The sequence below is a fragment of the Lissotriton vulgaris genome, chromosome 3_1 (genome assembly GCF_964263255.1).
Source record: "Lissotriton vulgaris chromosome 3_1, aLisVul1.2, whole genome shotgun sequence".
In the NCBI taxonomy this organism is placed as follows: domain Eukaryota; kingdom Metazoa; phylum Chordata; class Amphibia; order Caudata; family Salamandridae; genus Lissotriton; species Lissotriton vulgaris.
The window spans coordinates 68,828,052-68,972,230 of record NC_141689.1 but is presented as its reverse complement, the minus strand read 5'-3'; positions in this window follow the sequence as shown (position 1 = coordinate 68,972,230).

Genomic DNA, 144,179 nt, shown 5'->3' with positions numbered 1-144,179 from the left:
GGACTCCGTCATTGTGGCAGCCGCCATGAGTGCACACTCAGCATCCTCGTCATCTTCTGTTACTCCAGAAAAGGACAGTAAACAGATGGACTCCTATGGCAGAAAAATATGCAATACATCGGCGTCATCCATGTAGATTGCAAGTGCCTCAGCACCCCTCAGGCGTTATGACAGATCTCTTTGGGACTCCCTGGCAAGATTTACCGACAAGCTCCCCAAAGAAGATCGGTAGGATTTCCACGAGATCCTACAGGAGGATGGTCTAGTAGCCAATCAAGTCATAAGCGCGGCAGCAAACGCTTCAGATCTCGCCACTCATGGCTACTCACATGGCATCTGTTCACGGTGCTCAGCCTGGTTGCACCTCACAGGTCTCAAACCCGATGAAACAGAAGAAGATCCTGAACCTTTCTTCTTCCCAGCACTCACAACCAACTGTATTCTTGTACAAACCGAAATACGACAGCAATATATTACCTGAATAAGCAGGGGGAACTTACTCTCGTCCTCTCTCCAAAGAGGTCCAAGCCATCTGGAAATGGCTACCAGCCAGGAATCTCACAATAACTGCCATCCATCTGTCAGGAATTCAAAATGAGCAAGCAGGTGATTTTCGTTGCAATTTTCAAGACCACCACGATTGTGCTCTCAACAACGATGACGTTCAAGAAATATGCCAGGAGTGAAGGTATTCTCATATAGACTTGTTCGCAGATGTCAGCAACAAAGAATCAAAATTTGCCTAGCTTACGTAACAGTAAGTTTCAATTCTATTAAGGACAAGGAGGCGAGGATTATGCTTTACTTCCTTTGCTATTTAATATTGATACAAAACACAGCAGCCTTAGAAAAGCTTCAACCAATGCTTATATGCAGAAAAACAAAGAAGCATTCAAATAAAAATATTTCATGTCAAAGACAAAACTACAACTCCCATGAGTCTGCTGCAATAGTCCATAATGTAGTCGTTCCATCATGTCTATTCAGGGTAGATACACAGTCTCTCTTCAGTCTTCCTCCTCTTTCTTCGCGCAGATTACGCGCTCTCCTCATTGGTCCTGTTTGGAACCGTCATTTCCTAACGGAAAAAACAACAGCATAAACGTTGTACAACCACCCCACTTACAGCATGCAAACAGAGGAACAGTACCAAAACTGGCATGATACATGTACAAGAATGTAAACCTATTTACTTACTGCCATACGTGTGGGTTCTTAATCAGCGAACTCCTGGGTGGGATAATCCTCGCCTCCGTGGCCTTAATAGAATTGAAACTTACCGTTACGTAAGCTAGGCAAATTTCGACTCTATGTCAGGACCGGAGGCTTCGGATTATGCTAGTTTGAAGCTTACTCACCACCAATTGAGCGAGATCCACCACTGGTTTCAAGTAAAACCTCTTAAACGTGGAATCTGAGGACCAATCTGCTGCCCGCAGTAAATCCTCCAAACGAGCTACCTCAGAGAAAGCCTTAGAAGCCATGGCTCCCCTGGCAGAGTGAGCTCCAATACGTTTAGTATCAATGCTGAATATCGAGGCTCTGGAGGCAACGAAAGACGAATACCTCGCAAGAGCCTACAAACAAAAGGATGCTCTCCTACAGGAGATCCCTCTACCGGATGGTGGCCCGCTGAAATTGCTGAACTGATAGCATTAATCGTTCTGTACGCCAAGCCCTTAGTTGCCAATTTGGCAAAAAAATTCAGGATTGGAACGATTCATGCGACCAGGGGATCCAGGTTCCTTCGAAGACACCAACGCATCCACTTAACCCAAGCGGATTTGTAGCGCTTTGCCGTACTATCTGCCCAGGCTTTGGAAAGCAGGCCCTCAGCTGACCTCGAAAGGCCTGGGAGCGACCAGCATCGCTGGAAAGCCTCCATGCCATGAGGCGGAGAGAGCCCTGGACGATGAGAGGATGCGGCTCCCGATCCGGATTGAGCAGGAGGTGAGGAAACTGGGGGAGTAGAATTGAAGAATCCCAAGAAAGTTCCAGAAGAACCGGAAACCAGACTTGAGACCTACAGAGCGGTGTAATCAACACCATCTCCACCTCCTGACGGCGAACCTGGGCCGCCGTCCGCACCACCATCGAGAAAGGGGGAAAGGCAAAGGGCTTCTCTTGACTCCAATCTTGAAGAAAGGCGTCCGTGGCTTCCGCCAGAGGATCCGGCCTCCAACTGAAAAACTGTGGGAGCTGATGGTCCAGCTGTGATGCAAACAGGTTCACTGAGAACGGACCCCATCGGTCGTTCAGCCATTGGAAAACCGGAATGTCCAACATCCACTGACTGGCATCCCGTACATATCTGGAGTGCCAATCCGCCACCTGATTGGCATGGCCCAGTAAGTATTCTGCTGTCACAGATATGTGATGCGTTAGGCAGTAGTCCCAGAACTCTTTCGCTAAATTTGCCAGAGCCCGGGAACGTGGGCCTCCCAGATGGTTGACGTATCGAACCGCGGAGACATTGTCCATCTTTAAGAGGACACAGGACGTCGCTGAATCTTTGGTCCAGGAGCGAACTGCAAAAGACCCTGCCAGAAGTTCCAAACAGTTGATATGCAACTGCTGATCTTTGGAGGACCAAACGCCGCCGGTGGAGAAATCCCCGCAACGGGCACCCCAACCCGACCTGCTGGCATCGGACTCTATCACCAGATCCGGGACCGACCCGAAGATCGCCCGACCATTCCACGCTTCCATGTGTGACAGCCACCACGACATTTCCTCCTTCACTTCCGCCGAGAGGGGTACCATTTGATCGTAGGACATGCCTCTCCGACGATGGTGGGCCTTGAGCCGCTGGGGAGCTCTGTAATGCAACGGCCCCGGGAAAATTGCTTGGATGGAGGCCGACAGAAATCCTACCACCCTGGCTACCTGTCTCAGAGAAGTCTGGTCTTTCGAAATCGTCTGCCGTAGCGTATTCCGGATCTTGGCTATCTTCCGCGAGGGTAGACTGAGCGAATCCTCGATGGAATCTACGACAAACCCCAGAAAAGTAAGCTTCTGACACGGAACCAGGACCGACTTGGAACTGTTGATGACGAAACCCAGCCTTAGGAGAAGCAAAACTGCTTGTTGGAGTTGAGAGTTTAAGGTTACTGGACACTGGCCATCAGAAGGATGTCGTCCAAGTAGCCGATCATTCGAATACCCTGCCCTCGCAGGTATTGTACGACCGGATGCAACACCTTCGTGAAGCACCAAGGGGCCGAGGAAAGCCCGAATGGAAGGGCGGTGAACTCGAACACCTTACCTTTCCAGCAAAATTGTAGGAACCGACGGTGAGGAGGGTGAATGGGGACCACCAGGTAAGCGTCTTTGAGGTCCAACCTCACCATCCAATCGCGAGGAAGGAGCACATCCCGCAGGAGGTGAATCCTTTCCATTTTGAAGTGCCGGTAGACCAACCAACCGTTGAACTCCTTGAGGTTGATCACCGGACGCTTGCCCCCATCTGTCTTGTCCACCAGGAAAACATTGCTGAGGAAACCAGAGGGGTGGCACGTTGATTGACGGATGGCTCCCTTGCAAAGCAACTCTGAGACCTCTCCATCTATCAAGCGCACGTCGAACTCGGAAAACACTATCGGGCGTGGGGAAACCACCTGTATGTGCCGATCATAAAACTCTATGTGGAAACCGTGTACGGTTTGCAAAACCCAAGCGTCTGCAGTAAGAGACGCCCACTCCTCGTGAAAGGATGCCAGTCGACCCCCAATGAGAACCTGGTCCGTAGGAATGACACTCACCGTTGGGATTGGGTCCAGAAGGCTTGCGGTAACCCCGACCGCCAAAGCGTTGCCCTCTCGTGGGGTAAAAGTTGTTGAAGTTGGCTGAGGTTTGGTACTGGCCTCTGCTGGAGCCTTGCCCTCAATTATTGGCATTCTGTCCTCCACGGCCGGTCAAGTAGCCCCTACCACGACCGTCCCCCTTGAGAGAAACGTTGTTGAAAAACACGTTTAATGCTGGACAGGGCCTTGTCCAACGATGTAAAGGTGGATACAAATTTTCCCAGCTCCTTAATAAACGGCTCTCCAAAGAAGCCACCTTGGGCCACCGCTCCCGCTAGAGGTAAAGCTGCTACAGCAGCACTGTTGAGAAATGTGCCAATTTTTGAAATTTATAAAGCTGCTAACTGAAAATCTGCCCATACTTTTACAAGACATTACTTCTTGAATTGAGATGCTAGGGCAAACACTCAAGTAGGACACGCTTTGTTAAGAAATCTTCTTGGTTGAAAGTTAGAGCAGTTTTCAGCTTCTAAGTCTGCACAATGTGGGATGGGCTTGCTATTCTATTCAGTCCTTATGACTATTGATAAGGATCCCTGGAAGAGAAGGATAAATTGCTTACCTGTACTCCTCTTCCAGGGGAATCTTTATCAAAGTCGTAAGCAACCCAACCACCTCCCCGGACGGAAGCCATTATAGTTCTCAGCCAGTTCTGTACCAAGAATTCTTTATGATCTCCACAAAAAATTTACCTGACCGGTCACCCGTGGGTGATAATGGAAAACAGGGGGTACCGTGAGGTTCTTAAAGGCACAGTGCCAGATTTTTCAAGGCTTATGTCTTTGATAATGATTCCCCTGGAAGAGAACTAGGACTACAGGTAAGCAATTTATCCTTTCACCATAAACTATGTAAAAGCGGGGTATAACGTGCAGAAATGATGTTTCTGCATTTCTGCTACCTAGGCCTCTCTGTGGCTTCCCCACCTCTCCAGATACCTAATGCCAGTGCACTATGGTCAGCGCTGGGAAGCCCCATCTCAGGGGCAGCCATGCGCTTTACAAATCATATTTTAAAAAAACACCAAAAAAACCAATCATATAACATATTAACATAAATTTACAAAGCCGGCATTAACCTTTTGCTGATGCTAACTGAATGGCTTTTCCGTGCTTTGACGTGCTATTACCGTTTTTTTTGCAGTACATCAATAGCAAAACCTTATTAAATCAATAGAAATCTATTCCCACACAGTTAACATTAGTTTGACCATGTCTGACTGACTAACTAAGGGCCTTACAAGCATAAAGCAGAGAGAAATATGAAAGAGAATACTGAAACTACGCTTGGAAGAAAGGATGGTTTAACTCTGAATTTCAATCTATTAAAATGCATTCCGGAAAGGTTCTGTTACCCCCACCTGCCTTTACAGCCTAAGTGATTGAAAATAGGTAAGTGGTTTACATAGCTGATACCCAAGAGGACCCAAGTACATTGGTTCAAAGAGAAACTACATAAAGCATGCCAGCACCATTTTAATTCTAAGGTGCGACCATCAACAGCATAGAGGAATTGGGTTGAAAGTCCCTTTAATGGCCTCTTTATGATGGTAAGATAAAACAATACGCCCTTCGCAGCCCAGAGACATGGCAATCTTCATAATGGAAGAATCATTTGCTGGAAGTGGGTTTATGTATTTCTCCAATCACCATTTAGTAAAGGCTCCCCACCAACTTAAAAATAATATCTTGGTGGAAAATCTCCTTCCTCCATACAAAGCATTAGCAGTTAAAGAGTTGGGGCCAGATGTAGGTAAATCCGATTTACTGACTCTTAAATACCGACTCATACTGATTCGGTATTTAAGAGTCGGTAAATTGGAAGGAGGCAGATGTAGGTAAAAAATTACCGAATCTGTAAGAGTCGGTATTTACCGATTCTGTATTTCCCATTGATTCCTATGGGCCTTGAAGCCCATAGGAATCAATGGGAAATACAGATTCGGTATTTACAGAATCGGTAAATACCGAATCCTGCAAGGGTGCAGGGTCTGTCACTTTGACACCGTCTAGCACCCCAATTCCGGACTTGTGTACCATGTGGCACACAGACATGCCTTAAGGGCATGTCTGTGTGTCACATTGCACAGGTGTGCATGCACAGATTTGCATGCACACCTGAATTCGGTATTTTACCACCTAATAGGATTGGGTGTTAAAATACCGATTTTTAAGGGCCTGTGGCACTCTTAGGAGTGGAAAACAAAAGTTAAGGAGGGTCAAGGGGACTATGTTTATAGACCTACCAAACTCTAAACCCCTAAGTCAACCTATAACAAACAAAAAGAGTCGGAAGGTCTGTTAAACGGCGTAGCTGAGTCTATGAGGTCCTAATAAAGTGACCCTATTGGATTGCACTGAACCAGGCCAAGTGGTCACATGACACAAAAATGTGTTAGATATCCTATCAGCCCACCCATCTGGCGGAGCCTCGTCATGTAGGACATCTAACCAGGGTGGTGAGTCTAAGCCCAGGTGAATTGGCCAGACAACACACACTACTGGTTCATCTTGTAAAAGTGTCCGTGCCACAGAGTGGTGCTGAAAAAGTGCAGTGCAAAACAGGGACTAAAGAATAAGTGATCTAAAATGGCGGTCGAGGCAAAGAAAAAATGTTTTTATTAAAGATATTCACCAGGACGCCAGATTAAAAAGAAGTGTACACAGTGTGAAAGAATCACTGTGATCCTTTACTGTGTTGTAAATAAGGCCAACATGTTTCTGCCGAAGGTGGAACTACACCGGCATTCTTCAGGGCCAACTACAAAAAGATGTTGCTACTGCAAAGGTACACTCTGACAATGTTATACAAAGTGGAGCAAAAAAAGGAGGACAGACCAAAATGTTAGTTAAAGACCTGTCACAACTACTGGTGTGGTCATAAAGACCATCCTACCATATCCTCCGGATCAGAAGTTGATAGAGGAAGTGATCCTAAAAATGAAAACACAAAGGAACAACGATTGTTGTACATTATACAGTCAAAATAGACTATTCACAATATCAGGACCAACATAAACTCTCAGCGCGGCAAGTCCCTATTAGGACGGCCATCTATTATAAAGGTTTCATATTCAAGTAAACCATCAGTCATTACTGAACATTAATTTCAAACAGGATGTTAAAAGACTTACCCAACACTACGTGGGAGTCAAGCCTCACCTCACCCGGCAACAGCTCGGAGATTGAGGCCCCGCTCTGTGCACAGAACATACAAATAGAAAATTACAACCTTAGTTGACTCAGAGATCTGTAGGCAGAGTTAGGTTGTACAGTCTGTGCATAAAAAACTGGTTGTGTAACTGTCCTCACCGAACGCTATCCCATGGAAGACAAGGAAGGGACCGGCTTGTGATGTCTAGTAAATGGCTAGCACAATCACCCTAGAATGGGCACCTATATCTGGCTAGTGTCTGTTCTGTGGTGTTTTCTTAGGAGTGCCACCTACATGTGGTTTTTCCGAATCGGTATATTTACCGATTCGGAAAAACCACATGTAGGTGGCACTCCTAAAAATTTACCGATTCGGTAACTTTACAGAATCGGTAAAATATAGACCCCCTACATCTGGAAACCCTAATACCGGTCGGTAACGGCTGAATTCGGCCGTTACCGACCAGTATTAGGGCTCCTACATCTGGCCCTAAGTGTCTATCATCTCCTGTTCAATTTCTATGCATATAAGATCAACGAAGAGCGATCCCGCAAATGCTTACCCCAATGCAGTCGCAGCTGGCATGGCTAGCGGGTGTGGGGGGAGGGGTGTCGTGCGGGGGTTTGCGTGGGGGGGGTTTAATTAAAAAAATTAAAATGAACGTACCTTCCCGGGTCCCGGGTTGTCTCAGCTACTGGCTGGGTCCCGCGAACAAGAAGCAGGCAGCCTCCCTCCCCTCCCTAAGCCAATCACAACTCTCTAATGGCAGCGTTGTGATTGGTGGGGACGCCGATCAGCCAGGCGTCTATGGGGAGGCAATTTTCAACGTGGAGAAAAGGGAGAGTACGCATGACTGGTTTGGTCGGCCCCAGAGATCCGACCAAACAGTCAGGGCCCGGAACATTGAGCAAGCCACTCCTCCCCTGTCCTCGAGCAGCCCCGCCCACCCGCCTGCCCCCAACCAACCCAGTGCGAGAAGCAGAAACATAGAATGGTAGTTTACCATTTTATGTTTCTGCTTCTTGCACTGCGAGAAAGTAGTGGGGCAACTCTCCTCCGCCCTAATGGAAGAGCCACCCGACCCAAAGGCATATTTCAGGAAAATTCCATTGAGCAAAATAGAGGACACTCCTTATTCTGCCATGCCATGAATTGGCCTTCCACTGTACACCACACCTTGAGATGATCTTGTGAAGGATGTGCAAGCCAAACTTCCACTTCTCTTCCAGGGGATACTCATCAAAGTCATAAGCACTGAATAGTCCCGCCCACGTGCAGGTACCCTGGAGCAATAGCCAATAATATGCATATATCTATATATATATATATTACCTACTGGCGGTCGCCAGTAGGTAGTTATAGTTAGGATTTTTTTCAATGCAAAATCTTAAAATTCTATTGTGAATAACTTTGGCGCCGGTTGACGAATCTGCCTGAAAATTTCCCCAAATTTGCCTCGCGGCGCTCCGGTCCTTCCCTGAAAGGTTGGGGGGGATTCGTCAAGCGGGGGTCGAGATAAAAGGGGGGTCCCAAAACGTGTTTTCCCTATGTTAATTTCCATAGGGCGGTCGAACTCACTTTTAGCCCGAACGGCTGAATGGATTTCCACCAAACTTGGCAAAATTGTAGGGACTGGTACCCCGATGTGCCTTTGCTATGTCTCAAGATATATGCTCCAGTGGTTTTTACGAAAATTAACTTTGAAAAAATATATATTGGGCTACATTGGGCTATATATATGTTAGAGCCCAAATGTAGCCCAATGTAGCCCAAAGATGGCCACCAGAGACAAAAAAAACAAATGTAGCCCAAATATCAGCCAGATGTAGCCCAACTATAGCCCAATGACAGAATGTCCCAGAGTGTTCTAAAGAACAACTAGAGCGCTAACAGTCTTACTTATGACAAAAGTATGACACACCTAATGTCTTCTTGATTGGAATAAAGTGTTAACACTTAAAACATTTAATTTGCAAAGGAACAAAATGAGGGGGTTAATTTTGCCATAGAAATTATGATTAGTGCTGAAGAAAGAAAAAATAGGGCGCATTTTGAGTGACTTCTCAAATCCTCTTATATTTCATTAAATAAATTCTGATATGCAGTCTCCCAAGATGGCCACCAGAGACAAAAGAGTCCAAATGTAGCCCAAATATCAGCCAGATGTAGCCCAACTATAGCCCAATGACAGAATGTCCCTGAGTGTTCTAAAGAACAACTAGAACGCAAACAATCTTACTTATGATAAAAGTATGGCACACCTGAAGTCATCTTGATTGGAATAAAGTGGTATCACTTAATACATTTAATTTGAAAAGGAACAAAATGAGGGGTTTCATTTTGCTATAGAAATTTTATATATATATATATATATATATATATATATATATATATATATATATATATATATTCACTTGTTGGAAGGCGGTGACCCCAGGGGTCAAGATGATTCTCCTAACCACCCGGGACCTCCTCTCCCACAATTACTGCAGAGTCTTATCGAGGGGGGAGTCCCCACCGGGGAGGACTGATCGTACACACTGTCGACACACCACACTTATGAGCAGACACCACACCGTGATTCTTTATCAAGAAAGACTTTATCAAGATTCATTAAAGAGCAATACACAGCGATCGAGGGATCGCGAAAGTCTCGTAACAGGGGAACGGGGAAGCGGGACAGTCTTAGAGGGCCAGCTGGCACGCCACGTACCCGGCGCACAGTTCTCAATCCTCGAACTGGGGGGTACGGGTGGCGATGGGACTTGCTGTCCTACTCACTTCGGGTTCAAGCTATTCAGGAAGGTAGCGTCGTTGGTCCAGCCAGACCAGAGAGTTCGTCAAGCCGCAACGACGTCAGCAGGGCTTGGGCAGGAGTACTCCGTCGTACTCGGAAGTAGATGGGGCGGCGACAGCGTCAGCAGGGCTCCGATGTTCAAGTCTTGTGCTTCAAGAGGGAGCCGCGACAGCGTCAGCAGGGCCCCGATGGTTCAGTTCCGTAGGTTCTAGGATGAGCCGCGACGTCGTCAGCAGGGCTCGGTGGGTCAGAGTCTGGTCTCCTCGAAGTCAGCCGCAATCAGATCAGCAGGGCTTTCTTGTCCAAGATACAACTGCCGACTAGGTGGAAGGCAGGCTGTCTTATAGTCGTCAAGCTCTTTGATGTCCGGACCCTCATAGGCAGGAGGCCGGAGGTCCGAGGGCCAGGCGCCTGATCGTCTGGGCGGTTGGTTCTTTGATGCTTTGGACCATGCGCCCATGGAATCCCAGACACCCATCAGAACCTGGAGCCAGCTCACTAGGAGGCCCAAGGTGCCATCGAAACCAGCCCCCAGGGATAGTTCAGAGGTGTGAGGGAAACCAGTTCCTCGGAAGGGGGCCGGAGGTGTGATGGAAGTCTTGGTTTCGGGTACTTGATGAGTCGTTCACCCCCCGGGTGGACCTGGGCGCGCCGGACGCGCAGGCTCAGCGGCCGTCAGGAGCGGCCAGGGCTGCCGAAAGGAAAGAAGGCGGCCGGCCGGCCGGGGTGGGCAAACATGGAGTCTGATGGTCACGTGTACGGGTGCAGGCACGCGGTCTGGGGATCGTCTCAGGTCCAGTGTAGGAGGATTATGTACAGTTATGGGTGGACGGGAACCAGTTCCACCCGTAGATCCGGGGCTGCGGAGATCAGCGAGGACCACGCCACGAGGCCGGGTCCAACATGCGTCCCCTCCAGCTGAAAGACGAGGGGAACTACCCATCCTCTTGGGGGTTCTCCTCGCTGAGGCGGAAGAAGCGGGACAGGCCGTCGGCGTTGGCGTGGTCGGCACCAGGCCTGTGTTCCACGGAAAAATCCATCCCTTGGAGGGAGATGGACCAGCGTAGCAGTTTAGGGTTCTCTCCTCTCATTTGCATGAGCCACCGGAGAGGACAGTGGTCGGTCTGGACCCGGAAGTGGGTCCCGAACAGGTAGGGCCTCAGTTTCTTCAAGGCCCAGACTACTGCGAAGGCCTCTCGCTCGATGGTGCTCCATCTCTGCTCCCGGGGTAGTAGCCTCCGGCTGATAAAGGCTACCGGATGATCAACCCCCTTGTCGTCCACTTGGGAGAGTACGGCCCCGATGCCATGCTCGGAGGCGTCGGTCTAAACCACGAACTCTCGGGAGTAGTCAGGGGCCTGTAGGACTGGAGCGGTGCACATGGCTTGTTTCAATTCTTCGAAGGCCTTCTGACAGGCGGGGGTCCAAATAACCTTCTTGGGGTTGGCCTTGGCTATCAACTCTGTGAGGGGGCCAACAATACTCCCGTACCCCTTGATGAATCTACGGTAGTACCCTGTGAGTCCTAGGAAGGCCCGCACCTCGGTCTGGGTTGTGGGGGTCTCCCAGGCATTGATGGCGTCTATCTTGGGTTGGAGGGGGGCCACGAGGCCGCTGCCGACCTGGTGCCCTAGATATACTACTGAGCTTTGTCCTATTTGTCATTTACTAGCTTTATTGGTGAGCCCGGCTCGACGCAGGGCGTCCAACACCTCCCAGAGGTGGTGTAGGTGATCGGGCCAGTGAGCACTGAACACCGCAATGTCGTCTAGGTAGGCTGCACTGAAACCTTCCAGCCCAGCCAGGACCTGATTGACCAGTCGCTGGAAGGTCGAAAGCAGACCTTTCTTGGGCCCTCTCCGTGAGGCCGATCTGCCAGTAGCCACTGGTGAGATCGAAGGTACTGAGGTACTGAGCCGACCCTAGGCGGTCAATGAGTTCGTCTGCTCGGGGGATGGGGTGTGCGTCGGTTCGGGTGACTGCGTTGAGTCCGCAGTAGTCTACGCAGAACCTCAGCTCAGGAACGGTGCCGGGGGCGGTGGCCTTCGGAACCAGGACCACGGGGCTAGCCCATGGGCTGTCGGAGGCTTCCACCACTCCTAGGTCCAACATTTTGTCGACCTCAGCCTTGATGCAGGCTCGGACTCGGTCCGGGACCCGGTAGGCTCTGTGCCGTACCGGAGGGCTGTCCCCGGTGTCCACGTCGTGGACGCACCAACTGGTGATGCCGGGAGTGAGGGAGAAGAGGTCTGAGAATTGTCCCAGCAAGTGGCGACATTCTTCACGCTGCAAGGGGGTGAGGGAGGAGGAGAGACTCACTCCCTCTACGGAGCCATCTTGATCCTTTGCGCACAGGAGATCGGGCAGAGGGTCCGTGTCCTCTTCCTCTCCGTCGTCAGTGGCAAGGAGTAACCCCAACTCAGTTTTTGAAAGCTCGCTTGAATACCGGGTTATGTGTGTATTTCTAGAACTCCATCTCATATTGTTATTATTTAGAGTGAAATACCAAAATTGTGGATTTATAAAACTTCTTTTTAATTACTTTTTTCTCACAAATGTTATTTTGCTTTTTATCACTTTTTTTAAATTCACCATATATACAACTTTTTACAATAATTTATACAAGTTTCTAAACATCAATATATTCCTAATCACCAGAATTGATAATCCCAGCACTAAAGCATAGATCAACAATTGATTATTATTGTCAAATACAAAACTGAATCCAACGCGTTTCGGCGAGTTGCCTTCATCAGGAGTTCTGTATTTTCAATTGCTGGTATGATACTGAGGTATCTACTAGGGATGTATTCACAGTATATGTATCTACAAAAATGGGTATCCGACGAAGGGATCTTGGACAAGAGTAAAATCTGTTGTGAGGTGTCAACTACAGCAGGTCTGATGGCTCAACGGTGCATCACGTTCTAAAGATAGGTATATGATGGTCCCTGGTTGTATGATCCTGCTAGGATGAAGTAACAGCTGTTGCGTGATCTCAAATACTGTAAATCTGATGGCTCAATGGCACGACACGTTCCAGCAAATAGATGTGTAACGTTCTCTTGTTATGAGGTTCTGATGAGCTGCCAGAATTTATGAATCTTGTGCTTCGGATTTCCCAGCTCAGACGGACGGCATGGTAAGTTTGTGTGGCGCAGGAGGAATTGCTTTAAAAGTCGAGGTCTATGGATATCCTTTTTAAGTAATGGAAGGATAAAGCTGAACCAATGGTAGACGATTTTTCTATGCGCGCTGGTGAAGGTGGAACCCTTGAAAAATGAAGCCGTAACGTGGATCCGTCTGGCTCGTAACCCCAACTCAGACCGCACGAAATGGGGTTTGAGTCGGTTTACGTGTAACACTTTCAGGGCGTTCCTGGCTAATTTCGTATCAACGAGGTAGGTGACCTGGCTCTTGCGCTCTATCACCTTAAAGGGTCCAGTCCACTTGTCCTGCAAGGCACAAGGTTCCACTGGGGACATGACCCAAACCTGTTGGCCTGGTTGAAACTCGACCAGAGTGGCATTCTGGTCGTACCAGCGTTTCATCTCCTCTTGGCTGGCCTCCAGGTTGGCCTCGGCCAGCTCGCGAAACTTCCGCGTCTGGTTCCGGAGGGCCAGGACGTAGGAGAATACGTCGGGGGGTGTGCTCGGTGGGGCTGCCTCCCAGCCTTCCTTGACCAGGCTGAGGGGACCCCGGACGGGGTGCCCATAGAGCAGCTCGAAAGGGCTAAACCCCAAGGATTTCTGGGGTACCTCTCGGTAGGCGAACAGGAGGCAGGGTAGGAGGACGTCCCACTTGCGTCGCAAGGGCTCCTCAAGACCCATGATCATCCCTTTCAGGGTGCGGTTGAACCGCTCAACCAGGCCGTTGCCCTGGGGATGGTAGGGGGTGGTGAACCTGTAGGACACCCCACACTGTTGCCAGAGGGACTTTATGTACCGGGATATGAAGTTCGTTCCTCGATCGCTTACCACTTCTCGGGGGAATCCCACCCGGGAGAAGATCCCCATGAGGGCCCGGCCCACGACTGGGGCCGTCACGGTCCGGAGGGGGATGGCTTCGGGGTATCGGGCGGCGTGATCGACCAGAACCAGGATGAACCAGTGGCCTAAGGAGGTCCGGGGGGTCCAGAGGTCCGACAATGTCGATTCCCACCCTCTCAAAGGGGGTACTGACAACTGGAAAGGGCTGGAGGGGAGCCTTGCGCTTGCCTCCGCTTTTGCCGCTAGCCTGACACGTGGGGCAGGACTTGCAGTGGCGTTCCACATCAGCCCGCATGTGGGGCCAGTAGAAGTGGGTCACTAGTCGCTGGAAAGTCTTATCTTGGCCCAGATGTCCTGCCAGGGGCACATCGTGAGCCAGGTTAAGGAGGAGTCCACGGAAACGTAGGGGTACCACCAGCACGCAGGCTGACCCTAGTTCCGCGGTCTTCTGTTCACTGTACAGTAGGCCGTTTTCCCAGTAAAGGTAATGGGAGCCGGACTGGTCTCCGGCGGCCTGGGCTGCGGCCTGTCGGCGGAGCCCCTCTAGGGCAGGGCAGGAGGTCTGCTCTCGGCAGAACTCCTCTCGGGACGGTCCTCCCTCTTGGCGCCACTGGGCCAACTCGGGGAGATCTGCTAGGGTCGGGACTGGTTCGACAACTGGTCCGAGAGGACCTTCGTCGGGTGCGTTCTCTTCGAGGGAGGGCTGGTCGAGGACCGTAGGGTGCTCGCCGTCCTCGGGTACATCAGGGCCTGGACTGGGGAACTCAGGCTCTTCGTTCTCGGGGTTGGGCATTCTGGCGGTCATGGCCCGGGTGCTCACACAGGCCCAATGGGGCAGTCCTAACATGGCTAAATGGGTCCTTCTCTCCACCTCTTTCCACGGGGAACACTCTAGGTCATTCCCCAAGAGGCAGTCTACAGGCATGTCCGAGCGAACTGCGACCCGCAGATCGCCCGAGACTCCCTCCCACTCAAACGGGACCTGTGCTATCCTGCAGGAGCGGACAGAGTTATCGGCTGCGATCACCCGACAGGAGGTGTGGGGGAGGATCATGGACTCAGGGACTAGCGTGTACCTGACAGATGTGATGCTGGCTCCTGTGTCCCGAAGGGCTCCTATGCTGCGCCCGTTAACCTTCACTGTCTGGCGGTACTTTTCTGTGTTGTCGGGCAGGTAATCTCCTGGGATCATCTCGCTATTCCCCAGGGAGGCTAAGACCATGGCTGCGGGTTCCCACTCCCCTTGTTCTTCTATCTCTTCCTCTTCTAAGGCCACTGAGGATATCTGTCTAGAGGAGGGCCCAGTGGGAGTGGGTTTCGGGGTCAGGGGGCATCGGGGGTCACTGGCATAGTGCCCGGGTTGCTCACACTTGAAGCACGTGGAGCTGGGGCGGAGCCCCGGGGGTCCTGCACTCGGGGCGGCTCTCGTCGCGGAGGAGAGTGCGGGGTCTGGTTTCTGGGGGGACTACGCTGAGGTCCTGACTGGGAATTTTGCTGCTTGCCTCGACCTCCCCCACCTCGCTGGCGGAAAGATCCTTGGTCGTTCCGTGGGGGGTCTCCCCCGGGCGCCTTCTGGACTCGGGTGGCCACCCATCGATCGGCTTCCACCGCCAGTTTCCGTGGGTTGGCGAGCTTGCTGTCCAGGAGATGCTGTCTCAGTTCCACAAAGCAATTTGCGGACAGGTGTTCGTAAGCCACTAGGTCGACTAAGCCCTCGAAGGTGGTCACATTGCTGCCCTTGATCCACCCATCTAGGGCCTGGGTGTAGTAGTTCACATAGTCCACCCAGGTGGTGCCAGGAAGCTTCTTGCACTCCCTAAACCGCTGGCGATACATTTCTGGCGTCAGGCCGTAGCGGAATAAAAGAGCGTCTTTCATGTGTTGGTAGGCGTTCATGTGTGCCGTCGGCAGGTCCAGCAGGGTGTCTCTCCCCTCGCTGAGGAAGCGGCTCCACAGGCCGGCCCCCCAGTCCTTCTCGGGGACCCGGTGGGCGGACATGGCCACCTCGTATGCCTTGAACCATTGTTGGATATCGTCTCCTTTGTAGAACTCCTTTACCACATCCTTGGGGATATGCACCTTCGTTTCTTTGGGGACCACCTGCTCCCGGAGGCCCGGTGATCCAGCTGCTTCTTTCCTGGCCTTCAATTCGATTTCCTTGAGGCTGCGCTCGTGCTCGAGCTTGAGTTTCCGTCCTTCATGCTCCCTCTGGAGCTTCTTCTCCTCTAGCTCTCCCTGGAGCCGCAATTGCTCCACCGCCAACTTTTTCTCTGCGAGTTTGAGTTCACCCTCTAATTTGAGGCGTGCTAGTTCGAGTTCATGGCTTCGGTCACGTTCTCGCTCGGTCATCTCCTCTGATGACCGCTTTCTCCCGGTTGCTGGGCTCCGGGTTGATTGCTGGATCCTCTCACCGGTCGGTGTACCGGGTTTGGTCTGTGGCCTCCCTTCCTCGTCTTTGATCGGGGGAAGAGATGCTCCGGACTCTACCCAGGCGGTCAGCGCTTTCTGGAAATCTTCCTTAGTACTTAGTCCGGTACTCGGGATACCCAGTTCTTTGCAGAACTGCTTCAGCTCTTTATGTGTGTAATCCTCCAGGAGGTCCTTGTCGAAGGTTGTTTTTACACCAGCTTCTGTAGTCGTCATCGTCGCTCTTTCCTTGTGCGTTTGCTGCGTGTAGGCTCAGGTAGTGTGTCAGTGGTACGATCTTTAGACGTAGGTTCGTATCCCACCGCTGCCACCAAGGTTGGAAGGCGGTTACCCCAGGGGTCAAGATGATTCTCCTAACCACCCGGGACCTCCTCTCTCACAATTACTGCCGAGTCTTATCGAGGGGGGAGTCCCCACCGGGGAGGACTGATCGTACACACTGTCGACACACCACACTTATGAGCAGACACCACACCGTGATTCTTTATCAAGAAAGACTTTATCAAGATTCATTAAAGAGCAATACACAGCGATCGAGGGATCGCGAAAGTCTCGTAACAGGGGAACGGGGAAGCGGGACAGTCTTAGAGGGCCAGCTGGCACGCCACGTACCCGGCGCACAGTTCTCAATCCTCGAACTGGGGGGTACGGGGCTGGCGATGGGACTTGCTGTCCTACTCACTTCGGGTTCAAGCTATTCAGGAAGGTAGCGTCGTTGGTCCAGCCGGACCAGAGAGTTCGTCAAGCCGCGACGACGTCAGCAGGGCTTGGGCAGGAGTACTCCGTCGGACTCGGAAGTAGATGGGGCCGCGACAGCGTCAGCAGGGCTCCGATGTTCAAGTCTTGTGCTTCAAGAGGGAGCCGCGACAGCGTCAGCAGGGCCCCGATGGTTCAGTTCCGTAGGTTCTAGGATGAGCCGCGACGTCGTCAGCAGGGCTCGGTGGGTCAGAGTCTGGTCTCCTCGAAGTCAGCCGCGATCAGATCAGCAGGGCTTTCTTGTCCAAGATACAACTGCCGACTAGGTGGAAGGCAGGCTGTCTTATAGTCGTCAAGCTCTTTGATGTCCGGACCCTCATAGGCAGGAGGCCGGAGGTCCGAGGGCCAGGCGCCTGATCGTCTGGGCGGTTGGTTCTTTGATGCTTTGGACCATGCGCCCATGGAATCCCAGACGCCCATCAGGACCTGGAGCCAGCTCACTAGGAGGCCCAAGGTGCCATCGAAACCAGCCCCCAGGGATAGTTCAGAGGTGTGAGGGAAACCAGTTCCTCGGAAGGGAGCCCGAGGTGTGATGGAAGTCTTGGTTTCGGGTACTTGATGAGTCGTTCACCCCCCGGGTGGACCTGGGCGCGCCGGACGCGCAAGCTCAGCGGCCGTCAGGAGCGGCCAGGGCTGCCGAAAGGAAAGAAGGCGGCCGGCCGGCCGGGGTGGGCAAACATGGAGTCTGATGGTCACATGTACGGGTGCAGGCACGCGGTTTGGGGATCGTCTCAGGTCCAGTGTAGGAGGATTATGTACAGTTATGGGTGGACCGGAACCAGTTCCACCCGTAGATCCGGGGCTGCGGAGATCAGCGAGGACCACGCCACGAGACCGGGTCCAACATCACTGAACAAACCATAGGTTTCACACCAGTTATAGTTAGGAATTAGCATTTAAAAAACCTATTAAATTCACTGAAAAAACCATAGGTTCACACCAGTTATAGTTAGGTGGAAATTTTACTCGCATAAAACCATTGAAATTCCCACGTTATAGTTAGTTGGACTCACTATAACTTGCGCGTGCAATGCACTGCTGATGACGTCACATATTACATCACTCATGACATGGTCAGTGACATCACTCATGACATCACTGATGACATCTCAAATGACATCACTGATGACATCACCAAGTGAATGTGTATCTTTCTGAAAAATAAATATTTTTTAGATATGTATATCTAAAGGTTGATGGAAGAATAAATGGGTAAATAAATGTCTAAATGGATGTTTTTTTGTGTAAAATTGATTGGTTAACTGACTTATTAAATGTATCTTAGTGAATACATATATTAGCGAGTAATGTTTAAATATTTAAATATCTGTATCTGTGTCTCACTTTGTGTATAAGTGGCTGCATGGGTTGGTGAGTAGCTACATGAGTGTGTATATGGGTTATTAGTTGTTTTTTGAGTATCAGTATCAGTGTCTGTATGGTTCGGTGGGGGATATTACTTAGAGCAAAGATGCATGAATGAGTGACTCACTATTTGTATGTATTTTGAAGACAGCATGTGTGCAAGACTGTATGGGTGGATGATTGTGTGTATGGGTGGGTTAGTGAGTATGTGTTTTTATAATTGATTGTTTAAGAGAGTAAATATGTTTCATTTCTGTAGAAGTATGTGTAGTCGTGTGTATATAGCAGTATAATCAAGTAAATGGTTTTTTGATAGTTTATTTGCATGTGTGAATTTGTGTGTGAGTAACTATATGGATGAGTATTAGTGTGTAACAGGATGTATAGGTGTATGAGTACATATGCTGAGTAAGTACATGCATGAGTGACTATATAGAACTGTTGGTGAATGAGTGGATGTGTATGTAGATGTTGGAATTACCTAATAAGTTGTTGTAATTGGTATTGGTTTCTCCTTTTTTAAGAAAATTTTAGTTTCTAATTTTGAATGTGTGTGTCAAAGGTTATTTTATGCTGATAGGAGGGCTGCCACTTTGTCACAAGGATGTTGTCATCAGTGATGTCATTTGAGATGTCATCAGTGATGTCATGAGTGATGTCACTGACTTTGTCATGAGTGATGTAATATGTGACGTCATCAGCAGTGCATTGCACACGCAAGTTATAGTGAGTCCAACTAACTATAACGTGGGAATTTCAATAGTTTTATGCGAGTAAAATTTCCACCTAACTATAACTGGTGTGAAACCTATGGTTTTTTCAGTGAATATATATATATATATATATATATATATATATATATATATATATATATATATATATATATATATATTACCTACTGGCGGTCGCCAGTAGGTATATATAGTTAGGATTTTTTCTCTATGGGATTTTTGAAAATTCTATGTCTAATAACTTTGGCGTTTGTGGACGGAATTGGCTGACATTTTCAGGAAAATGGAACATTTTGTTTCTGAGCAGCCCCTGACAATTTGGGGGGGTTTCATCAAGGGGGGGCCGAGAAAAAAGGGGGGTCCCAAAACGCGTTTTTCCCATGTTAATTTCCATAGGGCGGTTGGCCTCACTTTTAGCTCGAACGGCTGAATGGATTTGCACGAAACTTGGCAAAATTGTAGGGACTGTTAGCCCGATGTGCCTTTGCTAGGTCTCAATATATGTGCTCCAGTGGATTTTGAGTAATTTAGGTTCAAAAAAAGATATATATCTGGGCGGAGCCTAACCACACATCTGATCTGATTGGCTGTCAGCACTTCATCCAAGAAGTGTTGGCAGCCATCTTGGGACCAATATACGTGATAGCACCTCATTAAAAAGCATTGTAGTTAATAGAGGGTTTTAGGACTTTAGTTACATTATAAATCATTTGTTGATGGTACCATACTCGTTTTAGGAATTGTGGTGGGTTCTAAGGTGATTTTACCATGTGAAAAAACCTTCTGCTGTGATATCATGAATATTGTTTGAAAGAAAACTAATATCTCATGATTTTCCCACAGTGGTTTGGAAGGGGATCTATAAGCTAAACTGAAAGCATATTTTCTGTAAATTCACATTATCTTTCTCAGTCATGTGAAAATGAAGTCTTACATTCGCAGTAAAACATGTACATCCAACAAGGACAGAGACTGTCAGTTGATTCCTTTGTGTTCTACTGCAGCCTCCTAGAGTGTTCTAAAGAACAACTAGAGCGCTAACAGTCCTACTTATTACAAAGGTATGGCACACCTGAAGCCATCTTGATTGGAATAAAGTGGTAACTCTTAAAACATTTAATTTAAAAAGAAACAACATGAGGGGGTATATTTTGCCATAGAAAGTATGATTAGTGCTGCAGAATGAAAAATTAGGGCACATTTTGAGTGACTTCTCAAATCCTTTTCTATTTCATTAAAACATTCTGACATGCAGTCTCCCAAAATGGCCACCAGGGACAAAAGAGCCCAAATGTAGCCCAAATATCACCCAGATGTAGCCCAAGTATAGCCCAATGACAGAATGTCCCAGAGTGTTCTAAAGAACAACTAGAGCGCTAACAGTCCTACTTATTACAAAGGTATGGCACACCTGAAGCCATCTTGATTGGAATAAAGTGGTAACTCTTAAAACATTTAATTTAAAAAGAAACAACATGAGGGGGTATATTTTGCCATAGAAAGTATGATTAGTGCTGCAGAATGAAAAATTAGGGCACATTTTGAGTGACTTCTCAAATCCTTTTCTATTTCATTAAAACATTCTGACATGCAGTCTCCCAAAATGGCCACCAGAGACAAAAGAGCCCAAATGTAGCCCAAATATCACCCAGATGTAGCCCAAGTATAGCCCAATGACAGAATGTCCCAGAGTGTTCTAAAGAACAACTAGAGCGCTAACAGTCCTACTTATTACAAAGGTATAGCACACCTGGAGCCATCGTGATGGGAATAAAGTGGTAACTCTTAAAACATTTAATTTAAAAAGGAACAAAATGAGGGGGTATATTATGCAATAGAAGGTATTATTAGTGCTGCAGAAAGAAAAATTAGGGCACATTTTGAGTGACTTTTCAAATTCTCTTCTATTTCATTACAAAATTCTGACATGCAGTCTCCCAAAATGGCCACCAGAGACAAAAGAGCCCAAATGTAGCCCAAATATCACCCAGATGTAGCCCAAGTATAGCCCAATGACAGAATGTCCCAGAGTGTTCTAAAGAACAACTAGAGCGCTAACAGTCCTACTTATTACAAAGGTATGGCACACCTGAAGCCATCTTGATTGGAATAAAGTGGTAACTCTTAAAACATTTAATTTAAAAAGGAACAAAATGAGGGGGTATATTTTGCCATATGAATTATGATTAGTGCTGCAGAAAGAAAAATTAGGGCACATTTTGAGTGACTTCTCAAACCCTCTTCAATTTCATTAAAAAATTCTGACATACAGTCTCCCAAGATGGCCACCAGAGACAAAAGAGCCTAAATGTAGCCCAAATATCACCCAGATGTACCCCAAGTATAGCCCAATGACAGAATGTCCCAGAGTGTTCTAAAGAACAACTAGAGCGCTAACAGTCTTACTTATGACAAAAGTATGGCACACCAGAAGCCATCTTGATTGGAATGAAGTGGTAAGTCTGAAAACACTCAATTTAAAAAGGAACAACATGAGGGGGTTAATTTTGCCATAGAAAGTATGATTAGTGCTTCAGAAAGAAAAATTAGGGATCATTTTGAGTGACTTCTCAAATCCTCTTCTATTTCATTAAAAAAATTCTGACATGCAGACTGAAACATGCACTTTGAATACCAGCAGCAGACGTCCCTGGTGAGCAGTAGCTTTACTACAGTGATTTAATGTGCAACTAGAGTGCTAACATTCAGAATTTATGGCAAATGTGTGACACATCTGAATGCCTTCTTGATGGAACCAAAGTAAACAAGCATTGAAAATGCAATAGATCTCGCCCTCATTTAAGTTAAAGCCATTCTGTTTGTAATGAGGTGGCTTTTTAGCTTTGCTTTTATTAGTGTTTTTTCAACTTTCATGTAAATAACATGCATCTGTATGCATATAAGTATATGTATGCATGCATTTATGTTTGTATTTATATAGATATACAGATGATATATGTTTATACATGTATGTATATATATATATTCACTGAAAAAACCATAGGCTATAGACCATATATAGTTAGGAATTAGCATTTACAAAACCTTGAAAATTCACTGAAAAAACCATAGGTTATAGACCATATATAGTTAGGAATTAGCATTTACAAAACCTTGAAAATTCTCTGAAAAAACCATAGGTTATAGACCATATATAGTTAGGAATTCGCATTTACAAAACCTTATTTTACTCACACAAAACCATTGAAATTCCATATATAGTTAGTTGCACTAACTATATATCGCGCACCCGCAATCCACTGCTGATGATGTCACATATTACATCATTCATGACATGGTCAGTGACATCACTGATGACATCACTGATGACATCTCAAATGACATCACTGATGACATCACTGATGACAACATCCAGTGACTGTATGTTTCTGTAAAGTTAAAATATGTCTTACATATTGAAGAATGAGTGGATGTATAAGTGTCTGGATGAAGGATTTAGTAGGTGCATGACTGACTGTATGAGTGAGTGATTAAATGTGTCTCACTGAGTGCATGGGTTAGTGACTAAACTGTCTTAATTTGTGCATCATTATGTCTGTTGTTCTGTAAACTGATGCATGTGTTGATAAGTAGCTATATGAGTAACTATATGGGTTATTGATTGGTTGCCCAAGTATTTGTATGGGAGACTGAGTGTGTGTGTGGGTGGCTGGGAGGTGTATGACTCTGCGCATAGATGTGTGAGCAGTTGATTCACTAGATGTATGGTTTCAAAAGTGCATGTGGAAACAGCTGTATGGGCGGTTGACTGTGTGCATGAGTGTATTGGTGAGTGAATGGATATCTCAGTGCTACATGTCAAAGTAAGTACATATGTAAAACACAGTACATGTGAGAGTTGACATATATAAATAACTGTGCATAAGAGCCAGTGAATGTGTGAGTGGCTGTATGGATAATTGTGAACTTGTATCAGGGATTGTATAAGAGAGTAAATATGTGTTAGTATATGTTTGAATAAGTAAAGTTTGTATAACTGTATAGTTGAGGAAATGGAGGTGTGATTGATTCTTTGCATGACTGGCTAGGTGTGTGAGTAACTCCATGGATGAGTGACAGTCTGTGAGTGTCTGTTTACACTGATTGTATCTAAGGTTATATTAGAGTCTGAAGAGGTTCATCGTATTATCACATGAATGATATCATCAGTGATGTGATCAGTAATGTCAAATGAGATGTCATCAGTGATGTCATCAGTGATGTCATTTGAGATGCCATCAGTGATGTCATTTGAGATGTCATCAGTGATGTCATCAGTGATGTCACTGACCATGTCATGAATGATGTAATATGTGACATCATCAGCAGTGGATTGCGGGTGCGCGATATATAGTTAGTGCAACTAACTATATATGGAATTTCAATGGTTTTGTGTGAGTAAAATAAGGTTTTGTAAATGCGAATTCCTAACTATATATGGTCTATAACCTATGGTTTTTTCAGTGAATTTTCAAGGTTTTGTAAATGCTAATTCCTAACTATATATGGTCTATAACCTATGTTTTTTTCAGTGAATATATATATATATACATGTATACATAAATACCCATATGTATAGATAATAAGAATAAATACATATGCAGCCTGAAAACATATTACTAGGCTCAAACTGCCATCATTGACTGTAAATCTTTTACATTTGAAAAAATAAAGACATATAAGTCATTATATACATATGATATATGTAAAGAAAAACTGCCCTGAGTTTGCTTTGAAACACACAAACTTTATTTTCAAAGGTAAAAACGGCAAGATCATAGAGGCAGATTAGCCTAGAAAGGCTGCATGAAAACAATTGGAAAATTGGCGCCGTGCCTTTAAGACCTCCAGGAACCCCAGGCTCCCTTCATGCACCACAGGTGACAGTTAGGTCAGTTCTTTTTTCCGGCTCCTTCTGTGAGGTTCCTGGAGCATTGAGCTCGCCAGTTAGTGATTTTTTTATCACTCTTCTCTGGTTTAAAGTGAACTTTTTTAGTTTCACTTGACGTCTCTAGTACTTAGCTTACTAGTACTACTATTTTTTCTGACTTTAGGCTATTTTATCCTGTCAAAATGCCGGCCTGTGGAAAAAAGATGGCTAAGTCAGACCCTCACTTGCTCTGTATTGCTTGTCTACCTTCATCTCACAAGCCAGACCAGTGTTACCACTGCAGCAAGTTTTCAAAAAGAACCGTAGGGAAATGGAGAACATTACGCTGAACTCCATGCAGGAGAGAGGAAAAAAAACAGTAAGTGGGCGAGAAGAACATCCCACAAGGAAGCCCTCCTCTCAATCAAGTTTGGAGCGCAAAGAAAAAGGTGAGAAACAGAGACATCAGTCTCATACACCGTTGAGGGACAGATAGACATCAAAAATACCTTTGCGCTCCGAGTCGGCGTCGAAATAGACGCCGAGACGTCCTTCACCGTCGAGACAAGGTGAGAAGACCCATAAGACGTCAATGCGTAGGTGGTCCAAGTCTGGCTCGCCTATGACTTTAAGAGGCCGGCGCTCGACGTCGACACATCAACATCGAAGCCCACCGCAGAGAGGGACCGCGACGACGGCGAGATCGCCTCCGATGTCTAGAGGTCCAGTTGCATCGACGTCGAGCCCAACACCTAGGGCTTCGCCGACGGATAGACACAGACATTCGACATCGAGACACATGACGTCTACACATCCATCGCCAAGGAGGTTGACGTCAAAGAGGTCGCCGTCGAGGAGATCGACGTCGAGATCTCAAAAACGCCCTCTGTGTCTAGAAGAAGATCTCGATCAAGGTCGACGTCAAGGAGGTCGACATCAAGGAGATCACACTCAAATCATGGATCTCCGCCTGCAAATAGATCTAGGGCGGCGTCGAGAGATCGTTCGACGCGGGACGCCCAGGTGGTGACGTCAAGGAGTGCTTCTCCTTCCCCAGGACTTCAGGTAGTGCAAGTCACTCCTGAACCCGCCCCAGCACCATCTCCATCCCCGCCAACTATTATCTCTCCGAGATGGCTAGGGGATATAAGAGAGTGGAAGATCCGCAGGATTACAAGACTGCCATGTTTCCCAACAAGATCCAGATCACCTATAATTCAGTCAGTACACTCTTCTGAAAGACACAAGCGACATGCCACTCCACATAGATCACCATCTTTAAGAAGGCGCTCGTCATGTTCTCCTAGGAGCCGGGCATCAAGATCTCGACACCGCTCTCCTAGAAGACGGAGCCATAGATCTTCTTCATGGTCTTCAGACTCCAAGGCTGATTACTCTCCAACTCTGTTTTCCTCTCCTGCGAGTAGAATATCGCCCATTGATGATATCCTGACCTTCAATGAGGTTCTCTGTCGAGGGGCTGTGAAACTTCACATTGAAATGCCTGTCTCCACCACCAAGGCATCAGTCATCTTTGAAACACTACACCAAAGGGCTTCCTCTAGACCATTGCTTCCCCTTGTGCCTGGCTTGCTGGAGCCTGCTCTGCAAAAAATCATTACTCCAGCATCGGTGGGGGCAGCCCCATCTCGAATCACTAAAAAGTATAAGGCTCCTGAGAACGAGCGCTTTTTTCTGAGGGCTGACCCTCCACCGGACTCCGTTATTGTTTCAGCAGCACGGAAGAATCAGATGGGGGCAGAATCATCTGCGGTACCCTCAGATAGAGACAGTAAGGCCATGGATTCTGTTGGCAAGAGAATGCGTACTACCTCAGCCTCTTACATGAAGGTAGCCAGCGCCTCGGCCTTACTGGGTCGGTATGACCGTTCTTTGTGGGAATCTCTTTCATGCTTCACTGAGAAGCTCCCAAAAGAAGACACGCAAGATTTCCTCGAAATCCTGCATGAAGGTGGCTTGGTAGTCAACCAAGTTATTAGTGCAGCCGCTGATGCTTCTGATCTCGCTTCCCACGGTTATGCCCACGGGATTTGTGCCCGTCGCTCTGCCTGGCTAAGATTGACGGGTTTGAAGCCAGAGGAGCAACATCGCATTCTCAATCTCCCTTTCAATGGCAAATCGCTCTTCGGCTCTCATGCTGATGATGAAATGTCTAGGATGAAGACCGAACTGGACACTATGAAAGCGGTTGGGCTTGAGAAGAGGAAGGACTTCAAGCATCACTACCATCCTTATGACCGACGGCAATACTAGCCGAGGGTTCAAACCCCTCAGTGGTCCTCCCAGAAAAATCAAGGAAGATCACAATCCTACCAGCGTGGTCCTGGTAGAGGATGAGGAGGCAACTCCAGACAGTCCACACCTGCTGCCAAGAACAACAGAAGCAGTGAGTGCTTACTTCCCCTAACTCTGTTACCCCCTCCGGTGGGGGGAAGTGTCCGTTTCTACCTGGAACAGTGGACCAAAATTACACTAGACAAGTGGGTGCTGAATATTGTAAAGAATGGGTATTCCATCAAAGTCCCTTCCACCTTTTATTCCTTCTCAAAAGACTGTCATCCATCTCATAAATTTTCTGAGAGAAGAGGTGTCCGCTCGACTCCTAAAGGAGGCCATCGAGGAGGTCCCAAGGCATCAACGTCGGCAGGGGATCTACTCCTGATATTTTTTGGTCCAAAGGAAAGGTCCAAACAAGGAGTTCAGGCCCATACTAGATCTCAGGCGTCTCAATAAGTTCATTCTGAGAGAGAGGTTCAGAATGCTGGCATTACATCAAATAATCCTGCATCTACATCAAGGGGACTGGAATGTTCCATAGATCTTCAAAATGCCTATTTCCACATCCCAATCTCTCCAAAGCATCGGAGGTTTCTAAGGTTTCGTATCCAATCAGACCACTTCCAGTTTACTGTCGTGCCCTTCGGTCTGAAGTCGGCTGCTCGCACATTCTCAAAGTGTATGGCAGTAGTAGCTGCTTTCTTGAGGAAAAAGCTAATTTTCGTCTACCCATACCTAGACAAATGGCTTGTCAAGAGTGCGTCTCCAACTCTTCTACAGCAGCACCTCACGTACTGCATTCAACAACTGCATCGGCTCGGTCTACACGTAAATTAAAAAAAAAATCCATCCTCAATCCAACACAGAGGATACACTACGTGGGGGCAACTTTGGACACAGTAGACGCAAGAGTATATCCTTCGGAGGAGAGACTGTCATCCATTCTCCACAAGTGTCAAACTCTCCTGAAGATAACTCAACCCACTGCCAGGCAGATCTCACCTCTGCTGGGTTCGATGGTCTCATGCATTTTTCTAGTTCCAAACGCCAGACTTCACATGAGACCTCAACAGCAGACTCTGGAGAATCAGTGGTCCCAAATCTCCAATCATTGGGAGGACATTTTAACTATACCTCTGTCCATCCGGCTCTCCATCCAATGGTGGACATTTAGGTCTCTCTCAAGACTGCATGCAGATCTTGAAGGAGGCTAGGAAACCTTCTACAAGGAACTCTTACGCTTTTAACACCATTGCTGCTTGAGATGTTCTTCTTGTGTGCTGAGGATCAACATAAATGGGTGTAGTCATGACAAGCTGAGCTCGTCATGAACACAGGAGCACTGTGCCTCATGACGAGCTGAGCTCGTCATGAGCACGGAAGGGGTTAAGTGGAAGCGTTTTACATGTGGTGTACTGCTGAAAGTCATGACCCTATTCGAAGTCAGGAACAGGAACTGGTACCATACTTACTGTATTTGGCCAAAGCAGGTTTGCAATACTTCTCCATAACGGTTCACCTGGCAGCGATAACAGCATATATAAAGTCTCCCACTCAGGCTTCTCTCTTTCAGTTGCCAGTTGTTAAGGATTTCCTGGAGGGTCTGAAGAAGGTCTATCTTCCCGTTAGGGCTCCATCTCCTCCCTGGAAGCTGAATGAGTTCTCTCTAAACTAATGGGTCCCCCATTCGAACCCATTCACAAAGTTTTCCTACAGCATCTTTCGTGGAAGACTGCTTTTCTCGTGGCTATCACATCTGCTTGCAGGGTAAGCAAGATACAAGCCTTATGTTCTACAGAGCCTTATCTAGTTTTTTACGCGAAAAGAGTGGTGGTACGTAATACCGAGGTTCCTTCCTAAGGTGGTCTTGGATTTTTACATCAACCAGTCAGTTACTCTTCCTACTTTCTTTGCAAACCCTGTCACTCCTGTTGAGAGAGCTCTGCACTCACTAGATCTCAAAAGAGTGTTAAAATTCTATGTTGATAAAACAAAAAGTGTACGATAGTCTGACCAACTGTTTGTGAATCGTGGTCCGATGAACACTGGCTTTTCTGCCTCTAAAAGATTAATTTCTAGATGGATAGATTCATGTATCATGTTATCTTATCAACTGGCACATAAGTAGCTCCTGGGCAAGCTGAGAGCACATTCTACAAGAGGCAAAGCTGCTACGATAGCAATGCTTAGGAATGTTACTATTCAAGAAATTTGTAAAGCAGCCACATGGCGTTCAGTTCATACTTTCGCACGCCATTACTGTCTTGATTCTGACACTCAAGCGGATGCTCAGTTTGGTCAAGCATCCTTGAGAAATTTGTTTGGGTAATATATGTTGATAAAATGGTTTTGATATGCTGATATTCGTCCAAAGGGTACAGGAATGTGCCTGCTACTCTATTCAGTGCTTATGACTATTGATAAATATCCCCTGGAAGAGAAGGATAAGTTGCTTACCTGTAATCCTAGTTCTCTTCCAGGGGTATACTCATCAAAGTCTTAAGCAACCCTGTCTTCTCCCCAGACGAATACCATGTCCATATTTATGTACCTGTTACCCATACTGTGATGACACTGTTATACGCCGTCCAAAAAGAACTGACCTAACTGTCACCTTTGGTGCATGATGGGTAACCTGGGGGTTCCTGGAGGTCTTAAAGGCATGGCGCCAATTTTCCAATTGTTTTCTATGCAGCCTTTCTAGGCCAATCTGCCTCTATGATCTTGCCTGTTTTACCTTTGAAAATAAAGGTTGTGTGTTTCAAAGCAAACTCAGGGCAGTTTTTCTTTATATATATCATATGTATATAATGACTTATATGTCTTTATTTGTTCAAATTTAAAAGATTTTTTTGCAATGATGGCAGTTTGAGCCTAGTAATATGTTTTCAGGCTGCATATGTATTTATGCATATTATCTATATATATGGGTATTCATGTATACATATATATATATATTCACTGAAAAAACCATAGGTTATAGACCATATATAGTTAGGGATTAGCATTTACAAAACCTTATTTTACTCGCACAAAACCATTGAAATTCGCATATATAGTTAGTTGCACTAACTATATATCGCGCACCCGCAATCCACTGCTAATGATGTCACATATTACATCATTCATGACATGGTCAGTGACATCACTGATGACATCTCAAATGACATCACTGATGACATCACTGATGACATCATCCAGTGACCGTATGTTTCTGTAAAGTTTAAATATGTTTTACATATTGAAGAATGAGTGGATGTATAAGTGTCTGGATAAAGGATTTAGTAGGTGCATGACTGACTGTATGAGTGAGTGATTAAATGTGTCTCACTGAGTGCATGGGTTAGTGACTAAACTGTCTTAATTTGTGCATCAGTATGTCTGTTGTTGTGTAAGCTGCTGCATGTGTTGATCAGTAGCTATATGAGTTACTATATGGGTTATTGATTGGTTGCCCAAGTATTTGTATGGGAGTCTGAGTATGTGTGTGGGTGGCTGGGAGGTGTATGACTCTGTGCATAGATGTGTGAGCAGTTGATTCACTAGATGTATGGGTTCTAAACTGTAGGTGGAAACAGCTGTATGGGCAGTTGACTGTGTGCATGAGTGTATTGGTGAGTGAATGGATATCTCAGTGCTACATGTCAAAGTAAGTACATATGTAAAACACAATACATGTGAGAGTTGACATATATAAATTACTGTGCATAAGAGCCAGTGAATGTGTGACTAGCTGTATAGATCATTGTGAACTTCAATCAAGGATTGTATAAAAGAGTAAATATGTGTTAGTATATGTTTGAATAAGTAGGGTGTGTATAACTGTATAGTTGAGGAAATGGAGGTGTGATTGATTCTTTGCATGACTGACTAGGTGTGTCAGTAACTCCATGGATGAGTAACAGTCTGTGAGTGTCTGTTTACACTGATTGCATCTAAGGTTATATTAGAATCTGAAGAGGTCCATCGTATTATCACATGAATGATATCATCAGTGATGTGATGAGTAATGTCAAATGAGATGTCATCAGTGATGTCATTTGAGATGTCATCAGTGAGGTCATCAGTGATGTCACTGACCATGTCATGAATGATGTAATATGTGACATCATTAGCACTGGATTGCGGGTGCGCGATATGTAGTTAGTGCAACTAACTATATATGTGAATTTCAATGGTTTTGTGCGAGTAAAATAAGGTTTTGTAAATGCTAATCCCTAACTATATATGGTCTATAACCTATGGTTTTTTCAGTGAATTTTTAAGGTTTTGTAAATGCTAATTCCTAACTATGTATGGTCTATAACCCATGGTTTTTTCAGTGAATTTCAATGGTTTTTTAATAGCAAATATCGAAAGCTGTAAAATGTATTCTTATTCTAATGCAAAAATATATTTTATATTTTTGTAATATCATTTTTTTATTTATATTTTTTTTAATTATTTTTTTTTTGTTTCGCTACCGGTCCGCGAACCGGGCAGCTTCCCGTTAGCTTCATTTGGTTCCGCGACCCGGCCAACAAAGGCACTGAAATGCTGAAATTCATCACACATATCTCTCATGTGACCCAATCAAAACTCTTCCCTCACTTTTTTCAAATCAACACCCTTCCCCCCTCTGCCCTTTCTGGCCTTTTCCATAGCAACTACCTCCTGCCAGACCTCTCATGTTTACAAGTTCATACTACAATGTTTCAAATGAACTCTGAACTCTCAGTACACCTGCTAATCCACTGCAATGTTTCTTAAAATCATGTTTTCTTAACCATTCAAATTACATGTTTCAAAGAACACATCCATGCACCCTAACTTTCTGTTTTCAGCAATGGAAATCCACCAATCACTGCTACTGAATCATTAGCACTGAAACTCCACAGTTTTTCTTCTTTACAAACTCCTACTGTTTCAACTGACATTTCATTCCCACACTTCATCTGACTGCAGCAGAACCTCCTCTCACCATGTTTTCTGTCTGGATTGTTGGACATAGTTACATTCACTGGGCTCACAGGTATGCTGAAAACAGAAATTTGCACAACCTCAATTTAAAAAATGTGGAAATCAAATGGATTGGCCAAAGAGGATTGAGATGTCACCAATTGATACCATTGGTGAAAACCTTTTTACATTTGCCAAACCCTGACCTCATAATAGTGCACTGTGGAGGAAATGATTTGGGCACTTTGACTGGGGTAGGTCTGGAAATGCTCTTAAAGGACACCTTTGAGCAATTAATGGCACTTTTCCCTCAAACTGCCTTGGTATATTCCAATATATGCCAAAGACAGAAATGGAGGTGGTCCAATCAAATTTGTCCACAAATTAAGAAAGCGAGGAAGCATGTAAATGAGTCTGTTTCAGCTTATATGAGAGACCATGGAATGGGCGCCATCTACAACAATAACTTGCGTTATTACATGCAAGATATCTACAGAGGAGATGGTGTGCACTTCTCAGATGAGGGAAACAGAGTTTTCATACAAAATTTAAGACTGTGTATTGGTACCTACTTATAAGTACCTAGAACTTACACAGAACCCAAAAGCTCTTTTCAGAGCTACCTTAAATATAATTACTTTTTTAAAATTTCAAATGTACCTTTTTTCACTAATTTTCACTTATGTTCGCGTCCCGGTTCGCTACCCGGTTCGCGTACCGGCAGCTAACCGCGCGAAAAAATCCAATTTTCTTTTCTTTTTTTCGACATATATGAGCCTCCTCAGCTACCCTCAGAAAACATAGGGGGTCAAGATACGTCTCCCGTGCCCCCTTACACCCATTTCCCACATTGTTATTCCTCCATCTTGTGATAAAATTTGTCCAAAACACAAAATGGCGAACTCCCGTTACGCTACCGGTAAGCTACCCGGTTCGCGTACCGGGGCGCGCCTCTACGGCGAAAAATCGCAAAATTTTTATTTTTTTATTTTTTGCCTCACGGGGCACTTTAATATCCCCCTCATCAATCCTAGGGGGTCAGGAGGGGTCTACCTTGCCCCCTTTCATTACATTCCCCCTTCGTTTTACTCCACCTATGGTCTCTCGATCCTACCGAGAGACAAGATGGCGGCCGTTCCGGACTGTTTAGAATGTTGACAGACACCGGAGAGCCAATCAGCTTCGCTTCGCGAAGATCAGGTACGCGAACCGGAGCGCTAACCGGAGTGCTGTTACAGATACATCTGTTTTTTAAAATGTTAATTTCTCAAAATCCACTGGACCACATATATTGAGACATAGCAAAGGCACGTCGGGCAAACCATATCTTTAATTTTGCCAAGTTTCGTGTAAATCCATTCAGCCGTTCGAGCTAAAAGTGATTCCAACCGCCCTATGGAAAAATGAATGGGAAAAACGCGTTTTGGGACACCCCTTTTTTCTCGGCCCTCCCTTCACGAAACACCCCAAAGTTTTGAGGGGCTACTCAGAAACAAAATGTGCCATTTTCCTGAAAATTGCAGCCAATTCCGTCCACAAACTCCAAAGTTATTCGACATAGAATTTTCAGAAATCCCATAGGAAAAAAATCCTAACTATATATACCTACTGGCGACCGCCAGTAGGTAATATATATATATATATATATATATATATATATATATATATATATATATATATATATATATATATATATATATATATATATATATCCAGTCATCCATCCAACTCAAAGGAGAAAGTGGCACATACTCATGGTCGGTGAGTATAAGGCTAATTTATTTTGTTCAGGTCTCCCACGACCCCGCAATGATAGAGAGACGCGTTTCGCCTGCGCAGCAGGCTTTATCAATCTATATATATATGAGTGTGTGTGTACATATATATATATATATTTATATATATATATATATATATATATATATATATATATATATGTAGATATATGCATATTATTGGCTATTGCTCCGGGGTCCCCGCATGTGGGCGGGACTATTCAGTGCTTATGACTTTGATGAGTATACCCCTGGAAGAGAACTAGGATTATAGGATTATAGGTAAGTAACTTATCCGTGCATGCTATGCGTGTCTGATTTCACATTGAGTGCGCCCGTTAGATTAGCCACATTGATACTCAAAGTGTGGCCCTCCTGACCTTTACATGCGGCCCCCTGGCCAACAGCAGCACTGGGTCTCTGATTCTCAACTCAGCACAAATGTTGAGAAATATGTTAAATAAAGGGGCACACATTTATTTACAGCTTAACTGAAGTAAGTTTAAGGAAGTAATTAAGATGTAGTTCACCATTTAAATTTAAGTACATGTTCATTTTTAAAGACATGCTGCAACTATAAAAATAGGACAGTCTCTTCAGAATTGAAAAAGTGTATTTCACTAAAATGCTGAAGCGTTTCCTCCTATATCAGTGCATTGAGAATTGTTTTTCTTTAAGTGATATTGCGCATTCTTAAGTCATGTATTTCGAGGTCCTCTTATATGTGATAATGAAAAAAATAAGGTAAAGTGAAATAAAACAATTGTCTAGGATCCCACAGTTTGGTCTAGTGGGTAAGCCGGGATTAATCCCAGGTTTTCTTGCTTCATAATGTGTAATTAAGCCTTTATATGTACATGCTTTGCTTCCCCTATGCCCAGCTTACACCCCCACCCCCACCTCCCTTCAACGTAGCCCTGGATCACACTAAAGGCATACTTTTTGGCTCCCTGGAAAATGTGTGTGAGTACATATGGATTAGCGGCTGAAAAGCCATACCAAAACTGAAGGGCTCTTGTGCACAGCAATTTGACCTCTACACATGGTGGTGGTCATGTTATGTGTCAGAATCTGATTTCGAAAACTGTCACATGAGATATGTAGCTAGCTTGCAGGCCTACATCGTACATGCTGAACAAAGTGTACATATGTCAGACCCAGATCAGGGATCTCGGGGCACACAGGATTTACTGGGCTCCCACAATGAGGCTGTTATCCTCGGGTTGGAGCTACAATGACTCTGCATACTAAGCACCAAGCACACACCTTGACTCTCAAGATATTAGTGGACGAGCACTCCAAGGCCTTCTCAGCAGGGTGATGTGAGTTTAGAGACGCAGAACTCAATAATGTACATTATAACCCACCAATTAACACTTTGTCTAACCAATACTTGATTTTGTTAAAAAAAGAAAAGTACTTTATTCTCAGTACAACACAATGCTGCACAAATGCTTCCTTGCTGGTACTCACTTAGGCAAGTCTTTTCCTGTTGGGGCCACATTCAGCTCCTTTCTTCCCATCATCAGGCAAGAACCTCAGTCACGTCTATTGGGGTTCCCTGTGGGCAGGCTCTTTCTTATGCCAGGTCACCTCCTGCCCTCCAACTCCCTTCTCCCCATCAACAACCCCCTTTTCCAAGGCAGGGATTCAGCATCAAGTGACAGACTTATGGGGTAATAATGTCAACACACACACCGGAAGGCTGCCAGTTGAAGGCTCCAGCCCTTGACCACACATTGGGCTCCATTGATCAGTGAGGAGCCCTGAAACAATAGGCTGAAGTTGCAGCTACTTTTTATACTACCTTTCCAGACGCAGTTTGTTGGTTGCAGGTCTCGCCTCTAGCACTAGTTCTAGGCAGTTCCACCGTTTGGTAGCTTCCGGACAAGTCTTATACAGTCTGTCTTCCAGGCATCAGCAGAGAAGAAGGGCATGGATGGGGTGCTCTCTGTAATAAAGGAAGTAACAGAGTCCACTGTAGAGATAGGTTCCTTTATTGTAAGTTCCTTCCAAGATATTAAGTACAGAAGTAAGACAGTAAAACCCCACCAGGAGCTAGCTGTTAGCAGCTCAGCCTGAGATGACCAACTGCCACAGTACAGGTAGAGAGAGACACAGTGAGCCAACGAGACACCCAGGCATTCTATTGTGTCACAGATGACATAGAACAGTCTATCTGGTGAAGAGCATTAGAGAAGACATTTACTACACATCCTCTTCCCTTATGGAATAAGGACAGAACAGAGAACACAAAAGGCAAAATACCTCAAATGCAACATCAGCAGAAAAGTACATGAATGAACCAAATGAGATGTTCAGAGATAACATAAGCACGAGGTATTATTAGCAGAAATGTGAACAAAGAAAACTAGATTTAATTCTACATGCCTCATCCCCCTCCCTTAACGAACCAAGGCAGCTAAGCTAAGTGGTCACACTCATAACCTCCCCACACATGGGTACCCCACAGGGTAAACACCCTAGAACAAAAGTGAGTGTAGACGGAGACGCTAGAGAGGGACACATAGGGGTAAAAATTCACTCAAGACAAAAGAGAGCAAACCCCTTAATTCAGCAAAGAAAAAGAAACTTTGCAAAGAACTAGAGCCTCCCCTGATAAAGACGTGCTGACACTAAAGATATGAAAAACTCACAGCACAAAGTCTTACCAACATGAAACCCTGGCAACGAGTTACAAGAAGGTAGACTTAGACCAGAACATAGTCACAAACAGTCTCCACCAAAAGCAGGGGACAGCGCAGAGTAGAAACTCTGAGATTAAAAAGAAAAACAACCTCCCCTAAATAGGGTACACCACAGGATAATAAACCTGGGAACAAAAATAGGGCAAGGACTACCCGCAAACACCACTACATGGGGCATGGACTACCCGCAAACACCACTACATGGGGCATGGACTACCTGCAAACACCACTACATGGGGCTTGGACTACCCACAAACACACAAACTTCCCTGTGTAGGGTACACCACAGGACAATACCTGGGAACCAAAATGGGGCATGGACTACCCGCACACACTACTACCTCAGAAAACTAATAGAAATGGGCACTGACTACCCACACCCACACACAACCTCCCCTGTGTAGGGTACACCACAGGACAATACCTGGGAACCAAAATGGGGCATGGACTACCCACACACACCACTACCTCAGAAAACTAATAGAAATGGGCATTGACTACCCACACACACACACAACCTCCCCTATGTAGGGTACACCGCAGGGAACCAACCCTGAGAACATGAATGGGGCATTGACTACCCACAAACACTACAACGTCACCAAACAAGAGTACAAAACAAAATACCTCACTCTCCCTTGAAACCCAAAACTACAACATCACCAACGCAGGGTACACCATAAGGTTAGAGATCACACTAGGAAACAAAAATTAACATAGACTACCCACAAGCAGACTACCCACAAGCACACAACTTCACCAACATTGTAATCACAAAGCACTAGTTAAGCACCGGTGAGCGGTTTCTCACCCGGGATCCATACACACAAACCATATACCAAACATGACATGCATTATGTCAACTTGCTGTGTGTTCCAGTAAAGATAACTGATCTTCATACAGTTGCTCGTGTAGTCATCGGGAGCAAAGTGAACTTCAGCAAACAAGTGCAGCCCAACCTCGTCAATTATCTTCTGTCCAGCTGGTAATCCCGGAGAAGTGCACAAAAATGTTGGAGCCAAGGAAATCATAGGAGGACTGCCATGATAAGCGTGATTGGCAAACAGGTAGCGCAAAGAACATGTACCGCCATTTCCAAAAAGGCGGCACGCTGCCTCACGCCGTGCCGAGTGGCTCACGGCACGTTTGAGCAGAGGAGTGTTGGTCAGCAGCTGTTAGTACGTGAAGACAACGAAGTGTCACTGGTGATGTCACGAAGAATGGCAGTACGGAGGTAAGGGCGCGCGCTGTGGCCTGAATAAGAATACTTGAAGAATGCAGCACGCACTGAGGATTTGAAGTCAAACCGCTTCGCAGCAACGAAACTCTGCATATACTATGCGCAAAAGAAAAAAACAATTTACTTTATTAACACTGTCCAGGTCACACAGCCACAGTCACTGCCTTTCCAAATACGTTTAAGAACTCACCATAAGGACCATTCCTTAATGATAAAAGTTCCACTTGTCCCCACTCGCTGTACAACAGCTGAACACAGTTCATGGACAAAAAAAACGAGCTTTCCCACAACACCGGTCCCCGAATGAGCTCACCTAGAAATGCGCAGCCAAAGTACTAAACCAGTTAGAAAGCACTGAAAAAGCACTGAAGGACCAGTAATCGATGTCGCCACATATATGCCAAAGTGACAAAAGCTACGAAACTTAACGGGTTTGGCGATGAGCACAGTAAGGCTGCGCCACAATGTAATGAACAAAACAATTGCCAGTACTGTGCACTATTTTGAATCCAGGTGAAAGAAGAAGCTCTTAATCGCTACTTCCAGAAAAGACCACTCTTTCAGTCAAAGTTACTGGTAGGAAAATTAGAACTCTTTTTATTATATTTTTTGTAAATTTAGTTTGTTTTTTATGTATATTTTTTCAAAGGAAATTTTTTTTTGCATATAAGTGTGCAAACAAATATTTACAGCATCAAACATTCATCCTATATAGAAATTGGAGGAGTACAGTATTTTGAAACAAGGGGGATTGATGGATTGTGGAGACACTAAAGACAAAGATAGACACAGGACACGTGTACACAAAACAGTGAACATATAAATGACATTTCTGGGGTGGGGTGGTAATTGGTAGTCTAGTTTTGTCAAAAATCTTCAACTTATTCAGTTGCTGCAATTCCTAGCGGAGCTAAATCCTAATCCTATTAGTAATCATAGGAATGGTGGCATACAGTACATAAGCTCCAAAAAAATCACAGAAGTAACTAAGACCAAACACTACTTTCCAATATTTTCCTATCACTCTTATTTTAGAGCAGAATTTGATCTAAGGCCAACAGTTTGGCCAGAACACAACTACCACCTCGGTCGACGCGTTTCGAATCCTTAAAGTATTATAAAGGATTCTCTTCAGGACCAAACAAAATCAATCTGGAAGACATAATAAGTGAAAGCGTTCTGTCAGTGAAACATGCATATAAAAGAGAGACTCTCAACTCACATTCAGCCACCACATACTCTCAGGAAGCTTACCTGTCGCAGAGTTTCAATAAAGATTTGAAATAGTGGTAAGCTGAAAAGGATTTAAAAACCATGGATCAGAAGGAGGCCATATAGTGGTCATGCTCCATCGGTATATATGGAGAGGAGATTATATGAAAAATACTCACTAGCAAATAGCTCTGTCAAATCCAGTTATGGGTTGAATTCCTATCGCACATTCAATGTGGGTCTATGGCATCCCTCAACGCTCAGTCAGTTCGGGTTGAAACACCTCGGGTACAATTCTGAAACATGATGGGAGATCCTGTTACTCAGGCTGATCGTGCTATGGTGATGGTATCTTTTGATATAATATATCATGGTCAATATGCTCGTCATGGGGGGCGTTCGGGAGAATAGTCATTCTGATACCGTGTGCGAGAGCTGTTTGGGATATTCCTCTATAACGGAGCATTACGTTTAGGCTATGTCCACGGATGTCGCGTTAGCGCGTACTGCCATAGACTTGTTAAAACTAAAATGCGCAGTTGTAATGCTCAATGGAGCTCGCTATACAAAAAGGAAGAAGAATCGTGCCCTTTTTGCTTACTTGTGATCCGCCGTCCGTCTCCTCCAGGTTAGTTCGCCATTGTGGGTTGACGCGATGTAATTGGATCCGGGTTAGCCTTATTTTAATGGGCGGTGTTTCCGGGTTAGCTCGCGTGCCTCATGGGAGTTGTAGTATTCCTTTGAAAATTCTTACGCGGAGCCCTAGGTATAATGCTGGATTGTGATGCTATTATTCACATATCGTCCTTGTTGCGACGCTGTTGGAAACACTAGAAATGTGCCTTGTGTGAACGGAGCGATGTACTTTGTATTCTGCTGGAGGGCATTAAATGAAATGTGACGAGCGAGGGATAGTGCCAAACGTGAGTTCTCCAAGGATAATCGCAGATATCTTTAAAGTGGGGAATATCTAAGATAAATGTGATTTGGAGGTGTGTCACAAGTAGGCAATGTGAAGAGGGTGACATTGGATCCATGAATGTGCTGGATGTGGCCATTTGCTCAAAGGAGGAGTTTTATAGTTTGTATAGTTCAGACATCTCGTTAAGACCTTGTGTTGTGGTATTAAACTTCAATATTAGCATTGCCTCACGTTGTCGCAGCTTGGCCTCTACGTCTCCGCCTCTAGGGTCAGTGTCAATTTTAGAAATTATTGTCCATTTGAACTCATGTTCGCTGTGCGTTTTTTCTATCCAATGTTGTACCAATGGAGCTGTGAGGACTTTTTTCTTAATCCTGGACTTGTGTTTAGACATTCTCTGTCTCACTTCTTGGGATGTCTTGCCTATATATAGTTTGTCACACGGACAGAGTATCCCGTAGACCACATTTTTCGTTTTACAGTTGGTGAACTGATCATGTTTCCAGAATATCCCTGAATGCTGAAAAAGATTACCTTCAATGGTTGATGCGCAACAAAGACATGTGCCACATTTATGATGGCCTGTTATAGGTGGCAGGCTCAAGTATTCATGCAATGTTGGAGTTTTAGGTTTGGGGATCGCAGCTCGAACAATATGGTTAGCAATACTTTTATCCTTTTTATATGCAAAAAGGGGAACGTCTGTGAGTTGGTCGTCGAGGTCCTTAACTAGATGCCAGTTCTGGTGGATCAATTTTTTGAGGATGTTAGATGAAGGGCAGTATGTGGATACACAAACGGTGCGTTGTTGGTGGGTTTTTTGTTTTTTGGTCAATAGTTCTTCACGAGGTGTCCACCAAGCTCTCTTGATTGCTTGTTTGAGAAGTTTGGCTGGATAGCCACGAGCTAACAGTTTCTCTTTCAGAACTTCAGCATGTTCCATAAATTCATCTTTGAAGGTACAGTTTCTGCGGATGCGCAGAAACTGACCTATAGGAAGGTTTTGTTTTAAACTTCTTGGGTGACTGCTAGAGAAATCCAATGCTTTATTGCGATCAGTTTTCTTTTTAAATAGAGTGGTGACCAGTTGACCGTTAGAACAGTAGACTTCCACATCTAAAAAAGACATCCTTGTTTCAGAAGTCTGGAGAGTGAATTTGATATCTTCTGTCCTGTTATTAATCCAATCATGGAACTGAGTCAGTTGTTCTGAGGTCCCCGACCAGGTGAAAAAGACGTCGTCTATGTATCGAACCCATCCACCAATCCATTGGTGGAATGGGTTGCCATTGTGGATAAAGGTGTCTTCATATTGGCTCATATAAAGGATCGCTAATTCTGGGGCGAAAGGACAGCCCATAGCGACCCCCTTTATCTGGAAGAAAAAATCTTCACCAAACTTGAAATAGTTTTTTGTAAGTGCCAGTTTGGCCAGTTTGAGAATAAATTCTGTGGGAATTTTACATGGGCTCTCACGTCTGTTTAGAAAGATTTCCAGTACCTCCAGTGCTTGATCTTGTGGTATCTGGGTATATAGTGAAACAATGTCCATGCTTACCAAGAGGTCGTGGTGCTCTGTAAATGGTAACCGGTCTAATTTTGTCAAAAAATCCGTGGTGTCCAATATGAAAGATTTGACCGTCTGAATAAATGGTTTTAAGAAAAAATCAATGAATTTCGAGACTGGTTCAAATAAAGAGTCACATCCAGAAATTATGGGTCGTCCAGGTGGTGTTGTCTCATTTTTGTGTACTTTAGGAAGTACATAAAATAATGGGATTCGTGGGTGTTTATTTAGTAAAAAATTAAATTCATTTTTACCAAGGAATCCTTGTTCAAGTCCATCATTGAGGATAGCGCTGAGTTCTTTCTGTAAATCAGCGGTCGGGTCTGTATTGATTTTGCGTTAACATTTAGAGTCCGAAAGCTGTTAAGTGGCTTCAAGAATATAGTCATCTGTTCCCCAGACTAAAATTGATCCGCCTTTATCGGCTTGCTTAATGATAATATTTTCGTCCTGTTTGAGTGATTGCAACGCCAGTTTCTGTTGTTGGGAGAGATTCGGTTTAATATATCCTTTCTTTTTCTTTTCTTGAGCTGCCAAAGCCGAAAGAATGGTCTTCTCAAAATGGACAACTTCTTTTGGAATTTTATTCGCCGGCGGGCAGAAATTTGATTTTCTCTTAAATCCAGTTGTTTCAAGTTGTGGTTGTGTTTCCTTATCTGCAAAGAATGTGACCAGACGGATTTTCCGACAGAATTCTATAAATTCCAGTTTTAGTCGAACAAAGTCCGTGAATTTAGCTGGTACAAACGATAATCCCTTTTCGAGGACACTGATTTCCACGGAAGTTAAGGCTTTCTTTGAGAGATTGAAAATGGGAGATTTTGCATTTGTTGCAAGATCAAGCACTGGAGGTACTGGAAATCTTTCTAAACAGACGTGAGAGCCCATGTAAAATTCCCACAGAATTTATTCTCAAACTGGCCAAACTGGCACTTACAAAAAACTATTTCAAGTTTGGTGAAGATTTTTTCTTCCAGATAAAGGGGGTCGCTATGGGCTGTCCTTTCGCCCCAGAATTAGCGATCCTTTATATGAGCCAATATGAAGACACCTTTATCCACAATGGCAACCCATTCCACCAATGGATAGGTGGATGGGTGCGATACATAGACGACGTCTTTTTCACCTGGTCGGGGACCTCAGAACAACTGACTCAGTTCCATGATTGGATTAATAACAGGACAGAAGATATCAAATTCACTCTCCAGACTTCAGAAACAAGGATGTCTTTTTTAGATGTGGAAGTCTACTGTTCTAACGGTCAACTGGTCACCACTCTATTTAAAAAGAAAACTGATCGCAATAAAGCATTGGATTTCTCTAGCAGTCACCCAAGAGGTTTAAAACAAAACCTTCCTATAGGTCAGTTTCTGCGCATCCGCAGAAACTGTACCTTCAAAGATGAATTTATGGAACATGCTGAAGTTCTGAAAGAGAAACTGTTAGCTCGTGGCTATCCAGCCAAACTTCTCAAACAAGCAATCAAGAGAGCTTGGTGGACACCTCGTGAAGAACTATTGACCAAAAAACAAAAAACCCACCAACAACGCACCGTTTGTGTATCCACATACTGCCCTTCATCTAACATCCTCAAAAAATTGATCCACCAGAACTGGCATCTAGTTAAGGACCTCGACGACCAACTCACAGACGTTCCCCTTTTTGCATATAAAAAGGATAAAAGTATTGCTAACCATATTGTTCGAGCTGCGATCCCCAAACCTAAAACTCCAACATTGCGTGATTACTTGAGCCTGCCACCTATAACAGGCCATCATAAATGTGGCACATGTCTTTGTTGCGCATCAACCATTGAAGGTAATCTTTTTCAGCATTCAGGGATATTCTGGAAACATGATCAGTTCACCAACTGTAAAACGAAAAATGTGGTCTACGGGATACTCTGTCCGTGTGACAAACTATATATAGGCAAGACATCCCAAGAAGTGAGACAGAGAATGTCTCAACACAAGTCCAGGATTAAGAAAAAAGTCCTCACAGCTCCATTGGTACAACATTGGATAGAAAAAACGCACAGCGAACATGAGTTCAAATGGACAATAATTTCTAAAATTGACACTGACCCTAGAGGCGGAGACGTAGAGGCCAAGCTGCGACAACGTGAGGCAATGCTAATATTGAAGTTTAATACCACAACACAAGGTCTTAACGAGATGTCTGAACTATACAAACTATAAAACTCCTCCTTTGAGCAAATGGCCACATCCAGCACATTCATGGATCCAATGTCACCCTCTTCACATTGCCTACTTGTGACACACCTCCAAATCACATTTATCTTAGATATTCCCCACTTTAAAGATATCTGCGATTATCCTTGGAGAACTCACGTTTGACACTATCCCTCGCTCGTCACATTTCATTTAATGCCCTCCAGCAGAATACAAAGTACATCGCTCCGTTCACACAAGGCACATTTCTAGTGTTTCCAACAGCGTCGCAACAAGGACGATATGTGAATAATAGCATCACAATCCAGCATTATACCTAGGGCTCCGCGTAAGAATTTTCAAAGGAATACTACAACTCCCATGAGGCACGCGAGCTAACCCGGAAACACCGCCCATTAAAATAAGGCTAACCCGGATCCAATTACATCGCGTCAACCCACAATGGCGAACTAACCTGGAGGAGACGGACGGCGGATCACAAGTAAGCAAAAAGGGCACAATTCTTCTTCCTTTTTGTATAGCGAGCTCCATTGAGCATTACAACTGCGCATTTTAGTTTTAACAAGTCTATGGCAGTACGCGCTAACGCGACATCCGTGGACATAGCCTAAACGTAATGCTCCGTTATAGAGGAATATCCCAAACAGCTCTCGCACACGGTATCAGAATGACTATTCTCCCGAACGCCCCCCATGACGAGCATATTGACCATGATATATTATATCAAAAGATACCATCACCATAGCACGATCAGCCTGAGTAACAGGATCTCCCATCATGTTTCAGAATTGTACCCGAGGTGTTTCAACCCGAACTGACTGAGCGTTGAGAGATGCCATAGACCCACATTGAATGTGCGATAGGAATTCAACCCATAACTGGATTTGACAGAGCTATTTGCTAGTGAGTATTTTTCATATAATCTCCTCTCCATATATACCGATGGAGCATGACCACTATATGGCCTCCTTCTGATCCATGGTTTTTAAATCCTTTTCAGCTTACCACTATTTCAAATCTTTATTGAAACTCTGCGACAGGTAAGCTTCCTGAGAGTATGTGGTGGCTGAATGTGAGTTGAGAGTCTCTCTTTTATATGCATGTTTCACTGACAGAACGCTTTCACTTATTATGTCTTCCAGATTGATTTTGTTTGGTCCTGAAGAGAATCCTTTATAATACTTTAAGGATTCGAAACGCGTCGACCGAGGTGGTAGTTGTGTTCTGGCCAAACTGTTGGCCTTAGATCAAATTCTGCTCTAAAATAAGAGTGATAGGAAAATATTGGAAAGTAGTGTTTGGTCTTAGTTACTTCTGTGATTTTTTTTGAGCTTATGTACTGTTTGCCACCATTCCTATGATTACTAATAGGATTAGGATTTAGCTCCGCTACGAATTGCAGCAACTGAATAAGTTGAAGATTTTTGACAACACTAGACTACCAATTACCACCCCACCCCAGAAATGTCATTTATATGTTCACTGTTTTGTGTACACGTGTCCTGTGTCTATCTTTGTCTTTAGTGTCTCCACAATCCATCAATCCCCCTTGTTTCAAAATACTGTACTCCTCCAATTTCTATATAGGATGAATGTTTGATGTTGTAAATATTTGTTTGCACACTTATATGCAAAAAAAAAATTCCTTTGAAAAAATATACATAAAAAACAAACTAAATTTACAAAAAATATAATAAAAAGAGTTCTAATTTTCCTACCAGTAACTTTGACTGAAAGAGTGGTCTTTTCTGGAAGTAGCGATTAAGAGCTTCTTCTTTCACCTGGATTCAAAATAGTGCAAAGTGACAAAAGCTGCCACGCTGTTTACTGCCTCCCACTAACTCGAGCACCTCACCGCTCACCGGACACAATACATTCCTCCAAGGTGCAGGGACAGTGCGCCGAGTCTAGACAGGATGCCTCCCAAGCAAGCGCCCGTTTCACACACAGGGCAGACACAGGCAGAGAAGGCAGAGGCAGTTGGAAGGTCTCCTTCCACAGAGAAAGCCGATCACTTTGGTAGAAACTTTGATGACAAGATTTGCTGTTGAACAAGGACAATTCCCACACAGGTTGAAGTGTATAAATGGATTCCACAGATATGTGGCAGCAAAGTCTTGAGTGATGAAACCACAAACGCCCAGGTTGCAGGCTGTCCAGGTAGAATAGGACACTGGTGGGGCTAGCCGGGCGTTACCTTTGGGTTTCAATTGAGGTAATGAAAGTCCTTAATGTATTTAGTTCCTTGTGTTTTGGTTCCTTGGTTCCTTAGTTGACCTTTCTTCTCATTGCACGCGTAGGTTCATCCAGTTAAAATCGTCGCCAAATTGTAATAAAGGAAGTAACAGAGTCCACTGTAGAGATAGGTTCCTTTATTGTAAGTTCCTTCCAAGATATTAAGTACAGAAGTAAGACAGTAAAACTCCACCAGGAGCTAGCTGTTAGCAGCTCAGCCTGAGATGACCAACTGCCACAGACAGGTCGAGAGAGACACAGTGAGCCAGAGAGTCACCCAGGCATTTTATTGCGTCACAGATGACATAGAACAGAGAACACAAAAGGCAAAATGAGAGAGACACAGTGAGCCAGAGAGTCACCCAGGCATTCTATTGTGTCACAGATGACATAGAACAGTCTATCAGGTGAAGAGCATTAGAGAGGACATTTACTACACTCTCTCCCAGAGCAACCCAAAACACTGGCACAAAGGAGGGAGTAGCTTTTATACTTAAACTCATCAATCTGTTGGAGGTAGCATCTATGGGGTAACTGTGGTAAATTATGCAGGACGTCGAAGGACAGAACAGAAGACTTGAAGAATTGGTAAGAGAAGTTTAATCCATAAGATATAACTCCACCCGTACATGAGCGTCTGGTCATCGAGAAGCCGACGGTTACAATGGCTAACCGAAGGACTCAGCCGACCATGCACGGGAGATCACACGTTTGAAACATAACATTAATATGCACGGGCCGTGGCTCGTGAACAACACATTTAAAACATAAGAAATACAAACGCGGGCTGTGGCTCGTGAACTCAACACGAGCCAAGCCCTTCCTAATGGAAATGGACACACGCCGCGAGATGTAACACGCGGCGTGATACGTACCATTACATTACACCACCTTCCCCCTTACAACAGTGAACAAAATGAAAGAGGGAAAAAGAAGAAAAAAAACAAAAAAAACAAATGTCTAGAATCTAACAAATTCGTTATATCTTTCCGGTGCCCTGATGCGTCTGCCAAAAGAAGAAACTTTATTGCAAACTGTAGAATTCTGATTAATGGCAACGTTTGAGGAATTCGCTAAACCCTCCACAGGAAGTTGGTCACAGGAATCACTAGGAACAAAAGAAACGGAAGGGGCATCCACCCAAAAACTCCAATCCAAATTATCAGAATTATCACTACACTTCTTGTTTTTGATAATTTCAGCTTGGTGATCAGACACTTTCACTAATTGGCTCTTATTCCACCAACCCTTTTTTCCTAGAAAAGCTGCTCCTTTGCTAACTTTAACTACCTGGACAGGGGCAAAAAATTTTGAACGTCCTTTAACTATTTTTCCAGGATTCTTGATTAAAACCCAGTCACCAACCAGAACATCCACCAATTTACTATCTGAAGTACCATCGAAGTGTAACTTCATATGATTTTGTTTCTCAAGAACAGCTTTCTTAACTGAGTCCAAATCAACAGTTTTTACTGCAGAACCCTGGTGTAACCAAGAAGGAAATAAAACAGAACGTTTCTCTCTCCCTCTCAGCAAAGAAAACGGAGAGACAGCAGTCACGCAATGAGGAGAGGTATTATAGTGCCATACTTTTTGCTTCACAAACTCACCTACATTGTACCCGCAAGATACTGCAGTCTGAACACCTTCTTTGATTACTTTATTCCCCCTCTCAACAAGACCGTTCGAAGCTGGGGAATATAGAGCTACCTTGAGTTGTTTAATATCCAATTGCTTCAAAAATTTACACATTTTATCAGAGACAAAATGAGTCCCATTATCTGTGACGATAAACCTTGGGGACCCTTCTAAATCAAAAACCTTCTTGAGAAAAGTTATGGTAGAGTCTGAATTTGGTGACTTAACGAAATCAAAGTACATCCACTTCGAGAAATAATCGACTAAAAGAATAACGTACTTATTCTCCTGTTGAAGAATGGAATAAGAGCCTGAAAAATCTACCCCAACTTTCTCCCAAGGAGAGCTAGGAAATTCTGTAGGATGCAAAGGAACTTTTAACGTGCGCCAATGTTTGTCGGACAACAAACACTCCGGGCAAGAATCAATCAAATTCTTGACTTGGGAATCTATTCATGGCCACCAATAGTGTTGCTTAATACGCATGGATGTCTTAGTCGCCCCTAAGTGCCCTTGATGTGCCTTATTAATAATGGATTCCCTTAATTTAAAAGGGGGAACAAATTTCTCACCTCTTCGAACTATACCGTTCTCAGCGGAAAGTTCCTCTGCGATTTGAGCAAAACTACGCAAATCGCCACTCAAACCCCTGGGTTCGGGCCAACAATGCGTGATAAACTCAACAACTTTCAACAGCACATTGTCCAGAGAGGTGGCTTCCTTCCAATCATTCTCTGAGATCACATCACTAATTTCATCCACAGCGTCCACAAGAGTTACACATTCCACATCCTCCACTAGAAAATCCTCATCATCGTCCTTGACCATAGCCATCCTGGATAAGCAATCAGCACGAAAGTTCTTACCTCCTACAATATGCTTAACGGTAAAATTAAACTCCTGTAATTTTGAAACTAATCTCATAAGCCGTGCCGACATGGAAGCAGAATTGGACTTATTGAAAATATAAATTAGGGGTTTGTGGTCAGTGACCAACTCGAATTTTCTACCCCAAATGTACATTTTGAACTTGTGGACTGCCCATGCACAAGCCAGGGCTTCTCTCTCAATTGTGCTATATCTTTGTTCGAAGTCTTTAAGTGCTCTAGACGCAAACGCCACTGTTTGTTCCTGACCATTAACTTTCTGTGTAAGAACTGCCCCTAGTCCAGAAATACTCGCATCTACCGTGATAACAGAGATGGCATCCTCCCTGAAAGCATGTATGGCCTTTGCAGAAACAATCAATTTCTTAACCTCACAAAAAACCTTGTCCAACTCCTCTGTCCAAATAAAATTGGACCCTTTCCTCAAAAGTCGCCTTAAAGGTTCAACTAGTTGGGAGTATGATTGGACAAACCTAGCGTAATACTCTGCTAGCCCAAGGACAGATCGTAAGGCATCTTTATCCGGAGGGGGCTTTGCATCCTCAATGGCTCTAATAATCGAAAATTTGGGGGTGATACCCTGGTCTGAGACCGTATGTCCCAAGTAATCAATTTTGTTCACTGCAAATTTGCATTTATCTGTGCGAACCGTCATATTCCTAGACATCAAAATTGAAAGAACATTTCTGAGAATAACATTATGCTCTTCTAATGTTTTGGCAAAAATCAAGATATCATCACGAAATGCCTGTACACCCGTTAACCCTTGGAATAATACATCCATCAGCTTCTGGAAAACGCTACCTGCGGACGCTAAACCAAAAGGGAGGCGAAGAAATTTGAAAGCTCCAAATGGAGTGATAAAAGATGTAAGTTCTTGGGATTCCTTAGATAATGACACCTGATGGAAAACCATTTTGCATCGCCTATGTTTGCCAGAAGCTCATGAATTCTAGGTAGCGGGTGACAGTCAACGATTATGTTCTTATTTAATGAGCGTAAATCCGCACATAATCTGATTTCTCCTGTCTTTTTACGGGCAACTACAATCGGTGCGACCCATTGAGAAGAATTGACAGGTGCAATGATGCCTTGTTTACATAAATCATTGAGCATTTCTTTCAATTCTGATCTGACACTCAATGGAACTGCTCTAACCTTATGAGCTATAGGCTGAGCACCAGGTATCAATCTAATCTTGTGTTCGAATCCTTTCACACTCCCCACCATTTCCTTAAAAATGGGTTTAAATTCAGATACAATATCTTGTACATTAATACTAGGACTCTCTACAACAGCAATAGGGAGGTCTTTTTTGAAATTAGGTAACTTCCCTACTTTGATGGGGTTCTCATCACCAGGGACTAAGTAAAGACCCATCTTGGCTAGATCTTTCCAGCCTACGATGTCTTTACCTTTTTCAGCCACATACATTTTAGTGACGGTCTCTCTTCCAAGGCATTGAACTAGACCTTCAAAGTAACCCAGCATGTTAATATCCTTCTCACCAAATGCCCTTGGATTAACATCCGATTCAATCAATTCCATTCTTTTGTCCCACTTTTCATAAAAAGTTGAGTCTCTAAGAATTGTAAATGGGGAACCAGAATCTGCCATAACCTGGAGATGGACATTATCAATAATAGCGGAACAGAGAGGGCCCTTAATGGAGTCAATGTCGCCATTGAAATCTAATGTAACAACAATGTTTCTAAAAGAATCCGAACATGCATCAACATCAATAAAATTTACATTAGGAGGTTTCTTGGCGAATCTGCAAACTCCTTGAAAATGGCCAATTTTTTACAGATGGAACAACGCTTCTTAAGCGCAGGACAATTCGGGGCATTTCCTATATGATCCTTGGAACCGCATCTATAGCAGAAGAAATTATTTTTCTTTTGGAAGATTTTGTTGGTTTGAGTTCTGCTTTTATTAGTAATGGAACAAACAGCTTCTTCTTGATCAGAGTCATAAAAATCTATTGCATTAACCGCTTGCTTTGATGGTTCCATCACTGCTTTACTAGTTAGGGTAGAGCGTTCGATACTAAGGGCAAGGTCAATGACTTCTGTTAAAGATGGGTTTTTACATCCCAGTATTCTTTGTTTAATCTTTCTAGAAACGCAGTTGAATACAAATTGGTCCCTAATAAAATTATCTGGAGAAGGTTCAAAATTACAAGTGATAGCCAATACTCTGAGAGCCGCGATGTATTCTTCCACCTTCTCTTCTTCTTTTTGTTTCTTGGAATAAAAATTGTGTCGCTCTAGCATGATGTTAGGCTCATCACAAAATTGTTTTTTTTAGTCTGGCAATGGCTTCAATATATATATTCCAAGGATTATCCCCACTCTCATCATTAGAAATAGGAGGAGCTATAGGAATAATGCTTTTAAAAATTCGCTGACCAGCCTGGCCTAGGCAACCAAAAACAATAGCGTACTTCCTTTGAGCTGAATAGTCAGCCGCATCAATGGCAATCAAATGGTTCTCAAATAGACCAAACCACTCAGACCAAATGATGTCAGGGGTACCTGGTTTACTCAAGAAGGGTGGAGGTTGTGTGATCTGATGCCACTGACTATTAGCCATGTTTGCAATAACAGTAGGATTAAAAAATAAATTGAGTAGAAAATAAACAACAGATTGAGGCCAAATGCTATAACTAGTGTGAAAACACAGAAGCAAAAACACAGTAAATATGTTAGGTTTAACAAAACGTATGTCAGGCTGAAGAAAATGAACAATAAATATGTCTGTTTTACAAGCGTGTATATCGCTGAAGGAATATGTCCGTTTCACAAGCGTGCATATCGCTGAAGAAATATGCTCGTTTCATAAGCGTGCATATCGCTGAAGAAATATGCCCGTTTCCTAAGCGTGCATATCGCTGAAGAAATATGCCTGTTTCACAAGCGTGCATATCGCTGAAAACGAAGAGCAACCAATATGCTTGTTTTCAAAGGAACAGAGCGTGCGTATCGCTGCAGAGATACGCGGCAACACAGGTAATTAAATGAATCTTTAAATATGCTGAATTTGGAAGCGTGCGTATCGCTGAAAATATACGCAGTGAGCTTCCAAGTACAACGTGCGTATAGTTGAAAGAACGTTTGGAAAAGTAATAAAAGTAATAACAGTACCTTGCTGTGTTGTCTTCAATTAGAAGAGTTCCTACGATACCTCAGAAACTGGGAGGACGAAGATCCAACGAAGATCCAATGAGGTCAATCGTTTAAAGCAGCAGATTGTAACCGACCAATCGGCGAGGTTTGTTTAAGAAAAAACGAGAAAACAAACCCGGTGATTGAAGGAACGTCTCAAACCTTCAATAGCCAATTAAAATCGGCTGTCTTCCGAAGAGTATTTTCCTTATGAGTAGGAAAACTTTGAAGAGACGCTGACGATGAGGTGCCGAATAAATACGAAAATTCAGCGTAGGTGGGGTGGAGTCTCCCGATCGTCGCCAAAATATGTGGTAAATTATGCAGGACGTCGAAGGACAGAACAGAAGACTTGAAGAATTGGTAAGAGAAGTTTAATCCATAAGATATAACTCCACCCGTACATGAGCGTCTGGTCATCGAGAAGCCGACGGTTACAATGGCTAACCGAAGGACTCAGCCGACCATGCACGGGAGATCACACGTTTGAAACATAACATTAATATGCACGGGCCGTGGCTCGTGAACAACACATTTAAAACATAATAAATACAAACGCGGGCTGTGGCTCGTGAGCTCAAAACGAGCCAAGCCCTCCCTAATGGAAATGGACACACGCCGCGAGATGTAACACGCGGCGTGATACGTACCATTACATTACAGTAACCAAAGGAAGGGCCTGCTGAAAAAGTAAACCCGACATTACAAACTAGACAGCTTTCTCCACTCCTAAACCCTTTTATCGAAGCTTATTGCAGTGTCCCTGTCAAGAACAAAGTAGTATGACTCAGCACCCGGCTGCTGTTGCGTTTGTAAAGGGATCCTGCCTCCATGCTCCCACTACACCTCAGAGTCTGGTGATTTCCAGAAGTGTGATGATTCAAGGAATACACTACGCTAGTATGACAGGCTCTCCCAATTCCATTTTGTACATATGCCCACACATAGGAATCATGGTGGATTCCCATGTATCCATCGAACAACATAACACACACATTCCATCTACCCTTCTGCTACACACTGCAACAAGCTCACTTATTTGTGCTACTTTCACACACGCAGGGATGTAGTGAAGGACCCTGACGTAATGAAATGATCTGACAATTGACATGGAAAAGCCTGCAAGCCACTCGTCCATTCAAAGAGGAGGTAAAAGAACTGCCCTGCAACTAGAGAATGTGACTAGTAACACTCTCTGTTGCTTAGAACCAAGGGAGCTGACAGTAGCTACACTCACACTCAAAGGACAGTATGCTTGGTGTGCCCCTCAACACCACACCACAGCGCAACACACCAGGGCATAGTACATCACTCATGATAGTCGTTTGTTCTGAGACCAAAATAAAACTGAAAATCTTTCCATACACTCATATACGAGTTTATTTAAGGTTGAGGCTCGTGCCTACAAATTATGCATGGGAATTCTCATCCCAGCAGCATATATAATACATTTTTTATGACATGTTTTGATGCAATTAGGAGTGGGTGAAGTGGGAAGGGTAGATCGTAGACAGGATATGGTCAGTGGGTTGAAGGAATATAGTGAAATTGGAGAGACTTGGGTCTGTTCCAAAATGTTGCAGAGTTGGAGAGGGTGAGCTATAGGGGTAGATAATTTCAGAATCTATGTCATTGCTATCCAAGGTGTGCTTGCAATTTTTTTTCTGTCGATCATCTAGTTTTACTCAATATGCTGGTATAGCTTTGTTATGTATGACTCTCTAAGAGATCCTCTATCGCTTATTTCATTTTCTAAATTTCATAACTTACTGCTATGATGTAGCAACAGTTTTTTTGCCAGAGTTTTATATAGCACAAACTCGACCTGAAGGTATCACAGCACTTTTTGGGAGCACCAGTTGTATTACAGACGGACACATGCATTTTGGTATGCACAGGGAGATTAAGCAATTTTCCTAGAATCACAGAATGTTGAGCGTCCCTGCTGAGACTCAAACCCGGTTCCCCAGCTTCGAGGTCGACAACTCCAGCCGTTAGGCCACACCCCCTCCCCTAACAGTTGATAATAAAACTGGTTCCCCACTGCTGTGATGTCATAAAGGCCTTCCAGGCCAGCTGACAGGGGAAGCACCCCTTACATCGGATACATCGCATCGCGCTGACATTGCAACGCGGCCATTACATCGTGCCCGTCATCACATCGCATGTCAACAGGACGCATGCAAGTACATCGCATTAGCTAATACATCGTTCACGATGACATCGTAAATTTTGTTCAAATGGGAAGCACATTAAAACGGGAAGCAGCGCATATGAAGCGCATATGAAGAACAATGTTTTACTTCAAAAGAACAATGTTTTAATTCAAATGGGAAGCGAGCACAAAAAAGCGCATATGAAGAACAATGTTTTACTTCAAAAGAACAATGTTTTAATTCAAATGGGAAGCGAGCACAAAAAAAAGGACATTAAAACGGGAAGCAATGTTTTTTTAAGTAATTGCGAAATGCGCACAATGACACTGCAACAACACGTGGACTAACGGAAACAAACAGACTTTGGTGCTGACAGACACGGTTCGCGCCGGCATATGCAGCGCATATGAAGAATGTTTACTTAATGTTTATTTAAGTAATATTTAATTAATGTTTATTTAAGTAATTGCAATATGCGCAATTTAGAGCATACAATGTTCAATATGCTCAATGTGATCAATATGATAAAATTAATTCAAATGGGAAGCGAGCACATTGCAATATGCGCACAATTACATAACAAGCAAAGCTGCGCATATAAAGCATACAATGCTCAATATGTTATTTCATCTAGGGCTATACCCAAACACACAGATATCCGGGTACGGGGCAATACACCATATATTTACATAAATAAAACACATACACAGTATGCAGCCTTAAAAGATACCAGTCACAGGGCTGTGTAACAAACAGATCCAGATGGTTTTCATGGTACACGAGGGTGGTGAGAGACATAATGAGTCGTTATGTACATGGGGGAGGAGAGGGTCTCCAATTGAGTTACTTTCCATCAAGAATCCGTTAGGGGGGTTTGCAGTGATGTGACTGTGTTCAATGTAAGAGTAGGTAGGGTATGTAATGGAGTTTGGGTCTCCGCACGTGGTGGCCTCAATTTGACAATGGGTTCACTGAAATGGACCACCCTCGGTACCTTGTGTTCGGATATGCACAGTGGGGCCCCTCTGATTCAATGTCGTGGATGTGCCAGGTTCTTAGGTATGCACAAGGCGGCAGCGCAGTGCCACGTTAGTTAGATGCACGAGGTGCAACTCCTGTGGCAGGTCCACGAGTATGAAGGCAGTAGCTCACAGCACCAGGTCTATAGGTGTGCACATAGAGGCCCTCCGCAACATCAATTTTACAGCGCCTGATTCTTGGGTATGCACAATGTGGCCCCGCAGTGTCACGGTCGTGAGGATGCACAAGGCGACAGAATTGTGTCGGGTTCGTAGAAGGCAGCGGCTCCGTAGGGCCAGTTCTATAGCCATGAAGGTAGTGGCCTCCAGTATCATCAATCCCAGAGCGCTAGGTTCGTGGGTGTGCATATAGTGGCTCGTCAGTGACTGGTTCCTATGCATGCATAGGTGACACCGCTGTGCCAGGTTCGTAGAAGGCAGTCACCCCGCAGTGCCAGGTCTGTGGGTGTGCAAGCAGTGGTCCCAGAGCACCAATTCCACAGAGCCAGGTTAGTGAGTATGCGCGCAATGGTTCACGCACAGATACAAGTTTACTTACAACACTTCTCTACGAAAAGGGTCCCCAAAAGGTTTCCTAGTCCCTATTACCCATCCCCCAGAGAATAGTGGATTTTTCTGCACAGCTGACTGGAGTTTCTCAAGGGATCTGACTTGCAGCATGGTCCTGAAAGATTTGGAGTGCACGTATGAATAGGGTGAACTGATTGAGTATGGTGTGTATTTGTAAAGCACGTTGAAGTACGAGTTTGTGTGGTGTATTGTTGTGCGCTTAATTAGTGTGGTGTGCGCTCTAGCCTATCGGCGCATACGGGATTACGCGATGCGCCGTAGGCTAGAGCGTCATAGGCGCGCATACGCAAAGAGAAAAGAGAAACGGCGCGAAAGCCAGAAATCGGCAGTTGGCGACCGGAGCAGTCGGCGGTTAGACGCTCGGCGCCCTTAGTTTGTACCTTTTATCTTGTGACAGAAATAAACGCATTCCTGTTCACCATAACTAGTGTCAGTGCATTCCAGTGGGAAATACGAACATTACAGTGGCGACGAGGCTGGGACCTGGACACCACCGGGCACAAGACGACAGCAAGGGTATTAACCCCCACTCCCACGAGCCAGTTAAGGCACAGGACCGACAAGGAGAGCAAGGGCGCGGCAGCAGCGCAACAGCACGACCAGAGGAAAGCCACCAACCTCAGAAAGCCAGGTCAGTGGGGCCCAAGACGCAAAAAAAAAAAGCCCCCAGGCAGCAACCTGGCAACCAAGGGAGATACCCCCGAGCCAGAGGAAGGGGGGAGGACTGCGCAGGCAGCGCACGCTTCGAGGGACAATACCCCAGGTAGCCCAAGGGGTCAAGGAGACACGGCAGGCAGCGCAGGAGCACCCGGTGTACCCACCAATAGAACCCAGGAGGAAGGACCCAGAGGTGAAGCCAGAATGGCGAATCAGGCATCAGCCCTAATGGCGCCAGTTCCATTCCTAACCAGGCCAGGGGAACCCCAACTCAAATGGGAAGACTGGAAGGAATACTTCCTAAATTACATCGAAGCCTTAGAAGACGAGAGTGAGGGGGAATACAAGCCGGAAAGGAAGAAGAGGCTTCTGCTCCACAACTTAGGCCCAGAGGGGGTCAGAGTGTTCAAGAACTTGGTGCCCAAAGAGAGGGGCGCGGAGGAGACCGACGTCTTTGAGAACGCACTGGACGACCTGGACAGCCATTACCGCCCAGCAGTCTGCGTCTCGATAGACCGCTATAACCTCCAACAGAGGAAACAAGAGGCGGGAGAATCCATCGACGACTATGTAGCAGCCCTCCGCAGGTTGGCCATCACGTGTAGATATGGAAATTTACAGGATGAATACATAAAAGACCAAATAGTGATGCACACCACCAGCAGAGCAGTCCAAGATAAGCTATGGGCAATGAATGAAACCACCTTGAAAGAAGTAGTGGCGATGGTCAAAAAGGCGGAAATGTCGAAGAGAGGCGCGGACGCGGCGAAAAGAGAAAGCGGGCCCAGACAGATGATTAACAAAATAGATGAAGCGCCGCAATCCAGTAAACCCAAAAGCATGCACGGGGACCCGAAGAAGGACACAAGAGGGCCGGGGAAGCAGATGCCTCGCCCCAGCCCAGGAGCGAAATTTGCGTGCTACAGATGCGGCAGTGCAGCGCACGCTGCCCAGGACAGGCGCTGCCCCGCGTTTCGCGCCAGGTGCTCGTTTTGCGGGTTGACGGGGCACTTTGAAAAGGTCTGCCGAAAGAAAGGATCGAAATCCATGGTCAAGTGCATCGAATCGGCCACGGCCAACGTCAGTGAAGAGGACGAGCAGGAAGAGGATGACCTAGTGCTCTGCATCGAGGATCAGGTGCTGGACGTATCCGGGAAGCGCAGGGACAAACCCCGCACCCACATGCACATAGGAGGCGTCAAGGTATATGTGGCTGTAGATTCGGGATCCCCATGGACCATAATACAAAGATCGATATGGGAAGAGGATTTCGAGCCAGTTTTAGGCCCCGACCTGGAGCCGCCGGACATCAGACCCATCTCGTACACGGAAGATTCCATTCCATTGGTGGGATGCAAGGAATTGGTGTTCGAATTTAGAGGACGGTCAGCCTCATGCACCCTGTACGTAGCAGAAAAGGGCCCATCGGTGCTAGGGTGGAAAGACGCAGGTGCCCTTGGCATTGTTCTCAACCCCGGAGGGAAAGAACAGATCCTGCTAACAGACGAATGGCCCCTGTCGAAGGAGGAGGACTGGAAAGCAGCATACCCCAAGGTATTTGAGGGCACGGTTGGAAAACTGGATAAGTTCGTGCATAAGATGGCCCTGAAGGAGGGAGCAGTTCCGGTAGTACACAAAGTACGGAACATACCGATCTCCACAAGCGAGGCAGTGCGCCTGGAACTACAGAAGCTAGAAGAGCTAGAGATCATCGAGCCAGTCGACAGTGCAGAATGGCTATCGCCCTTGGTGGTAGTGAAAAAGCCCAATGGGAAGGTCCGGCTCTGTGTGGACCTGAGGGAGCTCAACAAAAACCTCATAGTGGAGAGATTCCCGCTCCCCAGGATCGAGGAGATGCTAGCCAGGACAAAAGGCATTACTCACTTCTCCACCATAGACCTAACATCTGCATACTACCAGATAGAACTCCACCCGTCGAGCAGGAAGTACACAGCGTTCATTACACCCTTTGGATGTTACCAATTCAAAAGAATGCCCTTCGGCCTGGCATCCGCCGCAGCCGTTTTCCAGAAGTTGATGCACAGGTTGTTTAAGGACATCGCGGGGGTGCAATACTTCCAAGACGACATCCTAGTGATGGGCACGGACAAACGTGACCACGACGAGAAACTCCATAAAGTTCTGAACGTGCTGCAAGGCAAAGGAATGACGGCGGAGTGGAGCAAGTGCAGGATCGGTTCTCGCACAGTGACCTACCTAGGGCACGAGATAGGAACACGAGGAATCTCGCCGAAGGAGCAGAACGTGAAGGCGATAAAGGATGCCAAGGCCCCATCCACCAAGGAGGAAGTGCGGTCATTCCTAGGAATGGCCGAGTATTACAGCAGGTTCGTTAGACAATTTGCCACAAGAACACACAGGATGAGACAACTGACCAGGCTCAATACAAAATTCGAATGGGATGAGGAAGCCCAGGCCGAATTTGAAGCCATTAAGGACTGTATCAGCCATGCAATTCCCCTGCAGGGATTCGCCCCCACAGATAAGTCCATAGTGACAACGGACGCCAGTGACAAGGGCTTGGGGGCTGTCTTGGCGCAGGAGAGGGAAGACGGAACTAGAGAGACCATCAGTTTTGCATCCCGGGCGCTGTCCCCGACGGAACAGAGATACAGCGTAATTGAAAAAGAGATGCTGGCGGTCACGTGGGCGCTGTGCAAATTTCGCCAGTTCATATGGGGCACGAGATTCAGGCTCCAGACGGACCACAAGCCACTCATCAAAGTGTTGACGTCATCAGGTCATGACACAGCCACTCCGAGGATAGCAAAAATGACCCTGAAATTGCTGGATTTCACATACGATGTGGAATATCTCCCAGGTACGCAAAACAGGGTGGCGGATTACCTCAGCCGGGCAGCGGCCATGGAGGAAGCACCGGGAGAGTCTCAGGACACAGAGGAGATGGTTGCCAGCATGGAAGACCATGAGTCGTCCATCAGTGCGCAGGAATGGCAAGCGGCATATGGACTCGACGAGGAGAAGATGGAGGTAAAGAAACATCTCACGTTGGGGTGGCCGGATAAGAAGAAGCTGACAGAGGGGGTCCGGCGCTTCTACGAGATGAGGGAAGAATTGTCCCTGAGTGACTCGGGAATCTTCTTGTACAGAGGAGAGAGAGTTGTGCCCCCTGTGACGCTGATACCCCGACTCCTGAAGGTGCTTCACGAGGGGCATCTGGGCATAGTGAAAACCAAGGCTTTGGTCAAGCAAATGTATTGGTGGCCAGGAATGGATGCCCACATCGAGAGACAGGTGCGGGAGTGTGAACAGTGCCAAGGAGCGGACAAAGTGCTACGCCCACTCCGACCTGCATTAGGGAAATTCGACACCCCACACGGCCCATGGGAGGAAGTGGCCATAGACATCCTTGGACCCATTCTGGACAACAGAGGAGTGAATAAGTACATATGTGTGGTAGTAGACAAGTACTCCAAGTGGCCAGAAGCAGACATACAAGAGTCGATGGACACAGACACGATCTTGAAGTTTCTGACAGGGCTTTTCCTCAGGGAAGGAATACCCAGAACCGTCCTTAGTGACAACGGACCGCAGTTTGTGTCGGATAAGTGGGAGAAATACATGAAGAGGAACGGAATCGAAGTAAGACACACGGCAGTATACCATCCGGCGTGCAATGGTCAAGTCGAGAGGTTCAATAGAGTGCTAATGGGCTCCATTCAGGCAGCAATATCGCAAGGAAAGGACTGGGAAGTAGAAATGATGAACATGATATGGGCCTACAGGATAACGCCCTCAGTGGTGGGGTACAGCCCGTTTCAAGTGTTAAGAGGTAGGCATCCCTTCACAAGGGACAACGTGGCATGGAGGGAGAAGACCATCACCAGCAAGTGGTCCCCGGCCGTGGTGCAACACAACCTGGAGAAGGCCCAGAAAATTTACGCAGCACACTATAACAAACGTCGTGGCACCAAGGACACAGAGCTAGAAGAAGGGGAGTGGGTGAGGATCAAGCTCCCTACTTTACAGAGGAAGGGCGAAAGCAAATTCAGCCAGCCGCTACAAGTCAAGGAGGTGCGGGGCAGGGCGGCCCTCCTCAGTGATGGCAGAGTCTGGTCGCAGGATCGAATGGCCAGGGTAAACAAAATCCTAGTCTGGCCCAAGACTGAGGAAATCGAGAGTAGCTTGGACCACCAGGAGGTTCTCCCGCTCCCTGAGTGCGGCGCAGACGACCAAGAGGAAGGCATAAGGGAGGACCATGAAGAAGCAGTGTGGAGAGCCAGGCCGATGGACGGAGAAGCAAGACAAGTGAGTGCGGAGCCGAGTACAGGAGGGAGAGAAACTGAGATGTCCCAAGGAGAGACAGCGGTGAGAGAGAACATGCCGGTAAGACACACCCGCAGCGGAAGGGCAGTTGTAGTGCCCTCTCGTTATAATGACTTTGTGATGAATGGACACTAGATTGGTGCCAGCCCCCGGGCACCCCACATAGACTTTGGACACTGATGAAGGACACCACCCTGGGGAGGAAATGTTATGTTTAGTATTGTGTAAAGGGGGGAGATATGTGGTGTGCGCTCTAGCCTATCGGCGCATACGGGATTACGCGATGCGCCGTAGGCTAGAGCGTCATAGGCGCGCATGCGCAAAGAGAAAAGAGAAACGGCGCGAAAGCCAGAAATCGGCAGTTGGCGACCGGAGCAGTCGGCGGTTAGACGCTCGGCGCCCTTAGTTTGTACCTTTTATCTTGTGACAGAAATAAACGCATTCCTGTTCACCATAACTAGTGTCAGTGCATTCCAGTGGGAAATACGAACATTACAATTAGATGTTGGGATAGGTAATGTTAATTGTCGGTTCGATTGGTGGATTAGTCACTACTTTAATATAATATTCACATCTGTGAATTATTTTGTTCAATTATTAGTTGGTTTGGTTTTTGGATTAGTTGAAATCCAATGTCTTAGGTGATTGTGGTTTTTAATTGTCTGGTTACAGTATTGTGTAGTGCGAGGCACCTCATACACACAGTTGGGGGTTACTGAAATTAACAAGATTAATTTTCTACTGTTGTGTGCCTAATCTAGGTTAGTGTATCTCTCCTTGTAAATTCACAGGAGTAAGAGCATTAACCACCGTAGATTGCCCCTAGTCCAGGGTCAATCTAGTGTGAATTGTGATTTTAGAACGGTACCATAAAAGGCGCAGCTTGGGTTGCTCTTTTGTCAATTATTTATGAAATGTATTTTACTTTAACTTGTTGACTTTCTTCCTATTTAGTTGACGCAGACAAGGGTTTAATTGGTTTAAAATTGATTTAGAAAGGTTCTGCAATTGGTTTTCTCATTCAGGGAAAATACGAGCTGGGATTGGTTAGTCAGTCAAGTAGGCGTGCTTTGATTGGTGAGACATCACCACAAAGCAGCGTTGTAACTGGTTGGTTGCTGGCAGAGCCGCACTGTGATAGGTTAAACTTTGACAGAGCCGTGCTGGGATTGATTGTTGTTTGCTAGTTGGTTTATTGTGATTTTGAGTTAGTTTTAAGCAATGATAATGGGGAATGTATTAAGAAAGCCTACATTGTTTCGTTGTACCTGCTATTGAGGGTAGGTAAAAACCAGATGAGGTAGCGCCTGTATACGAAATTATGCTGGACATTGGGTTCTAATTTGTAACCGGATTTCCGAATGGCATAATTATATAGCTTCTAATAAAGACTTGCAATGTTCTTTAGAGGGTACCTTTAACATTTAAACACTGGATTTCCCTAGACAAACTATAAATTTCATGAATCCAATGTCCAAACTTGGAAAGTTTTTGGTACTAAATAAATGGGATCGAACAGCAACAGAGAAATATAGAAAGAGAATCTCAAAGCAGGTGAAAGGATCATTTAGTCAGTGGGTGGAGAATAAGTGTGGTCGAAAAGAAACATTTTGGAGGTAATATATGATGAAAGGGGTGAGAGCTTACCCTCCCATAGTTATGATCAGAGGAAGACAAAACAGGGGGAGAAACAGAGCAATAATGATACTGATGAGGATGAAAATTTATTTAAATGATCTTCTGAATTCTAGACCTCGTCCTATATGGCTGGAGCAGTGGGAATAGTTGGTTCTGGGTCTGCTTCCAGTCTGGGACTAACATGACACCGCCTTGAGACTCTTGTGTGATTTGCTGTGCTTTATAAATGTTTGATTGATTGATGAAAGCGGGAGGAGATGGCAGAACTGTGCAAGCTCCTACGACTGTGTACCAAGTGCACCAACTGACGAGGCAATGATAGCGAGGCCTTGCACTAGTAGGCATGCCCAATCTGTTGTTCAGGCTAAAGTTGATTCCTCTGATATAGATAGTGGTGGTCAAGGGGTCTCCTAAAGTTATTAGGAGTGGCCTTTCAAAATTTGCATTTGGTAAAATGTTACAGGGAAACATTGATTTTAACAGGTTGATCACATACAGTGCTGATTCAAGGAGAGATTTAAATTAAGGTGCAACCAGATGTGCAAATGAAGCACAGGATAAACTATATGAGCTAGCTCATTAGTGTGAAGTGGACAATGCTAAAATTAAAAAGGTGAAACTAAATTATAAAATGGACTTGACTCATAATAAGATTTAAAAAATGGGCTTTGCCACTTTGAGAGCTTGTATAAAAGATTTGATTGAAAAAAACAAGGAACTGGAAGGACTGATGAAATATAAGGAAAGATAGAAGAAAACGACAGCGAGTCAAAAGAAAATGAACAAAGCAGAAGGTAGGGCAAGGGAAACGGAGAGTGATTCAGAGGTTGTTACAGGAATGGGCAAGGGCTGATCTTTCTGCTTTCACTACATACTTCCCTAAATTGTGAGAGGAACCAGAAAGGTGGCACAAAGAGGTACATAGGTTGATGAACATATCACAGGTATTGTGGACTGATTTGAATTGATTATTTGAAATTCTGTTTCCCAGCAATTTGTGGGCATAGTGAATGGCAGCAATTGCTTGGCCAACTGAAGAACCAGCTAGGGTCCCTCCTAATAATGTTCCTTCGGAGGAAGTAGCTAACCAATACATACAGGTGATTAAACATTTAAATAAAAGAGTGCCTGTATAGGAAATAAATTGGATACGAATTCTGAGAACGTCACAGGGGCCGAATGAGTCAGTGCATGTCTTTTATTAAAGACTCATGCAGAATTTCAAGAACCACAGTGGAGTTGATGACCCAGAGAAAGATTGGGTCAGTAGTTTTGTTTCTGCAGCTGGCTGAGTATAGTAGTGATACTTTGATGCAAAGCAGAAAAAGATCCAATAGAACCTGATGATTGCTCAGACAAAGCAACTTGAAAAAGAATCCTGGAACTAAATGGGTTCAAATAGGAATTTAGTTCAGTCTGGAATGAATAGGATGAACCAAATACAAGGTGAACCAACAAGAAATGGTGTAATGCAAATGCTTTTTTTTTTAAACATATTTTTATTATGTTCTTGGCAGAGAAACAATGACATAATGATTACCAAATATCCGACATGTAAATCTAACCATACTAAACAAAAAATACATTGAAATTGCACAAGATAGGTACAGATAAAACAAAAGATTGTATTTAAACAAAAACATACTGTCCCAGATCCCAGATATCCAGCGTTGCACGCTTTTCTCAGTCAAAGTAATCTTTCCAGATTTTAGTAAATTTACGTAAAGCTCCAATCCTTTTTGCATACCTCAATTCACTATTTCTAACTCTCTTGATTTTTTGAAAACATTCATCTGCAGTTGGAATTATTTCTGATTTCCAATATTTAAGAATAAGAGATCTGGCAATTGCAACAATGATGTACAAAAGCTTCACCAAGGAATCTTCCAAATGAAGCTCTGGATCAACCCCAAGTATAATCAAATTATTATAGTTAACGATCGTAAAATGTACATATTGAGACAATATAAAAAACATATTTTCGCAGAAAACCTTGATTTTGGGACAAAAGGCAATAATATGTGACCAATTAGCCAAATCAGGTTGAGTGCATCTAAAACAATTAGACGTTGCATTACTGTACATTTTGGACATCGTTGCAGGTGTATAATACAATAGCCATTTGCTAAAGAAAAGCATACGTCTCCAGTTCGCCCCTCTAAGGACCGTGAAGTTTAATTTATTTAGTGTTGTCCAGTTCATTTCCTTTAAATTTAAGCTTTCATGTTTCTGCCATTTATTTATCGCTTTAGCACTCAGATCCTCCTCCCTATTTTCTGCCAAACTTTTCCTCCATGTTCCCGCCCTCTTGAATACTGGGGACCAAAAGATATCGTTCGTTAAATTAGAGATCTGACTTAAATGTGTTATATCAATAATGCTCAGTAACCTATACAGCACTACATATGAGCCCATAAGAAGAAAATTACCACTTATTAACACTGCCATCTCATCGGGAGTCAACCAGACTCCGAATTTAATAAAATTTGATAAATTAATGAACCCATATCTCGCCCAGGTAAGTGTGATGTCTAATTCTAATCTGGTCCCTTATCCAAAAACAGCCTCTCTTAATGGAGTTACTAGGGACAGGAGAGAGAGTGAGTACCTTTTCAGCATAACATCTCGCTTTTTAAGAAACCAACGCAGAGTCTTGTATCTGACTAATTTGGGTGATTTAAAAATCGCGAGAGGAGAAGGTATTTTGGATTCTTTGCAGATTAAATCAAAAAAGAAATTAATAAACAAGACATCTCTAAGTGCTGGATATTTAAATCTCGAAAGATACTGCACAAAATATGCATAGTAATAGTCTTTTAAATTTGGTAGGCCCAATCCACCGTGTTCCTTATCTACATATAAGGTTTCTATAGCTAATCTTGGAGTCTTTTTTGCCCAAATGAAGGCTGAAAAAAGAGATTCAATCTTGTATGTAATGCAAATGCAAGGTGGTAAAACTTCCATGCTGTAATGATAGAGAAATTTCCAGGGCTAAGCACAGAATTGGTGTGCTACCAGAACAGAATTACATGTGCCCATGATGAGTGTGGTGGAATGTGCTGGAAGGAATATGACAAAGCTTTTAGAAGGGTAAAGGCATCTGATACAGCTCTCACATGGGACAAGGATGTGGATGTGATTTTGTGGCAAGGACGTGCCAAAAGGGCAGTCCTTTCTGTCAGTTACACCCCAATGCGGGGGGCAGTAAGAGGGGAGCATGTTGGGATTTCAACAGAAAGACATGCACTAGGCCCAGTCCACTAGGTCCTGTAAATTCAAGCATGCCTGCTCATTCTGTGGCCTCTCCTCCCACCCAGAGCCTACGGGGCAGATTTACAAGCCCCTTGCGCCACTTTTGCGTCACTTTTAACATGGGAAAAGTGACGCAAAAGTGCCGCAAGGGGCTTGTAAATCTGCCCCTAAGTGTTTTAAAAAATCAAAAGACAAGGGAGCCAAGAAACAAGAATGAGGTTTATTTATTTGGGGAAAACGTACTCACCTATTGACATTATGGCCCTGATACCCTAGTTAAATAAGTATTCTTGCCCAAGCATAGCCCAGATTTCTTTGGAAGGTTTTAGGGACAGCTTCCAGATCCAAGATCTTGGTTTCTCGGGGGTGTCTTACTGCCGCAATCAGCAGTCAGTGAGGGACAACATATCTGTGGCAAGAGAAAAAGTACTGAAAGAACTGCGATTGGGGAGTCTGGCAGGTCCTTTTGACTCAATGCCTGTGGTTAATTTTGTCTGCTCACCACTCGGGAAAGTAACCAAAAAGGACCCAGGGGATTTCTGCCTCGTCCATAACCTGTCTGCTCCATGGGGCCAGTCCTTGTATGAGGCCATTGACGGGGCCCTGTGCTCCATGAGGTACGCATCATTGGACCAGGCATTTGCTATGATGCGGTTGCTTGGCCAGGGCACCTTATTAGCAAAATCTGACATTGAATCTGCATTTCGGTTATTACCTATGCATCCACAAGATTTCCATCTACTTGGTTTTCAGTTGGAAGAGAAGTTCTACATGGACAAATGCATGCCAATGGGGTGTTCTGTCTCTTGCTCATATTTTGAGAAATTCAGCTCCTTTTTGGAATGGGTTTTCAGGCAAGTCTCAGGGCACTACTGGGTATTGCACTATTTGAAGGATTTCTTGCTGCTAGGTGCACCACAGTCACAAGAGTGTAGCAGGGCGTTGGAAACATTTTGCACACTGATGGGGGAACTTGGTGTCCCCCTGGCACAGGGTAAGACAGTCGAGCCAGCAACAAAAATTGAATTCTTGGGCTTTGAGCTTGATTCCATTGACGGTGTGTCACGCTTACCATTGAGCAAGGTAGAAGGTTTCTCGCCGGCATTAGCAGACTGTTTGTGAAAAGAAAAAGTTACTTTACACCAGTTACAAAAAACGGTGAGCATGCTCATCATTGCCTTAAGAATTATCCCTATAGCCCGCCCCTTTTCACCTTCCATTGAGCAAGCAATATCAGGGCTAAAAGATAAGCATCTCCTCGCTCTGTTGTCCAGCGAGGTTAAACAGGATATGCGGATTTGGATGGCATTTCTGCATGGCTTCAATGGCGCGGTAGTGTGGCTCAGCCAGGTCCTGTCCAGAGCTTGGTCTTATGACAGACGCGGCAGGGAGTGAGGGGTTTGGAGCCATCCTGGGTTCCCATTGGGCAGCAGAGCATTGGCACAATTGGTGAGTCAACAGTGGTGTCACAAATAACATTTCATTTTTGGAACTATTTCCCATTTTGGTGGCAGCGACAATCTGGCCGCAACAGTTCTGTAATAAGTCTGTGGTTTTCTAGTAAGACAACATGGCAGTGGTATAGTGCATCAACCTGCAGTCCCCAAAATGTAAAATGTTGCTTCGCTTGCATAAGGAAATGTTCCTGCAATGTATGAGATTAAATGTGTTGTTTAGAGCTAGGCATGTCCCGGGCATTCTCAACCACGCATCTAATGCATTGTTTTGTTTCAAGATGTAGGTTTTCAGGTCTCATCATCCGGAAGCAGCGGACTGTCCCACACCTTTTCCTGAGCATCTGTGGCAGCTTGTTGCCCCAACTTACCAGACCTCGTGGCAGCTAGCTTAGCGCCCAGGACTAGGCAGGCCTATGAGTGGGCATTTACCGCATACTGTGCATCCTTAGGGCAGGACTGGGATAAAACTTGGCACAATTCAGCACCCATCCTGTAATTGTTAAGGGAACTAAGGGGCGAAGGGCGGTCGGTGGCTTGCGCAAAGCAGCACATGACAGCAGTGGCATTTTTTGCAAAAATTATGGGACATCTGGATCTCACTGTCACATTCTTTGTCCAAAGGGCTCTGAAAGGTTGGCAACGCTTGAGGGAGCGCAGCCAGACATTAGACACCCAATCAGCATTGAGGGACTCACAACCATTATAGCGGCGTTAGAAAAAATATGTAGCTCCGGCAGTGAGGTCCAGTTATTCAGGTGTGACTTTTCCCTCGACTTCTACGGTGCTTTCAGGGTGGGAGAGATGGTGTCACGTAACAAGAAGGACTGGCAGGGGGGGATGCAATTTTCTCTTGTTCAAAGGCAGGCTGTTTGAATATCCTTATCAATTCACAGATCAAAAATGGACCAGAATGGGAGGGGGGATCATATTATCCTGCAGAGAGCGCCAAGGAGCCGATGTTGTCCAGTGAGCAACCTGGAGTCATATATGGCCTGCAGGCCATGGGGCGCAGGTGGACACCTTTTGATCCACCAGGACGGTTACCCCCTTACAAGGTTACAGTTTGGGAGGGTCCTTGCTCTAGCTTTGGGAGCAGCAGGCTTAGACGCATCCAACTTTGGGACCCATTCTTTCAGGATTGGGGCAGCCACAGAGGCCACGGCCTGGGGGACTAACTGGTCAAGATGTCCAAAGAATAGGGCATTGGTCTTCGGACTGCTACAAGCGCTATGTGCGGTTGCATTTGCTTTAAGTATCCTGTCTAACGTTGGCCTTCTGTGCAGTTTCCACATCCTGTCCTGCAGGAGGGGAACTTGTCATCACTCACGGATCAAATGCACCTCGCCTGCTCCAGGTACCCACTGGGGGGCCGGGCCACAGAGAAATCTGGATCATAGGATATTCATATGTAAACAGGTTGAAGCAAAACATTTTCACAGGCAATTTCGCTGATAGGGCCCACCAGGCGGGTTGGAACGTATCAATGCATGGTCAAGGGGGTTTGAGACTGGAGCAGTTCCAGAAGCTTGTTGGCCCCTTGTTACTTAGGTCCCCTGTGGTACCCGCTGCAATAATAATACATCTAGGAGGGAATGATTTGGTCCGCATGGGCAGGAAGGGGGTAGTGGAGGCTCTAATCACAGAAGTAGGATGGTTGGCCAAGCAGTATCCCCTAGCGACCTTAGTATGGTCCCACATGATCCCGAGACTCCAGTGGTGGGGGCGGGGGGAGAGTCTGTCTGGGTTTTGAATCACTCTGTAAAGAGGATCAATAACAGGATCAATATTTATTTATTTATTTATTTTATTTATTTATTTATTTTTGAAGCTTATAAAGCGCACGGCTACCTCCGGCGGAGGTGTCCCGGCGCTGAGATTACCCGAATGCCACCCAGAGAAGGTACCAGAAGTAAATCCTACAGAAAGGAAATAAAAGAAACAGACATTATTATGAACAATTAGTAAACAGCCAGGTTTTGAGTTTTCGTCGAAAGACCGTCTCAGATTCAATGAACCTGAGTTCCACGGGTAGTCTGTTCCAGAGTTTGGCAGCAGTGACGGTGAAAGTTCTGCCGCCACATCTGGAAAGTCTGAATCTTGGGACGATCAGTAAACGAAGGCTGTTAGATCTGAGGTGCCTAACAGAAGATGAAATTTTAAGGCGTTTACTCAGGTAAGACGGACCTGTTCCATGAATAGCACGAAATGCCAAGGTCAAGATCTTAAACTCAATACGCCGAGCTATGGGGAGCCAGTGGAGCTCATCTCTGTACGCTCTGACTGAGGTACGAGCAGGAATATTGCCAATAAGCCGAGCCGCGGCGTTTTGGACTATCTGCAGGCGATCAATCAAATACTGGGGGGCACCCGCATACAGGCTGTTAGCATAGTCCAAATGTGTGGTGATAAGTGCCTGGACCACCGTTTTGCGAGAAGACTGAGGAAGATACGGGAATATCTTCCTAATCATGCGCAATATCGCAAAGCAAGCCCCCGCAACCTTGTTGACTTGGGATTTAACAGACAAGGTGTTATCGAATGTAAAGCCTAGGTTGCGGGCAGTCTGAGCTGGCTTAGGAGGGGGATCCAGGACAGTGGGCCACCACAAGCTAGCCGGGGGAGGAGATTTCTTACCGAAGAAAAGAACCTCAGTTTTTGCAGCATTGAGCGCCAGGTGGTTAGCAGACATCCACGTGCAGATATTGCCAAGGCAGTTTCTAAAATCAGAGAAATGGGAGTCAGAGTGGCCTCTGAATGAAAATAGACTTTTCAGGACTCCAAAACTCAGTACAATTCCAAATGGGTGCATCCGGGGAAAACATTGTTATTTACAGGACGGGGTTCACCTCTCTAAACAGAGTAATGAAATATTCTTAGAGAATATGCTAGCCTGGCTGGTAGCGGCAAGTCACAGGACTTGACCTCGGGGTCTGTAGCGGTTGGGGGGGGGCAGATAGTCTGTTAACTATGGTAGCCTGTGGCGGTAAGGTCATGATTGCTAGAAGATATTTACTTCTCTTAGTAGGCATCCCATTGTTTAACAGGGATGCCTCGGGGAGGGGGGGGGGGGGGGACAGTGGTCCGTCATCACACTCCAGGGGGCACTTGCGCCCGGTAAGCTGAAGGGTACAGGGGTTGGAAGTCCCTCTTCCGGTAGGTCGCTTGGGCCATCCCATGTGCAGGTGCATTGGGCACCAACCCGGCACAACATCAGACCTGGGAGGTACAATAGAAGGTCGTGGGGGCACCCACAGAATCTGGTGGGCACACAGGCTTCCTGCGCAAGGTCACTGCGGTAAACAGGGACCTGGCAACTGGTTGGGAACAAATGCAAAAACAACAGTTGAAGGACAGAATGCAGAACAATGTCATACATTCACCCCCAGTACAGAGATCTGGGCCTAAATCCATAGTTATTTTGCTCACCATGCCATTCCAGTTTGAACCCAGCCATATGCAAATCAGTCTTGACCCTGTGCCCAGGTCTAAACTAGGGTGGCATGGTGAGCAAAAGAATGATGAATTTAACCCAGATCTCTTGACTGGGGGTGAATGTTTTGATTTGTTCTGAATTCCGACCATCAATTGTGTGTCTTTTGCTTTCTCGCCCTAAGTGCGCCAGGAATGCCCAGACGTGGGTCCTGGGCTCACTGTGCCACTGGAATCAAGCTATCCTGGCTGAAGAGGGATGAAACCCTGAAACCGGTCCTAGGATACTTGTTTCTGGTCCAGGGAGGACCTGGCTTGGCAGTTCGGACTGGACTGTTCCCATGAGGCACAGGGTCAAGACTGATTTGCATATGGCCAGGTCTAAAGTGGGGTGGCATGGTGAGCAAAAGAATGATGGATTTAATCCAGATTTCTTGACTGGGGTGAATGTTTTGATTTGTTCTGCATTCCGTCCATCAATTGTGTGTTTTTTGATTTCTCGCCCTAAGTTCGCCGGGTATGCCCAGACGTGGGTCCTGGGCTCACTGTGCCACTGGAATCAAGCTATTCTGGCTGAAGAGCGGTGAAACCCTGAAACCGGTCCTAGGCTGCTTGTTTCCGGTCCAGGGAGGACCTGGCTTGGCAGTTCAGGCTGGAATGTTCCCATGAGGCACAGGATTAAGACTGATTTGCATATGGCCAGGTCTAAACTGGGGTGGCATGGTGAGCAAAAGAATGATGGATTTAACCCAGATCTCTTGACTGGGGGTGAATGTTTTTATTTGTTCTGCATTCCGTCCATCAATTGTGTGTCTTTTGCTTTCTCACCCTAAGTGCGCCAGGTATGCCCAGACGTGGGTCCTGGGCTCACTGTGCCACTGGAATCAAGCTATCCTGGCTGAAGAGGGGTGAAACCCCAAAACCGGTCCTAGGAGGCTTGTTTCCGATCCAGGGAGGACCTGGCTTGGCAGTTCGGGCTGGACTGTTCCCTTGAGGCACAGGGTCAATACTGATTTGCACATGGTCAGGTCTAAACTGGGGTGGCATGGTGAGCTAAAGAATGATGGATTCAACCCAGATCTCTTGACTGGGGGTGAATGCTTTTATTTGTTCTGCATTCTGTCCATCAATTGTGTATCCATAACTAGTTGGGAACAGTCATAACCTTGCACGTATGCTCATCCAGGATACGCAGAAAACAAATTGTACATATTCCAGTTTTAGGTTGGCTAAGGCTTTGTATTAGACTCTTGTTAAGGTTAGCCATAACATTTATCAATCTCTGTATTGCTAAATGTAATTGGATGTGGGTTTTCTGCGTATATGTTCAAAAATCGTTTGATTATGATTTATTTATTTTTAAACATACTTTTAAGATGACCATTATATCAGATACAATGCAATGAATATTACAAAGAGACAGTTGTTTTGTACTTACAATAGTTACAACATATACGTTGCATGAATCTACCATACATTTTTCGTACTATTTGACAGGAAATGAAGAACAAATGGTATCAGTTGACAACGTGAGTAGCAGATCATTGCAGCTAAGGCAGATAAATGCACAGCATAAAGTTTTTACATTTCCAGTTAACATGAATAACAGAATCAACTATGTCCCCTCCCTAACCCTCCCAAACCACACTCCTGGTCAGCCAGTGTCTTTAGTGTCCAGTGTAACCTAAAGGGGGATGCTGGCAGTGCAATACTGGAGGGTCCACAGTGACCGTGGAATATAATGTATGGGTCTGAGTCCTGGAACCTAATGTGAAAGAGTCGCATAGTGACTCTGTATGTTATGGGGTTGGGGTAGTAAGTCAAGTGATTCGAACTCATGTAGCATGATCTCCTATTCCATCGAAATGGATTGCTTTCAGAGCCCCCTCTCTTCTTCCCTTTGAAGGGCTGCATCTTCGGCCTTTCCCCATTGAATCATGTCATCTTGCCAGCTGGATATCGCTGGACATTTGGGGGATTTCCACCTCATGGTGAGGGCTCTTGTTGAAATATGAGGGCCAAGTCTAGGAATCTCAGTCGTACCTTTTGGACTTTTGAGCATCTACGAAGACCCATGAGCAGTTCAGGGCGGCGGCCGAGACAGGGATTTGTGTGACTTCGCTCAGGAATAGATGAACTCCTTCCCAGTAGTCCCGAAGGCGGGGGCAGGACCACAACATGTGAAGGAAGTCCGCCTCGTCCCCTTTACAGAGGGGACAGCATTGTGAAGCGTCCGGGAACATGCGATTGATCCTCTTGGGGGTGAGATACGACCTATGAAGGGCCTGAATGAACTTTAGTTTTGCATTACAGGAAACTCTTTTTGGGTGTTCTAGCATGCACTGCCATGCCTTATCAGTGATTTCCGTGGTAGGATCCTCAGACCATTGCGTTCTAAAGAAAATAAGTGTGGTTGCCCCGTGTGCCCGTATACCTTTGTATAACCAATGGACCAGTTGTCCCCCGTTACCCATGTAGTATAAGAGATGTACCAAGTTGTGCTGTGGGGGTCCGCAGTGCTGTGGGGTCCATGTGTTCTTTATGTAATGGGATACAATAGCGTGTGGTAATAATAATCGTGTTGGTGCGCCCATAGCATGAATAAAGGAGTCGTGGTCAAGCAGGATACCGTCGCCAAAGAACGCCCTTACGTTCTCCACTCCCGCCTCCAACCAATTATGCATCCTGGTCTTCGTGAGCCCACCTTGTGTTGTGGGGATACCCAAGAGGGGGATGTTCATCAAATAGGGGGCCGCCAGGAAGGTATATGATAATGCCTTCCTCCAGCATTGCAGGGCAGTCTTCAATAGGAGGGGGGGGGGGGGCAGTCCATGGGGATTTTGGCCTTAGGCAAGAGCCGGGAGGGTAGCACGCCCGGTCCAAATCCCTAGGCATGTACCCGATTTCCTGTAAATTTCTCCCCGTGGTCCAGAACGATAGCCATTGGAGCTGACTAGTATAGTAGTAGGCTCTGAAGTCAGGAACTCCCAGGCCACCACTCCTGGTCTCCAGTTGGAGTTTCTGTAGGCTTACTCGTCTATGTCCCTTTCCCCAGATAAGGTCTACAGTAAGGTGTTCAATGTATTGAAGATAGACTGTGGGATTACGACAGGTAAGTTCACAAACTAGTATAATAGGCGAGGGAGCATCACCATCTTTAGGATGGCAATACGCCCCATCACCGACAACAGCAGGGAGGACCAAAAGGCCACACTAGCACTGAAGGCTGTTATGGCTCGCACTATATTACCTTCAATTTGATCTACCTGCGTTCTATAGACTTGAATACCTAAGTTTTTAAAGGTGGTGGGGGCCACTGGCAAGGCGTAGTCGCCGAACCGGAGGATATTTGGGTATGGTGCGTCCTGAAAAAAATAAGCCACAGATTTTCCCGGGTGTATAGCCAGACCCGAGAGACATTCAAAAGTGGTAAAAATATCAGGAAGGGGAACATTCTCGGCCGTCAGTTCCCATAGATACAAAAGGATGTTGTCAGCATAAATGGAAATTAGGTGGGTCGCACCATCGATGGGTATGCCAAGCCGTCTGCCGACCCTCTAAGCGTTATTGCCAGGGGTTCCAGTGCAAGAATGAACAACAATGGAGATAATGGACACCCTTGTCGCGTGCCCCTGTGGATTGTATATTGGTCAGAGAAGTAACAACCTGTACGGGCTCGGGCTGTGGGGGATGTATATAGTAGGTGTACCCATTTAAGATATGTGTCTGAGAACCCAAAACTTTGGAGAGTCGTGAACATAAATTCCCAGGAGAGAGAATTAAAGGCCTGTCTGAGGTCTAGTGCTATGCATCCCGCGGACTGATATGCGTGCGGAGTGGCCTTCATTACATAATGTAATCTTCTGGTGTTGGGAGAAGGGTTACGGTCACAAAGTATGAGGGTATTAAGATAGGGCTGTATACGATTGGCAAGGGCTTTACTTAGGATTTTATATTCAGTCGCTAGCAGGTAGAGGGGTCTATAATTGGGCAATTCCAGGCTATCGTGTCCTGGTTTGGGTAATGATGTGACCAGTGCTTGCATGGTGGAGTGTGTAAGATGGCCAGCCTCAAAGGCTGCTTTATATACAGACTCCAGTGTAGGTACCAGGGCCTCAAAGTATGTATGGTAAAATTCTATGTCAGGACCGGTGGCTTCAGATTATGCTTTTCCTTCTTGGCTCTTTAATATAGAATCAAAACACAGCAGCCAGAAAAGCTCAAACATAAGCTTTACATCCCATAACAAGGATAAAGCTTTAAAACACAAAAAAGAAACACTCAGATTTGAATAGCAAACTACAAATCCCATCAGTCCATTAAGGTAGAGCACAGAATAGTCCTTCGCCAGTGTCCATGACAGGTAGATAGGACGTTCCTCCTGTGACCACTTCCTCTTTCTTCGCTGCTTCGCAGCCAGGTTAAGTGGTTTTTCTTTTTCTCTGATGTCAATTTGGGCTATTTGGTCTGTTTGTATAGTTCAGGCTTTATTAGCTTGGTTGGGGGCTCTGTACAGTGTCAATCTTGGTTCAAACTTGTGTTTTGATTCCAGAGCCCCTTTTTGATCGCGGGAACGTTCTTCGTTCCTCACGCGATCTTCCAGAGTTTTGATGCGCATCTTTGGCTGCTAGAGGTAGCCGGAGCGTCTCGTTGATCCCCAGCGCAGTTTCTCCTCACACGGAGAGCCGCGCTGAGGAAAACGATACGCCGGAGCCTTTCCTCCCGCCTCACCTGAACGCCCAGGGTTTCCTGGGTCTGTACCTTGCCCCAAAGATATTTATTACGCCCGAGGGGGTCCGTAAAGCGGTTTTAACCGCATTAATGGCGGAGGACGATTTTTGGCACTGCGAGTGATTTTTGCAGCCGCGGGGGATACCAGCTTATTTGGATCCTTATCTCGCTTCTTAAGCAGCGCACCGAGAGGCGGCGGCCACCCAGTCTCTGGTAGATCGTCGGCGGTCTGAGGGGCTGGTGCTACCCCATTCCTCCAGTTTTCAACCAGTTTGCAAAGCCTTACAGGCCTGTGGCCTGCCCACATAGTGCTGTTTTACCCACAGCATCAGTATCTAAACGATGATGAGTTCTTCAATGCTGTAGACCGTTCGATTTATCGCTGTGTCACGAAGGTGGTAGGTCCCATGGAGGAGCGCTTGTCCGCCCGCATTGTGGAAGAATCCGCAAACTTTGCATAGGCTCATTTAGGGGCATCTGGGAACCCCTCTGCCTCTCGGGGACAACCCCCCCAGCTCCCAAAAAGGTTTGCATGGGGTGGATCCTGTGGCGACGCAGGTTGTGGACAGGGACGCCTTTGAGCGTTTTCGTGACGCTTTTTTGGCTAAAGCGACCGCGCCCACTCTTACGCCTCCGCCAGCCCCTGGTCCCTCAGGCTCGGTGAGCACTGCCCCCTCATCCCCTGGGGGATTTCCCCAGTAGACACTGATGATGAAGATGGGTAGGTGCGTTCTCGGCGTCCGTGTAGCTCCGCCGCCGAGTTGCCTTAGGACAGTTCGGGCATGCTGGATCTGGATGAAATAATGCATCCACGGTCTGCAGCTTGGACCCCGGGGGACAAGGTGGCGAAGTTTGTCCGCAAGCCCCTGGAGAAGGAGGCAAGGGGTTGTCTGCGTGGGGAGTGTCCTAGGCCCACTTTGGAGGGAAAGGTGGCCCTCACGTCAGAGTTGGACCCTAAAATGGCCACCTTCCTTGCGAAATTCATTAAAGACCCTTGCAATGGCATTGACCGCTCCTGGTGCTCCTGCCAGGATAAATTGTTGGAGGCGATAGGGCCCATAACAAAAATCCTGGATTTGGCGGAGGAGGCGAAAGTGTCAGGTGCAGCCATTTCCCCCGACATCCTGTCGAAGTGGGTGCAAAGGGTGATCGTCTTTCTGTAGAACGCCAATTGTACCCTCTTGACCGAACGTCGACAATCACTTGTGATCAAGTTAGACCCAAAGCTGGGTGACTGGCCTCCTCGGAGGCGGGGGCAGTGGCCCAAGGGGGCCTCTTCGGAGACCCCTTTATAAAGGAACTGGGAAAGTTTGTCTCAACCTTTACGTCCCTAGACAGGGCCCAGTCAAGCATTAAGAGAGTGTTCCAACAACGTTTCTCTCGAGGGCCGTTCGCGGTGGGGGCCGCGCGACCGGCCGTGGCGATCAAAAGTTTGTCAACAAAGGTCAAGGATCCGGGCGAAGTCAATATAACACCTCGGCCAACTTCACGAACTTCTACCACACCAGAGGCCAGCGCTTCAGAGGTCGTAGCGGCTTCAAAAATTCCTCTGGCAACAACAATTCCATTGGTGAGTGTTATCCCTGCGGAGCAAGTCCATATTTGCGGGCGACTAGCTTTTTTTCCAGAGGCTTGGGCGGTGATTACGGCAGACGCATGGGTCTTACAGACTGTCTGCGGGTTTCACATAGAATTTTACGATCACCCCCGCCAAGCGAGGCCTCCTCGCCCCATTGTTTTTTCACTGTCCGACGCGCAGCTGGCCGACGAAGAGGTTTCGAACTTGCTTCAAAAAGGGGTCATTTGCCGATCACCTTGCCATCCCTCAGGTTTCTTGAGCAATCTTTCTAGTGGAGAAAACCGATGGAGGGAAGCGTCCAGTGATCAACCTCAAGGAATTCAACGGTTGGTTGGTCTACCGTCATTTCAAGATGGAGGGTATCCATCTTCTTCGGGACGTGCTGCTTCCGAACGACTGGATGATCATCTGTAAGGATCAGGTGTTCGAATACACCGCCCTTCTGTTCTGATTTTCCTCTGCGCCTTGGTGCTTCACCAAGCTACTCCATCCTGCGGTAGAATTCCTGAGAGGCCAGGATATTCGGATGATCGTCTACTTGGACAACACCCTCTTGATGGCTCCATGTCCCAGGAAGTTGAGGTTCCAGCTTCAGCAGACGGTTTCCCAACTCCAGGGGTTTCTGGTTTGTTATCAACAGAGACAAGTCCATACTCTCTCCGTCCCAGAACATAGTGTTCCTGGGGTTTGTTGTGGACTCGGTCCGGTCCTCCTTAAGTCTTCCGTCCCGGAAGATAGCAGAAATTTGGCATGTGTTGCGTCAAACAATCTCAAAATCTCACACCTTCCTCTGTCAGATTGCCAGGGTGGTGGGTCTGCTTTCCTCATCCATCCAGGCAATCTTCCCGGGTCCCCTTCATTATCGAGCCCTTCAGCATCTCAAGGCGCATAATCTCAGGAGGGGCCTGACTTACGATCAGTTGGTTCCCCTTTCAGACGAAGTGCAGGAGGAGATGGAGTGGTGGCTCGCCCATATGGAGGCCTGGAACGGTAGGGCGATCTTTGGTCCGGTCCCAGACCTGGTGATAAAGTCCAACTCCAGCAGGTCGGGTTGGGGCGCCCGCTGTGGGGAATTCTCCACAGGCGGCGCCTGGTCGTCCGAGGAGCAGGAGTTGCACATAAACTGCTTGGAACTTTTGGCGGGGTCCTTTGCGGTACACTGCTGGACCAGAGACTCTGTCCGTTCCTGTGTTCTTCTCCGAATGGACAACATCTCAGCGGTTCGATACGTCAACCACCTGGGCGGCCCTCGGTCCAGAGCCCTAACGAACTTGGCAAAGGACTTCTGGGACTACTGTCTGGCTCACCATGTGTCCGTGACAGCGAGGTACTTACCGGGCCAAGCCAACCAGGTGGCGGATTCGCACTCCAGACACCTGCGGTACTCCAGTTAGTGGAAATTGGATGCTCAGGTCTTCCGATGGCTGGACCGTCTTTGGGGTCCGTTCTCAGTGGACCTGTTTGCGTCTCGATTAGACCATAAGCTCCTGCGGTTCTTCAGCTGGAGGCCGGATCCTCTTGTGGAGGCCACAGATGCCTTTCTCCAAGATTAGAGTCAGGAAAGAGCATACGCGTTTCCTCCTTTCTCGATGGTGTTGCGGGCGGCAGCCCAGCTTTGTCGTCAGAAGGCATCAGAAGGCGGAGGTCGTGATGGTAGCACCTTTCTGGAGCTCTGAAGTTTGGTTTCCGGTTATATTGGAACTTTCCTGGGATTCTCCAATCCTACTCCCCCGGCTTCGCCGGCTTCTTCTCAACGCGGACGGGGAGCCGCATCATCTGCTGAAGCAGAGTTCTCTCCGCCTCATGGCATGGTGGCTTTCCGGCGACGTTGGTCGCTCCCAGGCCTTTCAAGATCAGCTGAGGATTTTTTATCCAAGGCCTGGGCAATCAGTACTGCAAAACGGTATCGTTCCGCCTGGAATAAGTGGGTCCGTTGGTGTCTTCGACGGGACCAGGATCCCCTGGTCGCAGGTGTCGTGCCCGTGCTGAATTTTTTGGCGGAATCGGCTTCCGATGACCTGGCATATCGCACCATTAACGTAATGACTTCTGCGATTTCGGCGGCTCACCATCCAGTGGAGGGAACTCCGATCGCCAAACATCCCTTTGTGTGTAGACTCCTGAGGGGATCCACCTCTCCTTGCCCCCGGAACCGCGTTTCTCGGTTCTTTGGGATGTTAATCTTGTATTGAATCTCTTTCTGTCATGGCAACCTAATAGGTATCTTTCTTTGAAGGAATTGTCGGATACGTTGGCAATGCTTTTGTGTCTGGTGTCCTGCCGACAGGTTTCTGACGTACGGGCTTTGGACATTTCTGCAAGAGTTTATGCACCGGAAGGGGTGACCTTCACACTGGGGCGTCGCACAAAATCTTCATCAAGAACGATTTCATATCCAGCTTTTGCGGACGCTCCCAAGCTGTGCGTGGTTCAATGCCTGAAGAGATGACTCTGGAACTTCGTCCTCCGGACAAAAGACAATTGCTCATTGCTTTACGTAAGCCACACAAGGCAGTCTCATCTCCCACCATTGCCAGGTGGGTGCGGTGGATCATGCAAGAGGCAGGTATTGATACCAAATTATTTGGTGCCCACTCTGCTAGAAGGGCCATGGCCTCTACAGCTTTCTCTTTTGGAGCGTGTTTGGAGGACTTGATGCGTGCTGCGACTGGTCCTCGGATTCCACTTTCAAAAGGTTTTATTTCAAACCTGTGGTGGACATTGCACATTTGGTGGTGAGTAAGCTTTAAACTAGCATAATCTGAAGCCTCCGGTCCTGACATAGAATTGAAATTTGCCTAGCCTAAGTAACAGTAAGTTTCAATTCTATTAAGGACACGGAAGCAAGGATTATCCCTCCCGGCCCACCTTCGGATGCGATCCTGCCCGTACTACAGTAAGTAGTCAGGTTTTGTTCTACTAAACTGTGCACAACTTATGAAAAGTGTAATGATTGTGATAAGGCGGGATTTTTGATCTCTTATCTGATTGCTATAGATCTAGATCCCCACTCAGGTCGACTGAACCTTCGGTACCTGTCATAGAGTAAAAAGCAATCCACTACCAGGTTAATCAGCTCAAGACCTTACGCAACTCTGAAGAACCACCTACCACAAATAAGTTTTAAAGTTTTATTATAAAGCCAAAGATAACTGGAGGTACAAACATCTCAATATAAGGTTCAAAAGATATACTGGCATCAATACAAACATGAATTCTTTAAATGCTCTTAGGCGACAAAAGAATATCACCAAGACTAATTCAAAGATCAGCAAGTTTGCAAGAATAGACACAAGTTGTAACTTGAGCGTCATTTACAAAAAGGAAAGAAAATCCAGATTAGACTGTCCCTACACTAGACTAAGTGACATCCCTACTTAGCAGAATCTTGACCTAAAAAGGTGTCAGCCGTGGTGACTTCCAAAGAAGTTCACTCACTTTCTCTTAGTCTCTGTTGTAAATCTGTGCATCGCAGTTGTGCCCTCTCTGCCTACCCATCCGCTCTCTAAGGTTCCTCAAGCCATCTGCTCTAACTCCACCCAAGGGTGCTGTCCCTAATACAAAATCACAATTACAGTTGAAACGCCCCTCAGAGACGCCCCTCACGTACACCTCTCACGTGGTGTCGGTTCTGGCTTTTTCCATACTGATACTCCTCTGGGCTTCTCGTTAGCGTTGACCTTGCTTCTCAGGCTCTTCTCGGCAAGACGGTACCCCCCAGGAAATTCCTGAAGCCTCCTCCAGGCCTGTGCCTGTCACAAAGAACAGAGCTCTATTCATCACTCTCTTGATTGGGACCCCCTCGCACCTGCAAACAGACACCCATGAAGTGGGCCCCAAATTCCGGCCTCCAGCTTATCTCACAAGTCGTAAAACTTCGAGCATGGTCCACAATTTATGCTTAACACGACCTGATTTTAACTAGCACATGCAGATCAAAAGAAACAACTTTATCTCTCCAGGCCTACTAGGATTACATGAAACAGGCCTGTGCACTCTATGAACCTTTATTTTTCAGCTTAAAACAGTATTCTAACTTATTACACACTGATTATAGGAAACACTTCTATAAACATACATTTTCAATCTATGATCAATAATACTTTGAATTGTAACAATAGTAATCCATCTTATGTGAAAATGTAAAGGCACGTTTTCTTTCTCAGTGAACTGCCATGAGGCCTACACATTTCTACGTTTGGCAGCATTACATTCTCTTCTGCAACAGTCACGTAACATGGAATCTAATAACATTCTAACATTTCTAAACATTACTACATTAGCTTCTCACACTTGATATATGCATGCTATATTAATTAAACACTCATAAGTGTATGCACTCTATATATTCGACACTCTTATGTTCCTTTAACTAAGCTCGTGCAACGTGCTTGTAAATATGGTGCACTACTACATTTTACTCAAATTGCGCTCTCTCAATTGTTTTTCATTGGAGCGCGTGGACGCATTTTACACTGCTTATGCTATTGTATCTCTTCTACTAGGGAATGAAGGTTTGAAACAGGACCAGTAGGATGTTGGCGTGACTCGCGCGAAGAAAGAGGAAGTGGTCATAGGAGGGACGTCCTTTCTACCTGTCATGGACACTGGCGAAGGACTATTCTGGGCTCTACCTTGATGGACTGATGGGATTTGTAGTTTGCTATTCAAATCCAAGCTTTTCTTTTTTGTGTTTTAAAGCTTTATCCTTGTTCTTGGATGTAAAGCTTATGTTTGAGCTTTTCTGGCTGCTGTGTTTTGATTCTATATTGAAGAGCGAAGAAGGAAAAGCATAATCCTCACCTCCGTGTCCTTAATAGAATTGAAACTTACTGTTACTTAGGCTAAGCAAATTTCGATTCAATAGGTAGCCCGTCAATCCCAGGCGCTTTGTTACGATTCAGACCTGTTATGGCATCTCGAATTTCTTGTTGGGTTATGGGGCCATCTATTCCCTTTTGTACCGGAATAGGTAAATTCTGCAAGAATTCCACAGGTGAGGGTGCAGCGTAAAGTCTATTATGGTAATCATGAAAGGCTGAGTTTATTTCTCGTTGGGTATGGGCTATATGTCCATTGGGTGTACGGATGCTAGTTATGACCGGTGGATTGGGCCTATCCCAGACTATGCGGGTAAGCAGTTTGCCAGACCTGTCTGCCTCTGTGTGCTTGCGTTGCTGGAATGCCCTATGATCGATTATCCTTAGTGTTTATAGTGTTTCAGCGTGTTCTATAGGGCAGTCTGTAACTCCTCTTTTTTGTCAACGTCTGTCACTGCTTCCTGTTCAAGCGTGGTCATCCGTTGTTCGACCCTGAGTAATTGTTGGTGTGTTTCCTGTCGGGCCCCCACTAACTGTCCTATCGATGCACCTGTACCACCACCTTTAGTGCCTCCAATTCGATTAAGTTAGAAGAGGCTGTATTCCAATTTTCAGTTAGATAATTAGTGATAGTGTTGGAAAGGGCTGTTTGAAATGGAGTATCCTCTAGTACATGGGTACTCACAAACTTTCTCTCGGTGGGCGAATTTACAGTGTGGTTTGTGGCCGAAGGCCGCACCGGTGGGGTTGGGGTCATTTGGGAGTGGGGTCATTGGGGGTGCGGTCATTGGGGCAGGGCTAGAGGGGGGGGAATCACTGCAGTTTCAAAATATTACTAGACAATGCTGTATTTCCAAAGCAGATGCAACTACATACAGCACATGTTTATAATATTTTTTTATTAGCAGACAATAGCAATCTTAAGTGGGATTGAATGGCAACTTGCAGCAACCGGATATTCAGCACATGCCCAGTGCAGCACAGGCTTCAGAGTCTCAAAAATAGATGTGTTAAAGACAAACACTACAAACTTATTTTACATTTCATGTTACCAATTAGTTTTCTGTAATCTGATACCAAGTTGGAAACGGCAAGCCTTAAGAGCTTCTCCAGATGTATGTCTGTAAGCTTATTTCTAAGTTTGCTCTTCAACAGTCCCATTGTGGAAAATGAACATTCGCAAGCATATGTTGACCCAAACATACAAAGTACATTCTGGGCCACTGTAAAAAGAAGAGGGCACAATTTTCCAGAATTCTTCTGGTGCTTGCTCCCAAAAAGATGCTTTGTGGGCTGAATTGTGCTGCATGTCAATGAGCTCTAGTTCTGCTTGAGCCCTTTCCATGCCAATAAGGGCAACAACCAGGGCTTTAAGTGGGGGGGGGAGCCTGTGGGGGGCTGAGCCCCCCCAGTTTTTTGGGGGTGCCTCGAAAGGGGGCTCTAGGGGGCTCTATTTTTGGGCCTCAAAGGTCAAAGGTAGGGTGAGCAGACCGGGACGGTTTTTGTTTGGTGTACTAGTGTGGGTAACATGTCTTGATAGTGAAACACTGCCAATTTCGTTTTTTCACTATTGAAAGGCTGCGACATGTTTACCTACAGTTGCTGTGATTGCTGAGGAATTACTGTCTGCTGTGTGCTGTGTCCCCCTAACTTGAAAAGGATCTGTGCTGTGTGCTTTGCCCCTCTGAAGCCTGCCTGTCTCCAAGGGCCTAAGAAGAGCTGGGAACTCAGGGATACAAAAGTTCTCCAGGACCCACCCTTCCAGCTGCTATGTGGGTCTCTGCGCTGTGCCTTCGTGAAGCTGCCGCCCTGTGAAATCTGCCCTGGTGTGCTCATCGGCACACAGCTGGGGCATAAGGTCGTGAGGCCTGCTCTGCGTCAAACGTGATCTGCCCCAGGATCGAGTCTCTCGCGCTCTGTGGGTGCCGATTAACGCACTGCTGAGGAACTTAGGAGCACCTGCTTTGCCCCGAGCGCTGTGTGCGCATTGACTCCACCGCCGCCCCTCAAGCTGTGTTGTGTGCCCGAGGCCGGGTTCGCCGCTCTGAGAAGGAGCCTTGAAAACACCCTGCCAGTATTCACCACCACTGGCCCGCGATCATCATTTCCAAGCCGCGCTCGGATTGGTCACAGCAGTGAGGATTTCCCCCAGCAACCGGAGGTTTGTCAGGCGGAGCTACGTTGCGTCTTGAGAGGCGCAAGGTGCCCCTAGCAACGGCGCTCGTCATTGAGGAAAGGAGCTGCCTGAACCTGAGGCCGAGGCGCGTCCCACCGGTGAAAGCGGCTTCACTGCAGATCAGCGTGGACCGCAGAGCCCGCTTCACATCCTAAGGTAACCTGAGTTTGCACAGGGGGGATTATGATCACACACAATACCGGCGGGCCTGCCTTCTCTTTACAGGTCGCCCTGTTGCTACTTATGTGTCAGTGGCGTAATGAAACTTGAGGGGGCCCCCCTGCAAAGTACCTGGAGGGGGCCCCCTCAGGGGCTTGGGGAGCCCCGCATCATGGGGGCTGCGGGGGGCCATTGTACACTACTGGGGGGAGATTCATATTCAAGACTTCTGGACTTTAGCCCAATAGCTGCCTTCGGCCTCCAGTTTATAATTCAGTTCACATCTGGTTGGCAGCCCTCGCAGTTGCTCATTGTCGCCCTCTCTATTTCTTGGGTCATCGTTAGCACCTCTCCTGCCATGCCCATTTGTAGTGCTGCTTCTTGCCTACTTTGTTTGGTGGGTCTTACATGTGTGTTTGAAGTAGTGCGCCGGGTCCTTCATTCAGATTCCTGGCACAGACCCCGGATCACTGTTGTACCACTCACTGCTGAAAGCAGTACGGCTTGTTTCATAAGGAATCTATTCCTTGTTATATGCCCAGTATTATCTGTACAGCACATGTCCTCAGTCCTACAGCCAGTCAGCTTTCCTTCCCTTGTAACACCAAGACAGTGGATGCTGTCTCTTGAAACAGAGCTGTGCAAAGGAGGTGGGCTCCAGTTCGCCATTGCTCTTCTGCTCCTATTCCCTGGTTCTAAAGACAGAGGGATTCTCTTTCTCCCCTGATTTCTGGGCCTGTTGGCACTTTCCATCCTGTGCACCTGTTGGCACTGTTCATCCTGTGCATTAGTGTAGAGATTGCGGGATGGCACGGGCTTTCAGTGGATTCATGAGTCCGAAACTTTACAGCAATTCATGTTAGAATTATTCTCATCACCTTGTTGGTTGTTGCGGCCTACTCCCTAAATGCAGTGGCTACGCCCAGTTGTTGGTACCACGCTCAATTGTCATAGGAACCAAGCTGTACCTCTCTAATGAGACCTAAGTACGTTCTGCTGACCCCATCTCTAGTTACACATTAGTTGCCCCAACTAATCCATTGTAGTGTAATAAGAAGGTGTTTTACAGTTGTGATATATTAGAAAACGCTACTTTGGGTGATTCTGTGACTGGATGCGACTTCATGATTTTCTTAAGCACACGATGCTAGTTAGCTTGATTTAGACCACGCCCCTTTAATAAATTTGCCACGCCCCTTTTACAGCACGCCAGTATTTTTTTTCCACTTAAAGCCCTGCCAACAACATCAAGATTTTGTGCTCTCACCATCCAGGGGTTTTAACCAGCCTGAACAGAGGGGTGAGGGCTCTGAATTGCGAAAATCGTCGCTTGATCTCCCCAGAAATTTCCTCAAGACATGCACCAGGGTCAAGATTTGCCAGCATTTCTTGTGCATCTCTAAGCCTCTGCATCACACGTGGTACATTCAACATACAGTAGAAACCCACCAATCAATGAATACTGGTTTAGAGAAACTAAATAACACTGAATTAAAAACACATATGTCTTTTATTTAACTGCCGATATGGCTTATTCGTTAAAAAGATTATGGCTTTATATCTACCATAAATCATATACAGAAGAAAAACAACAGATTTGTCAATTTATCCAATTCATTCGTAATAACACTTTTATACATACAATTAAAATCATAAAATTTGCATTGATATTCAACCTATTTCACATTTAATTATACATTGATTATGACCTGCATAATCCAAACAATGAGACAACATAAACAAAAAACCTCAACCTTGTCTAATCTATTTGCACATTGATATTAGTCGCCAGTGGTCAATATATAAACTTAATATTTACACCCTCCTTTTGGCTTTTATTCAATTGTGCTCCTTCTGCGTGGACGCGTTTCGGCGGTTTCTAATGAATTAATGCTGCCTTTTTCAAGACAAATAATGGTACATGGTTGTCTCTCAAATTTTCAATAATTGTTCCTACAAGCAAATATAAATACATAAATTAATTTATTGTCTGCTACATTCAGAACCATTCATTATGCTGCCAGTGTCTAAATATTAATAATAGCACTGCTCCAATCTCTCTATGTATCCCACCAGTGGATTAACGTTGTATATTATAGTCAACATCTCCTCCTTTTAACAATGGGCTCTGTCTATCGACCCTATTTCTATTTACGTTGAATGTATTATAGTGTGTTTTAGAAGTTTGTAATCCACATAGGATATATCTTAATCAAGGGAATTACTTCTTTGTGTCTGGTATAGTACCTCTATTCCCTTGGTTCTACTAAGGGTCCCTCTCATATTTTTGTGAGCCTCTGCATCACAGCCAACAGTTTTGGAAAGTGGGTGAAGTCACTATCATCCAGTTGTTCTTTGAATAGCACAAGCTTACTTTCAAAAGCATAAATACCATTCACGAGGGAGCACACAAGCTGTTGTTTACCTTGCAGGGCCCAATTGAGAGCATTAAAATGTGTGAAAAGAACTGAAAGAAAATGGAGCATAACCAGCCATTTCACATGTGTTAGTTCTGGGAACGATTGGCCTCTACTGTTCACAAAGAGTTCCATTTCAGGAAGCAATGCAATGAACCGCTCCAGAACCTTTCCTTTGCTTAGCCAACGCACATCAGTGTGCATCAAGACGTCGGTTTGTTCCGCTTCAGATTCCTGCAGCATTGCTTTAAAAAATCTATAGTTCAGAGCTTTGGCACGAATATAATTAACAATTTTCACTGCACCTTTTAGGACATTATTCAGTTCTCCGTGCTTTAATTTTGCACACAACACTTCCTGGTGAATAATGCAGTGGTAGTCTATCACAGTCTCTTCTATGAGCTTTTTTTTAAGCATAGATGCGAAGCCTCTGTCATGGCCTACCATGGCAGGAGCCCCATCCGTTGTTATGTTGAGAAGAGTGTTCAGTGGTATGTCATTTGTTTTAAAGTAGTTGCACATACTGTCCAGTACATCTTCTCCTCTTGTGTGCCCTTGCAGTGGGAATGCACGGAGACGGCAAAGAAGACGAATAAGCCGAAGGCACGGAGACGGACAGTCCCATGAGACGCCACAATAATACAGGCTGAAGTGCGAAGACAAGCAAAAAGAAACAACTTGGGTGTGAGATACCTACATCTAAGCCATATATAAGAAATATCAACAGGATTTATTCCATAGAAAAACAGCGCCACACCAGGGGTGGGAATAGATAAACACGCCCTCCTCCAACAAGAAGGCGGATATAAAATTGTCCTACAACATATCAAAAACAAGCCCTGAAGAAGACCTTAATAAAATCGAGAGTGAAGGTCCCACATCGACAAGGTCGAAACGCGTCGGCGAGATTATAACGGTCATATAATCACAAATGAATACCACAATAAGCTAAAAATATCTGGTGGAAAAAAGATAAAATTCCCCGATATATATATATATATTATGAACTAATAATATAAATTTCATTTGGTGATTACAGTGTTTAAGGACCACCAATTAAGCATGTGGATATGATCAAAAAGTTAATTGATTTTGACAACATCAAGAAAGTAGGACCCTTTGTTTGTATACACATTAAGCAAGTTATGATTAAGAAAATGTGCTATCTTGCAAATTTCAGTTAAGTAGGATTTGGTGTTTGTATATACAAGTGTTGATTTCATATATTTTTAGGAATAACAAAAGAATGTAGATATATGTACAGTATGACGAACATGATGTAAATATTGTCAATGTATATATTATATATAAAATGTATAATAGGTGTGTGAGATAAAAGTACATATAAAAAACAGAAAAATAGATATTAAATACACAGAGTCAATAAAAAGGACCTCTGTAGGTAAGATACTTGTGTCATCCATGGTGTCAGGGGTAACCCTCTTTGAAATTCCAGTGGTAGAAGGCACAGGAGCTCTTCTTTGGGATGAAGCGATTGGTCCAGATACCTCACCCGAACTAATAACTGGGGCCACATCGCCTATGTCTGTGGGCTCATCCATGGCAATGCTGAAGCATGGTGACTCTCTCACTGCTTTGATCACCTGCTCCTGGACGTTTTGTCCCATTGCTCTATTCTGAGTGCACACGTGGAATCCGATAGCTGCAATGCACTGATTTCCTTTAAAATGCTGGCTTTATTGATGTAGTTGTCAAATAAAATTTCGGCTGCTGAAAGGAAACATTGCTTCCCCAGCTCTGCATCTGAAAATGTTTTTTTATGTTTGGCAAGCAAGTAGCATATTTTGAAAGACGCTTCGGTTACAGCCTCAGATTCCTTCATCTGGCAATGGAAGATCTTCTGCTGGGAAAGAAGAGTTTGCTTCAACGATGCCACTTTTGCAGAACGCAGTTTTGAGTTGAGTGTGAAGTTCGCAGAATATCCAGAGTGCCGCGTTTTGTAGTGCCGTTCCAGGTAATACCTCTTAAGAACATTTTCTTTCTCTTTGCAAAGCAAACAGGTGGCTTTTTCTTTTGGACATTCTACAAACAAGTACACTTCTTCCCATGCTTCCTTGAAGGTCCTGCATTCGCTCTGTATCGATCTGGGTCGTTTGCAAGGCTTGGAAACTGGACTGTAGGCCATTGCGGAGCTCTCCAGCTAGTTTGTTACTATGCAACAAGTAACAAGGACCAGGAATCTGATTTTCCACCGGATGACCAATGGACCGACACCGCCCCATTACCGATGGACCGACGCGACTGATGAACCAATACGTCCCATGACTGATTGACCAACACTGCGTCACGACGCTGGACAGACACCACGTCACGACCGATGGACCAACACCACTTCTCGCAACAGATCTGTGAGCAACACCAAAGTAATATTGTAACACAGCAGTAGCTCACTAATATTACTGCAAGTAATGTCTGTGACAACACTTCCATTTCTTACATGTGAGTTCCTGTTTTGATCTAACATTATTACAATGGCATGTGAGACAGGTGGGGAGAAAGAGAGATGATACTCACAGCCGGCATTCCTATCACCCTTCCTCCCAGACTCAATGCTTTTCTATTGTATTGAATAACGCACGACTTGTAGATAGAAAATACTCTGCATAATAAGAGTAGAAATGCAGCAGCAGGGCAGGACACGTCCTCATCATCATAAAGCTCCCTTCAACTGCCAACCTTACATCACTTAGAATGCCCATACGACGTCACTTATTATTACATAAGAACAATCGTAACCTAAGTATCAAGGCCACAGTATTTTCTGTTTATTATCTGTAAGCCTCTGTATCTTACCTACTGTAATACAGCTGGTGAACAAGATGAGGCCTCTTTGCTAAACAAATATAGACTTTTAATATGTTAGCATCCTTTCTTGCCAAGCTGTGCTAATTGTAAATTACAGTGTGCTACTATTTTATGTTATAGTAATATATCTGCAACAGTTTACTACCAAATGCACTCCTGGCTACATGCCACACCTCCTTAACCATGCTTAAGCTGAATAGATATGGCTCATCTACTGTACTTATGAAAAGCTTGTATTTTCCACAATCCCTATGCCTTCAGTGATATTGTTTTGATGAGAGCATCCCCATTCTTAAAATTGGTCTGGCATCACTGACCATACCTGGACAGTGTTGTCAGCCCTGCCCCCAAACTGCATGTAGTAAGTAAGAACAGTGAGCGAGCCTGACCCCTGCCCCCTACAACAAAACAGCACCGCTGGACACCCGAAGACATCTGGTAAGCAGGGTCACTGTGACACTAATTAAGGGGGGACTTAAAGCATAACTAGAGCTTGGGGCTCGGCTTCAGAAATTCGAGAAACAGCCACAGCACCGGAGAGATCACACAAGGTGGGGGTGGAGGCGGCAGCTTCAGAGGATCACACCGCAGTACCCCAGCCAGGACCAAGGCACGTAGATAACAACAAAAGACAAAAGGTAGCCAACGATATCTTACAAAAGGAAAAAGTGACATATGGTAATAAATATCATAGTGGTGATAAATTCAACCAAATAGGCAACAATGTCTGTGACCCATAGAGTTGCTTGCAGTTACACTTACCTGCAGCTAAACTAGTGACGCTGAAGGTTTTCCGGCTGCAGTGAAGATTCTACGGGGCTGCGGGCTGCGAGGACGTCGATGAAGATTCTCCGGGGCTGCGGGCTGCGAGGACTTCGATGAAGATTCTCCGGGGCTGCGGGCTGCGAGGATGTCGACATCGTCACCACGGACACAGGAAGCTTCTTAACAGGTCCTTTAATAGTCAGCTGTAAAAGCGCTAATTACAGCTGACTTTTAAAGGGCCTGTGCTTCGCGCCGGGTGCTGGGTGTGACTTTGCAGAGGCTCAGACCAATCAGAGGCAAGCATAAGCAAAGAAGATGGTCGCAGGAGCAAACGTTGTGAATACGTATTCAATACGTATTCACAACGTATGCGCCTGCGGCCATCTTCTCTGTTTAAACTTTACACATGAAGGACTCGTATGGTAAAAAGGTTCGCGGGCTGCCAATTAAGGCCGGGCGGGCCGTCACCGGCCCACAGGCCATACTATGAGTATCCCTGCTGTAGTAGTTGCTGGTGTAACTTCCAGGTGGGCACTGGAGTGGGCACATCACCCCAGTTAAGTGTAAGTTCTAGGGGGTTGTGGTCTGAGAAGGTTTTAGCTAAGTATGTGGATTGGCAGGCCTGAGTGACACTGGATCTAGAGCAGAGGAATCTATCAATACTGGTATGAAGACTATGTACCGGGGAATAAAATGAGTATTCCTTATGAGTAGGGTGTAGACATCGCCATGTGTCTGAGAGCGCCCAGCTGTCAGCCCAGGTAGCAAACAGATCCGCCAGTTTAATGGGATTCGTACCGTGAAGGGGAGGGTGAGATCTATCTAGGGTAATGTCCAATACAGCATTCCATTTGCCTCCCAGCACCCAGGGGATACCATCCCAGTCAACCAGTGCCTCACCCAGTCGGCACAGGAAGCAGTCCTGTTCAAAGTTAGGGGCGTAAACACTACCTAGGATTACTAGGGATCCGTCTAGTGTGCCTTTTAATAGTATGTACCTCCCTTGGTCATCGACCTGGCGTTCCAGCTCAATAAATGGGACCCCGCGGTGTACCCAAATAGTCGCTCCCCTGGCGAATGCCAAGTAGTTAATGGAGTATATCTGTCCCCTCCATTTTTTGCGTGTTTTTTGTGTTTCCGACTCGGTTAAATGGGATTCTTGTAGTAACACTAAATGGGCTTTGCGCCTGAGAAGATACGCATGTACACGATGTTGCTTCTGAATCGCCCCGAACCCACGTACATTCAATGTGATTAGGTTATAAGACCCTAAAGTGGTATCTGTCCTGGGCATATCACTGTATATAGGAAGAAGCTCCCGTGTGTATGGAGCCAGTAGACCGAGATCGACCAGGAGCCACATTCCCCATGAACATTAACAAAACATGGCTCAGTGCCCGAACTACGCTGGGCCCAACAACAATTCACAATAATCATATCTATACTACTATTATAAAGGAAGAACTTCGAACCTTTGAGGCGGGTAAACTCGGGAACCACAGCGCCAATCCACACACCTGATACATTGTTGTAATCGTCAGGGTGTGCAGATGGACACAGGCTATATAAACTTAATAAATATATGTTATTTAAAAAATTTACCCCCAAAAAAAAGTAGTTTGAGTTTTGAGTTTGAGTTTTAAAATATTTATATAGCGCACTTTCACCAGCTGTTTCATGGTGCTGCAACAGACAGATCCCCAGAGGAGGAGTAACAGAAAATAAGAGGAAAGAAAGCAAAACAGCAAGTGAGCTAGTTAAAGGATTTAGCAAATAAATGGGCTTTGAGCTTTTTTCGGAATTGAGGGTAAAGAGTTAGAGATCTAAGCTCTAAAGGCAGGGAATTCCACAGGACTGGGGCAAGGGTCGCGAACTTCGATCCTCCCCATTTCTTCCTCCGGAAACGGGAGAGTGACAACAGGGATTGGGTGGATGAGCGTAGTTCCCTAGTTGGAACATAGGGAACGATCTCAGATGTGATAAAGGCCGCGGCCGCGCCTAGTCGTGCTTGAAAGGTGATAGAAGCAAGCTTAAACTGGACGCGTTCACGGACAGGGAGCCAGTGTAAAGATTTGAGAAGGGGTGTTACATGATGGGATTTTGGGAGATTAAACACCAACCGTGCCGCCTGGTTCTGGATCAGCTGCAAGCGCCTTAAACTATATGCAGGAATACTTGCATATAGGGCGTTGCCATAATCCAGGCGGGAAATAACCATCGCCAAGATGATCAATTTCAAGGCATCAAAGGAAAAAAAACGGGATACCTTGCGGATGGTGCGTAGTGACAGAAAAGAAGAGGACACCACAGAACTAACCTGGGAGTGAAGAGTGAGCTGAGAATTAAGTTTGATACCTAAAGTTTTAACTGAGGTAGAAGGAACCGGGGGAGAACCTAGGGAAGGGGGCCAAAAAAGTGGAGACCAGGGACTGGAGCAACCACCCGTCAACACCAGCTCGGTCTTATCTGGGTTGAGTTTCAAGTGGTTGTAGTTCATCCAGTCCCGGATGAAAATCATAATAGACTGGAAGTTTGAGATGGAAGCAGAGGAAGAAGACAGATTGAAAACAAGTTGGAGGTCATCCGCATAATTGTATACGCTGACCTCCATTTGCTGCAACGAAAAAATAAGGGGGGCAATATAGAGGTTGAACAAAAGAGGTGAAAGGGAGGAACCTTGGGGGACCCCGCACTGAACTTTCCGGAAGTTCGCAGAAAAATCACCCAGGCAAACAGCCTGGGTGCGGTCCCTCAGGAAGGAGGATAACCACACCAGGGCGGTACCCCCGATCCCCGCCGCCCCGACACGGGAAAGTAAGATGGTATGGTCAACCGTGTCAAAGGCGGCTGAGAGATCGAGGAGGACCAAAGCCTGGGCCTGGTTGGTATCCATTCCCTCCCTGAGGTTGTCAAGGACTGAGAGTACTACGGACTCCGTAGAGTGTGCGGGGCGAAAGCCGGCCTGGCGGGGAGCCAAAACCCCATACTCCTCCACAAACGTGCTCAAAGACTTGGTAACATGGCGTTCGAGCACCTTAGCCAAAAATGGTAGGAGGGAGATGGGGCGATAATTGGCGGGGACCGAAGGGTCTGCGCCGGGCTTCTTTAGTATGGGAACAATAACAGCTGTTTTCAGTGGATTGGCTACAACCCCCTGGGAAAGAGAACTGTTGAGGAAGTGAAGAGGGGGATCTGGACAAGTTGTATAAATGTGGCGAAGAATGTGCGCGGGGCAAGTATCCAATGGGGAACCGGATTTAACAAGGGGAATTATCGAGATCAAGGATTCCTTAGTCAGGAGAGGAAGGGTATCAAGTTGTCCCTTAGGAGGAGGACACTGAGGATCAACAAAGGACGGGGGGGTGAAGGAATGTTGGCTTTGATAATAGCAATCTTCTCAATAAAGAAATTATTTAAGGAGTGACAAAGATCCTGGGAAGGGGAGGGCTTAAGAGATGTCCTATCAGAGAATGCCAAATTGCGGACAATCGAGAAAATTTCCCTCGGTTGATTCTCAGCTGCAAGAATCTTGGAGGAGAAGTAGGCCGTTTTTGCCGCCAAAATGGCCTTCTTGTATTGAGCCAAGAGAGTGGTAAACTCAGATCTGAGTAAGGGACAATAATTCCTCCTCCAGGCACGCTCGGCTCGGCGTACCGCTAGTTTGATGGTTTTAAGATCCTCGTTAAACCACAAGTTGGCATTCTTCTCCCGCTTTGATGTCACCCGCTTCAGCGGGGCAATGGAGTCGTAGCCTGAGGAGAGCCAGTGTTCAATAGCAACGGCCTGAGAAAGAGTGGATAGGCCTTGTAGGGTAGGGTAGGAGGAAGTTAACAATGCGGATAAATTCCCCAGATCCACTCGGCTCCATAAGCGGACCCAAACATTCTTTGGGAGAGGGGGCCTAACGGTAGGGTTAATGGGAAGGGTAAACGAAATCAAACGATGGTCAGACCAGGTGCAGGGTAGAATGGACAGGGAGTCTACCGGACAGTTCAAGGACCAAATCTGATCTAAGATATGTCCTTTGACGTGAGTGGGAGAATGAACATGTGACACAAAATTGAGGGATTGAAGTGTATCTGAAAACTCTCTTGAGGACGGACATTCCGCTGGATCTAAAGGCCAAAAGTTAAAGTCTCCCAATAATAAGATGGAAGAGTTATTGACCGTAAGTGTGGCCAGTACCTCCTGAAAATCAGAAAGAAAAAGTAAAGGTGACTGGGGGGCCGGTAAATGAGAACACAAGTAAGAGGGGGGGTGGTAGATGTAGTACGAATGGCAAGGTACTCTGTTGTGGCGATATCTGGCAAAGATAGAAGTTGGAAAGGGAGGTCGGCCCGGGTAATGACCGCTACGCCACCCCCAGTCCTACCAGCCAAACGGTCTGCTCGTAGAGCATAGTATGGAGCAGGGAGAGTGGCCAGTATGGCAGGGAGAGAATCATCACTAAACCAAGTCTCTGTTAGGAAGAGGAGATCAGGTGCATAAAGGTCCATCAGCACCGACAGTTCGTGTGAGTGGGCCACAGCTGACCGGGTGTTAAGATAATAGGCCGAGAGAGTCCTAGGTGAAACTAGGCTGGCATCCTCTCTGGGGAAATGAAGGGGAGTGGGGGGAGCGAGAGGGCGGGAAAATAACGAGACCGGGTAAAGATCAAGTGAAGATATGCGGGAGCAAGTGGAGGCGGGCAAAGGCCATGGGCCATGAAGACTGCGGAGTTGGGAGGAAGTGTAAGTGATGGGTTGGGCAGAGTGACGTGCCCCTAGCCCCTGCCGGCCGCGGACGGGCGCAGACGGGCTTGCCTTAAGCGCGCCTTCGGCACGCAAACGTCGCGCCCGCTGCGCTTCCTGGGAAAGCACATTTTTATAGTCTGTGACACGCGTCGGGGGGCGTGGCCTCAAGGTGGGCGTGGCCTCCGTGATCGAGCAGGCAATGGCGGCAAGAAATTACCTTGGGAGTTTAGACCGCGGCAGCGATAAAATCCGCTGCGCGGCTTCTCCACAGGCAAGGTGAGTGCCCTGAAGTCGTGAGGGAGGGGGAGAGGGCAAGTGGGTTTAAAACAGCAAGAAATACACAATTTTTTTAAAAAGCGGCAAATTTACACTCCCGGCTGTGCCTCAGGAGGTCTGTCAGTATATGTTGGGCGCTAGCAATCAGCGCTTTAAATACTGGCGCGGAGTGGGCGTGGCCTCAAGGTGGGCGTGGCCTCCGTGATCGAGCAGGCAATGGCGGCAAGAAATTACCTTGGGAGTTTAGACCGCAGCAGCGATAAAATCCGCTGCGCGGCTTCTCCACAGGCAAGGTGAGTGCCCTGAAGTCGTGAGGGAGGGGGAGAGGGCAAGTGGGTTTAAAACAGCAAGAAATACATCATTTTTTTAAAAAGCGGCAAATTTACACTCCCGGCTGTGCCTCAGGAGGTCTGTCTGTCTGAACCCTTGTAGGCACATTTACCTAATCAGAGGCAAGCATAAGCAAAGAAGATGGTCGCAGGAGCAAACGTTGTGAATACGTATTCAATACGTGATTAGGTTATAAGACCCTAAAGTGGTATCTGTCCTGGGCATGTCACTGTATATAGGAAGAAGCTCCCGTGTGTATGGAGCCAGTAGACCGAGATCGACCAGGAGCCACATTCCCCATGAACATTAACAAAACATGGCTCAGTGCCCGAACTACGCTGGGCCCAACAACAATTCACAATAATCATACCTATACTACTATTATAAAGGAAGAACTTTGAACCTTTGAGGCGGGTAAACTCGGGAACCACAGCGCCAATCCACACACCTGATACATCGTTGTAATCGTCAGGGTGTGCAGATGGACACAGGCTATATAAACTTAATAAATATACATTATTTAAAAAATGTACCCCCTAAAAAAAGTAGTCCCTTGAAAGAAGCGCCGGCCGCGACGTGCGTGCCCGACGTGAGGAGCGCGAGGAGGACCGGCGTCCAGGAGCGCGAGGAGGACCGGCGGACATGGCGGGGGGGGGGTGAGGAGCAGCGGACAGGCGGTGAGGAGCGACGGACAGGTGGTGAGGAGCGACGGACAGGCGGGGAGGAGCGGTGAGCGGCGGATGAGGTAGGTTATTTATTTATTTATTTAGCGGTGAGCGGCGGAAAAATTAAGCAAAAATGAAAATCGTGAGCAAGAGGAAGCAAACGGAGCTTTACAAAAGTGAGCCAAATGAGTGCATTACAGGAGGAAAAAGTTACGTGTGCAGGTTACAAAAGCGTACATCGTGAGCAAGAGGAAGCAAACGGAGCATTAAAAAAGTGAGCCAAACGGTGCATTACAGGAGGAAAAAGTGACGCGTGCAGGTAGCAAGAGGAAACAAACGGAGCATTAAAAAAGTGAGCCAAACGGTGCATTACAGGAGGAAAAAGTTACGTGTGCAGGTTGCAAAAGCGGACAAAGTAAACATAGAGGTATAATACTGCAATATATGGAGGAAGGCTCTGGGGGACCCACGGACAACGTCAGGGCGGGCGGGGGCCCTGAAGCCTAATTGCTCCCGGAAAACGTCGGGACGGGCTGCTAGTAACAGATAAGAGTGCATACGCTTTTAGGGGAGCCGCGGCCATTGGTCATGGTCGTGTTTACAATAAGGTTGGCTTCTTGGTGGCTCTACGGAGCCGAGCAGAGGGGGGTTGTAATTAGACATGTCATGGACAGTATTTCCTCAGTAAATAATCATACGTAAGCTAGAGCCAGAGTCCCCACAAAACAAAGTCTAACTTGTCTGCAGGTAGAGGCAATCTAATAATACATTCTTAGCAACAATCTCGACCTTCTACATTAATATACGAGTTATAACATGATGACAGTGTTCAAATGTAGGATTGCGAAAAAAAGGATATGATGGACGTCAGGAGTTGGAGTCTATGTCATCTGCATAAGCGCTTGCCTAACAACAGTTCCAGAAGCATTCCAAGCTTGTTGAGTGATCTCTGCAGCTGTCAATTATCAATTATATCATCCGCCGCCCTGGGAGTGATTGTAGGGAACAGAGTTATACTGTGCTCGGAATCAGAGTTCAGGGTGCTGTCCTCCGAGTCCTTGGGGATTTTATTGGAGTCTTCACGAAAATCCCTGGCGACAGCAAGAGCCCCTTCCTGGTCACGACATTGTTGTTTTCGCGATGGTCCCGCGCCACCTCTGCCCTGGGTGGAAGTCTGAGATCGGAGAGATCCTAGTTTCGGGAGTTTGCCATAGCCCTGTGAGGAGACGTCCAAGTGGCTGAGCTGGCTAGACCCAAGGCACATAACTTCGAGCCATTCCTCGGCGTCCGTGGGGCTCTCGAAGAAGTGAGTTTTTCTGTCATAAATGTCAGCCTGGCAGGGTACAGGAGTGTGTATTTGATTTGCGCTTTCAGTTTCTTTTTGACAGCTTGGTTGGACGATCTCTCCATCTGAACCATGATTGTGTAGTCGGGGTACAATGAAATGCTGTGGTTTTTTAACTGAATCAGTGTTTTTTCCCTCGCTTTCTGTAACAACATATCGCGGTCCCTTTAATTCAGGACTTTCACTATTAACGGGCGAGGTGGTGCGCCTGGCTTGGGTGGCCCGATTGGTATTCTATGGGCCCATTCGACACAAAAGTATGGAAGAATCCCTCTGGCACTATATGGTCCCTGAACCATGCCTCCATAAATTCTGCTGCCTTGGCACCCTCACCACGTTCTGGTAGGCCAATGACGTGGATGTTGTTGCATCTATTTCTGCCCTCTGCATCTTCCACCCGGTCTAGGAGGCCTGTCATCTGTTGCTGTTGCTGTCGTAACGTTGTGGAATTTGCCGTGACTCGAGGGTCTAGGTCCTTGAGGGATTGTCCGTGGTCCTTGACGGTGTCAGACAATTTTCCGTGGTCCGCCCTGAGTAATGTAAGGCCTGTGGTGAGCGTGCCAACCTGTAGTTCGAGTGCTGCCCTGGAATCTCAGATTTCCTTGAGAATTAGATCCAGCTTATCTGGTGTACGCTCCAGCAGCTCCGAGTATATGGGCCTTGGTGAGGAAGGCCGGCTGGAGAGCTCCACCGTGGTGGATGGGGGGGCTTGCTCCTTGTTGGCCATCTAGCGTCTTCGCCCTGACTCTGCCCATGATGCGAGTTCACCGTGTTGGCGTAGAGTGATCTCTTCCAAGTGGGTAACTAGAAGAAGTGTTGGCAGAGCTCTGTGTGGTTATGGGGAAGACCCAAACCACCCCCTGGTGGGGCCGTGAGTGTATGCCACTGTCAGAATTGCGCCGTTTGAAAAGGAGTCAGTTGACTGGGAGGGTCCCGCAAAGGAATCTGTGAAAGCACTCTCCCCGCAGAGTTACCGGAGGGTTGTCAGACAAAAGGACTGTGCTATAATTGGCAAAGTCAAGCTGGCCAGTGCAGATCCCAAAGCCAGGCACAGACAGCTATTAGGTCGGAAATGGCTACTTGTTAACAGCGCTGTTTGATTTTATCCGGTCGTGCCCCTCCCCAGACGTGCACAGCACCGTGGAGCGCAGCGGGGCCTCCTCATATCGCTCCAGCCGGTATGAAAGCCCTGTGCTGGTGATGCAGGCCCCACCTCAGGGTGCACGCGTGAGTGCTCAGTGGCGCGGCAAGGATCAATGTAGGGCCTCCACTGTGAGAGGGGAGAAGTCCTTAGTAGCCGTGGGGTGAAATTGGGAAAGTGCTCAGTCATTCTGAAGGGGCCACCGGCCCAGGTTTATATCCTTGGAGCCACCCCAGGCCCATGACCATGATGGGGGGGGGTATCGGTGGCGTGCCCCAACACAGAAATCGGGCATGGGACAAAATGTCCGGGCCAATGCGGGCCGAAACAGGCGTCACAACTCACCGCCTATATCCCTGACGGGTCCTCCAGGTGCAATGGTGCGATTCTCCCCGCCGCCTGGTGTTTCAGGGGCGGCACAGGTTTCAGGTCGCGTGGCCACCCGCAAACGCCTTGCGGGAGTTGCCGCGCGGCGTGCCAGCCCACCTGCGGCTCTTCTGTGAGGTGGAGCGGGGCACACATGGGATATGGCGCAGTTTATTGGCAATGGTCATGCAGCCGTCACCGTGCTCGGTCAGGTTCTACGGCACTCAAGATGTCTCCGATCTCCGAGCGGGCCCCGCCTCGTGGCGCGCCGGGCTGCCTGCACTGCACGCGAGCCCGCACCACACTTCGGGCCCAGGCCTCCGCCCGATCACAGCGGCGAGCCGGCACGGGCTCCAAACTCTCCTCGTCGCAGTCTGTATGGTCTCTTAGGACACACAGCAGAGCAGGGGACTCCAGCCCATCGATATAGAGATCCCCGGTCGTCCGGTGGCCGGGGAAAGCTACACAGTAGAAGTAAAACACCCTGAGGGCAGGGCCGGACTGGCCATTGCGGGCACCGGGCGATTCCCTGGTGGGCCGATTTTGGACCCCTGGGGGGCCGTTTTTTTGTTACGGGTCAGTAATATCGGCCCCCAGTAACAAAATCGGCCGAAACCGGCCCTCGCACACTGCTTTGCTGCACTCCCCCTCACCCAAGGCGGGGCTGGCTGAGCAGTGTGCCAGGGCCGGTTTCTGTTCCCAGTCCGGCCCTGCCCGAGGGACCGAAGCTCTACCAAGATTCGACCGCCATCTTAGGCGGCTAGCCACGCCCCCCCATTTGATTATGAATTGTTAATAATGTTTTTTAATAATTTGTAATGAATACGGCCGGGGAAATACGACCCCTAATCCAAAGAACTGGTGTTGGATATTATTACTGATGCTTCGTGGGGGGAGTGGTTTGGGGACAGAGTTTAACTGATCATGTCAATGGGCAATACCAGGCCATATCCACAGGGGACACCGGAAATCGGTTACGCCGCCAATATGGCAGTTGTGCTGGTCCCCGGTATACTTTCCCGGTGAGGTAGGGGGAGGCGGGCCCGCGCTGGTGATGCACAGGGGTCCCGCCCTCCCCATTGGCTGAGAGGGTTTTGCCCCGGAAGCAGTTCAAGTGCTTCCAGTGGAAACGTAAGGCAAACGGGTCCTGGATCTCGCCGGGACCTGTTTCAACTGGTTCGGGGTGTAGGACCCCTTTAAGAACACCAGCAGAGCGGCGAGAGAGCCTCTTCCTTCTCCGCCGCTCTGCCAGTGACTAACGCCCGCCCCACTGCTCGTAGAGGACTTCGGGAAGCCTCCTTTGGTGTTTTCTTTCCTCACCCACCGTCCCCTGAGACATCAATGTTTAGAAAATGTTATGTTGGGCTTGTGTAAAAGTTTTACTTATCAGATCTCAAGCGGAAAAGGGTTGTCACGTTTCCAAAGAATGTAACCTATTATGCTTCCATTACAGGAAATATCAATTTCGTCTTGTTTATGTCTCTGAGTATCCTTGGTCTGCAGTAAGGTCATGATTGCTAGAAAATGTTTACTTCTCTTGTAGTAGTTTAACAGGGACGCCTGGGGGGTGGGGGGGACAGTGGTCCCTCATCACAATCCAGGGGGTACTTACGGCCGGTAGGCTGAAGGGTATGGGGGTAGGAAGTCCCACTTCCCGTAGGCCGCTTGGACCAACCCTTGCGCAGGCGCATTGGGCGCCAACCGGGTACAATATCGCCTTCTTGTTCATCAGGGCATGCACCCCATATCACTTGGAGTCGTGGACCGAACAAAGACACTAGAGGCACCACTTGTGGGGATTTGTCAGACATTTGTTTGTCGCAGTCCCTGTGAGACTTAAACCCTGTAGTTTTGGGAGGGGGGATGTTCCCCTGCAAACTGGAACGACATTTTTGAAAGAAAGACTTGTCAGTATATAAGAAAGAGCAGGAACTGCCACCAGATCCAAATACTAAGGCACGGAAAGAAAGCAACTGATGTCAACGTGCCTGATGCGGTTTCAGCCGTGAATTCTGGGGGGGAGCAGCTTTGATGTTGAGCCACATGACCCCACCTACAGGTGTGCAGAAGAGATGCCGAAAATGTATTTATTTATTTCATTAAGAGAGCGCACTGTCACCTAGCAGGCATCCTGGCGCTGGCATACCCAGAGAACAGAATATAAGTGTGCCCAAAGGCTTAATGCCGAGTTAGACTTTAGGAAACAGCCAGGTTTTTAGTCTTTTTCTAAAAAGAAGGAGATCACTGACTTGTCTCAACTCCAATGGGAGTCCATTCCAAAGTCTGACCGCTGCTATGCCAAAAGTTCTGCCACCTGATTTTACTTTCCTAACTCTCTGTATTTTCACCAGCCTAGCCAAAGAGGAATGAAGGCTTCTTCCTGGATTATACCATTCAAACTTTCTCCGAATAGAGACAGGTCCAGACCCATGCAAAGCTTTGAAAACCAGGCAAAGAGACTTAAACTGGATTCTCTGTCTCAACGGGAGCCAATGCAGCTCCAGCCAAGGCCGATGAGGAGGAGGAACCTCTGGGCCATCCTAAGGCTAGCTTGGCTGCAGTTGATTGAATCCTCTGAAGTTCATCCAGAAGATATTTCGGGGACTCTAACAGCAGAGCGTTACAATAGTCTAATCTGCTTAAAATTGTACTTTGTACCACTAGCGCTCGCGCCCGAGAAGGCAGCAGGAGGAAAATTTTCCGCAAAGATCTAATAATAGCGAAACAGCTTCCCTCCATTTTGGTAACCTGAGCCTCCATTGTGAGTTTGTTGTTAAACATAACGCCCAAGTTACGGACCTTCTCCACCTGCCTCAGTGCAGTCGATTGCTCTCTGGGCCAGAAGTTTCCAGGCAACACCGAAGGAACCTTACCCACAGAACAGTACAGCACCTCGGTCTTTCTCGCATTTAACTGCTGAGAGTTGTCCCTCAACCAATGAGCCATGGCACGCAGGCAGCCATGAAACACTCCCAAAGATGTTGACTGATCTCCCTCTAAGGAGAGAATCAGCTGCATGTCATCTGCATAATTTACTATGTTGATATTATGCTCTTTAATGACCGCAATCAGAGGTTTCATATAGATATTAAATAAAATTGGGCTGATAGCCGATCCCTGAGGCAGGCCATGCGTGATGTTGGTAAAGGCAGATTGGTAACAGATTATCCGAAGTGTAGCAAACAGCTCTACCACAAACTCTTTCCAGATTTTCTGTGGCAGTGGATCCTGAGGAGATCCAGAAGGGATACCTAATGCTACCCTACTAAAATCCTCCACTGTCAGTGGCACAAAGTCTGTTAAGTTGTTAAAATCCAAGCTCTCTAAGCTACTGGTAGAGGCAACAATAATACTCCCAGCATTGCCAGTAGAACCAATAGTGTCCATGATACCAGACTCAGAGTGCTGGTAGTCCCCACCCAGGTCGTCAATAATAGTTTTAATGTTATCATTGAAGAACCTTGCCAAACCATCACACAGATTTTGGGACGGAGGTATCTGATTCTTTGTGCAGTCAGGACTGGTTAAACTATTCAAAATGTTAAAAATACTTCTAGATCTATTAGGAGCATTAAGAATAGTGCTGGAGAAGTATTCTGCTTTAGCCATGTTAATCTCTTTCTTATAACATTTTTTTATTTATTTTATTTATTTATTTAAGAAGTTTTCTATAGCGCTGACCAGACCAGGGTATCAGAGCACTTTACAACGGGAGGAAAAGAAATCATAATCATATACAGTTTGAGAGGAGGATAACGGTGTTCATAAGTGTTAAAAAAATTACAATTGTGATGATCGTCCGAGGTGCATCATTGAGGTAGATAGGTCTGGGGATCCAAGGTTCGCCGATGCGGTAGAGAGGGTTAGAGGTAATCTCGATACATGGACAGTTTTGAGAGGAGGATAAACGTGTTCATAAGTGTTCAAAAGATTACAATTGTGATGAGCATCCGAGGTGCGCCATTGAGGTTGAGAGGTCTGGAGATCCAAGGTTCGCCGATGCGGTAGAGAGGGTTAGAGGTAATCTCGATACATGGACAGTTTTGAGAGGAGGATAAACATGTTCATAAGTGTTCAAAAGATTACAATTGTGATGAGCATCCGAGGTGCGCCATTGAGGTTGAGAGGTCTGGGGATCCAAGGTTCGCCAATGCGGTAGAGAGGGTTAGAGGTAATCTCGATACATGGACAGTTTTGAGAGGAGGATAAACATGTTCATAAGTGTTCAAAAGATTACAATTGTGATGAGCATCCGAGGTGTGCCATTGAGGTCGAGATGTCTGGGGGTCCAAGGTGCGCCGTTGAGGTAGAGAGGGTTAAAGGTAATCTCGATACATGGACAAAGATTAAGGCTGAGAGATTTCTCCGAGCGGCGATGGAGCAAGGCGAACGGGTTGGGGAGAGGGGGTGAGGTAGGCAGTGGATGCGCATTACCAGATGACTGATAGCTGGAGGCTTGAGAGTCACGGATTTCAGTTCGGGAAGGCACGGTTAAGATAGAGGACTTTTAGGAGGCTTCTGAATTTTGCAAAGGAGGGGGTAGTTCTAATGGGCACAGGGATGGAGTTCCAGATTTTGGGTACGTTTTCTGCAAAGGAGCGGGCTGCGGTTTTTTGTTTACGCATTTCAGGGGGATAAGTAAGAGGGAGTTGGAACTCCTGAGACTTCTAGACTGGCCGGCTTTCTTGAGTTTAGAGGCTAGGTATTCTGGTTTCCCTGTATGCAGGGCTTTGTGCGTGAGGTATACAGTTCTGAAGCTGGCACGCAATTCCACTGGGAGCCATTTTAGTTCTCTGTGAGCGGGAGAAATGTGGTCGTATTTTTTTCCTCCGGTGACCATTCTTGCAGCTGCATTGAGGGTTGTTTTGAGTGGCGCTAGGTGGGAGAGAGCTGTCCAGGAGAGGACTGCGTTCCCGTAGTCGAGTCTGGACAACACAAGTGATTGGGTGGCTTGTTTGAGGTCCAAGGGTGGAATGTGGGGTTTTATTTTGTTGAGAAGCTTCAGGTTGAGGAAGGCACTTTTTGCAGAGTTCTTGATGTGGTTGGTCATGGTTAGCTTGTGATCAAAGGTGATTCCAAGTGATTTTACAGAGCTTGCCAAGGTGAGGTTACCGTTGGGAGCATTGATTGCTTTCAGCCATTCAACAATTTGCGGATTTTCTTCCTTGTTGGAAATGAGGAGGAATTCGGTTTTTCCCTGATTGAGTTTAAGGTGGTTGGCTGATAACCATTCTTGAACCTCTCTGAGAGTATTGTTGAGTCTTAGAATGTCATTGAAGGAGGAGATTTCCAAGTAGATCTGAGTGTCATCTGCATACAGATGGAAGGGGATGTTGGCTTTTTTAGAATGGTGGTGAGTGTTTCCATATTAATATTGAACAATTGAGGGGAGAGAACGGATCCTTGGGGGACACCTCTGTTGATGGGTAGAAGGTCAGATGAAAAGGATTTGATTTTTACCCTTTGGGAGCGATTTTGAAAAGAGGAGAACCATTGAAGGACCACCTCACCTCACCTACACGGTCCTTGAGAGCCTTGATGAGAAGACTGTGATCCACCGTGTCAAAGGCCGCTGATAGATCCAGGAGGATGAGGAGACAGCAATGATCTGAGTCAATGGAGTTGAGGATGTCATCCACGATGTTAAGGATTGCAGTTTCGGTGCTGCAGCCTTTTCTAAAGCCTGATTGGTGTTGGTCTAGCAGATTAATATTGTCGATATGTTGGTTCAGTTGTCGCAGAACGAATTTTTAGAGGATTTTGGCTAGGATGGGAAGATTGGAGACAGGTCTGAAGTTGTTCAAGTCATTTGTGTCTAGTCCTGGTTTCTTCAGAAGAGGTGTGACTTGGCCAACTTTAAACAACGATTTGGATTTAGAACTGTCGCACTCAAGGTGTGTTGTGGTTTAAACGTTGTTAAACAGGTGATTAGGTGCTAGGTGAGTGCCTCCTTCTGAGTCTTGGAGGTAGCTATGAACACTGTTGTAGCGTCATTCCAGTCGGGAATGACGTCCTCACATGCACACTGAAAGAAGTTTCCTTTGTGATTTAGTATTTTCTTTTTTTTTTTTTTTAAATAGTTTTTATTATTGCAAGATTCGACAATAGCCATTACATTTCAATTCCGTAATATAAATCAGTTTTTAACAAAAGAGTACCACTGGTACAGTTTTAAGAAATAAACGTATATGAAAGAATACAGTAGTAGAGTAAAGGTAAGGAAACAATTTGAAGCCTGAAAACAGATGTACATTTTACCAAAAGAATTGAGAAAGTAAAAAGGAGAGAGAAAAAAAAAGAAAGGCTTTAGAGGCCAATCCCCACTTCTTGTCCTTCAAAAAAATGTTTCCAGATCTTTTCTTTCCTAATAAGTGCTTTTGGACCTCTAAATTTGGCTAGTGAAAGTTCCATGGTTCTGATTTCATGTACCAAAGCAAGCCACTCAGCCGTTTTAGGAGGTTCCTTAGAGATCCATGCCCTGGCTATAGTTAGTCTTGCGCATGCTAGCAAGATCGTTATAAGATCCTTATTGGGACTATTAAACTCCTGAATGTCTAGTAAGACCAAGTGTGCTGTGAGCTCCGGTATGGTTATCTGGTTAGTTCTGAGATAATCAGATATTCCGTTCCAAAAAGTGGAAAATGCTGGACAAGAAAGTAACATATGTTCGATTCCAGCCGCTACTGTATTACATTTGGCACATATAGATTTGTCTGAAATCGAGTTCCCTTGCGCCCAAATGGATATTTTTTGTGGTGTATAGTACAGCTCAGTAATTGTCCCATATAGTTGCATTCTGAGGTTAGAAGAATGTACTATATCGCTTAAATGTGTTAAGGCATTTCTGATCTGTATTGCGTTTATATCTAGATTTAGTCTACGAGACCATTTCGTGATTTAGTATTTTCAAAATAAAGTTTTATTGAAGCATTTGATTCTATTTTATTCCCGTTGTTTTCACAATATCCGTATTATTCAAGTTTTTAATACATGGCCCAATGCATTTCGAGCGTTCTGCCCTTCCTCAGGGTCACAAATTAAACTGTAGGAGAAAATAAACACGACTGTAATATATTCACATATGTTAGCACAATGTTTAAGTTTAGAGGAGCAAGTATCTTTCTAGAAACCTTATATCCCTTAGAATCATTGTATACATTCGATAATATCAGATCAGCAAAAAATAAAGCATGGTGATTACCCATAATATCACATAAACTTGGATGTCTGCACTTTTATCAAATAACTCTGATGGGTGTTACTCATGATACACATAGTTACTCTAGAAACGAAGCATGTGATGAAAACTAGAGAAGTGTAGCAAATTATTTCTATCTGCACTCTTGGTAAAAACACTAGTCTCTAGTTTGTTTTCTTTTTTCTTGACTAACGCATCCAGGAATGATAGTTGATCTGTTCGGATGTTGTGTGTAAATTTAATCCGGTCATTCACCTGATTCAAATTTTCCATAGCATGTTCCAGCTCCATTTGTGTTCCCTTCCACAAAACAAATATATCGTCGATATATCTCTTGTAGGTTATTATGTTTTTGAACCATTGGTCGTTGCTGAGAATGTTATCTAGTTCAAATCGATACATGAACAGGTTCGCGTAGGCAGGTGCGGCACAATTGCTCATAGAAGTACCTGAGCTTTGTATGTAAAATGAGTCTTTCCATGCAAAGTAGCTGTGATATAACGTGAAGTTCAGAAGTTCCATTATAAAAACCTTCAACCCTTCTTCCATGTCAGACAACATAAGAAATGAAGCCGTAGCGTCCAATCCCAAGTTGTGGGGAATTGAAGTATATAATGATTGTACATCAATGGTACAAAGGTGCATGTCATTGGTAAATTGTGCTTCTTGTTCTTCGATAATGGTTAAGAAATGGGTGGTGTCCTTGATGTACGTACTCATTGATTGTGCTAATGGTTGTAAGTGCCTGTCAATGTATTTGCCAAAGGGTTCATGAATGGAGTTAACTGTAGATACAATGGGTCTGCAAGGCGGATGAATGGGATGTTTATGCACTTTGGGTATCATGTAGATGTATGGTACTGAAGGGTTTGATTTGGTGAGGTATTGTTTCTCTTTTTGTCCGATTGTACCCAATTCAATTGTTTTGTTTATGAGAGTTGAAAGTATCTCCATAAATTCTTTGGTCGGATCTCTCTCTATTTTGTAGTAGGTGTTAGAATCATTGACGTGTTCATTTACTCTGTTGTCGTAAAAGTCCGCATCCAAAATGACAAGGGCTCCTCCCTTGTCTGCTTGACGTATGATAATCTCTGGATTATCTGCTAATTTTTTGAGAATATTCCGTTCCTTGTTGGAAAGATTGGTGGCTTTTGATTTAGGTTGTTTGTAGATATTTTCTATTTCCTTGCTTATGACTTTCTCAAATGCGTCCAGGACCTTGTGGCTTACCGGAGGCATGAACTTGCTTTTGTTTCTCAGCCCTTTCAAAGTGTCTTTTGGTGGTTCTTCTGCTACTGGAATAATGTTTTTGAAAAAATGTCGCAATCGTAGTCCTCTAATAAATTTATGAATGCATACTTGTGTGTCTAAAGGTTTGGAGTGGAAAGTAGACACAAACGTGGTTCCTTTCTGTAAAACTTTGTTTTCTGAGCATGATATTTGTAATTTGGAGAGGTTAATAACTAGGGTTTTTGACTCCTGGTGTTTTTCGCAATTGAGTCTTCTGTTGTTTGACCTTTTGCCCCTCCTGGTTCGTCGGATGATATCTGACCTCTCCCTAAAAAAGTATTCTCTATATTTTTTGTGCCACTGGATGTGGTTGGTTGTTCTTGTGTTGTTTTGGTTGTGGTAGTTGTAGGTTTGAACCTTGGTGGTTGTCTCCTATATTGCGAGTCATCAGAAGATGATGTTTCATCCGATGGTTTATTGGAGGTGGATGTTTGTTGCCTTCTCCTGGCATATATATCAGCCCAATTGTAAACTTTTCCAAACTTGTAGTCAAGTGTGTCCCGTTTGAATTTTCTAATTTTCTATCATTTATATCTTTTGTGTATGATTCCAGTTGTTTAGTAATATCGTCTAGCATTTCTCCCATATCCTCAGGTGTAAGCATGTTACTGAGATCCTGTTTTAGTTGTTGCGTTTCTTTGGTTAGATCCTTAATTAATTTAGCCAACTCCTCCACAATTAGAAGTATAAGGTCGAGGGAACATTTGTTTAATATTGACTGCCATCTTTCAGTAAATTTTGAGTTGTTTTTGCACAATGTAGATTTGAGCGAGATACGTAACCCTCTGGGAATTCTCTGAACTTTGTGGTAACGTATGAGTGTACTTGCATGCAGTTTTTGGTTGACTATTTTCTTCGACATATAAAGTAGTTGTTTCATGTTACTTTGTTTGGATCCCGTGGTTGATAACAAGGTTTCACTTTTCTCTAATAGAGAATATATTCGTTGTTTGTCCTCTTCTGTAAATCTAAGAGTGTCTGCTCTTTCATCAGTTATCTTGATTATGTCTTCAAATTGCATTTTGGTTAATTGGTGGTGCGCAGTTCACTTGACTCAGAAAGAACAATGAACAACGATTTGGATTTAGAACTGTCGCACTCAAGGTGTGTTGTGGTTTAAACGTTGTTAAACAGGTGATTAGGTGCTAGGTGAGTGCCTCCTTCTGAGTCTTGTAGCAGTATTTTTTCTGTTTTTACCCTTGTAATACTTCCGGGTTAGGAGTGTTTAAACTCGGCTCCCGTTAAAAAAACCTGTATCACTGCTTCCCGCTATGGCTTGGCGTGGAAGAAATCGTCTGAATTAGGTGAGTGCGATGCTACTCCGGAGGAGGTTTAACCCTGACGCGATGTTTTTGGTTATACGTTTAGACGTTTTACAAGCTCATTGAGTTATACCCGGGTTCTTTTCTTTCCAGTACGCGGTCCGTGAACCCTGGGAACATCGCGTATAAGCTTTAACCCACATAATGACCTGTAACAGACGTTTGAAATAACACAGGTACGAGCGAAATCCTTGACAACACTTTTGTTTTTACGAATTGAAATCGAATGGTAGATAAAACGAGAAGTGTTAGTTATTAAATTACGAGAGGGGAAACCCGCAGTACTCTTGTGATACCACTGTTTTTTACTAACCGGCTAGAACATAACATGCTTCGTTTCTGGAGTAACTATGTGTATCATGAGTAACACCCATCAGAGTTATTTGATAAAAGTGCAGACATCCAAGTTTATGTGATATTAAGTGTAATCACCATGCTTTATTTTTTGCTGATCTGATATTATCGAATGTATACAATGATTCTAAGGGATATAAGGTTTCTAGAAAGATACTTGCTCCTCTAAACTTAAACATTGTGCTAACATACGTGAATATATTACAGTCGTGTTTATTTTCTTCTACAGTTTAATTTGTGCCCCTGAGGAAGGGCAGAACGCCCGAAATGCATTGGGCCATGCATTAAAAACTTGAATAATACGGATATTGTGAAAACAACGGGAATAAAATTGAATCAAATGCTTCAATAAAACTTTATTTTGAGAATACTAAATCACAAAGGAAACTTCTTTCAGTGTGCATGTGAGGACGTCATTCCCGACTGGAATGACGCTACAGCAGTGTTGGCCAACTTTAAGGCAGTCTGGGATGATGCCTGTTTTTAGGGAGCTGTTTATGATTTCGTACCAGAGTGGTGCTGGGGAGAGTTTCAGTTTTTTGGCCATATGCGAGGGTAAAGGATCGAGGGTGTGGGATGAGGGCTTGGAGGAGGAGATTCAATTAAGAATCTCAACTTCCGGTATAGGGTTGAAGTAACTCCAGATTCTTTTGGGTCATTCTATCAAGATTGTTTCGATTGCTGGGAACCATTTTTTGCCGGCAGGATGGAGGTTGATGTCAAGAGAGAGTTCGATCTTGGTGATTTTTTCGTTAAAGAAGTTGGCAAAGCTGTCACATGAATCTTTGGAGGCCTGGACGTGGGTAGTGGAATGCTTGGATGTTTGTTTTTTGATGATGTTGAAGAGCTCTCTTAGCCTGTTTTTAGCTTTGTCCAGTGCGTTGGAGAAAAAGTTGTTTTTTTCATTATTGATATGTTTTTTGTATTGTCTTCTTGCCATTTTGAGTTCTTCGCAGAGGCTGGAGGAGGGTTTTTTTCTCCAGAGACGTTCTGTGGCTCTAAGTTGTCTCCTTTCATCGTTGATGTCCTTGTTGATCCAGGATCTGGAGGGGATGTTCCTGGGTTTTTTCAGTTTCATTAGAGCTAGATGGTCTAAGATGGAGGACATGGTTAAGTTACAGTGGGATGTGAGTTCTTTAGTTGAGAGGCCATCTGGGGAGATGAGCAGGAGGGTGTTCATTTTTTCTTCTAAGTCATGTGTGTTGATCTGCGTTAGGTTTCTAGACCATGTCGGGGGATCTTTGATAGGAGGTTGACGCATGATCGGTTGTGAGATGTGGAATAGGATTAAGTGGTGATCTGACCAGTCGACCCGATGGATGTGTTCTATGGTAATTGCATCAGGTTGGGAGATGATGGCATCTAGGATTGCCCCTTTGTTATGAGTTCCTTTTGAGCAGTGCTGGATAAGGTTGTTAGAGTGTAATAGCTCGTTCAGGGTTTGTACTGGAGCGCTGTTTTTATCATTCCAGTGGAGGTTGAAGTCTCCCAGAATTAGGTTGTTGCTGTCTCGGAGAGAGCAGTGGGCGATCAGGTCTGATAAGTGTTCTGTGAACGAGGTGGTGCTGCCTGGGGGGTGGTACAAGAGGTGGCAGTGTAATAGATTGTTGTTAGAGGTTTTGATGTTGGCGGTTAAGCATTTGAGTTGTAGTTGAAGGTATCAACTTTGGACTCTGACAGGGAGTTGTTGTGGATGATTGCCAGGCATCCGCCTTTTTGGTCTTTTCTACCTTTGTTGATAGAGAAACCCAGGGGTACGAGTATGTCCATGATAGGTGGAGAGGAGTCGTTGAGCCAGGTCTCGGTGATGAAGGCTATATCTATGTCGTGGTTAAGGATGGATTCTGCTAGCTCAGTGGCATGATTCGAGGTAGATCTGCAGTTTAGTGTGGGGGTTCGCTTTTTTAGGTTCCGTTGTTAGGGACGCAGTCGGGATGTTCATGAGGGAAGCTGGGAGCCTGGCGTTTTCGGGAATGAGAGCTCACTTCTGAATCCGGTGATCACCTGAATCGTGGATTGCAGGGTATGAGTGGAGGGGGAGGTGTATGATGAGGCCAGCTCAATCGCTTCCTCAGAGGACATGGCTTCTGTAGTTCTATTCGGTCTCAGGGCAGGGATCGGGAGAGGGCGGGAGGACTGGTTGGGGAGCGGGTCTTTGGGAAGGCTGGGGTGTGTGGGAGGGGGAGATGGGAGTAAAGTGAGAATTTAAGGGGGGACTAAGGAGTGTCGCGAGGTTGGTTAGGATGAGATTCAGGCCCTGAATTATGATAGCGACTTGACTTTCAATGCGGGAGAGACGGCAGACCATCTCTTCTTGAGGGGGGCTGGGTTAGAGTCTCCTAAGCGTGGAGAGGAATTGGGAGTGTTGTGTTGTCTTTTGCTGGTAGTAGTGTTGTCGGTTAGGGCTATGGGAAAAGGCGTAGCATGAGGGAGGACGTGTTGTGATAGTGTTTTATTGCAGGTGGGTGTAGGCTGGTGATTGGGGTGAGTATTGAGGTCGCCCGGTGGTGTTTGGGGGTGGATTTGCACAGGGGGTTGTTTCAGAGGATGGACTAGTGCAGGAGTAGGTGTCGTATACTTGGAGGTGGAGGGATTGGAGAGGGTTATAGTTGAAGCGAAGGTGCTTGTGATGGCGGGAGGTGGGATGGGGTGGATGTTCAGTTGGGGGGACTGGGTTCCTGGGTGGGGGGGACGTTGGAAGGGGGGCTGTGCATGGGTGCTGTTAGTCAGTAGAGAAGGGAGGAGGTGATTAAATGCCTCAAGGTTGGCATTGTTGGCTTGGATCAGGACTGTGCCGTTGGAGTAGATGGTCACAGAGGTGTTCCCAAGGTGGGGCAGGCGGTTGTGGGTAATCATACAATTATAGTTCTCCAGATATGTTTATCCTTATCCACATATCCCTTCTCCACTTTGTCTCTGCCTGTTTACATTGAAGTTTCAGTTTTTTAAATGTATTATTAAACCAAGGGGCCGATAGTCGATCCCCTCTCCTATGATTTTTTAATGTAGCCATTGAGCCCAAGACCGCAGTAATCTGTGCGCAGAGGGATACGTAGTTCACCTCCACCTGCTTATCTAACGAGAAGCAGTCCTCCACCTGAAACAGGGGGGCTAAACCCCTCTTCAGAGGAGAGCCTTCCAATCCCTACTAGCGTAATTGCTCATAATACAGGCTACCTGATTATTATGAATAGCATTATCCACATGGAATTTGGTCAAAAAATGATCGGACCAATCCATAGGCAAAATGTCCCCAATAATGAGGACTTGATCTCCTGAAAAATTTAAATCAAGTATATGCCCTCCCTTATGTGTAGCCTTAGCCCCTCGCTGAAAAAGGCCAAGGCCTTCGCATGATTGGAGGACATTATAATAGCCTGAATCAAGGGTTCTATTCGGCCAGAGGTTGAAGTCACCCAGAATCACCAATCTGCTGTGAGTGGTACCCAAATTGGTGATAGTCTCCAGCAATGATTGCTGCTGATACATACTAAGGGCTCCTGGGGGTCTATAACAGACAATCCCTGCTAAAATAAGGCCATGATCTTCCTTAATGGCAAAGCCAAGTAATTCAAATCCTTCAATGACATTGATATCAATGTGAACAATGTTCCTGGAGTCTTTTATAAATCACACCGACTCCACCACCCCTCCCACTCAATCTGGGTTTGCGGCAGATTTTGTACCCAGGCGGACAAGCCCAGCCTGGATCTACCTCACATTCTAAGTGAGTCCAGGTTTCTGTCATAAACAGTGCATCCAGTTCATGGAGTTCCAGCAACATCTGATTTTCCTCGCCATGTTTGGGCAAGGATCTTACGTTTAACAGCCCACAGGTAAAAACACCATATTTTAAGAAGTCTGAAGCCAGGAATGCAGTCTCGGCGAATGTGAATTCCCCCCTGTCTTTGCCCAGCTCACCAATATTAAGTAGCTCCACACTAGTATAGCTTACAAAACAGCAGGCTCCATCAGATCCCCTATTTTCTCCTAAAGGGACAGCATGGCTGGCGCTGAGTGCGTCCTTAGCGCGGACGGGTGCGGATGGGCTTGCCTTTGGCGCGCCCGCTGGGCGAGTCTGGGCCATCATCTCTTTTTATGCTAATCAGTCCCCGAGAGCTGTAGTGCTACTGCCAAGATGGCGGTCCGCTCGCATGGATGAACACCGCAAATCAAGAGGAGCAGTCCGTTCCCACAGGGTAAGTGAAGTGTTGTCCACCTCCCAAGCAAACAGATATAATTGATTTAAAAAAGATTCCCCAAAAAGACAGCAAAATCCCCCGTTAAAAACAGAATGTGCAAGGCGAGTAGAAACGTAAAAGCAGCTCCCCGACACTCCCACTTAAAGTACTGCCACAGAAATGCCTTTCAAACGCTGCGCGCCTGCAAAAGACTTCCGGCTCCAGTCTGGCACCTGCTTTCATACGCATCCATCAGGGAATGCAATGATTCTCGTTGTATAGGCCTCTGATATTTAGGTGCAAAGGCGGTCCATGCAGAACTCATAAACGTTCACAAAGGTGCATGACAGTGCACGTTATCATCAGGTACACTGCAGGCAGGAATGGGGGCGGATTATTTCATCACACTTCATATTTAGTGCACTTTTGAAACAGGTGGGAAAGGGTATATAACAACTCCATGGACAATTCTTTCACTGCGCGGTTATTTGTGGATATTGTGCCCCAGCAGTCTTCCAAAGGTTTGTTCCAAGTATTGGCTTCCTCACATCACACTTTGTGTTCCCTGCCTAGTTTCAGACCTTTGAATCCATTCAGGTTACACATCCTTGGAGCAGCTACGCCCAATCGGCTGTCTTAAAATGTTTGTGCAACTGTGGTTACACAATATTGTTACACAATATAGGCTTTACATTCAAGGCACTCGAAAGAAGGAATGTCCACGCGCAGACAGTGCTTGAAATGGAAGTGTTGGTACTCTTGCATCCAAAGCAGTGAGGACGGACTGCGGGTACCATCCCTTCCAAATGAAAGAAGGGCAGGGACTGGGTATCTAATAGAACGTGCCCACTTCAGCACTGCACACAAGTAATATCAACCATTGGCCTCTCTCATATCACCTTCACGAGACTACAAATAAACGCAGGGAGAGGAGAGACGTGTGGAAGAGCAGGGAAGGCCAGGGCCGCTGGGCACGGCAGAGCATCGCTGTCTTTGAAAGTTAGGTCAAAAGTGACACCAAATCACATATGCCAACATTCTGGGACCTATACATCAATACACTCAAACAGGTGAAAGAGAAGAGATCCTAGAGAGCGTAGTTCGGCGGCCAGAGGGTGGTTGAAGGCGTTTCACAGCTGGCTAGATAAGCACATTCTGCACAAGTCCCAGGATTTGCAAATCTAGCCAAGCAGAGACCTCCAGTTATCCCGCTTCAGATACGGTTAGTTGATCCTGTTCTTTTTTGTCTCTTTGCATCCTGTTGCTTTATCTGAATGTTGTTATTTGTGTTGGTTGCATCTTATACTTCTAGACTTGCAAAACTCGAAGTGCCGGGAAAGAAAGATAAAAGTCAAGCCTAGATAAACAATTTCTATCTGCCATGGCACACTTTCGGCTCTGTCAAATGTTGGACACACACTCTACGCGGCCAAGGGCTTCCAGCTGGAACCTGCCCGGCCGTTTGTGGATTGAAGCCAGACAGCAGATACACAGGCCGCAGCGGGGCGTCCCACTCTAGACATGCCCCGAGGTGGCACTGCTGAGGGCGAAGACCTTGGTAATGGGCCGCATTCTGCCCTTGCAGGAGGGCGGATCGCGCCTTGGCATGACAATGGCTTGGGTTTGCTGTTTTATTATTCAGTGTTTCTGTCATGCATTCGCGCGCCCCCCTAAGGACCCCCAGCTCTTTGGGCTGCAAAAAGCGCCACCTTTGATCTGGGGTCGCCCATTCATTAGGAGGACGCTCGTTAACTCGTTAACACATTACAGAGCCCTTGTCAGGTAATAGAAGCCGGGGCTCAACGCCCAAGGATGGGGCTGAAGGGATAATGGACTGGGACTGTGGGGACATCTGCCCAGCGTTCACCTGCGCCTCCAGGCCAGGCTCGCTCACCCCAGGACGTCCTTGGGCTGCCTTTAAAGTTGCACCTCATTTAACAAGGATTTATAATGCAATGGTCTCGGCTTTCTTAAAGTTAGAGCTATTGGCATTGCAAATGGCATTTTTTTTCATTTTTTTTTAAACAGAAATAAATAGTGTCATTTACAATGGCAATAGGTGAGCATTAGAGAGTAGTAGAGAGTATTAGCGGACACAGACCCACACACACACGCAGAGACACACACACAGAGCCACCCACCCACACACAGAGCCACACACACACAGAGCCGCACACAGACACACAGAGCCGCACACAGACACACAGAGCCACACACACACAAGGCCAAACACACACAGAGCCACACACAGAGCCACACACAGAGCCACACACAGACAGAGCTACACACAGACAGAGCCACACACAGAGAGCCACACACACATACAGCTCTCTGCCCAGTAACGCCCTTGGCAACAGAAGCACGAAAAACCGGATCACAAGCAGGGAACAGAGGCACGAAAAACCAGATCACAAGCAGGGAACAGAGGCTCAAGTAGGGAACAAAGGCACAAACAGAGGCACGAAAACCGGATCACAAGCAGGGAACAGAGGCACGAGCAGGGAACAGAGGCACAAAACCGGGAACAGAGGCACGAAAACCGGAAACAGAGGCACAAAAACCGGGAACAGACGCACGAAAACCGGATCACAAGCAGGGAACAGAGGCACGAGCAAGGAACAGAGGCACGAGCAGGTAACAGAGGCATGAGCAGGTAACAGAGGCACGAGCAGGGAACAGAGGCAGGTAACAGAGGCACGAGCAGGGAACAACGGCGCGAGCAGGGAACAGAGACACGAGCAGGGAACAGAGGCATGAGCAGGGAACAGAGGCACAAGCAAGGAACAGAGTCACAAGCAGGGAACAGAGGCACGAAAACCGGATCACAAGCAGGGAACAGAGTCACAAACAGGGAACAGAGGCACGAGCTGGGAACAGAGACACGAGCAGGGAACAGAGGCAAGAGCAGGTAACAGAGGCATGAGCAGGGAACAGAGGTACAAGCAGGGAACAGAGGCACGAACACCGGATCACAAGCAGGGAACAGAGGCACGAGCAGGGAACAGAGGCACAAGCAGGGAATAGAGGCACAAGCAGGGAACAAAGGCACAAGCAGGGAACAGAGGCACAAGCAGGCAATAGAGGCACAAACAGGGGACAGAGGCACGAACAGAGGCACGAAGCAGAAACCCTCATCATCCCTGTGCAGGGCGAGCTTGCATCCCAGTCAAGTCTAAAATGCAGGCTCAGGGGCCTCCTTAAGGGTTTACCACCTTGGGCACAACACGCTCACTGATAGACTTCAGAATGTCACCAACACTCACGGCACATCCTTAACTGGCCTTCATCCCTCTAGAGCAAGCACAGCCAAAAAGTCAAACTAAGCCACTTTCTCTCCAATTTCTAAAGTGATAACATACAACTCATCATGAAAGTTTGTGGCCCCAAGACCTGCTTTTCTTAAGTCTCCAATGGCCTAGATACCATCAAAGGGTGTTCACAAGAGAAGCCTGAAATTCAATCAACAAATAAAATATATTACGTCTTCTTCCCCAAGCCCTGCCCTGGCAAAACTAACTCACCCACTCATTGCTCCTTCAGCAGCTCTGCCCCTTAGGCCCCCCCATGAAAAGATCCCTGGGGGGCTAGCAGGGGCTCTCAGACTACCAGTGTCAGGAGCCTTTCATCAACAATTTCACCAATTCAGCAAAACATTCTTAAGCACCGAGTCCAACATAAGATACATACCACTGCAAGCTATATAATACACTGCGCCAAATACTACTGCAATATCAGTTGAACAAACTTCAGAAAGCCCACCGCCTTCTTTTGGTCCAAGTGAAAAAGACACAACATAGATAGCTGTTGTCTCGATTAAGCTGCCCCGGCTCGTACTCTGAAAGTGAAGAACATTCACGGTTTGAATATTTGTGCTACCCCTGGACTCTTTTTGCAACACAATGCTCGCTGACACACCTAACAGTCTATTGAACGGAGCCATCCACAAGCTGCTCCCCAAACCTAAAACTTGCATGAAATGGGAACAGCAAAAAATGATTCTAGGTGCAAGATTCCAGAGTCTAGAACAATCAGTCGGCCCAAAACCCAAGCAGGCCTGACTGAGCTGTCCTTTAATAATAATAGTTACGTATTTGTATAGCGCACGACTACCCGGAGGCATCTCGGCGCTTGTACGAATCTTATGTAAAGGTTCTTGTAAAGCACAACTAACACCTAACGGTTTCTTGGCGCTGAATACCGCTAAGGAACCCTTCCTGGCCTTTCTCTGTGAAGTGCCCACTCCTGGGCACCCCCAAGGTGAGGCCAGGCATCCTAGCATTGTTGGGGCTGTTGTGGAGATTAAGCAAGCTATTGTCCAGAGTTGCAGAGTGGGACTCATGATTAGAATAGGCACCGAGGTGAGAATTATCAGGTCCGAGGAAATTGAGCCCAAGACCCGCTGAGGCGGGAATTGAACCCTGGTCCTGGGCCAGACTTCTGCACCAGGGTCTGCCGCTCTAACCATTGAGCCACACTTCTCTTTAGGAAGGGCACGGATCCTTCCTCTTTCAGAGTGTGAGCCTCTGAACTACACTGAGTTTCCTTTGCTGCGCTCCCCAGCTGAGTGACTGTCACGTGTCTTGCACTGAACCATCGCTCGTGTACAAGTCAGCGTCTGGCATTCAGGACTGTGCTTGACACATGAGTTTATTCTGCATGAAAGAGAAAGGAAAAATCATCCTGCAGCTGCAGGGTACCCAGCATGTAGAGGTTACCAGCAAAGGGGCGGTGCGCACTTTCCCAAAAGTACACGCTTTCTTTAACTGACCCGAGGACCATAGAAGGGCCTCTCCTACACCCAGCAACCAGACAACTGTCGCTAGTTCGGGGTCCCCCAGGTTGATAAACCATTCATCTTTGTTGAAGTAACGTTTCTTGAATTGTGGATTCTGCCACAAAAAGTGGAAGTATGCCTTTTCCTTGAATTGGCAGGATTTGTAGTGCACAAGATTTATCCCTGCATGGGGTGCAACGTTTGCAGACCTGAAAAAGGGTGTACCCCATATTTCTGGTTTCCAAATGCTGCAAAAATAAATGATTGTGTCTGATGCAAAACATTGCATGCTTTAGCCAAGTGCCAAAGATCAGAGTGGGAAGCGAGACAGAGCTGAGTAAAAAGGGGAAGGAGCAGGTGGGAAGAATTGGGGGCAAAGACCAGGCGGGTGCCAGCCTTGTGCTGAACTGAAACTCCCTGGATGAGGGGGTTTGGGCTTCATCTCCTTGCCACATACTTAATCTAAACAAGCTTTGGTGGAGCCAATATGTCTAGTGTTTTTATGTTTACAGTGATTTTGATTGGTGGCAGTAGCGGAAAACGCATGATGGAGCTATGGGGTGAGGGGAACCAATGCACACAAGAGAGCATCAAGGCCCACTAGACTATCGAAAACAAGGTGCCCGTGCACCTGCAGTATGAGGGCTCGTAATAAACCTAATAGCTTTACAGAAGAAACAAACCGCTGGCGCGCAGATGTGGCCTAATGCATAGAACCCGGAACCCCCAGCCTGCTCCCCGCCCGCCCAGACACCCTACACCCACATGTAAATCATCCACAGAGATTGGGTGGGTGTAAAACGGCCATGTTTAATAAACATATCTCATAAACATGACAAACATTTCTTTTTCATTATTAAAATCACTGATACATTTTTAATAATGACATTCCAAAGTTCTTGTGTAAGATCCTTTTCCTCCCAACACTAAGGGACCTTCTGGCATTCCACGCAAGGCGCAACCCATCTGCGCCCCTGAGTGGTGGGCCCCAACCCTCTGGTCCTTGTCCGCCATCTCCGGGGCCAAACCCTCGACCACCAGGCTGCCCAGGAGGCTCGTACCTGTCGCCCTAGCCTCGCCAGCCGGTGGCCACATTCTCCTCTCCCTGCGGAGAGCTTACCGTCTGGCCCCTCAGTGCTGGCCTAGGGAGTACGCACGGCGGCCTCCCGTCAATTCTGCGAGTCCATGTCACTGTCCTAAGGTCTCTTTACAGCCACAAGGGTGACCAGGGGCCTCAGGTCCGCCACCCTCCCCAACCAAATTCAGCACAAAAGACCATATTCCTTTGATCCAAGTGTCCGTGCCAATGTCCGATAGATGCACTCCATCTTAGTGAAACATTCGTTCGCCTGAGATCATACGTGAGGGACTAGACACAAGCGGCCCTTCGCTGAGCACAACTTCGCCAGCTCCCCATTCAGTCTCCCGACAGATACATGCAGTGCTCTAGTTTGCACTCCTGACCCCCATGATCTGCGCGTTACCATGCATGACCAGGCAATCCGGGCCAAGGGAAAAATCCTTCCCAACCACGCAAACTCCGTCAGCAGCGCTTCTTTGACTGCTAGGCATCCCCGATCCACCATGTCGTTACCCCCCAGGTGAAGGATGATCTCTGCCCCTCCTGTTCTCTCATGTCCTCCACGAGCTGCCGCAGGTGCCGGATTCGCATGCCCCCGACGTCCCTCCACAGGAATTCCGTCCCACTCAAGCCCGGCGGCTTCTCTACTCGCCGCTGCTGCAACCCCACCGTGGCGCGACGTACGAATGAGTGACCCAATACCCACACCACCTTTGTAGGCATACTAGTGAACAGGAGAGAACTGGAACAGTCAGACACCATCATGAGCATGTTAACATCATCCAGTCACAGCAATTCTGGTTGAATGTGTCGTTTAAATCAGTCTGACGACCAGCGCCCTACATTCTTTACTGCGTGGGTTGGTAACCCAGCTCCCGCCGCCAGGGCCGCCGCCCCAATCCTAAAGGAGTGTGAAGAATACCCTGATGCCCCCAACCCTAATCTGGCCAGAGCTAGACTAAAGACAGCCTCGAATTGGTACTATGACAGGCAGTCACCCTGCTCGTGAGTGAACAGGGACTGCCCCAATCCATGGGGGCGGAGAGCCAAGTAGACCTGTAGCCGGGCCACCGGGCATGCAGTTGCCCCGGTGCCGGGCAGAGCTGGAGTGTAGCCCCCTTGCCCTTTTGGTCAGTCTTAGATTTTCTTAGTGTCACCTTTAAGCCCCCCGGGGTTAACTTGGTGTCCCTGAACTGGATACCCCCTGACTGATCGGATCTGGATGTGCCCACGATTTCCCCAGACGGAATGCCCCATAGAAGGCCAGTGAGTACACTGCCCCAAACAATGTGCTCTCAAAAGAGGAACTGCAGATGAAGGGGAGAGTTTCCAGAATATTGGACAGGGTTCTAACATCCAAAGGCCGCCGGCAATCCCGCTTAGGTCCCTCTAGCTTGGCCCAACCCGCCAAGGCACTTTTGACTACAAAGGATGTCCCCGGGTCACGCTCCCCAAGAGTTTAGCAAAGAAACCTTCCGCTGTCAACAGGGCCCTTGCGTAAGATACTGTCCTACCCTACTCCTTCAGCTTCTGCAAAAAAAAAAACAGATCGCCTGAGTTGAAAACAATCCTGTTATACCAGCCTCCTGTACAAACATCCTGTACACCGCGAACTGGTGTTGGTATGATTTTCTAGTGCGATCACTCAAGGAGGCACCTACTAGCCCCGCTAAAGCGGGGCTCCAATCTTCCACAGTGACGTAGGGAACCCTGTCATCCGCTCCTCTGCCTGCGGGTGGTATCTCCGGAAATCCTGTAACTTGGAACGAGAAAAAGCATCAGCCGCTTGATTGTCCACCCCTGGTATATGTGCAGCCCTGAAAGTTATGTTCAACCTCAAGCATACCAGCACCAAGTCTTTCAATAACCTAAGGACATGCCTGCATGTATCCCCTTGCCTGTTTATGGCCTCCACCACTGCCATGTTGTCAGACCAAAATACAACAGACCTGTTTCTGAAGCGATCTGCCCAAACAGTAACTGCCACTATAATCGGAAAAAGTTCTAAAAATACAATGTTTTTTGTCAAACCACTCTCATGCCATTCCATTGGCCACTCTTCTCTGCACCAAGAAGGACCTAAGATTGCGCCAAAGCTGATGCTGCCCGCTGAGTCAGTAAGTAAGCCCAGCTCCACACTAGATACCGGCGGAGCTGGCCATACCACCTTCCCGTTGAAGTCGCTCAGGAAGTTGCGCCACACTCTCAGGTCCTCTCTTACCTCAGCCCGGAGGCGTACGCGGTGGTGCTCCTGTGTTAACCCCACCATTGCCCTAGCTATGGACCTTGAGAAGGGGCGCCCCATGGGGATAATCCTCAATGCGAAATTCAACTGGCCCACCAACACCTGTAGGGTCACCTTAGGCACCCCCAGCGCTGCATCGATTCCTTTATAAAAAACCTGCACCTTATCCAGAGGCAACCTGCACTCCCCTGCCACAGTGTCAATCTCGATCCCCAAGAACGACATGCATGTATCAGGGGCCTACTGTTTTTCCCGGTGCCAATGGAACCCTGAATTCCTGAAACATAGCCACCAGATTCTCTAATGCCTGTGCACACACATCAGATGCCGCGGGGCCCATTACCATGAAATTGTCCAAATAGTGCACCACCTGTCTTGCGTGTGAAAACCCACTGTAACATGGAACTAAAAGTTTCAAAATACTTGTATGAAACTGCGCACCCCATAGGCATACACATGTCATAGTAATACTTATGGTTCAACTCTAAGCCCAACAGATGATAATCCTGAGGGTGCACTGGCAAAAGTCGAAAAGCCGACTCTATATCTGTCTTAGCCATAATTGCATTGGGCCCCAGGTCCTTCAATTTCTGCAATACTGCATCAAAAGAAGTGTATGTTACGAACACAAGGATAGATCAATTGCCTCGTTCACCGATGCCCCCTTAGGTGCTGACAAATTGTGGATCATTCTGAACTGCCCAGGTTCCTTCTTAGGCACCACCCCCAGGGGTGAACACACATAACCAGCCAATGGGGGAGCAGCAAAGGGGCCGGCCACCCGCCCCAAAGCCCGCTCCTTTTCAACTTTCTGTGCCACCACCGTGGGGTGCATGCATGCTGATAGTAAATTGTTACAATGGCTCACCAGGGGAACATCTTGTGCAGGGATGTGGAAACCATTAGAGAACCCTTGATACAATGTCTTGGCTGCTGACCTGTCTGGGTACTGATTTAGCCAAAAAATCAGTTTCCCAATGTCCACGGGCGTGGGCAGCTAATGGCTGTGAAGGCTTATTTTCTCTGCTGCCGCCCCCACCCCTCTCTTTAAATTTCTTATTGCACTTAAACTCTGGGTGGGAGGAGTGACCACAGAAAAAACAGGCATGTCTAAACCTGCATTGCCCGGTGGGCCATGTACACACTTTCTTATTGAATGCCCAGGATGTTCCCTTCTTCTCTCCTGGCCCTCCCTGGGAAGTCCGAAAGGGCTGCTTCGTGTGCTGGGATTTGGCATTAACATTTTCCAGCCACGCATTGACTTCTACTTGGTCCCACCCAATGTCTGGGTCCTCCACTTTCTCCCATCAAAAGTCCCTGTCATAATCTAACCACGCCGTGCCCCCATGCGTTGTGTGTGCCTTCAAAATTTTGCTAATTTAGTACACTAATGAGACCGCTAACTCAGGCTTCCTCTCCAATATTACTGTTGTGAAGACCTGAAAACCAAAGAGCCAATTTGTTATGGACTCTTCTACCCTTGGCCTCCTGTCCCGGAAAGACCCTTCTTTCCCTTCTTTCCCTTCCTTCTCCCTGAATTCCACCTCCCTTCTCTTTGGTCTGATTAGTGTAAATATGTCCACATATTCTCCCTTACATATTTTCTCTTTTATTTATTTATTTATTTATTTATTTATTTACAAGCTTATATAGCGCTGGAATCGACTCCTTCAGGAGTATCTCTGCGCTTTTGGGCCAGTCAACAAATACAGAAAAGAACACTAATAAGGAATTAGATCTCATTTTTAAATAAGACAGTTTTGAGAAGTTTTCTGAACTGTATGTGAGAGGTGCAGATCCTGAGATTTAAGGGGAGTCGATTCCATAGCTTGGGTCCCGCTACGGACAGTGCTTTGCCTCCGTGTCTGGTCTTTTTGACACGAGGAACCACCAGTTGGTGGTTTGTGCTGGATCTAAGTGGCCTGGACGGGACGTAGGGAATGAATTTCTGTTGCAGGTAGGTAGGGCCTTGTCCATTTATGTTTTTATGTATAATACTGCAGATTTTAAATTTTACTCGCTGTCGTATGGAGAGCCAGTGGAGTTTTTGTAAAAGAGGTTTGGATGCTGTTCTTGGAGGGGCATTCAGAACCAGGCGCGCCGCTGTGTTCTGGACTACCTGAAGTCTGGCCAACACTCCCTCGTTAGCAGATAGGAGCAGGCCGTTGCAGTAGTCAATACGACTTAGAACCAGGGCTTGCACTAAGGTCTTCCTAAACGTGTCAGGCAGCAGAGGGAAAATTTTTCGTAGCATGCTGATGACATGAAAACATGAACCTGCAACAGTGTTAGTGTGTTGCTTTAATGACAGATCCTGATCGAGGCGGATCCCCAGGTTTTTCACGACCTGTTTAGGTTCTGGGACCGCACCAAGATCAGAAGGCCACCAGTCTGGAGCCCATAGAAGCTTGGCTTCGCCAAATAGCATGAGTTCTGTTTTGCTAACGTTGCACTGCAGATAGTTAGTGGACATCCACTGTGCAACGGCCTTCATACCAGCAGAAAAGGAGTTTTTTATTTCAGTAGTGAGAGTTTCAAAAGGGAAGAGGAGCTGCGTGTCGTCCGCGTAGGATACGGGGATGAAACCAAATCTTCGCATCACTCTTGCCAGGGGAGCCACATAGATGTTGAAGAGTGTTGGGCTCAAACAGGAGCCCTGTGGCACCCCTTTTGAAATCTCCACCTCTGCTGAGCGGTGAGCACCCATGGTGACAGTCTGGGTGCGCTCAGTTAGAAAACTCCTTATCCAATCAAGGGCTCTGTTCTTAACTCCTACGTTCGACAACCGGTCAATAAGGATGTTGTGTGACACGGTGTCGAACGCTGCCGACAGATCTAGTAACACTAGGATCACGGAGTAGCCTTTGTCTTGAAGTATATGTAAGTCATCGGTGACAGACAAGAGGGCAGATTCCGTGCTGTGTTTCGGCCTAAACCCAGATTGGGAATAGTCAAGGCCTCCATTGTTTTCCACATACTGTGAAAGATGTTGATTTACATGTTTTTCAGTCAGCTTGCTCAAAAACGGAAGCAGAGAAATGGGCCTAAGGTTTGTTAGTTCCGTCCATGGAATAGCGGCATTTTTTCTAATAGGCCTGACTAACGCCTGTTTCCATTGTCTTGGGACAGTGCCTGATTCAAGAGAAAGATTAATAAGTTTTTCCATAGTGGGGCCTAATACCTCCAGCAAAGAGGGCATAAGTCTGGCAGGGATAGTATCATTAGGACTACCACTTTTAATTTGAATGGTGAGTACTGACAGCTCCTTGGAAGTTATAGGGGGAAAAATATCCAAAGAATGGTCATTATGGTTACTCTCTATATCATATGAAGCAAAGTCTGCCTCACAAGTCATGATTTTGTTAGAGTGCATGATTTTCGTGTAGATCAGATCTATCTTGTTAGAGAAGAATTGGGATGTCTCATCACAAAGTTTTTGAGATGAAATGTCAGGACTTTCGCTAGCTGTAGGTTTGACAAAGGACTGTAATATTTGGTACAAAACCCTGGGGGAATTATCTGCTTCAGAGATAAGAGATGTTATGTTATTTCACTGGTGACATGCGTTGCCAACTTTCCAGGCTTTGACAACACCGTGTTATGACCCCCCGTAGTCATAGATTTTTCCTCTGCAACTCCACTAGTAGGCTCTCCCTTCTTACCTCCTGTGGTCACCGCCATATCTGTTGGGGCAAAAGGTGCTTGCCCTGCTGCCTGACTGGGGGCACTTTGCGCTGCCACGAGAAGGGCCACCTGCTTGCTGAATTCACCTAGCGCGCATTCAGTCGCTGCTTTAGGGACCCATGGTGCTGCCGCCAAGCTACTGGGCTGAGTACCCCCTGCAGGTGCCACTAATTGCCCCAAAAGTGTGGCCACCAACGCCAGGATGTTGGTAGTAGGGTCCACAGGCGCTACTGCTGAGGCCTCTGGTGCAGACGTCCCACCCACTAACCCTCCAGTAGGTGGTAGCACAACCGGGGGCACTACTGCTATTTCCAGCTCCCTACCACTAGGCTCTGGTGCCAATGCTTTCAGTGCGCCCCTTATTTCTGATAGTCTTGTGCCAATATCTTTCACTGGGCCCGGAATACTCATTGCGGGCTGCTCTCCAATGACCTGGCTCTCTAAAGGGAGGGCCCATACCTCAGAGGGCACTGACTGTGATGAAGGCACGGGGAGGGCAACGAAGTCCGATATTGGCAGCGTGCCGGGACCTACTGATCTCTGGGCAACACCCCTTTACCCCTTCCCATGCCCATTGCCCTTCCTCCGCTTGCCTGCACCCTCTCTGCTCTCGCCCCAAGGCTTATGCTGCACCCTGGCTTTCTTTACTAGAGGGGGAAGGCCTCCTTGTGTGGCACCCCATTGCGGCGAGGACGGTCCACTACTCCTATCGGGGCTGGGAGCTCATCTTCTGATACTGAAGACTCCTCACCCTGTTCCTCGCAGCTTTCCTCCCCTCATTACTCAGTTTAGCCAGCACTAATTTTAGGAGCTGTGCTTTCTCAGGGTCTTTACCCTTTCTTTTTTGCCTGACCCCTTTTGGTGGCATTGTGACCCCATGGCTACTCTTGCCTGTCCACACCCTGCCGCCCAATCTTAAATTGGTGCCCCTAACCAGCACTGCACTTCCACAACAAAGGCCCCTTTTTATCACCTAAATCTCACATATGGCTTAAAGGGAGCCCTTTATATGCCCACAACCTGCAGTATTTCCGCCCCCACCACCTGCCTTTATAGATGGTTACACCGTACTCAGTGCGCAAGGCTCTCCCATTCAGTGATATAATCTAATTCGGTCTCTTCGGTCGGCTTATGTCTAATGAACCCACAAGCCACCCATGATAAAGGCCAGCTTCTGGACCCTATCTTTACGAATATCCAAGATTTAAAAACCCGGATGCCTCTCCCTCTTCCAAGGACAGATCACTTTTTGATCCCCATCGACTGGCATCTCGAGACTATTCCATTCCAACCGCCCAAAGCCCGGGCCCTCATTAGACGCTGGCAAAAACTTGTACCGGAAGAATGGGCATCTAAGCTCAGGGAATCCACCCCTCTCCCCTCTCTGGATCCCAAAACTGCGGATATTGAATTTAATGACTGGCTTACCCAGTCATTGGACAGCCTCTTACCCCGAGCCAGCACCCTTAAACAAGCTAAGAGAATTAATCCCTCCCCATGGTACACTCCTGAACTAAATGTTCCACGGAAGGAATGTAAGAAGTCGGAACGCATATGGAGGAAGGACAAGTCCGTAGACAAAAAAGACGCGTTCCGGACATCCATAAGAATATACAAACTCGCACTCCGTAACACCAAAAGCTCATTTTCTGAGGAAAAAATAAAAAATTCCTCCTGCTCCGCTAGGGAAACCTTCAGTATTCTGAAAGAACTCCTCCATGTCCCCGACCCCCCAGCGAAATTCCTTGACTCCAACGCTGCGGAAGATAAATGTAACAAATTGGCAACATTTTTTGATGAGAAAATTCAAAAAATCCTTGCCTCTCTACCCCTAACAGAAGCCGATTTCATTGAAGGTGATAGGGGCAATTCCCCCCCCTTTATGAGTCCGTCCGCGGAACCACCTGTTCCCCACCTTGATTCCTTCGGCCCGGTAACCACAGAAGAGGTAGCTGCGGTATTTGCCACAATTAAGAGTGGCTCCCCTAGTGACCCGGTCCCCATGCGCTTCCTCAAGAAAGTTGCCCATACCATTGTCCCTCCGCTTACCGCCGTCATTAACGCCTCTCTACTCCAAGGAGAAGTCCCTTCCAGCTGGAAAGCGGCTGTTGTCAAAGGTCTCCTTAAAAAACCCTCTTTGGACCCTGAGGACCTAGTAAACTATAGGCCAATCTCCCTCCTCCCAGGGAATAGTAAAGTCACGGAGAAATTAGTGAACAAAAAGCTGTAGTTATTCCTGGAATCCAACAACTTGCTCAGGAGCTCCCAGACGGGTTTCCGCCCAGGTCAGGGCACGGACACCGCCCTCTTGGCGGCAGTGGAGAAGGCCAGAGACATTCTGGACACAGGAGGATCAGTGGCAGTGATCCTCCTAGATCTCAGTGCGGCCTTCGACACTGTCAACCACCAGGTTTTAATCCAGCGCCTGGGAGACATCGGAGTGAAGGGCATGGCTCTGAGATGGCTCACGTCATTTCTCAGTCACCGTTCCTTTCAAGTCTGGGAGAATGACAGCCGATCCTCTGCTATTCCCCTCCGGTGTGGAGTGCCTCAGGGCTCGTCACTAAGCCCTACGTTATTCAACGTTTACATGTCCCCACTGGAGGAGGTGGTCACCCCGTTTGGAGTGACGATCATCAGCTACGCTGATGATACTCAGCTGGTGGTAACCCTCTCCCATCCCAATCAAGAACCCTCCAATCTCCACAGCTGTCTTACTGAAATACATGGATGGATGAACAACTCAGCACTCAAACTTAACGGGTCCAAGACTGAAATTCTGCTCTTGGACAAAAAGGGCCCTCCCTGCCTCCTAACATCTGGCCCGCCTGTCTAGGTGAACCCCCGGTCCCCAAAACAGAGGTCAAGAGCCTGGGAATATGGCTTGAGAAAGACTTGACCTTTAGAACCCAGGCAAAAAAACGGTGGGTATCTGTTTTGGACTCCTTAGGTCATGTAGGGAAGTGCTCCCCCTGCTGCCCCCCAACTCCCGGAAGCTGTTGATCCAAGGCCTTATTCTGTCCAGGCTGGACTACAGTAATGCCATCTACCTGGGAGCCCCCGAAGCTACTTTCAACACCCTACAGAGAATCCAGAATGCCGCTGCCCGGCTTCTTACTGACACTCCTGCCAGAACATCAGCAATGCCGGCCTTGAAGCATCTTCACTGGCTGCCAGTCAGAGAAAGAGTGGTGTTTAAGGCTCTTTGCCTGGCACATAAACTCTTCCATAATAAAGGCCCTCCCATCCTAAAAAACTGTATCACTCCCTACAAAGCCACCAGATCACTCCGGTCAAACCACGAGAATTTCATCGTAGTACACAGAGTGAAAAAATCTCGTGCTGGTGGACGTCGCTTTTCTGTGAACACGGCGAATCATTGGAATTCTCTTCCCCGGAAACTGAGAACAGAACCAAACCTCCTCCACTTCAGGAAATCCTTGAAAACTCTTCTTTTCCCCTGATTCTTTAGCATTCTTTGCTTCCGCTTCCTCCTGACTTTCTAGGTTCCAGCGCTGGGATGCTTACGGGTTACTACGCGCTCTACAAAAACCTTAAATAAATAAATAAATAATTAGCCCAAGAATTCAGTGCACATGGTCGCGGCTAAGCAGGAACACTTTCCCCCCCAGATCTCCTGTTTACAATTGCTATATGTGAGCGCTCACGTTCGGTAAACCATTAAAATCAGCAGCATCTAGGGCGCACGGTCGCGTTTAGTACACGTAATCATGCGAGGAGCGCTTACACTTCGTATTGCATTCTCATCCCACAATCAACATCGCCTTACAATCAGTTCAACCCACTAGTGCGCACAGTCGCGGTCATGTGACGTAAGCAGGCGAGGTGCGCTGTGCGATCGTGGTTTAGGGGACAATCAAGTGAGAGGCGCTCGCAATCCAATATCGCCTTATAATCACCAGGATCTACCTTCTAATCAAGGCCGTGAAGTATTTTTCCTACTTTTCGCCCTGCCCGCGCGGGAAACAGCTGTAGCGCAGCGCTGCTAGACAAAGAGCCCTCCGAGTGCAGTTTAAAACCAACCGCTCTCCCCAGCGCTCCCCCAGCCCCCTTACCGGCCACGTCGCAGAGCAGGTGTCCGGCAAGCCAGCAAGAGCCCCGAAGGCAGACGCAGGACACAACCCCAAGCACAGGCAAAACAGCCTGTCTAACACCGCTCACGCCCGCCTCCCACAGCTGCCCCACAGGCCCCCCGAGCCCACCCGACACCTTACCTGCGATATGCCATCGCTGTCGCCGCCGCCTGCCTCGCCGTCTCCCTCCTCGTGCACCGGATCGACCAGGAACCACAGCAGGGCAAAAGGAAGGTAAAATCCAAGAGATCAGGAAGTTAAGCACGGACTACAAAACTACAACCAAGAGGGTTTAAGGGGTAGGGGGCGAAGCTCCTAGCTGACGTCCGATCCGGTGTGGGCAAGGAAGAAGAGGCCAGGACCAGTGCTCCCAGCCCCTAAATAGGTCCCCGGATCCGCCCCCACCGGATGTGGACGCGCTGATGCCCCGGAAGAACAAGGCAGCCGGTCGCCCATTGAGCGACCTGCCGCCTATCTGGCTAAGGAGGCGTGGCGGGGGCCGGGGGTCCGGGTCCTAGAAGCGTGCTCGTCGAGCCTCGCGCTTGGCACAGCGTGTGGCCAAGTGAGTAAATCTGGGCTAACTGCAGAATACAGCTAATAAAAGGAGGAGGGGGGGGGGTTTCAGGGAATAATCCGAGGCCACGCTGCTGCAGAGCATCTGATCTGGCCGTGTGGTGCTGCTTACGCACAATATTAGGATGCTCTGCTCACGGAGCGGCTCCCTACCCGACAGGCTGCATTACCCTCAGACAAAACAGGGCCAACCAGACTTACGCTTAACGAGGCGCGTTCTCAACAATTGCTAGCGTAAGCAAAACGCCGTAGCATGGGGTTTATGAGAGAGAGGGAGAAAGAGGGTCGTGTGGCCCCTTCGCGTGCGTGTGTGAGTCGTGGGACATCGTAACAACACGTAAGAAGATGCATTTTGCTTTAAAATGCAATAATATGCAGTTGTTTAACTAAATATTTAATTCAACACTAGAGGCATGCTCGTGCATTAAAAGGGTACTCGGAAATCTCGCTGGCTGGACGGCAGGTTTTTGCTGCAGTGTCCTGTTAAATATCGGCTCCTCTTGGTCGCAGTGCCGGCATGCAACTCCCCATCCTCCACACACATATATACACACTCCTGTACCACTCTGTCAACATGGTAAAATACACACGGAAGCATACATGAATCACGTGCCTCCTTTCTCCTCCTCTTATCGGGTTTCATGTGTGCATTATTCCTCGTAGATATCACAAATGCCGACGCACACGGCGTTTCCGGCAGAGTCATTGTAGACACACATTAGTGGTCTCGAAATACCACAAAAGAGATACGTGTTTTTAAAAAGAAACTCAAGCCGCAACCACAATGAAGACAACAATTACACCCTAAACAAGCACTCACCGGCTGGGGCGAGGACTCAGCGACTTCTTGCGGCAGCGGTTGGGGCAAAATAGCATAACAAAAGCGCCGCCATTTTTGCGATTCGGGGGCTGTTTTTAGCAGTTGAGTGACGGATGACGTCACAGCTTAAAAACTGCAAAAAACACGCCCCCGAATCGCAAAAAGACGGGGCTTCAACCGAGTGACGCCCCTCTCCTCCAATGGCTGGCCAGCATTTACGAGGCCAGCCAATGGAGAAGAGGGGTGGGTTCAAGCCCCCATACTGCCAAAACATAAAATCTCGGACTCCGCCCACTGCGTCGGACGCTAGTCCGAGACCTAAAAAGGAGAGGTTTTAAAAAGGTCAGAGAAACGCGCACTTGTCAAATGCCCCAGTGCCACACCTACACCTCCGGATAGTCCTTACTTTTTGAGTCAATATCAAACTGCATTTTGGGACTTGTAGTTTTGTTTCTAACATTGCAAAGATGGGTCTAAAAATGACAGCACGAGTAGCGGAACTTTGTTTGTAGTAATGAGGGATGAACTAGCCCCAAATGTACCATCTATATAACTTGTAGAATTAATCAAATAACAATTGATGTAAGTGGGGGTCCCAGAAATTGTAATAATGCTGCCGGAGTTCAGAGTATGTAATAAGCTACTGATGATTGACTGAAATTGGTTTGCACAGTATAAATAACATGTGTTAAAGAAATAAGTAAATAATACATACAAAATTTCAGCTTTCAAATGACAGGTGGCTGAAAACCAGGACTCTTGCAAAATGTCACACAGCAGCATACGGGGCTATTTGGCAGCTGGGAAAAAGTGATTCCATTCTAATTTGCATAAATCTTCAGTTTATCGACGTACAGCCCCCTCACGAGGAAACTCCCGGTGACTACAGGTACATTTCTTAGCGGATTATTGGTGTCAAATAGTTACTTGTTTTTACTCCCGATGCTACTGAGTAACCCACTGTCCCAAACTACCAATATAATACACCAGCTCTAACTAGTTAGAAGTCCGTTCTTTTTCCCCACAACGTACATTTTTTTATTTTTATTTTATTATAATTTAAAAGTTTTATATAGCGCTAGCTTAATACGTAAGTATCAGAGCGCTTTACATACACACAGTAAACAGCAGAATGACATTACGTTACATAGTAGGCCGGCAGTAAGGAAGCAAACCATAGAAACAAAAAAATGCAGCATGGGCAAAAAATATGCAGTGCAACGGAGGAGGAGAGAGCAACAAAGGAAAAAACCGAGAATGACATAGTCCGGTCACCCACTATCCATGAATGTCCAGAGAGAGAGGAGACAACTCGCATAAAGAAGACTAGGTTAGTTGACGTTGGTCATGAAAGTATTTGTTTAGGAGATGGAGTTTCAGGTCCTATTTGAAACAGGAGAAGGAGGGGATGCATCTGAGGACTCCAGGGAGAGCGTTCCATATCCTGGGAGCGTTGCCAGAGAACGATCGGTATTGGGTGGTTTTATTTTTCAATTTTGGAGGAATGAGAAGGAGTGAAGCAGAACATATAATCTCAAAGCCAGTTTTATCTTAAGACGCTGCAAAACACGTTTTAAAGTTTCAAATCGTTTAAATGTGCTTTTTATAGTGCGCCAGCTGATCAAAAATGTGCATTAAATTAAAAGTTATACAGAGACTCTTAATTGATTGAATATAGACTATCTTGCATCCAAACAATGACAGAATCCCGGAGAAAAAAATTCACTGTCTCAAGCCTGTTCGGTATTGTTCTTATATTGGACATACATATTTATTTTTCTATTTTTTTTAGCAATTGCCTGTATAATGCCTTGCTGCCTTCGGGTTAAGCGGCACACTGACATTATCTTAATGGAAAATATCATATGGGATACGCGAAGCATTGGGTACACTTTCATTTTTCACATTTATGGGCCCACGTGTCCCAGCGTTCTTAGACCTATTGTCTAAAAAGCATATGGCCATGTATCGCTGAGGTCCACCCCTGCAATGACACTTGACCTCCCCATACCACCTCCCATCACCCCCACATTGTTATTACACTACAAATAACGTTATTCATCTTTGGGTTAGGAGTCACAAACTCCTGACCATATTTATTATGAGGAAAAAATAACTCACAGTAAAAATCACATAATGACACTTCAAAATTATACACAGCAACCCAAGAAAACATCATTATTTACATTTTTGATTGATGCCTAACCTTAACATAAACGCGAATACATTCTATTCCTAACAATAGCAGCTTTATTACTGCGTATCCAACATTGGGCCTTCGAGTGAGAACATGACTGGTCCCAGCAGCGTCCCTCTCAACTAATAAATAACACTTCCCTCCACTGCCGAAGGAACCTGGGTGGGTCTCTCCATAGGGAAGGACCCCGCCAGCTTGCACCCCCAGGGTAAGATTGGGCAGGGGGCTATCTGCCCACCAGGTTACCTATCTCGGGCACCCCCTGAACCCCTCATTATACCAACAAGGGACTGTGCTTGCTTGGTGTCCTTTGCACTCTTGTGGGGCTACTGGAGTTATGCGAATGTGCAGCAGCAGTGATTTTGGCATAATTAAAGATTAGCTGCATTTGCCACATAATCCATCATCAATGGCATAATCTCCAGATTTTAACAAAAAAATGTGTTTTTAGCTTAAACAGTTCAAAAGTTATTAACATCCAACACGTGCTACGGCACAGTGGGAGGCCCTTTGCAAAGCTGGATTGATCACCTTTCTGTTGCTTTATTGCGTTAGTTGGATGTTAAACTGGTTCTAATAAGGTCGAACCAATGCCCACAGAGTGTTACTGAGTTTCTTGTACTCACCCACTGCCGCATAATTTGGGCCTCTCCTGCTGCATTGTTCCAGTAGCCCTGAACATGAGAGCCTGCTAAAAGCGAGCACTCCTACTCCGCATCCTGCAGCGTCTAGCCGCCTTGCTACAAGCACCCACTGGAGGGCCACACGCAGGGCTGGACTAGCCGTAGCGGGCACCGGGTATTTCCCCGGTGGCCTGTAGGGTGGTGGCCGTTTTTGTTACTGGGGGCTAATTTTGATTCTATTCAACTGGGACCACAGAGGTAAATACAAAGTGCGAGGCTCGACGAGCACGCCTTTAGGGCCCGGCCCACGCAACGCCATTTGCTGAGTAGAGGGGGCCGGCCGCCCTATGGGCGGCCGGCCTGAGCAAATACTTCCGGTGGGGGCAGTGACGCATGTCCGGTGGGGGCGTGGGGGTCAGAGGCCGTGACCTATTTAGGTCGAGTGCACAGAGATTTCGGCCTCTTCCTTCGCCCACACCGGACCTCGTCGCACCCTGCTCGTGCACGCTCCCTCGCCTGATCCCTAGAAGCTATTTAACTTTTACCTGGTGTTGGCCCCGCAAATTGTAGCTTCCCCTCGCCCGTAGTCGTCCATCCCCTTGCTACCGGAGGATTGGGTCACCGGCGAGTGGCTTGCAGCCTCGTGAGCGGAGCCGAGCAGTCGAGTGGAGGAGTGCGGTGGAAACGTTCGGCGGCCAGCTCGCCAGGTGAGGTGTCGGGGCTCAGTAGGCTGTGGGTGGGTGCGGGTGCTTGGAGAACAGGCTTTCACCCCCTCCCACCCTCTTTACTGTTTTGCACGGCGCGGAGGGCGTCTCCGGGGCCCGCGTCCGAACACAGGATCACAGAGCATGGGTAGTGGGCCCGGCATCATCTCCTTTCGACCTGGTGGATGCGCGGGCAGAAGAGCAGCTGAGGCGCCGGGTGTAAGACAGAAAGCGCGCGTAGCACTAGAGGAGCCATGGCGGCGAGGGGTCAGAGCCACAAGCGAAGGATAAGGATCCAGAGATAGCACAGTTGCTCACCTTATTGTTGGCACAGTTTAATGGGGATGGGGACAGCAGCGAAGAGGAGGGAGACGAGCATCCCTCCGAGCCCGAGGGAGAGGCCCCAGTCAGTGCAGAGCGCCCCCGCAGACAAGGTGTTCCCCCCTGGGCTGCTTTCCCGCCTTTAGTGAAGAAGCCTAGGGTACAGAAGGTGGGCAGTCAGGGCAAGCGGAAGAAGAGTCATAAGGGAGCTTGCGGGAACCGGCCGACGAGCGCTCCTTTGGAGCCCGCTATTCCTATTGCTCCTGCCCCCGTACCTCGCTCGCAGCTGCCCGTAGTACCACACAGCAGCGCCCCCAGTGGACCGGTAGCGCCTCCACCCGTGGACGGGTCCGGGGCCATTCTTGAGGTAATCCGGGGGGCCCTGGCGGCATTGGGGGAGGCGCCGGTGGTGCCGGAAACGCCTGCAGCAAATAGCCCACGGGCTGCGAGCGCCCCTCCCCCTTTACAACCGGGCGGTGCAGGTTCAGGGGGTGCCCTCCATGAAATTCCCAGCTCCTTGAGGTCATTAAAGCAAGGGTCAGCACCACTGGATTTGGGGGGAGTGGGAGCGGTACCGCAGGTGTCGGCCCCACCCCCTACACCAGCAGCGGCATCTGCAACAGCGGCCGTCGCTCCATGGGCTCCAGGAAGGGCAGATGAAGGTGCGCTTGGCGAGATCAGGGAGCAGCTGGCGATGCTAGTGAAGGCGCAGTCCCCTGGCTTACCGCTGGCTAGACAGATGGTTTCGACCTCGTTAGGCGCAACGACTGCTTCAGGAGGTAAGCCTGAGAGCACAAGTAATGAGTCTGGGGGAGTGGCGAAAGCTGGTGGAGGCCATGGTTATGTGTTATCTAAACCAGGTCGCCTGGCAAAGCATGTGTCGCTGGAAGTAAAAGAAAAGATTTGGAAGGGAGAATACATCGATATCTTCTCATTCATAAAACCAAAACGATGGGAGGTAGAGAACAAAGACAAGGAAGGGAAGGACAGCTCCTCTAAGGACAGGAGACCGAGAGTAGAGGAATCTATCACTAATTGGCTTTTTGGTTAGAGGCCTGAGTTAGCGGGGTCATTGATTTTTTACATGCACAAAATTTTGAAGGCACATACGACGCATGGGGCCACAGCCTGGCTGGATTACGATAGAGATTTTAGGTGGGAAAAGGTGCAGGACCCCGAAATGGGATGGGGCCAGGTAGAGGTCAATGTCTGGCTAGAGAGTGTGAATGGCAAGTCAGGGGGATCCCGAAGCAATAGACAGCCCTTTCGGACTTCTCAGGGAGGATCTGGAGAGAAGAGAGGGGCATGCTGGGCATTTAACAAGAAAGTGTGCACCTGGTCCACAGAGAAGTGCAGGTATAAACACGCGTGCTCCTTTTGTGGGCACCCCTCCCATCCTGAATTCAAATGTATTAAAAAGTCCAAAGAAAGGGGAGGAGGGGGCAAAGAGAGCAAGCCTTTTCAGCCTTAAGCTGCCCACTCCTGTGGACATAGGGAAACTGATAAAACAGACATAGAATCAGCGTTCCGCCTGTTACCAGTACATCCAGAGGACTATCATTTGTTGGGCTTTCAGTTAAACCTGAAAGAATAAACAAGCGGAACCGCTTGCCCTCTACGCACTGTTGCACCACCAATTTTACTATGATCGGTGTATGCCTATGGGGTGTGCAGTCTCATGCAGGTACTTTGAAACCTTTAGTTGTATGCTCCAGTGGCTGTTTACGTACAGGACAGGGTACAAGGAAGTGGTCCACTACTTGGATGATTTTATGGTGATGGGACCCGCTGCTTCAACGGCATGTGCTCAAGCGTTACAGCAGTTGGTGTCCATGTTCAGGGAGTTAATATTCCGTTAGCCCCGGGCAAAACAGTTGGTCCAGCGACATGTATGTCCTTCCTGGGGATTGAGATTGATACTGAAGCTGGGTTATGCAGATTGCCAGCAGACAAGGTGCAGGCTTTTTCCCAGGCAATTGATACGGCTCTGGCCGGTCCTAAAGTGACTCTTCAACAGTTGCAGGTTTTGGTGGGTCAGTTAAACTTTGCTCTCAGGATCATCCCAACGGGCCGCCCCTTCTCCAGATCGATAGCCAGGGCCATGGTGGGTCTTAATCAGAAGCATCACAGGGTGCGCCTTCGGGCTGAGGTTAGAGACGACCTCAGGGTCTGGCGCGACTTCTTGACAACCTTTAATGGCGTTGTAGTCTGGCCAGCCCCCTCCCGGTGTCCAACTCTGAATTAGGGTTATTCACGGACGCCACAGGCAGCATTGGTTTTGGGGCTATCCTGGGCCCTCAGTGGTGCGGGCGGAATGGCCTGAGGAATGGCATAAGAGTGGATTGACAAAGAACATAGCCTTCTTAGAGTTGTTCCCAATTTTGGTGGCTGTAACCATATGGGCGGAGCGCTTCAGGAATAGATCAGTGGTGTTCTGGTCAGAAACATGGCTGTGGTGGAAGCTATCAACAGGCAGGGAGCTACTTGTAGACATGTTTTGAGACTGCTGAAACGCCTGGTTCTGGCATGTTTGAAATTGAACCTGTTGTTCAAGGCAGCACACATCCCAGGTGTTGACAATCATGCTGCCGATGCTTTGTCTCGTTTTAAGCTGCAGGAATTCCGGAGGTATCATCCCGAGGCGGAGGACCGGATGACAGTGTTCCCACTGTCACTGTGGAAGATTGGAGCCCTGCTTTAGCGGGGCTGGTAGGTGCCTCATTGAGTGACCGCACTCGGAAAGCATACCAGCAGAGTTTCTTATGTTACAGGACAGTGGTGAAAGCAGCAGGGTTCTCAAGTTGGTTTTCAGATCAAGCAATGTACTGTTTTGTACAAACCATCAGCGACCAGGGCAAATCACTCTCTTTTGCTAGGATTCATGTGGCTGCAGTGGGGTTCTTCGCCAGATTAGCGGGCTTGCATGACCCCGGGAGGTCATTTGTAGTCAAGAGGGCTTTGTCAGGCTGGGCCAGGAGGGAGGGCCCCAAGCGAGATAGCAGATGCCCTTTGGATGTTAGGACCATGAGGGACATAATGAATGCCCTCCCTGGGCTGTGCTCCTCTGCATTCAAGCGCACTTTGTTCTCGGCGGTGTTCTCCCTAGCATTTTACAGGGCGTTCCGCCTGGGGGAGATTGTAGGATCATCCCGCACCGATCATGGGGGGGGAATTCAGTTCCAGGATACCAAGATTGACTCCAGTGGCCTAGAAGTGTTTTTGAGGAAATCAAAAACAGATCAGTCAGGAAAAGGGGCTGTGATACAGTTGTGCCCCGCACCGGAGGCACTTATTTGCCCGGTCGCTTGTATGCAATCATACCTAGCCATCCGCCCCTGGGGAAAGAGTCAGGCCCTGTTCATTCACGAGGGTGGGGACTGTGTTTCGCAGTACCAATTTAAAGCAATATTGCGGAAGGCATTGGCAGTCCTGGGCCTGGGGGATGCGAATTATTCATCTCATTCCTTTAGGATAGGAGCAGCTACTTTAGCGGCAGGGGCTGGGTTGTCCTCTAGTGCAGTGAAGAAGGTTGGCCGTTGGTCGTCTAATTCCTACAGGCGGTACATTAGGCCTGACTTGCTTTGACTTACCGCCTTGAGATGCCTATGCCTAACTTTTCTATTTCCTCTCCGATTATTAATATGCCGAGAAAGGTGGTGTGGATATTGGGACACTCGTTCGTGCGGCGGGCAGCAGTGCGACTACAGTAGCGCCGAGTGCGGAAACCACCAAATTTGGAGGGAACAGAATTTTTGTTGCACGGTGTTGGAGGAATGCGCATCCGGCATCTGCGGCGGCTCGTGGAGGAGATTAGAGAGCTTGAGGGACAGAAGTCCCCTGATTTGATCATCATCCACTTGGGCGGCAATGACATGACAGACCGCGGACGCTTGGCGGTCAAGGAGACACTGCTCACGGAATTTGCTTGGCTTGGGCGAACCTTCCCTCAGGCCAGGATAGCATGGTCTTGCATGATCCCACGATGATGGTGGGATGATGGAATCCGAGCTAGGGCTGTGAATGTGTCGGTAAGACGTCTCAATGGGGAGTTGGCAAAGTTGTGCTCAGCGAAGGGCCGCTTGCTACACCTCCCGCACAAGATGATTTCAGGACCTGCAATGTTCCACCAAGATGGGGTACATTTATCTGACTCTGGCACCGATGCTTGGATTAAAGGGATATGGTCCTTTGTGCTGAACTTGTATGAAGGGGGGAAGGGCGACGGACCTGAGGGCCCTAGTCTCCCTTGTGGCGGAGAAGAGACATTCGACCATTGATAGAGACCTACAAAATGGACGGGAGTCCGCCTGGCGCACTCCCTAGGCCAGCACTGAGGGTAGAGAAGGTAAGCTCTCCGCAGGGGGATGGAGGCCACCGGCTGGGGGAGGCAAGGGCGACAGGTACGAGCCTCCTAGGCAGCCTGGTGGACGAGAGGTGGGGCCCTGGAAATGGCGTACAAGGACCCGAGGAATGGGGCCCATCGCTCAGTGGTGCAGGTGGGTTGCACCTTGCGTGGGCATCTCAACCTGGGGAGATGCGAACCAGAGGGCCCCTTGGTGCTGGGGGAAAGAAGACTATCTGTACAGTTTTGAATAATAATGCAATTTGATAATGCAATTTGATTACATGCTTCCTTAATAAGTATTGCTTATAAATGTGTTTTTAATAATCATGTTCTGTCATGTTTATGAGTGCTGACATTAAACATGGCCTTTTTACACCCACCCTTATCTCAAAGTCCTGATTAATTGGTGGGTTTGGGCGGGCGTGGAGCATGCTGGGGGATCCGGGTCCTAACCACCTGCCTACCTAAAGGGCCGACGCAGAAAAAACATCCGCAGAGAGCCTTCTCCTTCCAAACACCAAGTAAAAGGAGGTGGTACCCTATGCTCAGTGAGTGGGAGCTGTAGCCCCATGTTTTACACTGTTGAGTGAATTTGTGAGTCTACCCCCAACCCAGTGGGAAATCTCTTTGCAGAATGGAGTCTGCCCGTCCACCTCAGGGCTGTCCTAAAGGTAAAGGTGGTTTAACCATCATTTTTGCTGTTGGTATGGCCTCCTATCCTTCCACAAGGGTGTACATGGTCCACAGATTCTTCGTCCTCCCCCAACTAATAAGGATGTTGCAAACTACCAAATAGTCCCTATGAATAATTATGTGCCTATGTCAGATAAATGAACTCCGTCCTTACGGAACGTCTTCTCTCCTCTCCTGTGTAAAGTTTGGCCATTTTAGAATTAAGCCACCTCAGAGAGACATTGATTACCCTAGACATGAAGCCTGAGCCCCACACCTGTCTCAGGATCATGAGAGTCCACGCTATTAAGCCCCCAGTGATTGACCACCCCATCCAGGAGAACTCCCTCAAAACACACTCTCTCAGATGTTTCCGATTTTTTTTACACACCTGTTTATTGTTTTTCAGTTATATCGAGACATTTATTTATTTATTTAATTTCTTGTATAGCGCAAGAATCGACCCCGGTTGGGGTATCTCCGCGCTTTGCTCGCTAAGATGGAAGGAAGGAGGACTTTGCAGATGAGCTATGGTCTTGTAAGCTAACCAAGGCCAGTTATTCCTCTAGGAACAGGTTGGTTTTAAGCGTTTTCCTGAAGGAAAGGTGGTTGGAAATTTGCCTAAGACTGAAGGGCAAGTTGTTCCACAGGGTCGGCCCCACAAGGGAAAAAGCACAGCCACCTTGCCTGGTCTTTTTAACAAGGGGGGGTTTTATTAACAGTTGATTGCTTGAGCGCAAAGATCTATCTGGTTTGTAGAGTTGTAGTTTTTGAGTCAGATAGTTGGGGCCATTTCCGAACAGGCACTTATGAACGGTGCAACAGATTTTAAATTTGACACGTTGCCGTATAGGGAGCCAATGAAGTTCTCTCAGTAGGAGCCTGGAAGGGGTTCTTGTAGGGGCGTTCAGAATCAGTCTTGCCGCTGTATTCTGGACCACCTGTAGACGATTTATGGCATCCTCGTTAGCTAGTATCAGGAGCCCATTACAATAGTCTAGCAGGACCTCCACTAAAAATAAAACAGTGCAAGGTTAACAGCTGCAGGACATACACTATCGTATTTTCCATTAGCTTTCTGAATCTTTTAAACAAGGTCTTTACCACCTATGTGGAAGATGATTAGATATGGAGACTGCACTCCCTCATGACTTTTTGAGCCTCGCACCAACTCACAAAGTTGTGACAACCTTAGTCCTCCCACACTGCACTATCTGGAGACATTATTCAATACCGCTGTGTTAGGTTTACGGACCTGTACAACCTGATCAATGGAATGCCGGTGACCTAGATGACCTTAACAGACATCACTACTAGGAGAGACTGGAAAAGAAGATCAGATGAAACAATATGAAGATTTCTGCTCTACAACAATTCCGGACATACATACCCCTTACAGCAGGAGCATGAGCACTGCCCTATGTTTCTGCCCTCTTTCTGAGTGAGCCCTACCCCTATTGCCTGGGTGGCCACTCTAATTCTCAAGGAATGTGATGAGAAGTTGTTTTGGGCAGACGTCAATCACTTTAGGCGCCGCAATCATCACTACCAAAAATTGGTAACGTAGCATATATTCACCATTTTGCTGGATGAACTATGCAGGAACCCCCTTATCTGATAGAGACTTCTCGTCCTTACCTTAGAATATTCCTATGGTGTCAGACTTGGTCCAGAAACTTGAGAGCAGTGCCTCTGCGCGCCCATAGGTGGAATAGAATAGCTCCGTATGGGCATGGTCCAAGCCGGATGGGACATGCACAGTGCCTATATACGCCCCACCCCAGTGCGCTGACCTCATTTTCTTTCTTCCTGCACCAACAACGTGGATTCGAAATAGCTACATTATTCACTTTTTTACCGACTTTTTCAATAGTGTGTGGCTTTGTTTGATCAGTTTTGCTCCTAGTGTGCTTTAGGGATGTCCCCTAAAAAAAGTGGGTTTTAAACCCTGTGGGGCTGCCAAAGGCAAATGTCTGTGATGCCCCCAATCTGGGTTGCATGTGGTGCCTGGAGCTGGACTACGACTCCAGAAGATTTCTCCACTACCGCACCCTGAATTCCAATGCAGTTTGGGAGCGGGAAACTAGGGGCCTTACACAGAAGCCTCTGCACCACTCCAGATCCCGATTGCATGGAAGATCCCGGCCCCACTTTCAATCATTCCCACAGTCTTTGTTGTGGTCAAAGTCATTGTTAGGTAATGCCCCACATGAAAAATAAGTTGAGCCACTCTGCGACTCCACTCACTGGTCCAAGTAATTTGACATGGCGCAGGAGCAATGAAGCCCCAGTGCTGCACTTCACATGCAGAGCCTGGATAGCTCTGATTCTCCCTGACTTTGCTGGAGCGACCCCACGCACGACTCCTAGAGTTTTATGAGGCTATGTACCTCATCTTTGGGCGACCTGAACCCTCTTGAGAACCTTAGGGCCCCACAGGTCAGGGAGGTGCCTGACTGGATTTCCGCTGGCGGGTTCACCCTCAGCACCAGTTGGACCATATGGAACCATTCCTGAATGCTGGCCGAATGCAATTGCGAATCCACTCCATTTGGCCCAACCAGATGATGGCAATTGGTATGAGGAGTTTGTGGACTTCAGTGGTCTAGATACTACACAAGACACTTGCCTGGTCTTCCCTCCAAATGTGGATAAAGAGGAGTGGGCCTCCTTTGCACTTGTGGTGAGGAGGGCGGCTAAGGTCCTTGACCTCCAGCTATCCTCTGTGAAGTTGAGATTAATGTCATGACAAAGGAACTTCAGCCTGGAGATATCCAGCTAAGAATCCCTTCTGCCCTTCAATGAAGCCCCCTCTGATATCCTGCTTGGGGTCTGAGCTAAGCCCTGCACGGGCTCTCCTGTACACAAGACGACTGCACTTGACCCGCTCCTGGGAACCCAGACTTCCACACCTCATCCAGCAGCCCACCATGGTGGTGCAGGCCTCAACCTCAAAAGTCAATCCCTCCGTGTTTCCTACTACTCTACCCGATAGGGACTCCAAGAGGAGTAGATACTTTCTAGAAAGGTTTTTTTTTCTTCCACTTGCCTTGCACTGCTGTCGGGGAACATCGTGTGCCTCTTGGGACGATACAGACACACTGTTTGGTTGCTCAAGTGCTGCCTATTGTCTTTGGGGAAGCCAGAGTCATCCTGATCCAGGCCATTGCTGATGGCTGGCAAGCAGCAAAGTTCCCTATCAGAGGTAGGCTGGACATGATGGACACAATGGACTTGCTGGGCAGGGCCATTCACTCGTTGGTGGTGCTCCTTCGCAACTCTTGGCTGAGGTCAGCTGGCTTTTTGTTGCTTTTCAAGACATTCCTTATGGACTTGCCCTTCGATGGCACAAACCTGCTCAGTGACAAAGCCGATTCATCGCTTGATCACTTTAAGGAGAGTGGGGTTATCGCCCGTTCGTTGGGGATCACCATGGCCCCAAGCCAAGTGTACTTCTTCAGTGGCTACCAGCAGTATCTAACAACTAACAGGCTATCCAGCCTTTTCATGGCTGTGAATGTCCTGTGGGAATCAAGGCCATAGATCTGCTCAGCCCATAACCCTCTCCCCGGCACCCTCCAAACCTCTATAGTGGACCTTCGCAACAACACCGGCATCCTAGTGAAGGCGGAATCAGGCACCACATGCCCCAAACACAAGCCATAACTTGGGACATGTGGGTGCTACAAATTGTTAGGCGCAGTTCCATTCTTCCATTCTTGGAGACCCCTCCACCCCTGCCACCATCCTCAGATTGGATGCCTGAGATCCACCTCTTCCTGCAGCATCAGGAAGTTTAGGCTGTATTGGCCAAATAAATCACAGAAAGGATGCTGACATCAGAATTAGGTCACGGTTGCTATTCCTGCTACTTCCCGGTGCCAAAGAAGGATTGAGGCATCTCTCTAATACTATACCTCAACCCTCTCAACTACTTCCTGAAAAAGACGAATATCATAATGTTCACGTTAGCTCAGGTCCTGTCTGTCCTGTAGACTGAATGGTAGCGCTGTACTGGCAGGATGCATGTTTCCACATCCCCATTCTCCTGGAACACACGCGTTACCTGCGGTTTACAGTAGGTCAAAAGCACTTTCAATTTGCTGTACTCCCCTTTGACCTTACCAGCGCCCCTCGGGTGTTCACCAAGTAGATGGGGGTGGTTGCAGCTCATTTGGCGGAGATCAGGGATAGCAATCTTTCCCTATCACTATCTCGATGACTGGATGTTGAAGTCGGGCTCGGTCTAGGCTCTTGTCTCTCACCTCCAGACTACGGCGGACCTGCTGCGCACTAGGGTGGGTTCACTATCAATGTGCTTAAATCACACCAACTCCCTCTCAGATGCTGCCTTCCATTTGAGCTGTTCTGGACATGGTGCAGTTCCGGGCTTCTCCTCACGAATGGTGAGCCAAGAATATTCAGGCTATGATACAGATGTTTCAGCATCTATCCTGAATTTTGGGGAGACTGACTCTAAGACATCTGGGCCTCATAGCCTCCTGCGTGTGTCCCACTGACATATGTAGGCTCTGCAACGAGACCTGTAGTTCTAGTGGGCACAACATTAGGAAATTCTCTCCGACATGGTCCAAATCTCGGAGGGAACACCGCAAGACCTGCATTGGTGACCGCAATTGGGTCAGCAGCAGACTCCTTTCCCTTCCCCAACCAGATCTGACGGTGGTGACAGATGCACCACCCCTGCTATGGGGTGGCCATCTGGGAGCGGTAGAGATCAGCGGCCTTTGGTCTCAAGTGGAATCTAGGCTCCACATTAACCTCCTGGAGCTCTGGGTGAGTCGGATGGCATTAAAAGCCTTTCTACCCTCCATTAAGGGAAGGCTAGTGCACGTGTTCACGGATAACATCATTGGCATGTGGTACTGCAACACACAGGGCAGGGTTGGGTTGAGGACCTTTTGTCAAGAGGCCCTGTTTCTCTGTCATCGCTGAAACATCAGGGCATTTCCCTGGTTGTTCAGCATCTGACATGCTCTCTGAACTCTCTGAACTCAAACAAAAGGATCCACCTTTAAGGAGGGTTCTCTTGATAGAGTGTCTTACTGTGTCAAGAAAGTGTATTTCCTATCTTGGATTGGATGCACACAGTGTTTGCTTAAATACCCTTCGCACACCAAAAGGGCCCTTGGTGTCATGCTTCATCATGGGGGTCATCCCGCCCCGCTGCGGAACGGGGCGTGCTACGACCTGCGACTACGTGTGTCACTGTTCTTACAGTACTATGTGTTGTGTAGGGGTAGTGAGAGGAAGGGTCTAGAGTGAATGCAAAAAGTGAATTTAAAATGGACCTGGCCTCATGGACGTAAGAAATTTTAATAGGTCATCGAGGCTGGACCTGTTAAAAATGGTGGTTCGGAGATGTCCTGCATAAAATGTGTGGATACTCCTAGGTAGTCAACATGTTTCGAAGCATCAAGGCTTCTTCATCAGGACTGAAACTGATCCCTTCAGTACTCACTATGTTGCTATCAAATGAAATTGTGTGCTATAAACAAAAAGTGAGAAATGCAAAATATTATGCACTTTATACAATACCCATTGGTATTCCTAAAATTTTAGTCTGAAAGAGAAAGTACATTCAGTCATATAATTGCGCCTCCCATTGCACAAACACGTGTAACCTGTAAACGCAAAGCACCACAATGTGTTCACGGACAACATCATTGACATGTGATGCTGCAACACACAGGTCGGGGTTGGGTCGGGGACCCTTTGTCAAGAGGCCCTGCTTCTCTGGCATCGCTGGAACGTCAGGGCATTTCCCTAGTGGTTCAGCATCTGGCAGGCTCTCTGAACACCAGGGCAGATGAACTCAGCCAAAGATGCCTAGCAGATCACAAATGGCATCTCCATCCGGAGGTGCCGCAAGGTCTCTTTCAGGAGTGGGGAGAGCCTTGGGTAGATGTTTTCCACCACTGAGAATGTGCAGTGTCAACAGTTCTGCACGCTGGAGTTTCCAAAGTGGCTCCCACTCATAGACGCTTTTTGTCTTGAGTGGAGCTCAGGCCTCCTGTATGCCTTTCTGCCCATACCACTCCTGCCCAGAGTTCTCAAGAAGATCAATAATGACCACTCCTAAGTCATCCTTGTGGCTCCAGATTGGGCTTGGAGAGTTTGGAATCCTGAGCTGTTGAGCATGGCCATTGGTTCTCTGAACAGACTGCACCTTC